The following is a 144,179-nucleotide window of genomic DNA, read 5'->3' on the forward strand; positions in this document are numbered from 1 at the left end:
AACAAGCTCACATTTGAGATGTTACATCAAATCAAATAAATGGCCACTCATACAATTTGGGTAAGTCAAAGATGTAGGAACAAGACACTGAGCATTGTATGGCATAGTACAACAAAATGATAAATTCATTAAAATATTTAAATTACTTTAAATAGAGATCAAATTTCATAACACATATATAACTAATAAAATAGCTATAGCTCAGTCTTTATGATGCAAGTGAAAATGTAACTTAGGATGATTTCAAGAACGAACAGTAACTATGATATTTACCCAATATTTTTATATGAATTTTCTTATGTCATCTGATTTCATTTTTAATTTTGAATAGCTCAAATTGGCTATATTTCAGTAGGAATCTTCATCTTCACTTATTTTCCTTTGTCTCAGTATTTTCTTTTATTTTTTTTCTTTTTAATTTTTATTAGTGAGACACCATGAAGTACATTTGTAGACTTACAAATTTTGTGCTTGGGTTTCAATGTTTTTCTTTTTGTTTTTTTGGGTTATACCCAGTGATGAACAGGGGTTACTCCTGGCTGTGCACTCAGGAATTACTCCTGGCAATGCTCAAGGGGCCATATGGGAAGCTGGTCAGTCGTGTGCAAGGCAAACGCCCTACCCGCTGTGCTACTGCTCCAGACCTTCAGTATTTTTCTTGAGAGAAGATGTAAAGCAACCCAGTAGAAGACCATGAAAATGAAGAGATTCACTGAGGACTAACGGGTCAGTTCAATCCAGTGTTTAATTTCAAATGGCAACGTTCCATAATTTTTCAATATTCTGATTCTATCTACATTTTGACAATCATTTGTAAAATCCAATAAAACAATATCTTGAGAGGGTCTAGCCAGTAAATTGACAGGTAGCATTCTTTCAATCTGAGAAAACTGGCTATCAATGTGCTAAAAACTCTAAGATAAAAAGAACAAGAAGCGCTTAAACTGACTCATGGTTTTTGATCTCTTTACACCAAATTTTGGAAAATTACCAAGTCATACAGACCACAGCTTCCTTTTCATTATGTTGATTAGGTTGCTTATTAAACCACCTCTTCTAATTTTTCCTCAGTCACGTTATCTTTGCTAAATTCAGGAGAATTGGATAGCAAGTTCTCTTTTAATCTGTTAAATTCAAAATCATGGATAATCTTAGCTGTTATTAACTTTTCCTTCTTCAGTCTGTCCTTAACGTCTGCTGGAATATCCGGAATCATCCAGGCCAAAAAAAATTTAAGTAAAAGCACAATATGCTAGAGGAAAAATAAAAGAAAATCAAAGAAACTGTTATTTTTGTCATGTTATTAGTAGAAAGTTCTTACAAGTCATTTCATTCATTAAAAATACTGTTTGTGACACAGCTAGTACAACAGAAGCAAGAAGTTGTGTTTTGATCCGGGAACTTGTCTATAATGATCAACATCAAACAAGTGCATTTATGGTAAAATGTTTAATTACAGAAATTCCAATTGGAATTGGCCATTGAATATACTCAATGCTACATTCTTAAAATCTAATAAGATATTTATAAAATAATTTTTAAATGGTATAACACAAAGATAAAATGGAAAGAGAGGAGACAGTAATTGATTCAGGAGAGCAAATAAGACAGGAATTAAACTTTCAATTGGTGATACAGTGAAGGTGGGCAAAAACCACTTTTGTTTTAGATAAATAGGAAAACACAGGGAGGAAAATATTAATGACTTTTGAATTTGTAAAGGTTGGACAGTATTGAGAACAGAATTATTAAAAATCTGTTTAAGAAGCATTTTAACTTTCAGAACTTCTCTCCCTCTTTATGCAGACATTGCTTTGAAGGAACAGTGTGTTTTCTGAAGAAAATAAATAGTGTGTTTTCTGAAGAAAATTAAGCCAGAAAAAAAATTTCCATAGAGTTCTGGATACAGCAGGTGACAGAGATGTGGTTCCAGAATGAAAACAGGACAACTATGTGAAAATTTTCAAAAAGCACAGCGTGATCACTAGTCCCTTCTGCATTGCTCAGCTCTCAGGACAGAGAGAATTACGAAATACCAAACAGGGTTTTGGGGATTTCTTTCTTTGGGAAATAGTAGAAGTCAATGAAATCAGAACTACAAATACGTCTTCCACCCTACATAGACACCCACCAATTGGCATTTCTCCTATATGTACACCAACTTTATAATCCTCTTTTATTGTTTTATTCTTGAAAAAGAGTAGATTGTCAAGAATCACCAAATATGTAAGAACATCTGCAACATACAAGGAAAAGACTTTAAAACACAAAAAGGAGCTAAGAGAAAACAGACAATAGAGGGAGCAAACACAAAAATAAAGAAAAACAAAACAGAGTAATAGCCCAAAAGGCAAAAATATGACTCTATTTATATGAGGGAATGATGAATAACTAGAATGTCAAAACAAGAAAAACTCCAGAAAAAGATGAAAAATCATCAGAGAAGAGAGAAAAGATGAAAATTTACAGGAGCTAAAACAAGTAAATTTTCTCAATTTGAATGCTAAGGATGTCTTCAGACCTATGGGTAACAAGAATAAATGGGAAAATGAATATCAATGAATAATAAATTGTGAGTTAAGTTTCACTAAAGAGAAACAGGAGAAAATTCCCAAATTTTGCTAATGAAAAAAATTAAAGATTAGGAATCATAGAGGCACTGCATTATATCACAACTGTGAGAGAGACGGAAAAATAGAACAACACTTTTTTACAAAAATTATGGAAAATGTGAACAAATTTTTTCAGGGAAAATGACTTTTGATTTTGAAATCCATATCATTTAATCATTTCTGAAGAAAGAAATAACTTTTCAGAGATTTGGAACTAGTACAGTGGTTAGGACGCATGCACCCAAACCAGGTTCTATTCTGGATTCCCTCAATCATCAGTGGTGCATAGTTGTGGCTCTATGAACTTCTGACACTGAAAGGATGGCCCAGTGAATCCTAGGCACCACACAACCTGAGCAGCATTGCATCTTTGGGCCTTTACATTAAATGACCAGTCCAGTTGGTCAAAATTCATAAGTAGGGCTCTCTGGTCTCCTGAGTTCAACATGAGAGGACTCCAAAATATAAAATAACTTTTTAATATTAAATATCCCCCTAATTGATTGCCTATCCTTTTCCACAGAAAATTACCTAGATACTATATTATCAAAACTGAAGTAGTAATCCATGAATAGAAGAAATGTATTGCAGAAAGTATTATGTTGACCATTCAAGAAGATAAAGAGAAGACCTAGGATAACAGTCAAAGTGTGATATGCTTTTTAAAAATAATGGCAATAATAAAACTAAAGTTCTAAAGGATTTCTTGGTAAAATTTACTAATCTAAAAAGTGTTCTGACCTCTTTCTTATGCCATGTACAATAGTCAAATCAAAATTGATTAAAAACTTCAGTATCAAACCTAAATACATAGAGAAAAATGTAGGCAGATCACTACATGACATTGAAGCTAAAGGTATCTTTAAAGATAAAACAGCACTAATCAAGCAAGTTGAAGCAAAGATAAACAAAAGGGACTATATTAAACCAAGAAGCTTCTGCACTTCAAAGGAAATGGTGGCCAAAATACAAAGTCAGCCAATGGAATGGGAAATATTATTTATCCACTACCCATCTGGTAAAGTGATAATATCAAAGATATATAAGACACTGGTGGAATTTTTCAAGAAAAATAATCTAACCACATCCAAGAAATGGGGAGAAGAAATGAACAGAAAATTCCTCAAGGAAGAAACACAAAATGGCCAAATGGCACATGAAAAAATGCTCTACATCACTAGTCATCAGGGAGGTACAAATCTAAATAACAATGAGATATCATTTCACACCACCAAGAGTGACACATATCCAAAAGAACAAAAACAACCAGAGCTTGTGTGAATCTGGGGGAGAAAGGGACTCTCAATCATTGTTGGTGGGAATACCGACTGGTCCAATCTTTTTGGAAAACAATATGGGCATTCCTCAAAAAGCTATATATTGAGTTTCCATGTGTCCCAGAAATACCATTCAGGGAATATTCCCTAGGGACCCCAAAATAATGCAGAAAAGCCATCTACACTTCTGTGTTCATTGCAGCTCTATTCATAATAGCCAGAATCTGGAAACAAACAGAGTGCCTGAGGAGAGAGGACTGGATAAAGAAACTATGACACATCTGCACAAAGGAATACTAAGCAGCCACCAGGAAAAATGAAGCCATAAAATTTGCTAAAAATGGATGGGCATGGAGAGTATCATGCTGAATTAAGTGAGCCAGAGGGAGAGGGACAGACATAGAATAATCATACTCATTTGTGGGATATAAAAAATATACAGTATGAAATTAATACCGAAAGAAGTAGAAACAAGGGCCAGGAAGTCTGGTCCATGGTTGGAAGCTTGTCAAAAGTAGGGATGGGGGAGGCAGTTAGGACAGAGAAGAGACTACTATGACAAGGAGAGTTGGAAATGATCACTTGGACAAGAACTGAGTGCTGAAAGGAGGTAAGGGGATATACATTACACTCTTTAAGTAACAATATTGAAAAACATAATGCCCAAAATTAAAGAGTGAGAATGAAGACAGAGTGAGAGAAAGAGAGAGAGGAGAGAGAGAGGACAGAGAGAGAGAGAGAGAGAAGGAGGGAGGGAGGGAGGGATGGAGGGAGAGAGAGAGAGAGAGAGAGAGAGAAAGAGAGAGAAGGAAAGGTGGGGGGAGGGTGGTGGGAGGGAACCTGGTGAAGGGATAGGTGTTGAGACTTTGTATGATTGAAACCCTTTGTAAGTGTATATCTACCAGTGATTCAATTAAATAAAAACCAGTGTTTTTATTTTTTTATTTTTTTCTGTGGGGAAGGGATTTGGGTCATATTTGGCTGTCCTCAGGGGTCACTTCTGGTGGTGTCTAGGCACCAAATGTGATGTTGTAAATTGATCTAGGGTCAGCTGTGTGCAAGTAAAGCACCTTAACCCATGTACTATAGTCTGTAAAAGAGATCATTTTTCAGTGAACTTTTTCACTTTTATTGAAAATGTGTCAATAACAGTTATAAATTCATTAAGAACTAAAGTAAAAAATAGAGGGAAGAATAAATTGGGGAGGAATGTCATGTAAGAATACATTATATGGGGCCAGAATGATGGTACAATGGGAAGAGTGCTGCCTTGCCCCCCCCCAGATTTGATCCTCAGCATCCCACATAGTCTAACATCCCACAAAGTCCAATAAAACACTTCTAGTGTAAGTATGCATATGTTTCAATCAATTCTTAATGAGTTTTTTCAAGGTTATACATATAATCTAAAGTGTTTCTATTGAAATTTATAGTGAAAAAATAAGCCTAGTATTTACTTCTCTGTTATTGGTATTCATATTTTATGCTTTGTCTTGTTCAATTTGTATCTTAATCAAGTACTAACTCTGTTATTTATTTTTTTAATCACATGGTTTATGTTCAAATTTTACCAGATATTTCACAAAAGAAAATACAGTGGGAGAGAACAGGAGTTCAGCAATGGGAAATCTGGCATTAAAACCAAGCTTTAATATTAGTTGGTTATCTTTAAACCAACTATATAATCTTTCTGAATTTCATACCCATTTTAAAGGGAGAATAATAACATTTCATTAACAAGAATACATCATGGGTAGCTTGCCAGGCTTTACTGCTCCTTCATTAACAAATTTACTATTATTGCTTCTGTAACTAGTATACAAAAGTTTTAGTGAGATCTGTGAGTCCCCATGCAGGAAGCACTGCACAGGAATTAAGACACTTGTCTTGCATGCTTCTGACCCCAGTACCGTTTCCAGCACATTCAGGACCTCTGAGCACTGCCGGGAGTGAACCCAGAGCACAGAATTTGTCTTGAATGCAGCCAGGTAAAAAAAAATGGAAACAAAACAAAAATAAAGTAGCCTCTTTCTATCCCTTTCCTGACCTCCATGAAGAGGTCATATTTCTTTGTAGTTGTCTCTTTTCTTTGCTATCACGTCGATATATTCAATAGCGATTAGTGAGTAATAGGAAATCTATGACTAAAAGCAGTCTTAGGTTGTTTTGTTGTGACAACAACTTCTTCAAACAAAATAATTACTGAGAACACTAATTTTCTCTGAGTAGATACCTTTCAAAATATAGAAAAACTAATGAGGATACCTGGGCCTATGAAATCTCACATAGGACAAAATTTCTGAAATCTTTCCACTCTTCCTTCTGATTAAAGGCAAGACCTATGAGAGGCAATCAAAAACGGTCTAAGATGGAGAGAGCTGTAGTTAGAGTGAGGGAAGAAACCCTTCTGGGGGAAAAATAGACTAAGTTAAAACACAGTTCAGAAAATCTTACTTCTGTCATTATGATGAAAGCAAACCTTGCAGCAAGGACATGCCAGTATTTCTTAGTATGGTCATACTTCTGCTCATGATCAGGAGGCAATCTGTAATCTTTATACCTGAAAAAATAGAAGTTAATGCAAAACATTAGCTGTTGCTTCAGATGGCTGTTAGTTTCCTCACTGTACTTCTTGACTTGTTTTAGCGGTCAACTTTATGAGTTCATTTTTGTCTAAAAATTCTAAGAAATGATTGCTTTTCAGATTCAGTTTAGCTCCAAAATGGTGACATTAACAACTCTAACACCAGTTCACTTGCTCTTAAACACTATGTTATGCTTCCTCAATAGACAAACAAGCAAACAAGGGATATCCATGTAATTATTATATCTTAACATATAAAAACTATGAGTAGATTTATTCATATAAATAATATAATTATATAATTATACATATATATTTAAATTCCAGGTTAAAAATATTCTCACATAGAAGAGACACAGGCTTTACACTTCTTTTCTGCATGGTTCAAGAAATTCTTTAAATGGAACAACTGGTGAAGTGACTACACTAGTATTTCACTCTCATAATTTTGAAACATACAAGGTTAAATTCAAGTATGTTAAATACACATAATAGCATCTTGTTGCGTGATCAAGATTTATAACAACACAGACCCATGAAATATTATTAGTAATAAATCTTTTCAAAATAAAAAAATAAAAAGTTGCTACTACATTTTCATGTATTTTTCTTTAGTATATAGATATTCTACTTTTCTGTATCAGTGCCACATAATGTTTGATTCTAGAATTTTATCCAAGATTTTTAATTACCGGAGTAAATTCTTTGCATTGTAAACCATGGTAGAGGGAATTTATTTATTTATTTATTTATTTATTTATTTATGCTTTTTGGGTCACACCTGGCAATGCACAGGGGTTGCTCCTGGCTCCGCAATGCACAGGGGTTGCTCCTGGCTCTGCACTCAGGAATTACTCTTGGTGGTGCTCAGGGGACCAAACGGGATGCTGGGATTCGAACCCGGGTTGGTCTTGTTCAAGGCAAATGCCCTACCCACTGTGCTATTGCTCCAGCCCCGATAGAGGGAATTTATTATATAAAATGAGCGTAAGAAAATCTAAAAAGTTTAAAAAGGCAACCTGCAAGTAGTGAAGTTTCTCTTTTCTGAAGGTGTTGGTTGTGTTGTGAAATCGGCTATGAGGAATACTGACAGGCTGTTATTGACATATCCTTTCAGAGGTTCCTGGGGATCTTCTGAGTAGATATATCTGTAAACTAAACGAGGAATGGTGTCCGACGTGAATGAAATGATGTAGGCCTAAAGAACAAAGCAGAAGGAATTAGTCAAAAATCTAGCTTTTTTTCCTTAAAGTCTCATAAGTGCCACATGGATGCAAAATTATTAAAGTGCTATAACAAATCATGTTAACTGGGGAGATAGGGAAGAGAGAAAAAGAATATTTCTCATTCTTGCTTAAGCTCTACATTGGTGTAAATAGCATATTTCTTTAGATTAGTTGAGTACATTTAAAAACCACTTGGCTTTGTGTGTGGTAGATTAAAAAGTAATAGCACTTTATAGTCATTATGCCCATGCATTTTTCAGAAATATACACAACGTGGGCAAACTTTGTTTTCGAAAGATTTATCATTTCAAAATATTTTACTGTTTTTGGGGATAAAAGCACATATGCTACTGTCTCCTAATTTTCCGAACTACACCTGTAACTGGGCTGAAGCGATAGCACAGCAGGTAGGGCATTTGCCTTGCACGCGGTCGACCCGGGTTTGATTCTTCCACCTCTTTCTGAGAGCCCGGCAAGCTACCGAGAGTATCTTGCCCACACGGTAAAGCCTGGAAAGCTACCCGTGACATATTTGATATGCTAAAAACAGTAACTCAAGTCTCACAATTCGTTGTGAGACATTACTGGTGCCCACTCGAGCAAATCGATGAACAACGGGAAGATGGTGCTACACCTGTAACTGCTTTGTTTTTGTTTGAAATTCTCATTTTTGTTTTACTCTTTCAACTAACCAAACATTAATTTACTGAATAATTATGTTAATTTTGTTCTCTAATTTGATTATGACTATATCTTTATTCTTTGTATTTTCTATTGACATATGTTACAGGCTCAGCCATATTTTCTATCAATTGTTTGGGGGCCATACTTAGTAGGTTAGCTGGCCATACTTACTTCCAGTTCTGTTCTCAGGGATCACTCCTGGCAGTTCTTGGGGGATAAAATGGGGTGACACGGATTAAACCATAGTTGATCTTATGCAAGGCAAGTGCCCTACCTGCTGTATTATCTCTCTGCCCCCTTATTATGTTTTTAAATGAAACAAGCGCTTTTTGCTTTAGATTTTTCTGTGCCTGTGATTTTATCTGGTTCCTACTGGTTTTCTTTATTTTCTTCCTTTAATATTTTTGCCTTACCTGGTGATGCTCAGGGCTTACAGTTTGCTCTGTTCTCAGGGATCATTCCTGGAAGTGCTAAGCGGATCATTTGTGGTGCCAGGACTCAAACTATAGTTTACCACATATAAACAAGTGCTGTCATCCTTGTACTACCTCTTAGGCCATGATTTTTATTTTTGTCGAATATTTCAATTAAAATTTTAAACACTATCCTTTTGACACTGCTTTGATTTTCTCTGCTCTGCTGGGGTCATTAGTCCCATCTCCAGGGCCTCCTTTGTAAGCTCTCCAAACTCAAGGCCTATTTCTGCACCACGCTGAGTGACTTGGGGTAATTAAGGCATATTATTAGAAGAAGTCTGTATTGGAATAAATTTTACCTGTATGTAGCCAGCCCGGCCGAGCCGGATTCTATTCCTCTACCCCTCTCGGAGAGTCCGCAAGCTACTGAGAGTGTCTCGCCGGCACGTCAAAGCCTGGCAAGCTACCCATGATGTATTCAATATGCCAAACACAGTAACAACAATTCTCACAATGGAGACATTACTGGGCCCACTCGAGCAAATCGATGAACAACAAAATTTACTTAGAAGTGAGAATACTGGGCCAGAGAGATAGTAAAGCAGGTACAATGTCTATTTTGTTCCTTGCATGCTACTGACCCAGGGCTCTATCCTCAACACCCCATATAGTCTCTTGAGCCTCACCAGGAGTGATCCCTGAGCACAAAGCCAGGATAAAGCCTTTAGCATTCTGGATATGTCTCTAACCTCCATAACCTCACTCCACCCCCCAAAAAAGAAGTAAGAAAGCTATCATTAGGTTTTCTTTTTTTGCAATTTTATAAACTTCAATTTTTATACATTGCTATCAGTAAATGTGCATATTGAATTTCTGACTGAGGACAATTACCTTTATTTTCAATTTTAATAAAGGATAAATGAGGAAATGATGTAGGTAACATGTTATTCATTGGATGTAGGTAACATGTTATTCATTGGTAACATAAAATTTTATATATAACCAAGGTGAGGTTTTATTATTAAAATTATTTGTACTATTATTTACTTTATGTCTTACATATGCTATGAAACTAATAAAATATTCTGAAAAGAACAACTTAAAATTGTTCTGATCTTTCTAGGAGATTTTTATGTCATAGATTTACCTGTGTTTTTTTACTGCATACAAATTTAGGGGTGTTTTATATCTTTATGAATTTTCATCATTATGAAAAGACAGTTAATTGTCATTCATATTTTCCAAGCCCTCGAGCAGGGAAGGGGAAGTATACAAATTCATCCCATCAATTTATGTCCACTTACATTAGTTGCAACAGAAAGGAAACCCATTGTTTGGAGAATGTCTTCCCAAACACCAATGCTATGAGCTTTAGCAGCTACAGGTCTTCTGTACTGAGTAGTAAGTTTCCAGGCATCAAGTCGTATCTCTATAATATTATTCAAGAGTGCAAGAAGAGGAGCCAAAGGAAAAGAAGCCACAAATAATGTAACAAATCCAAACTGGATAACTGTTAGGGAAAAAAAAATTCAGAAACTCATTATTTTGAAGGATAAAAGGGTAAAGGAACACAATTTGCCTAACTCCTGGCACTTTCTTCATTTTGGAGGAATATACATCAACAAAACACTCCAGGACTCTTTCCACCTGCTTATTCCCTCCTTTCTGGAAGAATCATAATCTCTTACTGGACTTCCTAGAAAAGGATGAGATACTGTGCATGCCTATTGGATCCTGCCCTGCTGTTTCTTTTGAATGCTGCTTATCTGAAAGATATCAATTTTTTTGTTGTGTTTTTCTATAGGTCTATGCTGGTCTAGCCTCTATATTGTTATTTTTATACTGGTGGAGTAATGAGTTGTTCTCATGACAATCGATCTACTTTGTGAAATCAAGGAAAATGCCTGACTCATGTCATTGCTTCTGATGGTGTATAAAAGTACACTCAGCAACAAGTCTTATGTTTTATCTTGTTTTGCTTTGTTTTGTGACCAGGCCCAGAGGTTCTGGGAGCTACTTTAGGCATGATACTCTGAACCAGGAGTTCCACATATAAAGTTTGTGCTCCATCCCTTTGAGCCATTTCTATGAACTGCAAGTAAAAGTCTTTTTTTTTTTCCTTTGGCTTTTTGGGTCACACCCAGAGATGCTCAGGGCTTACCCCTGGCTCTGCACTCAGGAATTACTCCTGGCTGTGCATAGGGACCATAGGGGCTGCGGGGGATTGAACATAGGTCAGCCATGTACAAGGCAAACGCCCTACCCACTGTACTATCGCTTTGGCCCCTACAAGTAAAAGTCTTTTAGATAAATAATTACTTAGCATTTGAGGATGCTAACAGAGAAAAGGGCAGTGTACAGCTTGCTGTTTCAGAATCAATGGGAAAACAAATCATGAAAAACATCAAAAACAACACATAAAATGCATGCTGGCAGAATACACATTTTCTCTATTGAAGTATTCTGTCCAGGATCTTTCGTACTCTCTTAACACCTTTTTATATTTTGGGGTCACACATAGTGGTGCTAGAGGACAGTTTCCATCAGTGATCAAGGACCATGTGGCCAGGATCAATCCCAGGGTTCCTGCATGCAAAACACGCAGTCCAGCTTTTTGAGCTAACTGTGGTGTTTTTGACATCTTTTAAAATGTTTCACACTCTTTACTCCACTAAGAAGTAACTGTTAGGATTTTTTTCCCTTTTGTTTACAACTCTGATTTGGATGAAACACGGAAATAGCTAGTCTAGACTTTCCACATGAATGAAGAAAACTAATAAGAGATACTGAAATTGTATTTCATTGAAGGAACAAAGAATCTTCAAGTAGACCTTTATTTTTAGATGAATCTCGAGTATTTCCACATTTCAATTTTTTTTCAAAAGACTTCCTCAAAAACATCAATCCAGTCATATACTTGGGTATTTTTTTTTGGGGGGGAGCACACTTGGCAGTGCTCAGGGTACAATCCTGACTCTGTGTTTAGGAATCACTCCTAACAGGCTCAGGGGACCATACCAACTGTGGGATATAGAACCCAGTTTGGCATCCTGCAAAGAAATCACCCTACCCTTGTACTACTGCTCCAGTCCTGCCATATACTAAAGCAACTGAACAAAATACCTTCCTTTCTGTCTTTTTACTGTACCAAAAAACACAAAATTTATAAGTAAAATGTAGAAAAAGCTTGAACTTTTTAAGTTCAAATCCCAGATGGCTAGCAAAACATTTTGAGACCCATTGCAAGATGATTAGTCTACACAATATTTAGTATCCTCAAAAAATGCAGCAAATAATTACTTCAACATACAGTGTTTCAAAATTAAGAATAAGGTACATAAAATATCCAAATTAACCTCTTATTGTAATTTAAATAAATGGCATATTTTAATTTGTGGTAACCCCTAAAATATTTGTGCACAAACCCAGTTAAAACTTACATATTAAAAATATAGCATTAGCATCCCTCAAGGTAGGAATAATTTACAACAATGGTTGTAATAATTTTACAACCAAGCACAGCGGGTAGGGTGTTTGCCTTGCAAGCGGCCAACATGGCTGACCTGAGCTCAATTCCTTTGCCCCTCTCAGAGAGCCCAGCAAGCTACCGAGAGTATCTCACCCACACGGCAAAGCCTGGCAAACTACCTGTGACATATTCGATATGCCAAACACAGTAACAATTGTCACAATGGAGATGTTACTGGGCCTGCTTGAGCAAAATCGATGAACAACTGGAGGACAGTGACAGTGACAGTGACAAACTTTTTTCAATTTGTCCTAAAGCTATTTGAATCAACGCATCCCATTTCTATTATAATGGAGAATAACAATTTCAGTTTATCTCTTTCATCCCACCAAGATTCTAGGGGTCTTAAGAATAGATTGTAAAAATAGTCCTTACAGAAGAAGAAAAGGTCACCTGATAGAAAATATTCTGAGAAAGTCATATAAGTGGCCTCAATTATATCTTTTCATTTACCATTAATGACTTTCTGAACAGTTGCTATGTGTGACATGTAGGAAGCAAGGTTAAAAATATGGGGGAAGGGGCTGGAGCTATAGCACAGCGGGTAGGGTGTTTGCCTTGCACGCAGCCAACATGGTCGACACAGGTTCGATTCCCAGCATCCCATATGGTCCCCCAAGCACCGCCAGGAGTGATTCCTGAGTGCATGATCCAGGAGTAACCCCTGAGCATCGCCGGGTGTGACCCAAAAAAAGCAAAAAAAAATATGGGGGAAAAAGGCCGAAGTGACTGTATAATGTGTAAAGCACTGTCTTTGCATGCAACAGACCTGGGTTCAAGCCCAGGCATTCTGCATGGTCCCCTGAGCACAAATATTTGGGGCATAGCTTCCCACAAACTATATATTTTTTAAAAATTTCATTTTTCTTAATCTGAGAGTGTGGTTCAAGACAGTGGTTGGATATTACCTGTTTCTAAGTACTCATTGAATAGCTCAATAGATCCAAAATATTCAAGGTCATGGTCTTGTTCCCAGCGAGTGTACAGCTTTTCAGAGTTGGACTTAGCTTTTCGGCTTCTCCACCAATTCATTGTAATGCTGTTGAAAGTGACCCCAAAATACATACAATAGAGTTAAAAAGAATTGAGTCAGCAGACTAGAATGATGAATCTAGAAACTTCCAGTAAAAAAAGAGGTCGAGCAGTGAGCTAACAGAACAAGTAGAGATAAGAGTGCATTTATGTTCAAGTCAAAGTTCAGTGTTATTTTCATAACATTTGCTAAGGTCAAAAAGTCTTTTACAGGGTTGATTAAGAAAATTAAAAAAGCCCGATTCTCTTGATGAAAATATATCTACTCAGAGACAGTTCTGTTAAAGAGGATGTGAAAACAAGGTCACCACTGAACTATTTTACTCTTATGTTGTCATGATAGTCAGGACACTTAAAAAAATAAAAAATTATTCACAAGAAAAGATATGCAACAAAGAAAATATAAAGCTCATTCAACACAGGAAAATATATGCAACATCCTAAATGAAATACTAATTAATTTTTTTCTATACTTCAAAAAATGAATGTATCATGATAATTTTGGTCTCCTTTGAGAATCAAAATGTTTTTTAATCAGAAAAATCTATGTGAGGCCATAGAGTTAGTACAGAGGCTAAGGCTCTTGCCTTTATACGGTCAGCCTCAGTTTGATTCCAGGCACTGTATAAGGTTTCCAGCACCAGCAGGTATGATCCTAGAGCACAGAACCAGTAATAAGTCCCTAAGTACAGCCGGGTGTGAAAAGAATGAAAGAAGGAAAGAAAGAAAAGAAAAGAAGGAATGAAAGAAAGAAAGAAAGAAAGAAAGAAAGAAAGAAAGAAAGAAAGAAAGAAAGAGAGAAGTAGGGAGGGAGGGAGAGAGAGACAAGGAAGGAAGGAAGGAAGGAAGGAAGGAAGGAAGGAAGAAAGGAAGGAAGGGAGGGAGGGAGGGAGGGAGGGAGGGAGGGAGGGAGGAACGGAGGGAGGGAGGGAGGGAAGGAAGGCCAGTATAAAATATCATGTTAGCAGATTTTAAAAGAAAATGTAAAATTATGATAACAAAGCTATGTATTTCAAGCACCTATTAAAAGTTATTTGTGATAGAAATAGCAGAAAGAGAGAAAAATTCTCTGAATTTGATTAAAGTTATCTACTAAGATCTTGAAAGTTATCTACTAAGATCTTGGGGATAGCATTATTTCTAATAGAGAAATAGTGTAAACATTCTCTGTAAAATGAAGAAAAATAAAATATGTTCATGATTACATTCACTACTCTACCTAAAATCTAACCAGAACAAGGATGAAAAGACAAAAGAATTGGAAATAAAGAAGAAAGTTGGTTATTTACAGTAATACTACTGAATTATCTGCATAGAAATCCCTAATAAAATTAGACAAACAATTTAGTTTTATAGAAATACTTGATAACTAAACACCACAGATTAGAAAATATAATTTTAATAAGATCATGAAATGGAGACAAATACTAAATGTATCTAGAAATTAATCTAACACGATTTTTAAGACTTATATTGCAGAGGTATATAGACAGTCGAGGGGTAAAAAATTTAAGTTACATTTCTTGCATGCAGCTAAACCTGGTTCAAGCACCAGTACCACATGCACCCAAAGCATCACTGGGTATGGCCCTGAAGATCCCTGGGCACAGCCAGAGCATTCTCAGGCTCTTGCTTTGCACTAGCATCTGGGATGACCTAGAAATGCCAGTGGAATACTGGGGTCTCCTGAAGATCATTTCGGTGTAGCCCCCTAAAAACCCCTACAAGCAGAAATTTAAATCTTTACAAAGTGATTAAATCCATAATAGTTTCATAAATAATAAGACAACATTATAAATACCATTATATTGACTGAAACAACTGAACTATAACATAAGTTAAATGAGAAGGACAGACTATTTTTTTCTTATGAATTATGACAAGATGGACCTGTAATTTATAAAGGAAGGTTTCTAAGTTTTAAGGATAACAAAAATATTTCTATAGATAAATCTGTTGGTAAAACTTGCTCCAGAAAACAGCAAAACTTATTATAAATCCACATTAATAGAGACTGTTGTATTGCTGCAGGGATCAAAAAATCTCCGCAGAGAATGAAGATTTAGTAAAAGCCCTGCTCTTGCTATATTACATAAGGGGTACTGTAAATAGATCATGAAGAGTAGTAAGAGATACGTTCCAACAAATGATAATCATGTGCCCACATGTGTAAGACATTATGTTTGAACTGCCATATAAAATTTTCCCCCTATATTAAGAATTTAAGGGCTCAGGATGTGGTTCATTCATAGCCTATGTGATTTGCATAGAAGGCTACAGGCTTGAACCCTGACACTGTCCCACATCAATCAGAGCACAATCCTTGGTATGATTAGCTATAACCCTACCTGCCACAAGTATACTCCTATGTACTACAAACAAGTGTGCCACTTCAAGTTCCACACAAAAAGTGCTATAAGCACAACAAAGAATTTAAGAGAAAAAGACAATAATGTTAAAGTGTATAGAAGTCAATCATACATACGGATAAACAGCTGCTTTAATGTTTCCAACGAGCTGCTTCCCAGTCATTATGATAAGCAACTGAGTTGTTAATTCTATTTGACAGCCTTCAGGATCACACTAGTCAGGAAATAAGAAGAAAAACAACTGAATGATGACAGATGCGCTTTCACACCAACTTAAATATTTTAACTCCAAACCAGATTATAAGAACATGAATAGCTATGGTTGGAACGCATATTAAGAAAACACAAAAGAGATTTTTAGTTCAAGAGTATCAAGCATGATCCCCAATGAATGACAGACCAGTAGCATAAATTCTGCCTGGATTGCATTAAGTAGGTCTCATTCTTAGAAAATTCTCAATCTCTATAACTGAGTTAGGATTCAAAGTTGCTATTTTCTCTGGCTACACACTGATTGATTTGCAATCACTGATCTGGTCTAATTCTATAACCTTTGATTGGTATTCTTCCACATCAGAGAGACACACCAATTAGAAATGCTTTTTTTTCTTTCTTTTTTTTTTTTTTGGTCACACATGGCTGTTCTCAGGGCTTACTCCTGGCTCTGTGCTCAGGCAGGGCTCAAGGAACCATAATAGTTGCTTAGAGTATAGAATCCAGGTCAACTGCATGCAAGTCAAGCTCCCTACCCACTGTATCATCTTTCTGGTTCCATATTTATGCATTCTTTAGAGAAAATCTCTAGAAATGTATCTCATTTTACAGACCACAAAATAGGCACAATTAAACTTTTATTCCATAAGGATATGAAATGTGTATTAGATGACAGAACCCTAAGGCCTTTACTCTTCATGGATAGAGTCCATGTATTAGCTTTGTCTTGCAATTTGGAAAAATCTGAGTTAGAGCTAGGCACTCCAAAAGATATTTGCTTAGTGGCTAGCACTGAAACCACAATCACCTCTTGAGGGGTTTCTTACCTCTTCGTTTCTCCATGTATTAAACAAATATACATATTTTCCAGGATAGCCCACAAACTTTCCTTTAAAGAAAGTTATATAGAAGCAGGACGAGTAAAAATTTACAAAATGAAACAGGAACATTTTCAAGGTAAGACTGCGTTCATACTCCTGGTAAGTTCGAGGAATTTCTGGCAAGTGAAAAATACCAAGGTTTAATACTAAGCCATCTTGATTTTATTTTAAATTTTGTAGATCCTGGAAAAAAGTGGTATCTAGTCATCATTATTCTGAATGTCTCTTGTTATAACCAAACTAATATTGAGTTATAAAATGTTTGTCCAAATTAATGCCCCAAATTAGAGAGAGAGTATTGGGGGAATTGTCTGCTATAGAGGTAGGGTGAGGACTGCAATGTGTATGTGTGTATGGGGGGGAGTATTGATACTTGGGACATTGGTGGTGGAAAATGTGCACAGGTGGAGGGATGTGTGTTCCATCATTGTATGGCTGAATCTCGAACATGAAAGCTTTGTAACTGTATCTCACGGTGATACAAAAAAATAAAAAAGTAATGTGAGTTCATGCCCAATTCAATCAGCTTAACCAATGGCTGAACAAATAGCAGTACTCCTACATTATTTAATAATAAAATAAAATAAATAAAGTATTTGTACTAAGCTTTCTTTAAAAAAAAATTTTACTGCAGTTTAGGTAACAAAGGTTACCATAACGTTAACCTTTATAGCTCCTATGTACGAAGTTCCTGCAGTCATTCAGAAGTCCCTCCACCCCTGTCCCTGTATTTCTGATCCCAGAGACTCAGTGTTCCCCTAGTGAACAGATCAATTGAAGATGTATTTCTGATACTAGAGACTCAGTGTTCCCCTAGTGAACAGATCAATTGAAGAAGAATTCAGAGTGGTAAAATATTTGGATGAAGTCACACAGATTATGAAATTCAGACCCACAAAACATCAAAGAGTTCTGTGTTCTTCTGAATATATAGTGTGGGATACTATAAACACCGATAGTCTTTCTGTAAACTAATACAGGTTTAAAAACGTAATCCACAACCTGAAACTGCATATTTTGATAGGATATAATTTGAAGAATACATGTTCCCCATACATAAAGGGTAGCTGGCAGTGGTTTTGACAAAGCCGTGTTCCTGTTTCACTTTATCTAAGCCCCTTTTTAATTAACTTCCCGCCCCAAGTAAGACCTGGAGAGAGAAATGCATTCCTTTCGAAGGATGTGGAGAAGGTGACCATTTAATGGACTGATGTGTTCTAGTTATGAAGGCAACTCCAGAGAACAGTGTCTGCTTAGCAAGAGCTGATTCACTATCACTATCACTATCACTATCACTATCACTATCACTATCACTATCACTATCACTATCACCCTGTTGTTCATCAATTTGCTCGAGCGGGCCCAGTAACGTCTCCATTCATTCCTGTCACATGCTAGTGTAGCCCGATGACATACTGGGGGCTCTTTCAGGGTGAGAGAAATGAGGACCATCATTGTTACTGTTTTTGGCATATCGAGTATATTACGGGTAGCTTGCCAGGCTCTTCTATGTAGGTGGGATACTCAAGAGTTGATTAGGTATGAGGAAAAGATGATTTGGGGGACAGTTTTCTTAACACTTGATGAATTTAAAGATTTTTAAATAAATATCTAAATCTTATGAAGGATTTTGTGGGAATATGAAATTCCCTAGATATTTCTGGTCTTGAGCTATGGAAAAAACTTAATATCCATCAAACTAGTAGTGGTTTCAGTTTTCAATTAAAAACTCAGCCTGAGAGTAATTTTCAAGTTGTTGTTTCCCTGTGTCATTACCCAGGTGGAAGAAATTAAGATTTACCAAATACCTTTCTATTTCAAGCTTATTTAAGACGTAAACATTCAAAGTAAAATCTAACTTCAGGCCTTTTGTGGTGGGTAGAGAGAAGAGAGGATGTAGTTAAGTCGTGACTTGACTGGCATTGGTGTATCAGCAGGTATTTATGTTTATTTGTTTTTCCTTCCCTTGACTCTTTTTTGATACCAACAATGAGCCAGGTTCCTCTTTGGGGCATGCTAATGAATGGCCAGCTTACCCATTTTTGTAATCCAGACAGATAATTTATCATAAAAGAAATTCAAGATCAAGATGACAATAAAGTTCAAGCATGATCCAGTAATCGATGTAGCTATCTGCGGAGTAATGATTGTCTTCACTTGATTTAAGGATGATTCACTTTCGATCAAGGAAGCAAATGTAGCAAACACTGAGAGACGGTATATAATCACAGCTACCATGCACACAATGATAAGACTCATCTGCAGAAAGGGAAAAAAAATCATTGGTCACTTTGGTTTCTGCACCTCCATGATTGCATGTCTCTCTGAAACAAACAATTCTTTTCAAAAAAACAAACCGAGCCATCTCTCTCACCAAAGAGGTAAGGAAATGAATGCTGATAGAGTCACAGGGTTAGAGACAAGACATATGGAAGCAGCTGGATAAATCTAAACTAAAAGTGTCCACTGCCCATTCTCTCAACCAGAACTTCCCAGACTTATTTAGCCAACCACCCCTTGTCCCCTTACCAGAATCAAGAAAATCTACCTTAAGAGAACAAACAGAAAAGGTGCCCAATAGCTCCTGATGCTAGTATCATCCCTCTGGATCATTCTACCACCGCCATCCCCACCTACTGCCCCCCCACCTTCTTCCAGAAAAAAAAAGTACCAGTCTGTGGCCCCTTGGAACATCCCACCACTTAGTATACTGCTGGGGTGGGGGTGGGGGTTCTATTCTGAAAGTTGAGGAACTGAATTGAAGTGAATGAGTTAGACGTAAATGAGAGAATTCTTTCTGTGAGTACAGTCCAGAATATTTATCTTCAGGACTCTCTGAAATTGATTCCTGCTTTCCTCCACTCTCTATTTTATCATCTAAGAAAATGAATTTCAAAGGGAAAAACAAATCTTTAACAAGAAATGTTTCTGGTAAAATATTATGGTTCAAGAGAGACTGGTCAGATTGATCTACATAATCATCTACCAACTATTTGTACTTTAACAACTATGGACCTTCTCAGAGGGTAACAACACCACTCCCCCTAAAATTAAAGGACAACTACAAGAAACAACAAACTGAGAAAGAGAGGGTAAAAACAGTATATCATGAAGGAGAAATCTAATTTAATTAATCTAATCTAATCTAATCTAATCTAATGCTCCCTCAAAATGGGATATGTTAATTAGGTTTTCAAGTCTTTATCAAGGTGAGAGTAGACTTTAGTAGTATGTCTGTTGTGATCAAATAGTATGTGATCAAATAGTATGTTTTTTTGTGATCAAATAGTATGTTGTGATCAAATGGTATGTTTGTTGTGATCAAATGCATTTTTAATTTTTTTACTTTATGCAGGTATATTTTATTTCATGCAGGTACATGAAGTGGAAATAAAGATAAATTATATTCTTTTCTAAAACTACCCTCTATAGGGGCTGAAGTGATAGCACAGCAGGTAGGGTGTTTGCCTTGCATGCGGCCAACCCGGGTTCAATTCCCAGCATCCCATATGGTCCCCCAAGCACGGCCAGGAGTAATTCCTGAGTGCATGAACCAGGAGTAACCCCTGTGCATCGCTGGGTGTGACCCAGAAAAGCAAATAAATAAATAAATAAATAAATAAAACTACCCTCTATATGGGTAATCAGATTGTTTGTTAGGACTGGAGAGATAGTACCAGTTTAAGGCGCTTGCATGTGGCCAGTCCCCCAATTTGATCCCCGATACCATATGAAACCCTGAGCAGAGATGGGAAAAGTCTCCAGTACGGAGCTGAGAGTTGCATCTTAGCTCCACTTGGTGTGGTTAAGACCCCGCCTCCCACCCCTGCCCCCCCAACACACACACACACACACACACACACACACACACACACACACACCAAATTGTTATACTGTTTTGGTTCCTAAGTTATTTCCTAAGTAATGAACATTTAAGAAGGGGGAGGATCCTCCCAGGATGAGAGAAGCATGCTGCAAGTACACTATAGACCAAACATGATTGTCACCCATTGCCTCTTTTGCAAACCATAACACCCAATAAGAGAGAGAACAACTGCCACAGAGGCGGGGTGGGATGGGGGGAACGGGGGATGGGAGGGATACTGGGATCCGTGGTGGTGGGAAATGGGCACTGGTGGAGGGATGGGTATTTGATCATTGTATAATTGAAACCCAAGCACAAAAATTTGTAAATCTACAACTGTACCTCATGATGTCTCACTAATAAAAAGAAAAAAAAAAGATAAAAAAAAAGAAAGGAGTGGCTAGGCTTTAAGATAAATTAACTCTCTTACCTCAGTTCTTTTTCTGAAGTTTACTTATATGAATAATAGTTTATGCAAGAATATATTCAAGACGTAAAGGAAAAAAAACTGAGAGAAGGGGAAAAAGGGAATCAAGGGCCTTAGCTGTCAAAATGTTGAGATAGTCTTATTGAGGCTCTATGGTATGTTAGCATTGGAAAAGGTGCTCACCGAAAATGCCACCGTGGCTACTGATAAAAAGTACCATGGAAGACGTTTACGTAGAGGCAGATAAGGCTCCATTTCTGGTAACTGTGAAGGAAGCATAGTAAATTAAAAACCTACCTTCAAAGTTGGAACTCTTGGAACTGAAAAATCACAAAGCAAAAAAAAGTCACAAAGCAGTTAAAATAGAAAACATTAAAAAGGGGCCCCTGCATCTTATGGACAGCTCCATTCTACCAATAGTGTCTTTCCTTTAAATAGACATATAAAAGGCTCTGAGTAGCAATATGAGGCATGATAGATACACATTGCTTCCCGAATACTGACACTACAAGTCTGGTAGGTAAGAAATCAAAGATCAAATGCATAAGACTGCTGTCTGTGTGGACAACCCTTAGTAACATTACAGTTATATTCCAATTAAATTAATTTGAATTTAGTTGAACTCTACTGCTCTGTAGCTCTGCACAAATAAGAGTCAATATCTATTTATTAGGCATTACCTACAAAGGATTGCAATTTTTTTTAAAGCAAAAGGCCTAGGCTTTTCCATCTTCCTGTATTTTTATAATCACTAATGGAGAGGAGTAGTTATATAAGTTGACCGTCTTTGCTAAATCAGGGGACAGACACATATTACTCAATATAAAGCCACTACTTGACTATGAACAGAAATCCAAAATTTTCAATTCTATTTAAAAATAAGATTTTATAATTAAGCAAGTTCAAGGAGGGAAGCAGGCAAATAGAACTCAGTAGGCAGAACAGGTTGTTCAAGAATGCAATAAAGCCCCATGATGCATGCATGTGTGCCTTTATATGATTGCGTTCAGATGAGTTCAATGTGCATTATAAGAGCTCATGTAAATGTCTGCATATTTTTAATATCCATGTGTATGTTTCCAGGCATGTATGAGTGTTCCTAGTACACACTTCACTGTGAGAACGCTAATTATTCTTTTATTTTTAATGGCTTTTTTGGGTCACACCTAGAGATTTCCAGGAATTAGTTATCCCTGACTCTGTACTCAGTGGAACTTGAGGGACCATATGGGATGCTGGGGATTGAACCTTGGTTGGCAGCATGCAAGGCAAATACCCTCACTGCTAGACTATCACTCCAGCCCTCTAATTATTCTTAACCAGTGAAGAATCAGTACAACACATGAACAAAAGCTCTCTCTTGATTTCACAACCATCACATCTATATGGCGGTTTTCAACTGTTTCAAAATGTGAACAATTCAGTACATAATTTTTTGGCAATGATGTTTGGAAAAGCCAATAAGCCAGCATTGACTTTTTGTCAATCTTGTGAAATAGTAAAACTGCACATTATACATTACTATGATAAGGTGTTTTAACATGCTCTCTAAATTTCAAACCACTATGTAATTTGCTCATTGATTTTCAGAGTTTCTTTCCTTTGACTTCTTTACTGACTTTTTGATGTAATGTTTCAATACAATTTAATAATTAGTAAACAAACTATAAAAATAATTTTAAGTACCATTATAATAGTGTTTTGAACATAGTATGGAGTTCTACTGAAATGATTGTATGAGATAGTATATTCCCTTTTAATTAACGTCAGATAACACAATGATTATGCATCATGGAAATGTAGCGATCCTAAGAACATATAACCAAAAGTTTTCTCTTTTAAGGCTAGTTATCTTTCATTGTCCCTTGAAAAAGGTAAAAACATACCACAAATTTATTACTCAGTAGCAGCTCACTTTTCTAAAGTTCCCCAAATCTAAAGACTCTTCCTCTCCCCTCCACACCAATAAAGTGATCACCTCAGTATAATCAAGTAAAAGGGACATGGCAAATATGTCAGTAGAGCAATACAATAACTTATAATCCACTAATATAATACTTTTTTGTGCATATTGCTCAGTATGATTTCTATGTATATACACATAGATACACAAAAAAGCTTGTAGCATATGCACTAATAATCATTTACCTTTTATTTCACTTAGTATTAAAACCATCTTATGATGTAATGCTTTGGGTCTGTGTCAAAATTTAATGGCAGAGAGCAGTAAGTATCTAGACTAAATAACACTGTCCAATAATTAATATAACTATAGTTGGGTAATGAAAAAATCCTGAGGTCATTAAGTTTTTTAAGTTTTGTCTGTGTCTTAAATATATTAACAACAAGAAGATTGAATGATATGTGTTGTAGAATATCTCAAAAGCAAATTAAAATACACATAATTTATATAAAAAATTTACAACAGTGTATCCACTGAGATATGATGACCAATTTACTTTTTAATCTACCTTAGTAATAACATTAATTTTCCTTTTTTTACACATAGCTTCATATTCAGGTCTCAGCTGAAGTTGCTGATGCTCCTCTTCAAAATCCACCATGTCCCAATCAGATTCTAGTCTCGCCTGTCGTTGTTTCCAAAATTTCAAAAACAATGTGACTATGGGCAAAGAAATGTATAAAAACAAATACAATTCAGAGATGGCGAAACAAAATGTATAAGAGTATGAATGGTTTCTTCTTTATCTTAACAGTAATTTCGATTGCTTGATGGTTTTGTACTATTATGTTAATAAAAAAGTTATAAAATTGTTAGTTTGGAAATAATTACGTGCATAATTATTGAAATGACTCACAATATAAAAAACATAAGATGGGCCTGAAATGTGGTTCAGCAGTAATGAAGATGCAGCATGTGCATGAGGTCCTGAGTTCAATTCCTGGCACTGATTCACATTGCCAAGTGCAATCCCTGGTACTTCCAAGTGTAACCCACCACAACAAACAAATTTATCACCTAACATTGCAACAAATGTGTTTTACTCCCCAATGTCCCACTCCCCACTGTAACAACAATAATAACAACAACATAATACAAGATAAATCCTTAGACGGCAGTCAGTTCATGTAAGATTAAGTCTTTTTAGGTACATTAGTTTGTGTCTTTATTCCCACGATTTGAAGTCCAAACTTGATTTTTTCCTAACACCATGATTTTGTTAGCAAGTCTTTTACCAAAAAATATTCAACCAATTTTAATACTCTATTGAGATTAAGAAAATTTACGGAAAATATAATAGCCATTTCACAGCACAATCTCATTATATATGTGTATATATCACTACAAATAATCTTGCTGCTGGAAGTATTTTTGTAATATGTATTTGACGTACATATTCATGTCTTTCTAGTGCACACAGAATACTAAACAAAGCAACATTAACATAATTTTAACATCTATAATGTTTCCTTTCCTCTAAGTTCCAAACTTCCAAATAATGTTAAGAAACTATGTACTCTGGGACCAGGTGGATGGCTCAGAGGGTTATATTATATGCTTTGCATTCAGGAACCTTGGTGCATCTCTGACCACCTTCACTGCATTCTGTCTGTTTCTATAAATCAGGTCCTTTATAAATTGTGATTCTGAAGTATTTTCCTGTCTGTGCCTGCCAAAATTCACTGAGCATAATTTTCGCAAGGTCTATACATGTTGTGATATATTTCAAAATTTCTACTTTTTAAGATTTGATAATATATATTATTTATTTCTAATGGTAAATACCACAGCTATTATATATGGATATATAATATGCTTATTTCTTTATTCATCTATTTATGAGTATTTCATTTGTTTCCACATTTTGAGTACTGTAGATACTGTGCTGCAATAAACATCTTCAAGAGCTTGTTTTGTTTAAGCATCAGATATTGAAGTACTACATCATATGGGAGTTCTCTTTTGATTAATTTATTGTTTGGGGTACCAAACCACTGAGCAACATCTCTGGCTCCCTATTCTTTTATTGTAAAGTTTCAAACTGTTTTCCAGCTACACCATTTAACATTCCTACCCATAATATGCATGAGTTCATTATACTTCTCCAGTTCTTCACCAGCTTTTGTTCTGACAATAGTGATTGTGACAATAGAAAAATGCTGATTTTGATTTACACTTATATGTAAATATAAATATATATATATATATATATTTACACTTACCATTTTCATACATCTCTCTCTAGGATATGTATTTCTTTGTTTCCTCTCACACTTAAGTAAATTTCTTTAAATAAAATAATTTTGCCTTACAAAAAAACCCCAAATAAATAATTCAGACTAATGAGTGCATTGTCTATTCTTCAAGATTAACTTTGGTGAGGATTAACACTGATTTCTGATGTTGAAATGGGCACCCAAATAATGAATGGGTTGTCCAGCCCTCATCCCAGGGCCTTGAATTTTTCAGAGCTTTGGGGGACTTTTTGAACTTTGATGCAGTTCTAGGGTACCTTTTCTTTTTAGTAAGTCAAAAAATTTCTTTCCACAGATAGTGTCTCGTGATTATATGAGCATATTTACTCATGATTATATGAGCATATTTACGTGATTATAATGAGCATATTTACTGAAGACTCAAAAACATTATATCTATTTGTATATTTTCTTTGTTTTGTCTTTTAAAATATTTGGATCACACTAACGGGGTCACCAGATGCTACAGAAACCATGTTTGGGAAGGGTGTGAGCTTTGGGAGGTGCTCACGAAATGAGGAAGAAAAGAGGATCCAACCCTCAGTCCTGGCCCCTTGTATATTTGATTGCTGAGTAGAGTTCTTTCTGCACTTTTAAAATCAGGTTAATGGTGTTTCTGTCACACATAAACTATTTTGGAGATTAAACACTCTCAGATATATAGTTTGTAAATATTTCTGTCACTGTTTAGGTGCCTTTTTACTTCACTGTTTAATTTGCTGTACAGAAGTCTTCTAAGTTCCCACATATGGTTTTTTCTTTTTTTTTGATTCTGCTTTTGGGATTTAGTGCCATATTCATGAAGTCATTGAAGACCAAAGTTGAAGTTCTTTTTTCTATATTTTCTATATTTGTTCCTTGGAGACCAGTTGTAGTTACTGGTTTTGGCATATCGAATACACAGCGGATAGCTTGCCAGGCTCTTCCGTGCGGGCGGAATACTCTCGGTAGCTTGCCAGTCTTTCCGAGAGGTATAGAGGCTTTCGGGGTGACCTCTAATCACCCTTGTAGGTGTTACCATATTTGAACCCTATCAAATATGGTACGACAATTCCAGAAGACGGGTATTTGGTGTCTTATGATGTGTCGCGTGGCCGCTTGCGGCCGCGCGGGTCCGGAAAGCGTCCTGGAGTGTGGCGACGGCTGGGTAGTGGAAGTAGTGTCGAGAGTGGAAGTCTGCCAGTGGGATATTTATCTGGGTAGGGTGGGTCTCCTGTGCACAATTCGATCCCTGGGTGGTTGATGGAAGCAGACAGGGCAGGGTAGGGTGGGGCTCCTAATTAGAATCCCTTTGTCACCTGTGGTGGTGGGAGCAAGCAGAGAAGCTCTGTCCCTGGGTCCGCCGAGCCTGGAGTCCAAGGTCTCAGAGAGTTCCGCTTACCTTGTTCTGTGGGTCTTCAGTTGTGCGTGGGTCTCGGCCGGAGCGGCCGTGCGGGTCCGGAAAGCGTCCTGGAGTGTGGCGACGGCTGGGTAGTGGAAGTAGTGTCGAGAGTGGAACAATGATGACATTGTTTTAATAACACCAAACATCAGCCAAGCGGCACAAATGCTGGCCGACTTTGACCGTGAGTGTGGAAAGGTAGGACTACAGCTGAATCTTACGAAGACAATGTTTATGAGAAACAGCCTTGTTCCTGACGCCCCATTCGCTCTCAATGGAACGACCATCTCCGAATGCAACAGCTATGTGTACCTAGGTCGAGAGGTCAACATGACAAATGACCTGGCACCCAAGCTGCGCAGGAGGAAGAGAGCGGCTTGGAACGCCTTCAAGAACGTCGAAGAAATAGCTAAGAGGACGAAGAACCTCCGGCTCCGGGCACATCTCTTTGATTCCACTGTTCTTCCTGCATTAACATATGCCTCAGAGACCTGGGCCCTACGCAAACAAGATGAGAACGCCATTCAGGTCTCCCAAAGAAGAATAGAAAGAGCTATGCTTGGAATGTCACGTTTCACTCAAATGAGAGAACGAATCCGGAGTTCTGACATCCGTCGACGATCAAGGATCAGGGACGCTGTCTCATATGCCAAGGTATCGAAAATCAAATGGGCTGGTCACGTAATGAGATTTAAAGACGACCGTTGGACTAGAGCTGTTACTGATTGGATTCCACGGGATGTCAAGAGACCGCGTGGCCGCCCACCTACCAGATGGTCAGACTTCTTTGTCAAGGTCATGAACGATCGGTTTGAGGCCCTCCATGTTCCCGGAGCGAAGAGATGCCATTGGGCTACACTAGCACGCGACAGGGACAAATGGAGACGTTACTGGCGCCCGCTCGAGCAAATCGACGACTAACGGGAAGTTAAGTGATTAAGTGAAGTGAAGTTCCTTGGAGAAATCCTATTGAGTATTAGTTAACAACATATGTGTGGCATTATTTCTGATATTTATTCTGTATTCTGTTCTTTTTTTAAGTCTTTTTTTAAGTCAATATCAAACTTGCTAAATCACTGTAACTTTGTAATGTGCTTTCAAACCAAGTAGTGTGGTGTCTCCAAATTTTTTATTTTATGAAAATTGGTTTGGCAATTTGTGTTCTAGTGTGATTCCATGAGATTTTTTAAGTTACTTTTTCTGGTTTTGTAAAATATTCCACTGGAAATTGATAGAAGTCAAAAAATTGATAGAGGTCAAAAAATTGATATACGTCAAAAAGTATTCACATTACTTTTGATAGTATAGTCCTGTTAGTATTTAGTTTTCAGCCAAGAACACACAATCAACTCTTTTTTTATGTCTCCACACATTTAAAAACATAGATAGTCTTGATTTACATTTTTCTTAAAAGAGTATATTTAAGCTTGAATGGATTAGTAACATTTACCCATGATTCAACATCCTCAAGCCACTAAATTTAATTCTCCTAGGGTAAGTATGTATTGAATTTGTCCGTTTTTGCCATAGTGCTTTTAGATATTATAAATTAAATGTATCAGAAGTTTCAAAACCATACTGTACCTCAGAATAATAATAAGATTGTTAATAGGCACTTTTTTTTTTTGCTTTTTGGGTTACACCCGGCAATGCACAGGGGTTATTTTTGGCTTTGCACTCATGAATTACTCCTGGCGGTGCTCAGGGAACCATATGGGATGCTGGGAATTGAACCTGGGTTGGCTGCGTGCAAGGCAAATGCCCTACCTGCTGTACTATCGCTCCAGCCCCAGTAGAGACCTTTTATGGATCAAGGACCAAGGTTTAAAAACTTCTGATAGAAATTTTCATCTGTGTGTGGATGGCATGGATCTAGCAAAGGCAAAAGATCATCTTCGGTATATAAGGTATGCCATATAATTATGCTACACAGATGGACCATATAACAATATGGAGAAATCTGGGTTTATATGTCTATATACTCACCCCAAATTGACATAAACATTGCAAAGAATACTGTTGACTCATTATCGAATAAATGGGAGAGCTGTGAGAACAACAAAATTATAGACTCCTTAGTATAGAATGAAACACGAAGCAGAAAATTCCAAGTCTTAAAATCATATCACAATATATATTATACCTTTGAGCTCAAACAGGTAGAATTTAATCTCCAGTATTCACACAGTAGATCACAGAGTGGGCACATGATAATCTGACCTCCAATGTCAGGGTCACAGATTTCATTGCTGCATAGGAAACAGTAACATTGTTTTTAAAGTGTGAGTGTTAGGGCTCCACCAATGGCTGTTCTCATTATAAAAATTCCCTGTACAGCTGCTCACATGAGGCAGAGGAAAGCTTGAAACAGTAATCCCTATAACAAATTAAATCATGCTTAAGTAACAGTACTTTAGAGCAGATCTTTTAAAAATGACTTTGTAGTCATTTTCAAGTGAGCAGCAGTTGTTAAACTTGTATATTTTTTCAGGAATATTAATTAGCTTCTCATGTAAGGAAATATTCTGAAACCAAGGATATAACATTTTCAATTGGTATAAGATACAGGCGTGTTCTCTATTTAGGCAACTTGAATGCACTTACCTGGTTGTATTTTGATTCACTGACAATAAGCCGTAAGTAAAAAAAAGAAAGCCAACAATAGCAGCGAAGACCAGCATTTTTGTGTAGTATCCAAGAAAGACAAAATATATACCAACTTTTTCTCCATAATAATCCCTATGAAAGAGGGTAAAAATAAAATCAGAAGCTGGAAAAAGTATACAGTTCAGAGAGCTTTGGTTTTGTATCCAGACAAGCATATATTTGAATTTTGGCTGCATACTTTAGAGATGCAATTTTGTCCAAGAAACTAAACTAGCTAAACTTTAATTTCAACACCATTAAACATCATAAGTTTTAACAATGATGCTTAGAAATAGTTAAGTAGGAATCTAAGCAGAAGCTAAAAGTTCTAAATAAATAAGTTTTGGAAAGCTTACATTTTTTTTTTTGCTTTTTTGGGGGGGAGGTCACACCCGGTGATGCACAGGGGTTACTCCTGGCTTTGCACTCAGGAATTACCAATGGCGATGCTCAGGGGACCACATGGGATGCTGCAAATCGAACCTGGGTCAGCCGCATGCAAGGCAAATGCCCTACTCACTATGCTATTGTTCCAGCCCCAATCTTACAAAATTTATAGTTAACTATCTTGAAATAAATGTCCAAAAATTTTACATACAACTTTTATGAGTCAAATTAAAAAAATTAGAACCACAATCTGCATGGATTTTATTTTATTTCTAAAATTGAAGAGGTATTCTGACCATACTAGGCCAGATCATGGTATATATGAACTTCTGCCTTACTTTTTTAAACTCTTTTATTATTATTATTATTTTTCTTTTTGGGTGATACCCAGTGATGCTCAGGGGTTACTCCTGGCTCTGCACTCAAGAATTACTAGTGGTGGTGCTGGGGGAACCATATGGGATGCCAGAGATCGAACCCAGGTGGGCTGCATGCAAGGCAGATGTTCTACCTGCTGTACTATCATTCTGGCCATTCTGCCTTATTTTAAATCAGATTGAGTGTTTTTGTTTGGTTTTTGACCACACTTGGCTCTTCTCAGGGTTTACTCCTGGCCCTGTGCTCAGGGATGACACTTGGTGGTCTTGAATTGCTTGTTTGGAGGAATGCTTCTGAGCTGTTTTAAGAAGGACCAAGGACCACTTCCAGTGATATCCAGTCTGCTTGGCCACATTGCTAGGTTCCTGGTGGCACTGCTTGGGCCCTGCAATCAGGAATATGTTCTCAGTGGGTCTTCAGAGAAACATGCGGGGATGCTTGGAGGTCTTCCTACAGAGCTACACCCAATGATGATGCTGGGGAGGATGTGTCAAGCCTTATCACTGAATAGAACCTGGGTCAAGCAACTTGGTAGTTTCTAATTCCCGAACTATCTCCAACCAGTTGCTGACAAACATTTACAGAATTTTTGAATAATTAGCAAACCAAGGAACTAAAAATGATGACTCAATAAAAATTCCATATAGCATAAAAGTTAGCTGCAGCTTTACAAACAAATGAAAAGCAGCATTATTTAGGTTAAATATTTAAATGTTAAAATCACATTTTTGTTTCATTTTTTTAAAAAACAGGAGTACTTAAAGAATTCCTTGAGTAACCATAAGGCATAGTTTACTATGACTCAAAAAAAATGAGTTTTCCCTACTTAGTCCAGATTAATACTCTATCTTATTCATTTAGAATCAAATTCACCAAATCTTTGAGGTCTTACACAATTTCTTTAACAGATGATGTTATCTCTTATGGATTCTATAGTACTTCATATTAAGTTGCAAATCTGTTACAGCATTTTAATAATTAAGCTGCAATTTCCATAAAACTCAAAAAGAACTCAACTCTATGCAAAAGGCATGAACATAATTTCACAATAAGTATATTTTCATTTCTGTCTTATTCTTTATTAATTTTATGGAAACTCCCGTTCTTCGATTTTTAAAATTCTTAATCTTTTCTAGCACTTGTAATCTTTTATCCACCTAAAATAACTTTAACTGGCACCTTTTGCTTGTATTGCTTCTGTGCTTTTTAATGATAATATGCTTCTGCACTATTATTTACTCTTATCTGGCTACTAGATAAGAGTAGGGCTAGAGCGATAGCACAGCGGGTAGGGCGTTCGCCTTACAAGCGGCCAACATGGCCGACCCGAGTTCGATTCCTCCGCCCCTCTCGGAGAGCCCGGCAAGCTACCGAGAGTATTCGATATGCCAAACACAGTAACAACAAAGTCTCCAATGGAGATGTTACTGGGCCTGCTCGAGCAAATCTGGCTACTCAAATCAGATTTAATATGGCATTGAATTGTAAGTACAGATATGGGAGCCCAGCACTTCCCTATATGGTCCCTGCTGTCCTTCTCCATAAGCTACCTCATCCAGGGTTAAGTCTGTTCCTCTTCCTCAGGTGAGGACCCAAGGCCCAAGCTAGACTCTCTGGAGCCTGATGCTTGCTGAATGTACCTCTATCACTCCCAGGCAAGATCTCCACTGAGATCTTCACTTAGGCAGGCAGCTGAAGACTTAGAAATAATGATGAAGAGGAATCAAAGAGATGTGATGTGGGCACATCTCTTTGATTCCACTGTTCTTCCTGCATTAACATATGCCTCAGAGACCTGGGCCTTACGCAAACAGGATGAGAATGCTATTCGGGTCTCCCAAAGAAGAATAGAAAGAGCTATGCTTGGAATATCACATTTCACTCAAATGAGAGAAAGAATCCAGAGTTCTGACATCTGTTGACGATCAAGAATCAGGGACGCTGTCTCGTTTGCCAAGGTGTCAAAAATCAGATGAGCTGGTCACGTAATGAGATTTAAAGACGACCGCTGGACTAGAGCTGTTACTGACTGGATCCCACGGATGTCAAAAGACTGCGTGGCCGCCCACCTACCAGATGGTCAGACTTCTTCATCAAGATCATGAACGATAGGTTTGAGGCTCTTCATGTTCCCAGAGTGAACAGATGCCATTAGGCTACACTAGCACGCGACAGGGACAAATGGAGACGTTACTGGCGCCCGCTCGAGCAAATCGACGATTAACGGGAAGTTAAGTGATTAAGTGATTAAGTGATGAAGAGGAAGAATCCACCTATACAAATAAACAATGACAGAAGCCCAGGAAGGACACCAAGGTCTCTCTAATCTCAAAGATGGTTTCAAGGTCATAGTGATTAGGATTGTTCACTGAACTGAATCAAACAATAGAGGAGAATATTTTTTTTTGGGTCACACCCGGAGATGCTCAGGGGTTACTCCTGGCTCGTGCACTCAGGAATTACTCCTGACGGTGCTCAGGAGACCATATGGGATGCTGGGAACTGAACCTGGGTCAGCCACATGCAAGGCAAACGTCCTGCCCGCTGTGCTATTACTCCAGCCCAGAGGAGAATTTCAATAGAAGAAAATATATGAGTACTACATTTTTCAGGAACACCACAGCCACCTCAAAGTAGGAGAACTGAAAACCACAAGTTGCAGAATGACAAAAGCAGAGGAATGAATTAATAACTGACAAGATGTATGAAGTCATTCAAAAAATAAAAAAGGAAAAATTTTTAAAAAATGAAAAAGAATCAGAGATCTTAGGGACATCCTGAAGAAAAGAGAATCTTAAAATTAGAGTAGAAAAAATTCCCAATTAATGTACACCCCCAAACCTAAGAAATTCAGGAAGTACTAAAATCCCAAACAAACAAACAAACAAAAAACCACCAACACACACAACAAGTAAAATGGCATGAGCCAAATTTAGAAACATTATCCCTAGAGCAGTATGAACACAAAAACTACACACAAGGGAGCTCCCATAAAAATCAGAGCAGATATTTTAAATAAAAGCTTTCAGAAACAGCATGATAAATACAACACAGTGAATGAAATAGGCATCCAAACAAGAGTATTTCATCCAGTTGTGTAATCATTCATACTCAGTGGAACAGTATAAAACATCACTGACAAACTGTTTTAAAAAATGTTAGTGGTCACTACAGAGGCATGCCTAAATGCACTAAACTGTCTCATATAAAAGGGTAAAGACACAAAGACTAACTACAGAAAGTATCCAGAATCCACCGAAGAAAATGACATTAAATCCCTTATGTCAATAATTTCATTAAATGTCAATGACCCGAACTTACCAATGAAAAGGTATAGAATGTGGATGAATCCATAAACTAAACCCTACTGTCTGCTACTTACAAAGAGATTGCCTGAACTGTTATTTCAAAAATAACTCAAAGTAGAAGATTGGAAAACAATTGTTCAGGAAAATAGTCGGCTAAAACAGGCAGAAGAGATCACACTTTTATTGAAGAAAATGGACTTTAATCTAAAAAAGATACTAATAGACTGAGATGGACATTAAAAAGCGTCAAAGGATTCATATACCATGAAGACATAAAGCTCATTTAGTGGGGCTGGAGAGATTTACAGCTGGTAATGCTAGCTATGCACACAGCTGACCTAGATTCCCATTCCCAGTATCCCACATGGTTCTCCCAGCCTTGCCAGGAGTGATATCTGAGTGCAGAGCCAAGAATAAGCCTTGAGCACCACTGTGTATATTCCAAAACACAAAAGCAAGCTCATTAATAAATCACTAAACTAGTAATTATCAAAATTCATTAAAAATATGCTAGTAGATCTAAAGAAAAATATTGATAGCAATACAATAGTAGCAGCAAATTCTCACCATTGGATAGATCAAACAGATAAGCAATAAGGGAACAACAACTTTAAAAGATAAAGCAGAAGATAAAGCAAATTGATGAACAATGGGAAGACAGTGCTACAGTGCTACTATGCTATATTCATGCATTTATGTGTTTTCCTAAAATATATGCAAGCTATATTTATAGTCCTAGTCTCTTGTCTAATATATAGTTATAAGTTATATATATATATACATATATATCAATATATAGTTTGGTTGCTAATTGAAGGAATATATACATTGTTATTATTCATTTATAGATATACCTTTCTCTTTTCAATGTTATTTTAATTTTGTTCAAATATTCCCATGAACTCTTCCTTTAAAAGTATAAAATATTTTGGGTCTTTTGACCCAAAAGCTTTGTAACTGCTCTCACGGTGATTCAATAAATAAAATTATAAAAAATGGAAAAAAAAGTAAGGTGGAGTTCATGCACAATTCAATCAGCTAATCAGTGGCTGAATAAATAGCAGTACTCCTACATTTAAAAAAAAAATAAAAGGTTAAAATCAATAAAGAGAGGAAAGAAAATATACAGACCTTCAGTATCAGGGCAGAAAACTTTATAATCTTCAAACTATCTGTAAATAAAGCAATAAACCGATTCCAAAAGACTATCTGCCAACTGCTACCACAAACCTTGAAGACAAAGATCAGAAAGAAAGATGCTACAGGAATTCTAGGAGAAAAGTGTAAACTGAGGTTGAGCTTTTAAATAAACAGTGACAAAATAGTCCCTGAGGAGAAGGAAGTATCCAAGCAAGTGCCATGATACTGAACATTTTGAAATGGTAATTCACAGTGCAAGGGGAAATAAAGAAGAAATCTGAATACTAGCAAGAACAGGCAGTTTCCCATCCAAGTACTAACCAGGCCCAACCCTGCTTAGCTTCCGAGATCAGACGAGATCGGGCGCGTTCAGGGTAGTATGGCCCTTGGGCTGGAGGGATAGCACAGCGGTAGGACGTTTGCCTTGCACACAGCCAACATGGCCGACCCGAGTTCAATTCCTCTACCCCTCTCGGAGAGCCCGGCAAGCTACCGAGAGTATCTCGCCCACACAACAGAGCCTGGCAAGCTCCCCGTGACGTATTCGATATGCCAAACACAGTAACAACGAAGTCTCTAATGGAGACGTTACTGGGCCCGCTCGAGCAAATCGATGATCAACGGGAGGGCCTTTACCTCAGGCCTTTTAGCAAGAACAATGAGAACTGGCAGCCTCATTGAGGCAATGATTCTGAGGGAAGAATCAATGACAATATACCTTAAGTGTGCGCAGTAAAGGTAAAGAAGAGTGGTTAAGATCCTGTAGCAGTGAAAGAAATAGAATACAACAGTCGAACAGCATGCTGCATGAAAGAAATTGTGTGAAATAGAAAAAAATTAGTAAGAGTACACTCTAGTGCTAGGGACTGGTAGGCAAGGTTTCAAGTAGAAAAAAAGGTGTAGTAAACAAAAGAAACCATAAGCAAAGATAAAATGCTAAAGCAAAAATGCTGAGAAATATTAGAAACTGATATTACAAACTAAAGAATTCTAAGTTCCCTCCCCCATAAATAAAGAACTAATAAACTTGAGAAATTAGACAAAATCTTATGGATACAAGATATTATTAAACAATATGAAAAACACACAATATTTGTAATTTACACAACGTTTGCATTGTAAAATTACAAAATAGAATTACACCTGTCATATTTTCAAAAATATTAAAGCATCCACTTTGTACAAAACATAAAGTTCTGAAGAATACTAAAAGCAGAAATACTTGTAAAAAAATTTTAGAAGTTTTAATTGCCAGGTTAACAAAAATTCTCAACATATTTTGTATATTTGCCTACATTTTAACAACTGTAAAAATCATCTCTTACGGCACAGTATCTACAAATGTTCCAGCCAAACTGATTTTACTGGTAAAAGTGTTAGAACAAGCTAATATTTTTCAGTAGAAAAAAATAGAAAAATGAGGGTCAGAGATAGTACAAGACATAAAGTGGTTGCCTTGCATGTGACCGCTTAATGACTTCAATGTATGTAAAGGTAAAAAGGCCCTCCCGTTGGTCATCGATTGGCTCGAGCGGGCCCAGTAACGTCTCCATTGGAGACTTTGTTGTTACTGTGTCTGGCATATCGAATACGTCACGGGGAGCTTGCCAGGCTCTGCCGTGCGGGCGAGATACTCTCGGTAGCTTGCCGGGCTCTCCGAGAGGGGCGGAGGAATCGAACTCGGGTCAGCCATGTTGGCTGCATGCAAGGCAAACGCCCTACCGCTGTGCTATCGCTCCAGCCCATCAATGTATGTAATAGTAGTATAACTGGGCTAGAGGGATAGTACAGGGTGCTTGCTTTCTATAAGAGTGACCAAAGTCTGATTTCTAGAACCACATATGGTTTCCCAAACCCTGCTAAAATTGACTTCGATAGACAGGGCTAGGATAAGTTCTAAGTACCACTGGGTGTGGTCCCAAGACAAACAAAAAGGTAAAAATATTGATATACTTGAAAGCAGGGAGTTTCAACCACAATTTTCTCAGTTGAAAAAGCTGATTAAGTAAATGAAGTTAGTCATAGCTGTTGGAGAGAATACAGTGGCTAAGTAAGGCGCTTGCCTTACATGCAGTAGACCCAGGTTTGATCCCTGGCAATCCCATATGGTCCCCCAAGTCAGTCATGTGTGATCTCTGTGTGTAAAACCAGGAGAATGTCCTGAGAACAGATAGGTGTAGCGCAGAGAAACAGAGAGAGAAAGAGAGAGAGAGAGAGAGAGACAAACACAAAGAGAGAGACAGAGAGACAGAGACAGAGACAGAGAAAAAGAGACAGAGAGACAGAGAATAGAATAAATTATCTTTACAGCACTCTGATATCAACATTACCAAACATACATCCACATTTCCACATTCAATCTTTCTGCTGTCTTCAAAATTCTTTGATTTAGAAATAAAACTAAGTTAATTCATAGGAAGCACTAAATACTAGTCTCCATAATAAGATATACATATCTCATCCAATTCCAAATAACAACATAAAAAAAGCATTACTATTATTACTCCCATTTCAGGTGAGTTTTTTGAAGGTTAAGTAAATTGACCTAGTTTATAGAGAAGTTTCCAAGAGAAACTTTTTGCTAGGGAGTTCCTGGTACTCACAGGATCATCCAGTTGGAAGGGATAGAACTCAATGCTCTGGCATACAGTTTCCTGCTCCAGCCCTTTGAGACATTTTCCTGACATCAAGAATGTAAATATCAACCAGGCCTACGGAAATTCCAAGCCTAAATTTCTGAACCACTGAGCTACTGCTGCACAGTGGTTAAGAGCCTTCTGGAAGTAGTATTCCATTCGGATATCAGTAACTAATTAATCACATAGACACAAAGATGTGAAGTTAGGAAGGAACTCAATGTAATCAGTGAAATTAAAAAAAAAAGGAAACATCATATCACTGTGAATAAAAATCACATCACCAAGCTTTAATTTGATCTTGTGTGAGAAACTTATATAAATACAGGTTGAGAGAGAGTTCAAAGAGTTAATGGTATGTTTTGTACATTGCAAACTAGGGTTTGGTTCCTGATACAGGGCACAGACTCGTGAGCCATGCTGACAGTGACTCCTTAGCACAGAGTCAGGAGAAGCTCCCCCAAGAACCACTGGGAGCATGCCCCCACCCCCAAGAATAAAGAAGAAGAGAGATACTTACTTAATCAAATTTAAAGGCTGCTCCTTATAAAAATTGGCAAACCCAGCCCAGTCCTTGCAAAGCAGGTGCCTTTCATTGACAGGACTAGGTGGGTCAGAAGGCTTCCAGTACTGACCCTATTAAAGAAGAAAGAATTTAATGATAAAGCAAGTGAAGAGGATAAAGGAAAGGAGCACTTAATTTATAAAAAGGTTAGCAAGTGTTTTTTGTTTGTTTGTTTTTACATCTGGATTTTCAGGTTAAACTGGTATGAAACTATTTACTAAAATCTACAATAAACTCTACAAATTGTTACTCCAAGTCTGTGGCTCATTTTTCTCTTCTTGAAAATGGCTTTGGAAGAGTGGGGGTTTCATATTCAGGAAGACAAATGATCCTTCTGTTATTTATATTTGATGCTAGGAAAGCATTGCCTGCCCAAGAATGGGATTTTCTTTAATGTTAGCTTCTAGAAACTTTACTAAGTTCATCTTTATCTTTACATCAAAAACTTATTTTAATTTTTGTTGGTTGGTTTGTTCTGTTTAGGGGGTCACACTCAGAGGTGTTCAGGGCATACTCTTTGCTTTATCTTCTGAAATCACCCCTGTTCAGAGAATCTTATGTGGTGCTACAGACTGAGCCCAGTTCGGGCACAAGGCAAATGCCCTGCCTATGTCTTCAGCACAAATTTTAAGTTTTGTGTTAATGTATGTAAGACACAAAGGTTAAAGTTAAACTTCTGCATATTACTAATTGTTTCAGCATCATTTATTAGCACTGTGGTAGGATGTTTGCATTGTGTGCAACCAGCCCGGCCGAGCCGGGTTCGATTCCTCCTCCTGCTCTTGGAGAGCCTGGCAAGCTACCGAGAGTATCTCGCCCGCACGGCAAAGCCTGGCAAGCTCCCCCTGACATATTCAATATGCCAAACACAGTAACAACAAGTCTCAAAATGGAGACGTTACTGTGCCCACTCGAGCAAAATTGAAGAACATCGGGAGGACAGTGACAGTGTTCAATTCTTTCCCCCATCCAACGACCTTGTCAAAACCAATGGACTGCAAACATAAGTCCTTTGCTAGACCCCCATTTTGTTCCCCAAAATCTACACAAGTACTTTAAGCCAATACTGATGACCAAAACTTTGTTCTCTGAGACATTTAAATCTATACACTTTCCTCCACATTTTAGGATCAAAGAATCCATTTTTCAAGAACAAGTCTTCTAAAATTTTGATTTGATTTCTACCTTAATCTAAGAATAGAACTTTACTTTAACATTATATATTATTATCCATGAGTAACGGCATTTTTAATCTTTATTTACTCAGAACTTTACTTACTAAAGAAAATCTTTTATAATGTGCAATGAGCTCTTCTTGCACATTTCTCTTACATGTGTCCCTTAAGTTTTTTTTTCCGTTTTATAAATGGTATTATTATTTTATTTCGTTCTCTTAATGTGCATTGCAAATAAAACAATATGTATTATGAACGTTTTTATATTGTTCTTGTATCTTGTGAACCCATTATGTTAATTTATCCAGTGCTTTTTTTGGCCTATTCCTGGGGATGGGTGTTATGTATGTGATAAAGTGCTCTGTGAGTAGATTTTGCTCCTTCAAAATTAGTATGACATTAATCCATAATAAACTATAAAACAGTAATCTATTTATTAAATATTTGTGCCCAGTTACAACTACAGGTTAACGTTTATGATTTTTGGCTGTATTTAAGTTGTTTCTTTTGCTTCAAATGTCCTTTATTATTATTCAAATTACAATAAAAAAGCAAATACTTACATCATGTAGTGGATAGGCAGATTTATAGGTTCTAGAACATAGCAGTCTTTCAATCCCAAATTTTTTCTTTCCATCTTCTATACCAAAAGGACATCGTGAGAGAATATAATAAACCTAAAGGTTGAGCACAGAGACAAACATTTCCATTAATTTTCTATTACAATTTTATAATATGCACATTGTCTGAAGATAGATCTAAGATCTAATACACAAGAAATTTTCCTCTGGTATTTGGGGGAAGATGGAGGGACTAGGGGGTGCATGGAGTTTACAGGTATTTTTTTTAACTCTGAAGCACCATAATATTATTAATTGTAAACTGAAATTTCATGGTATTGTGTGAAGTTTGCAGGTACTTTTTAAAAATCTTTAAAACACCATGATATTTTATATTTACATCATTTCAACATTGCCTCCCCCACCATATTGCCCACCTCCTTCAACTCCCGGTACTTTGCTTTTGGTAATGATAAATAAGATCCACTGGTATATTATATATGTTTAAATTTTATAAAAATGAACTAAAACTAGTATAATTTTTTAAATGAACAAAAGGATACACATATTTTATGTTGGCGTTTATGTGTTCTTGGGATAAACAGTTGCAGTGGAATTTCTGGATAGTGCAGTATCCAGAAATTTAAAATTTAAAAATTTTAAAAGTTGTTTCTGTATATGTTTCGCTAGAGGTTGACTCTATTTATAATCCCACAGTGAATTGGAGTTCTTAACATCCAAATCTCCACCAGCGTTGTTTATTTCTGGAATTATTGACAGACCCATTTCCACAGATATGAGATGAAACCCCTTGTTATTTTGATTTGTATTTTGCTAATAACCAGGAATGATGAATACTTCTTTATGCACCTGTTGGCTATTTGCATGTTGTATGTCTTCTTTACAGAAGTGTCTCTCCTTCCCAATTTCAGAGTTTTTTACTGTTGCTATTACTGATTGATATGCTTATATAACGTGGGTACTAGTCCTTGGTCAAAGATACAGTGTATGACTATTTACCTTCATTCAGTAGGATGTTTTTAATTTTAGTAGTAGTCTTCTAACTTGATATAGTTCTATTTGTTTACTGCACGTTTGATTCATTGCAAGTGTAGTTTTTAAAGACACTCTTGAAGCCAATGATTAGGAAGTATTCTTATTTTGGGTGAAACCAATGGTGATCAGGAAAAATTTCTCACTCTGTGCACAAGGGTCACTACTAATATGCTCGAAGGACCTGGAGATGACACTGGGGTTTGCAACAAAGCAGGCCAGCACTTTCTTTCTAATGTACTTCTCTAGTTCCTCTTTAGTGAGCTTTTATGAATTTGGGAGTAATGTTTGTCCTGTGTTAATTTTGAGTTAACTTTTGTGCATGATGTTAGACTGTGGTTCTTCTTTATGTGGCTATCCAATTTTCTCAACAGCATTCACTGAAGAGACAGTCCTTGAATCCCTTTAAGTTCCAGGTTCCTTTGTCATAAATTAACCCTCCATATGTGGGCTTACTTCTGGGGCCTATGTTCTATTCTATTGGTCTAATTATGTTTTTATTCTAGTAGCAAAATGTTTCATTCACTGTAGCTTTATGATAGAAGACTACGAAATGCCAGTGTACTAGTGCCATGTACACTTTTATACTCTTTCCAGTAATAGTTCCAAATATAGTTCGTTTTGTTTTTTGCTAAATGGATGACATACAATTTTGATAAAGAATGCATTGAATCTGTATAATCCTTTGGATAAGATAATCACTTGGGGGGAAGGGTACACCCAGTAGTGCTCAGGTTTTAATCCTCGCTCTGTGCACAGGGTTCACTCTTGCTGACCTCATGGGACCATATGGGATTCTGGGGACCAAAAGTGGGTAGACTAAATACAAGGCAAGCACCTTGACTATGGTACTCTCTCTCTGACCTGACCTCCAGGATGATCATTTTAAAAATGTTAATCCTTCCAATCTATGTGTCTGGAATTTCTTCAGACACAATTCGTTGTGTCTTCTTTTCCTTGTACTTTTTAGTGAAATCATATTTTTCTTTTATGAAATCATTGTTTGCATACAGAAATGAAACATTTTTGTGCATTGACTTTGTAGCCTACAATTCACTGTACACATTGTTTCTTGTTAAGTATTTAGTATACTATCTGTGAATAGTGACAGTTTTAAATCTTTCCAAGTGGACTCCCTTAAATTTTATTTTCCTTATAATTGTTATGACTGGAACTTCCAGTTCAATGTTAATATTATTGTGAGAGTGGAGATCCCTGTCCTGTGCCTTATTATAAAGGAAAATCTTTCATTATTTAACCATTTAGTTTGGGCTGGAGCGAAAGCAGAGCGAGTAGGGTGTTTGCCTTGCATGCAGCCAACATGCTCAACCCGAGTTTGATTCCTCCGCCCCTCTTGGAGAGCCCAGCAAGCTACCGAGAGTATCGCGCCTGCACAGCAAAGTCTGGCAAGCTACCCGTGATGTATTCGATATGCCAAACACAGTAACAACAAAGTCTCACAATGGAGATGTTACTGGACCCGCTCGAGAAAATCAATAAACAATGGGAGGACAGTGACAGTGACAGTGACCATTTAGTTTATGATGTTAACTGGGGGTTCATTGTACAGAGACGTTACAACATTGAGGTATGTTCTTCTATCCCCATTTTGTTGAGAGTTTTCTTTTACCATGAATAGATGTTAAATCTTTTCAAGTTTTTTTTTTCCTGCATCCATTGATACGACCATATGGTTTTTACCTTTTGTTGATGTGGTGGCTCTTTCAGGGTCAGGGGAATGAAACCCATTGTATTTACTGGTTTTGGCATATTGAATACACCACAGATAGCTTGCCAGACTCTGCTGTGCAGGCAAGATACTCCGGGTAGCTTGCCAGGATCTCTGAGAGGGGTAGAGGCTTTTAGGGCAGCCTCTAATTGCTCTTTTGACATGCCATTTCGCCAGTAAAGAAGTGAACGGCACCTGGCCCAGACAAGATCAGACCCGAACACCTGAAGAATCTGCCATTGGTACTCATCAATACACTCGCTCAGCTCTTCACATGCTACCTGTCAGAATGCAAGGTTCTGTCCCAATGGAAAACCAGCAAGACTATGCTACTGTACAAGAAGGGAGACATCCACAACATTGGCAACTATCGCCCCATCTACCTGTTGTCTGTCATCTACAAGCTGTTCACTCAAGTCATCCTGAATAGGACTGGCAGAACACTAGATGAAGGACAACCATGTGAGCAAGTTGGGTTCCACAAAGGATTCAGCATGATTGACCATATCCACACGATAACCAAGCTCATGAGGTTTCTCAGGAGTTCAAGATCCCGCTCTGTCTAACGTTCATTGATTTGAAAAAGGCCTTTGATTCTGTTAGGACAGAAGCAGTCAAACGAAGCCCTAGACGAAGCCTTATCCAAACAGGGTGTTCAAACACAATATATCAGATCCTCCGTGAGCTGTATTCACTACTAGGATCTCACCATTCTCCATGGAGGTGATCATTGATGTCAAGAGAGGGGTTCGGCAGGGTGATAACATTTCACTGAAACTCTTCAGTGCCACCCTCAAGAATGTCATGCAACGTCTGGAATGGGAAGGAATGGGAGTGAAGATAGATGGTCGGCATCTACACCACCTCTGCTTCACTGATGACATTGTTCTAATGACACCAAACATTAGCCAACCATCACAAATGCTGGCCGACTTTGTCCATGAGTGTGGAAAGGTCGGAGTACTGAAAGCTGAATCTCACGAAGACAATGTTATGAGAAACGGTCTCTTTCCTGATGTTCCATTCACTCTCAACAGAATGAACATATCCGAATGCAACAGTTATGTGTGCCTAGGTCGAGAAGTCAACATGACAAATGACCTGGCACCTGAGTTGTGCAGGAGGAAGAGAGTGGCTTGGAATGCCTTCAAGAGCGTTGAAAAAAATAGCTAAGAGGACGAAGAACCTCCAGCTTCGGGCACACCTCTTTGATTCCACTCTTCTTTCCATATTAACATATGCCTCAGAGACCTGGGCCCTACGAAAATAGGATGAGAATGCTATTCGGGTTTCCCAAAGAGGAATCAAAAGAACTATGCTTGGCGTATCATGCTTCACTCAAATGAGAGAAAGAATCCGGAGTTCCGACCTCCTTCAATGGTCAAGAATCAGGGATGCTGTCTCGTTTGTCAAGGCTTCGAAAATCAGATGGGCTGGACAGGTAATGAGATTTGGAGACAACTACTGGTCTAGAGCCATTACCGACTGGATTCCACGGGGCGTCAAAAGATCGTGTGGCCGCTCACCTACAATATGGTCAGACTTCTTCGTCAAGACCCTGAATGATTGGTTTGAGGCTCTTCATGTTCCTAGAACAAGCAGACACCATTGGGCTAGACTAGCATGCGACAGGAACAAATGGAGAGTTGCTGGCACCTCCTTGAGCAAATCAATGAGTAATGGGATGTCACATGATCAAGTGATCAAGTTGATGTGGTGGTATCACATACATCATATTATTTGTGTATATTGAGCCATTTCTGTGACCCTAGAATAAACCCCATTTAGACTACTGTCCTTTTGATATGCTTTTTAATTTATTCTATATATTTCATTAAGGATATTATTTCTATATCTATGCTTAGCTGGGATATTCTATAATTTTCTCTTTTGGTAATGTTTTGCCAGCTTTGCCACTGATCCTAAAAGGGAGCAAACACATTACTAAAATTAAAATTATGAACAATATCCCAAATGAACATAGATATAATATAGATCAATAATATCTATACACTGATAAAGGCCCTTCTGATTTAATTTTATTATTATTTTTGTGTTTGGGGCTCACACACAATGACACTTAGTAATTTTTCCTGGCTTTGTTTCCAAGAATCACACCTGTTTGCAGTCTAGGTAAAAAAAGATGAAAGACGGGACCTGAAAAATAATACAATTGGTAGGGTGCCTGTCTTGCGTATAGCTATCTTGGGTTCAATCTAGGTGTGCCATATGATTCCTCCAACCTGTTAGAGTGATCTCTGACTCAGAGTAAGCCCTGAGCACCATTCAGCAAAACCAAAAATAAAACAAAATGAAATGAAAGAAAAACTAAAAAGAGAGAACTGTTTTAGCTTGTGCTTTCAGTTTTTTTTTCCTTTTTCAGTTGTTGGAAAAAACGGGTGATATCGAGAGACCAAGATACCCAAAACTACTGACACAGTGCTTGGAGTTCACATCCAGCAGTGCCCAGGAGGTTGTGTGGTGCCACGGATGGAAATGAGGCCTCCTGTAAATAATGCATAGGTATGAGTCTTATAAGCTATCTCCCCAGTCCAGGATTCACATTTTTTATTTTAAAATTCAAAAAATGTAAATTTTAGGTATACATTTTGTTTAATATTTGTGTCAATGAGTTTTTTGAGACATAACTTTAGGAACTAAAAAAGTAATTATCAAAACATTCCTTAGGCATGTATAAAGTGCTAAATCTAAAAAGTAAAAGTAAGCCTTCAAGTTCTTGAGTAAGTAACTCAAGAGACAGGGTTTTGTGATAGCACTCTAGTGATTATACTATTAGGTAATAGACAACAATAGAATAAAAGGTCACAGCAGTAACAACAAAGCCCTGAAGTATTTTCATTTAAGACCAGATAATAATAATAATAATAATAATAATAATAAATGTATAGCACTTGATTGAGCACTTACTATGTTGCAGAAAAAACTCAAAACCTTTCATACCTTGATTCATTTAATTTTTAGGAAATAAATGAAGGGAACTAGACTTTAAACCTGCTCAATATCACTACATTTACTAATTTATGAGATGATTAACAATGCACAAAAATACAGTTATCTAAAAGACAAATAATTATAAATAAAAGATAAAAGTACTTCAATGTTATCTATATACATCTCCTCTATATATTAAATTAATAAAACTAGACTCTGATATTTATAAAACCCTTCTATGAAGATCTTACTAAACCAAAATTCTTTGCTCTCAGTTAAGTACTTTTCTGGAATTACATGATACCTCTTTCTTTACCCATAACGTCAACCATTTTTATTTAACAACGATTTGAGTAGGAAGATTCATAGGTGTGATGATTCAAGTGGACCTTCAAACTGTTTCAGTACCACCAAGGGCCAAAATTTATGCAGAAGAAGTTTGTGAACATAACACTGCACATGGACATACAAAGAAAAGCACACACAGAGGTCCTTACAGGTGCAAAGGGCTTCGGTACCTACAATTCTGTTTCTTGCTGAGTTTGGAAAGAATTTGTCCTGGTCCTCAATAAAGAAGAGTTCCTGACGGTATCTGCTGAATTGGGCAGTCATATTTTCAGTTTCAGGATAAAGACGTTTCAGTTTCTTTGGGAGCCTCCCGGTGAAAGAAGTTTTCCGAACCCGGGGAATATATTCTTTCTTAATCGGCATTTTCATTCCTAACACTTCAGCATAAGTTACTAAAACCTCCCAAGGGGCATGGATCTTGACAAAATAAGTTTTCCCATTTTCAGAATTCTGTATATAAAAAAGGGAAAAGCAAAAATAACAAAGAACATGCTAATCTGGCTAAAATGAAATTTCATAGACTGTAAGCAAATCATGCCACATTTCAATTAAATTATTTTTCAATTAATTTACAATTAATTTAAAAAGTTTAGAAACATTTTTAAGTTGGTATTCAAAACATACATATACTAGCATTATAATATCTATATATGCTTAAGTCATCTATTTGCTTGAATGTGTATGTGAGAAAAATAGAAAAAAGAGAACATTTTAAAAATACAGTTCAAGGTCAGTGTACACTAGCCCCAAATCCCTTGTACGTAAATGGTTCTTGTCATTCTCTTAAAATTTGTCACTAGGTATGAGCTCAGAATTGTGCTAGGATATATGAGGGACACAAAGAAAATCTGATATATATATTTTTCTTACCCAATTTCCAAATGTAGTATAGACCTACAGGGCAAATTGTAAGGACCCTCTAGATAGGAACATTATAGGGCATGGATTACGTGATACAATACACACTATCAGTTGAGAAAAGAAATAGAAAGAGAAATGAACAAGAAATACTAATTTGGATAAAAAAAAGCATTAGTCTTTAACGGGCAGAGCAGGATTAGGCCTATTAAACCTAGTATGAAGAAAATTCTACAAAAGGATTAAAAAGCATGACGTTTTAAAAAGGAGAATTCGGCATATTCAAATGTAGGAAAAAGATATCTTGGCTTAAATATGTTGTGCTTCAAAAACAAACAAAAGTGTTTAATTACTTAGGGTATTAGACTACAAGTAGCCTTTCCTACAAAAAAAGAGATAACAAAACCTGTGTTTTTACTTTCTCTGTGTCTTGAATAGATTTACAGGTCTTTATTCAAAGACCTATAATTCTCAATATTTAACATTCAGAGCACCAGTATACTTACTTACCTAATCAAACACAGGACTCACTAACACATCAACACACTTACAGTCAAAAAAGAGTATTAATATCCCAAATGCAAGGTATATTCATTTAAAGTAACAATAAGTGAAAACAACATTCAAAATACCAACATTGGTATAAGTTAACGATTATATCTACCATTTTGTCTTCAGTTTCCAATTCAAGACCTGTTTTTCTGAGATTTTGTTCAAACACTTTTCTTCTTTCCTATGGAGAAATATTATCAATAGAATTATGCAGAACACTTTTATTTAGTAAAACACTTATCAGGTAATGAATGACTGTCCCTCAGAGACATTTTGTCCTTTCCACAGTTTTTGTTTTAAGTATTTTCTGTATTACATCCATCTTAGTTCTTATCAGTATCAAGTAACTCAAAATATAACTATACCATTTCAATATATCTGGGAATAATATACAGGAAATATGCAAAACCTCTATGTAAAGAGTAACTTTATTGGATCATATTTGAAGCAAAGCAAAACAACAAAAAAAAACTTAGCCAGAGATATACCATACACTGTTTTTGAAGACAGATCTACTAAGTTTCCGATATTAACTAACAAATCATATACTTAATACAATTTTAAGTTAAAATAAGACTTTTTATTTTTTTTTCTCTTTATTGTATTTTATTTTTTTTTAAAGTTGTAGATTTACAATTTTTTGTGCTTTGGTTTCAATTATACAATGATCAGATACCCATCCCTCCACCAGTGCCCATTTTCCACCACCATGGATAATATCCCTACCACCCCCATCCCCCCATCCCCCCTGTCTCTGTGGCAGGGCAATCCCCTGTGTTCTCTCTCACCTTTTGGGTGTTGTGGTCTGCAAAAGAGGCATTGAGTGGCAAACATGTTCAGTCCATAGTCTACTTTCGACATGCATCTCCCCTCCTGGGAGGATCCTCCAAACATCCTTTATTTGGTGCTCCCTTCTCTATCTGAACTGCCCTTTCCTCTAGGATACCCGGCTGGCCTCTAAGTTATGGAGTAATCCTCCTGGTGCTGATCTCAGCTAAAATAAGACTTTTTAAATCTTGACAAGTACTATAGATTTAGAAATAGTTATGCGAAAAGCACACAATAAACACTCCTGTGCCTTAAATTAATGTAGTAATTACAGAAAAAGTCTTCTTGTTTTTTTCTGCTGATTCAAGTGTGCAGATTTTCATAGTAATAATGACTATGTAAAAAAGACTATGGTGGGTATCACAGTGTCGGTGAGGTGCAGTAACTTTGTATATGAATATCTTAAGACTATTGTAACCATATTTCTACCTAAACTATAATAAATCTTTTATTTTGGTGGTGGGGAGGGGGCTATAATCAGCACTGCACAGGGCCTCCTCCTGGCTCTGCACTCAGGTTTCACTCCTGTTGGTGCCCAGGGAAACATACAGGGTTCTGGGGATCAAACCCAGGTTGATCACATGCAAGGCAAGTGCCCTACCAACTATACTATCTCTCCAGCCCTATCTAATAAAATTTTGTAAAATAAAACAAAATCATTGTAGGGCTGGAGAAATAATACAGGGGTGAAGTTGCTTGCATGAAACTGACATCAGTTTGCATCCCTAGCATCACATTCAGTTCCCTTAACACTGTCAAAAACGATTCCTGAACAAGGTGAGGAGTAAGCACTGGATAGCTGGCTATGGCCTTAAGTCCCCCTCACCCCCCAATAAAGAATAATTAAAATTAAAATTATTAAAAGATAAACATTTTCTAGTATATTATACAATCCTCATGATCTAACTTGAGCTATCTTCAAACTTTTTAATAAATAAAATATAATTTTAACATATTATTTTTTTTCACTTCCAGTTCTAACTTTATATGAGAAAAAGCCTATGATAGTAGCATAAGTTCTCCTTTCTCTGCTACACTTTCAAACTTGCCTTTCTATGTTGTCAAAGTCTGGCTGACTGCAAATGCCCAATAAACCTCTCCAACACACAAACAAAAAAGATACACGAGAAGAGAGGAATAGTTAATATATCATCACTATTATCAAAGCTAATAATTCTTCTTACTATTGTAAACTGCTTTTGCCAGTCATACGATTTCCAATTTTAAGTTCTAAACAAATTGGAATGCAGATGAAATAGTAAGAAGCTTGCCTTGCATGGTACTATCCAGATTCGACTAACAGCACACCAGATGGTCCCTTGAGCACAAAGTCAGGAGTAGATCATAGACCCATGATGACTGGCATCAAAACCCCATTTTTTAAGGGTTGAAGGGAGAATTAAAAGAATCAAGAATAAAGCAGTTTAATTAAGGCAGAATTAAAATATCATTGTTAGCTGAGTAGCCATTAAACATTAAGTCTATGATAGACCACTTTTAATTCTATAATACAATTCAGGAGTTCAAGAGACTAAAAGTGGTAGAACAGTTCTTTCTCTATTCAATGTATTTATCTGAACAAGCCTACTTAAGATTAACACATTTAAAATCAAGAGAATCCTGGAATGGTCAGTGCTTACTCCTGGCTCTGCACTCAGGGATCACTCTTTGTGAAACTCAGGGGACTATATGGGGTGCTGGAGATTGAACCAGTTCCAGTCACATGCAGGGACAGCTGCAACATCTCTGGCCCTGAGACATAGTTCTCAAATGGTGATACAATCAAAGATTCTGATGTATGTTGAGGAAAAGTGAAGAAGAATTGAACTCTGCGGCATTATAAAATGATGTCAGGAAGATGAGAATACAGTTGAAAAGGATCAAAGAAAGAAATATGAGACATGAAAGCAAGTGAAAAACATATATCTCAAAATGCAAAACTATAAACTGTGACAAATAACGCTAATATGACAAGTAAGATAAGGTTTGAGATGTGATCATTGAAATTATGTGTATAAATAGTGTTTGCTGGGAAGCCCTCACAGGAATGAGTTTAAGAGCAACTTGGCTGACAGAAATTGGAGATGTGGACAGAAGGAAAACAGATCAAGGTTTTTTCTGCATCTATATCATCCATTATTTCCATCTATAAAAATTCACAGCACATTTGTCTGTTAGAAGAAATAGGCTTGTGACCACAAAATAAAGAGAAAAAAATTAGAAGAGTAATATCCCGAAGTATATTATAACAGGGTTGAAACTGCTGTCATTAGGATGACCTGCCTGCATACCTGCTATGGCTACAGAGAATTTAGGGTAGGGTTGTAAGGATTGCCAGAATGAATCAGAAAAGCTCCCTTGGTTCCAGGAGAGAGCTTAAAGGTCTGGTGCTCATTCTTGGGGCTTGATTCTTGTCATAGTATGGGTCTCTGGAGCACCAGAGGTATGTATCCTGCCCACTAAAAATAAAAGAATGTATCACTTTGCCAGACTGCTTTTATTTAAAAAAAAAGTATAGTTCATGTTGAAAAGCTATGTTTCCTACTAGAACTTTGGAATATTGGTGTGTGCTAGCAGAAGGTGGCAGGGTGACAAGACAACAGTAAAATCCTGGGACCCATACTTCCGTGAACTTCCCTCTAAGAAAACATTCTAAACATGTTGTTATACATTATTGATGATGAAGTCTTGTGTCACTCCCCTGTGAGAGAATTCTTGCATGAGTGCTCTTAGTTTCCTCTGTATTATGCCCCGGCTATCTTTTCTCTGCTGAGTTTCTGGTATTTTACTACAATAAAACATAGCCATTGAATGTGGCGATGAATTTTTCAGCCATTTTTCCCCTAATGAACTACCAAAAATGGGGCCCTCTATGTCATTCCCCAGCAGCAAGTAAGAAAAGGTGAGACGGGGCGAAGTGGAAAAGTTTACTTTAGATGGAAAGGTACCATTTCATCTCTAGTCCTAGGAAGAAAGGTAAAGACACTGGTGCATGGAGAAATGAGTTGAGTTTGTGAAGTTCTCCTTGCTTTAGTATTGTCAGTAAAGTAGAAAAAATTTTGTTATCTAATTTGAAAGTGGAAAAGAGGTTATTGGAAAGGAGAAATTATTGAAGAGAGAGAAAAAGTTATAATGCAGTCATTCAGAAGAGAGAGCACCTGAATAAAATCATCGTAATGCATGATTGTCAGACACGAATAAGAACCCATATGCAATTAAATTAGTAAGTGACATGTCTGCTTTTTGACATTTTTCTGGCACATATTTGGTAGAGTTGGTTATTATTAAGATTTTAGCATTTAGCGTGATGAGTAGACTATAGGCCAAACAAGATTGCCACTCAATGTCTCTTTTGCAAACCACAGCACTCAAAAGGAGAGATATAACAAAAGGGAATGCCCTGCCACAGAGGTAGGGTGGGATGGGGGAATGGGGGATGGGAGGGATACTAGGACTGGTGGTGGTGGAGAATGGGCACTGGTGGAGGGATGGGTATTCGATCATTGTATAACTGAAACCCAAGCACAAAAATTTATAAGTCTACAACTGTACCTCATGATGTTTCGCTAATAAAAATTTAAGGAAAAAAAAAGATTTTAGCATTTAAGTAACAATTGAGAGAGGGACAAGAGATTTGATGGCATATATAATAGAGTCATCACATTAATTGACCCTGAGACTTAAACAGGTTAAATTTTAAATATCAAAGAGGTGGAAAAGGGGAAGTGGGATAAGAAAATTGTGTCTTGGGGTTATGGAGATGGTTGGAAGAGATGGGGCATAGGTTTTGTATGTGGGAGCCCTGTGCTCAGTGCCCAGTACCACATATCCCCCAAGCAGTGCTAGGGAGACAATTCCAAACACTGCCAAGTGTAACCTAAAATGCAAAAAGCAAAAACAAAGGAAAGAAATGCATCCTTTCTGGTCTGAGTATAGTTCAAGAAAGATGGCTACTGGTAAGAGTGGTCTGACATTCTCATCTGGAATGAGATGAGAGAGCTGAAGTCATAACCAATGTCAAGTTTAAGGCATATGAATGGCTGACCGAAGAGTAAATAATTATAAAAGGAAGTTAAAAGAAGAAAGAAGTTGAAATGCCAAAATAATTACCTGTGTATTCTTTGAGATGATCAACGACTTTAAAAGGAGTGCTGGTATAGAATGGGCAGTGAATCTGGGACTTCACGGGTTGAGAAAATAAAGGGAACTGACAAGATTTAAAGTTCAGGCACTTTAACATTCTGCACTCTGAAGAGTTGTCTACATCTTGATTTGAGATGTGTTCTCTCTGTACTTTCCCCCTGTGGAGAGAATGCGTGGAGAGATATGTGTTGGAAAGACACATATTCTCTCCAACACATCTCTCTTTCTTTTTCCCCTATCATTCTTCTAAATAAAACAATTTTAGTTCAAAAAATAAATAATAAATAAATCCAGCTATTTCAGTGAAAGGTGGAGAATATACTGCAACCAGCAATAAGATACATTTACAGACAGATATGGGCATAGATTTTGCCCATCTCTATAAAAATGCTTCCTAAGGGGGAAAAAAGGCACTCTGTGAATAGACTAACAAAGGAAACAGCCTATCTCGAAGAAGTTATGGGAATAAATAAGGTGAGAGTACTAGTGATTTAACTTCAGATGTTGTGAAAGGATCTGTGATGAAAGGGTATAAGAAAGAGAGATGTATTTAGAGACATGACATCAAAAACCTAGGGGCCTGGAGAGGTAGTACTGGGAGTAGGACACTTGTATGTAGCTGATCCGAGTTTGATCCTCATTACCCTACTGAGTCCACTGAGCTCCTCCAAGAATGATTCCTGAGTACACAGCTAGGAGTAAGCCTTGAGCACTACTAGTTGTGGCCAAAACCCAAGAAAAAACTTTTTAAAAAGATATTAAAAGTTTATTATTCTAATTTAATGCTATTCATTTTTAAGTATGTGACTAGATGTAAAAAACACATACACGTGCACATATATTACTTAATATATTAATTCATCAAAATATTTGAAATTCAATATCCACTTTATTCTCACCACTATTTTAGGCACCCAGAACCAAGACAAAATTCTGAGTTTTATGAACTAACACTGAATACAGTAAATAAGTAAAGAAATTAATAAGGATGTAGGTTAAGAAAGAACACATCACATTGAAAGTAAAATGGAATAAGAGAGAAAGCATATTGCAAAGGCTATTTAAGAAAGTGTAGGTTATGGAGCTAAAAGAAAAGTTTATAGGGACAGATTTCAATCGCCAGTCTCTTAAGCTTTCTTGAGCACAGGAAGTAAGACCCCTGGTGGCTTCCAAGTACCACTGTGGTGGTCCTGATGGCCCTTAAAATCACTTCCTCCTATCAATTGAACTATGAACCAAAAACCACCACTGACTGAATATTTCCCAGAGTTGTTCCTGGTTCCTGAGCACTGCTACAAAGTCTCTCCCAACACCCCAACAATCCATCAAACAAGTGAATAAAAGAACAGATTAATTATAAATGAACAAAAAATGTATTAAAAAAACATCGAGTTAAACACTTCTACTTACAAGAGTCATAATTAATATTTGTAAAGGTGTGTGTGTGTGTGTGTGTGTGTGTGTGTGTGTGTGTGCCTGAATGTGCAAGATCCTGGGTTTGATCCCTGGTACTGCATGATCCTCAGAGTACTGTCAGGAGTGATCCCGCCAGGAGTTAGCCTGGTCCCCACAGCACACTTTTCACGCATGCGCACGTGCGCGAACACACACACACACACACACACACACACACACACACACACACACACCACATATATAGCAGTTACTTGGAAGAAAAAGAAATCTGTGTCTGAAATGTCAAAAAAAAATTTGTCTTACACTCCATTTTTAGACTGCCTACATGTAGTTGTCTAATTCAGTTTCAACATTCTATAATACTTCATAGGCCCCTGAGTTTTACAATATAATTCAACAAGAACATCCCTGTTAATCAACAAAATGTGCTTCTTTTTATTATTTATGGTTCTCCTATATAATTACTTACCGCCTTTAATTCTGCATCTTTTTTTAGATCCTCTGCATAGGAAAGCACAAAATCAATTTGCCTAATCCCATCTCTAAAGAAGATAGAACCTTGACATTGTAGTTCTTTTTTAAACTGTAGAGGACATGAATAACAATGGCAGAAATACAAAAAGAATTAGCAAAACTTAGTTACTGACTAATTATTTTTCAGTCCTGAAAAGACAATTAAAATAAGTAAACAACATTTTTATCATTACAAGATAGTGTTTGCTTTAGAATGTGAAATTCCAAGAATAATATACATATTAAACAAAAAGGATGCAAAAAATACACACACACACAGACACACAAGTGTATTAACTACATGCAAGGGCAACTAAAAGATGGCTTATATCAAAATATAAAATATATGTATACACTGATCCCCAATATAGATTTGAACAGACTTGTTATTCTTAGTACACAAGATTCCAATGATTAATGAAACAAAATATTATGGCTTTGAACTATTTAGGAATATAGTTAATGATTGACCATGAATAAGTCTCACTTTAAGAAAAATAATTTATAACTAATGTCTGTTCTTTGTTTTTTATAAAATTGCTGATTTGCTATTTAAATTTTTAAGAGGTCAAATAAAGTCAAGGTGCAGATAAAATTAGAAAGCAGTTAGTTTGCCAGTAGGCTTCACTACAGGTAAATTCTCATGCAAATTTCCTTTCAGTATCAATTTACTGTCACTGTCACTGTCCTGTCACTGTCCTCCCATTGTTCATCGATTTGCTCGAGCGGGCCCAGTAACGTCTCCATCTTGAGACTTGTTGTTACTGTGTTTGCCATATCGAATACATCACGGGTAGCTTGCAAGGCTCTGTTGTGTGGACGAGATACTCTCAGTAGCTTGCCAGGCTCTCCAAGAGGGGTGGAGGAATCGAACTCGGGTCGGCCATGTTGGCTGCGTGCAAGGCAAACGCCCTACCCACTGTGCTATTGCTCCAGCCTATCAATTTACTAGGTATGCCAAAAAGAGAGTAAATGGCACTTAAGTGATGAGGCAGTGTGTTACTTTGTACATCAATATCATCAAGTTTAACAGTACTGTAATCATATTACCTAAACTAAAACTAAAAAAATCAGAACTAAGAAAGTCAGAATAAGTGAAAATCTACCCTTAAAAAAAGTCAAATGAATTTGTCCTATCAATTGTCTCAATATGAGTTAAACTGAAAATTTTAACTTTTCCATGTTGTTTAGTAAATGAATTCCTCCCCTTCCAAAACTGCAAAATGATTTTGAGAACTTCAAAAAGAAGAATGACATATATGATTAACACACAGACAAAGGAATAATCAATATTCATTTTTCTCCAACTCTGAGATTGTATTATATTATTATTATTATTATTTTCTCTTTGGGTCACAACTGGCGATGCACAGTGGTTACTCCAGGCTCTGCACTCAGGAGTTACTCCTGGCAATGCTCAGGGGACCATCTGGGATATTGGGAATTGAACCCAGGTTGGCCTTGAACAAGGCAAACACCCTACCCACTGTGCTATCTCTCCATCCCCAGGACCATGCTATTTTTAATGGTAGTTTTAGGAAAGCAGACTTAAGAGTTGTTTTACTTTATGGAGAAGTAAAATTGAGAAGAAAGGCCTGAAAATATTGTTGCATATAACTGAATATTGTTGCATATAACTGATAATATTATAGAAATGTAACTAAATATTATTGAAGCATACATTTAAAATTTTTGGTCACTGAAAAAGTTGATCATGATTGGGTTTCAGGCATACAATGTTTCAACACCAATCTCTTCACCAGTAGGATATAATTCTTTTGTTTGATAAACAATGATGATATTTTACAGTGCATGTTTGAGTTTTATTTGATTTATTATTGGAAATGTATTTTTTTAAGAGGCAAAAATTTGACCTTTTTTTAGGTAAACATATGACTTTTTAAAAAATCAGTCATTCTGGTTAAAAAAACTTTGGTACATCTACACAATTAAATACTATGCAGCTGTCAGGAGAGATGAAGTCATGAACTTTACTTATAAATGGATAGACTTGGAGAGTATCATGCTAAGTGAAATGAATCAGAAAGAGAAGGACAGACATAGAAGGACTGCACTCATTTCTGGAGTATAAAACAACATAACATGAGGTTGACACCTAAAGATAGTAGATCCACGGGACGGATAGATTGCTCCATATTCTGGAAGCCTGCCTCATGAGCAAAGGGGAGAAGGCAGCTGGAATAGAGAAGGGATCACTAAGAAAAAAATGGCTGGATGAATCGGTCGGGATGGGAGATGTGTGCAGAAAGTAGATAAAGGACCAAAATGATAAGCTCTCAGCGTCTGTATTGCAAACCATAATGCCCCAAAGTAGAGAGAGTTTATGGGGAATCATGTCTGCCATGGAGGCAGAGGGAGGTGGGAAAGGGGGAGTATACCGAGGATATTGGTGGTGGGGAATGTGTACTGGTGGAGGGATGGGTGTTTGATCATTGTGTCATTGTAACCCAAACATGAAAGCTTGAAACTATCTCATGGTGATTCAATAATTTTTTTTTAAAAAATCAATCATTCTGTAGTTCACAGACATGGATTCTCAACAGGAAATTCATAAACCTATGAAAGTACGTGTAAATTGCATGTGTGAGTCACTGGAGTCTTGTGTAAGCATATTCATATGATATATTCTATGGGATATGCTTCATGTACAGCATGTGTGTATGAATTTCATACAAATTTTGGGTAGAAGATCTATAAATATAATCAAATCTAAAAATATGTTAATCACTATTCTGAATTCTCAATTGCCTGAGGAATAAGAATCAATAACAAAGTTCCCACCCCACATTAATAGTATGCATTGGGATTAATAAAACAACAACAATAACAAAAATACAAAACTCCAGCCATCATCTAGAGCATAAGCAGCATCACTCAGCACTGGTATTACCATAAGACGCCTGGTCAGGAACAAATTGTATCGTTTTGCATGCTGTGAAACAATCAATAGAGAGAAAATCCTTCTGGGATTAGAGAGAAACTTGACTAAAAACCAGAGAAACAAACAAACCAACCCTCTTTAAACTATTTATGTGAATATGTATGTGTGTCTGACAATTAAAGCTGGAGAATGGGAATATTTAGGAAGTAAATAAAAATTTTAAAAACCATAAAGGACAAAATGGGTGTATGGAGAATTAAATCTCCAAATACAAAAGTATGCTTCAGCTATTTAAGAAATCTTCAAAGGCCCATTGTAACTTTAAATAATTCTGGATTTGGCTCCTAGTTTTTGAATAAAGGACATCTCTTTTAAAAAGAAGAAAAAAATAAAGAAGTAATAGAAAGAGGAGGAGGTGAAGAAGAAAAAGAAGGAGGAGGAGTAAGAGGAGATGTAAAAGGAGAAAGAGAAGAAGAAGGAAGGGAAAAGGAAAAAGGAGGAGGAGGAGGAAAAGAAGGAAGGAAGGAAGAGGAGGAAGAAGAGGTGGAGGAGGAGAAAGAAGGAGGGGAAGAATAAAGAGAAGAGGAGGATGAGAAAGAGAAAAGGGAAAAAAGAAGGAAAAGAAGGAAGGGAGGAGGAACAGGAGGTGGAGAAAGAGGAGAAAGGTAAGAGGATGAAAATAAATGAGAAAAGGAAGAGGAGGAAAGGAAGGAAGGAGGAGGAGAGAGGTGGAGTAGAAGAAGGAGAATGAAGTAGGAGGAAGAGAAAAGGAAAAAAGAGGAGAAGGAAAGGAAAGCATTATACAAATTCAACACAAACCTTTTTAAGTTCTAATAATATTCTTCAAGGACTTGGACTTGGAACAAACACTACTATGATTTGCATGGAAACATAAAACCTTCAAAATTGCCAAAACAATTTAAAGAGAAACTAGAAGATAGGACATACTGGATTTCCTAACCTTACACTACCCTATAAAGTTATAGTAATAAAAATTATAATATGTTAAGATAAGACTCTCAAACAAATGAAATAGATCCCATAGCTCATGAAAAAAAATGGAGAAAAGAAATAAAAAGAATTTAGTTAAAGAGGCCATACAGATGACCAGAAGACGTAAAAAAGTGTTCAGCATCAATTTTTACCAGGGAAGTGCAAATCAAAAGGACAATAAGACATCATCTCATACCAGTAAGAATAGCATATATCAAAAAGATTGCAAAAAAGTGCTGGTGTGTGTGTGTGTGTGTGTGTGTGTGTGTGTGTGTGTGTGTGCTCACACATGCACTCACGTTATATTCTAGGAAAATGTCATGCCAAATAGTTTATCTTGAATATATAATCAAATTTTAAATAATTAATTATATCTAAATTGAAGTTTCAAGGAGTTTCAAACCAAATGTAAACTAAGTTTGCTCCCATCTAAGACTTAGAAAGATGCAAAAAAAAAAGGCATGAAATTTTCTTCAGTTAATTAAAAAATGAGTCACTGTCACTGTCCTCCCGTTGTTCATCAGTTTTTCTCAAGCAGGCCCAGTAACGTTTCCAATGTGAGACTTGTTACTGTGTTTGGCGAATTGAATATGCCACAGGGATCTTGCCAGGCTTTGCCGTGTGGGCGAGAGACTCTCAGTAGCTTACTGGGCTTTCTGAGAGGGAGGGAGGAATCGAACTTGGGTCGGCCATGTTGGCTGCGTGCAAGGCAAAATGCCCTGCCCACTGTGCTATAACTCCAGCCCAAAAAATGAGTACTTATGTTTCTCAACATTTTTTCTAAACCATCATCCCTTCCAACCTTATTTCTTTCCTGTGGTCCCCTTCACTACTATATGTGCCCTTAGACTCATAGCCTTTCATTTATTCAATTTTCACTTGGCAATGTAGAATATCTGGAAGGCCCAAAGGAGACCATCTGGCCTCAGTTTTGAAGTGCTGGGTGGAGGACAAAATAGAAATGCAGTATGAGTAAATAATTAAGGAATTAAGATGTTATTGGTTTCATAAAATACATGTCTAACCTGGTTTTGAATTTATTGAGAGATTTAAAGGAAGTTTGTGCACCAAAAAAACTTACCGCATTTACGGGAGATCTTGAACTTTTAGAGGGAATTTTTTCTAAATAAAAATGGGAGGAAAAATATGTTAAAATGGCTAGCTAATGAGACACTGTTAAAAGTCAATAAAAGGAGAAAATAGGAACACAAAAATTAAATGGAAGAGTTCAAAGAAAGATGTAGTGAAAGAGAATGCTCGAGATCTTTCTAGAGCTGATAAGTCATTCAAAACAAATTCAAAATAAAATCCACAGCAAAATCTGTCTATGATTTAGGTGTGAAACATCAAGCACCAATGTACAGGATATTATTTAATCCACTAAGAGATAAATTTAATTCTGAAAAATCAAGTAATAAATACATAGCCACAAAACTACTGAGAAGAAAATATCCCTTAGGGTGTCCTTAGTTTTAGTCTCTTAGTTTTAGTTTTAGTTTAGTCTTTTAGTTTTCCACACATGAGATTTGATATTATACTAGCATGTTTCCTGGAATGAATCAAACTGGTTGATTTTAAATCACTAAGTAAAGTAAAAGTAAAAGTAAAGTAAAAGGCCCTCCCGTTGATCATCGATTTGCTCGAGCGGGCCCAGTAACGTCTCCATTGGAGACTTTGTTGTTACTGTGTCTGGCATATCGAATAGGTCACGGAGAGCTTGCCAGGCTCTGCCGTGCGGGCGAGATACTCTCGGTAGCTTGCCGGGGCTCTCCGAGAGGGGCGGAGGAATCGAACTCGGGTCGGCCGCGTTGGCTGCGTGCAAGGCAAATGCCCTACCACTGTGCTATCGCTCCAGCCCTAACAGAGTATTATTAACTCTAAATACAAATACTACTTTCCTAACGGATATATTTATGATAATTATATTTAAATAAGTTTTGGATAATTCAAAAATGTTACAGCTAGAATTACTGTCAAAGAGAGAAATCTTATTTTCTAGTGACCTCAATTTGGGAAAATATTAAGAAACACTTATCAAGTTAAAAGATTCCCAGAAAAAAGAATTTGGTGGAGGAAGCAAATTAAAACAGGAAAGGTGTCATCCATAGTAACTGAAATCTTAGGAAAAATTAATATATACTTTGAAAATACAGAAACTATAGGCCTACTATGTACATATCTTTTTCTTTTTTACAAAATTTTGTATCGTAGTAAATATACATAACGTTAAATTTACCATTAACCGTACAGTTCAGATGTTAAATATATTTATAATGTTGAACAGCTACCATCATCATCTATACCCAGAACACTTTTATTTTATAAAATTGAAATATTATATTGAAATGTAAATGATAATAACAATTCATTTTTTTCCTTCTCCAGTCCCAGGAAACAAAGTACCATTTATTTCATCTCTCCATGACTTGAATTATTCTAAATAACCTCATGTAAGTGTGATCACACAATATTTGTCTTTGTATGAGTGACTTATTTTATTTAGTGTAATATAACCAGAGCTTAATGATGTGATGTCATGTATATGTCTGATATCTCCCTTCCTTTTTGTTTTTGTTTTTTGGTTTGGGGGGCCATACCCGGCAGTGCTCAGTGGCTATTCCTGGTCCTGTGCTCAGAGATCAATCTTGGCAGGCCTCAAGGAGGGGACCATAAGCTGTGCAAGGATAAAAACTGGGTCAGCCATGTGCAAAGCAAGTGCCTTAACCACTGTACTATCTCACCAGCCCTCTCCAACCTTTTTAAAGCTGAGTAATTTTCCATTGTGTATATCACATTTGACTTGGTTTCCATTTTTCAACTATTGTGAATAGTGCTGTTATCAATAAAGGTTCACAGATATCTAAGATACTCCTTTCAAATATTTTATCTACAGATTGAGAAACAGAATTACTCGGATGTGGGGGACCTGGCAGGCAAGTGCAAGTTTGTGAGTTTAAAATCCCGCCAACTGAATACCAACTGCTCTGGCCTTTTTGGAAAACAATATTGATATTCCTCATAAAACTAGAAATTGAGCTTCCATTTGGTCCAGCAATACCACTTTTGGGACTATACCCTGGAGTCCCCAAAACACAAACACAGAAACACCATCTGCACTCCTATGTTCATTGTGGCACTATTCACAATAGCCAGAATCTGGAAACAACCTGAGTGCCCAAGAATGATATATGGATAAAGAAACTATGGTACATCTACAAAATGGAATACTACACAGCAGTAAGGAAAAATAAGGTCATGAAATTTGCCTATAAATGGATAGACTTGGAGAGTATACTGAGTGAAATGAGTCAGAAGGGAAGGGACATATATAGAATGACTGATATTCACGGCCAGGGAAAATAGGGCAGGAGAACTGATCAATGGTTGGTCAGTGTGTGGGAGATGAAGAATAGCTAGATGAAAGAGGGTGAATTATGACAGTACTAGCTAGAAATGATCACTGACAAGAATGTTGTTGCAAGTCAAAAATGAGTGTTGAAAGCAGGTAAAGAGATATACATGATAGACTTTCAGCATCTGTATCACAAAGCATAATACCTAAAATGAGAAAGAGAAAGAGAAATAGACAGGGTGGAGTGTGCCTTAAAGGGGTGGGGGGAATCTGAGGCCATTGGTGCTTGGAAATTACACTGATGGGTAGATGGATGTTGGAACATTGTATGACTGAAATGCAATCATGAACAATTTTGTAATGCTCTATCTCATAGTGATTCGATTAAAAAATAAATAATTTTTAAAAATGCGCCACCTATTCTGAAGTGATTACCAGAACCTTGCTGTCAGAGATCCCTAATAATAAGAGTTCAGTGACAAAAAAAGTGTTCAAATCAAGTGTGAGATCTTGAATGTAATCCCCAGGGCCACAAACGTAGGGAGGTGATTCTGATCACCACAGAAATGCTAAAACATTGTTAACTATTTTTTTTTTTCTGTTCGGGGGCCACACACAGAGGTGCTCAGGGCTTATTCCTAGCTCTGTGATCAGAAAATTTTATTTTCAGTTTTAGATTAACCACCATTCTGTTTTTCATAGTTTTCTGAAACACAAACAACATACCCGGGTTCCAAATGCTTCAAATCCATGCCAGCTGTTTTGTGGTTTTTTTTTTGATATTTTCTATCACGGTAAGTTTAAAGAGGTATACTATTGTAATTTAAAGCTGAGCACCTTTTTATTATTATCACCATTCTTGTATCTTTATATCTTCTTTGCATAAATGTCTATTCAAGACCTTTGCCCATTATCTAAACAGATTTTATGGTTTTAATAGTTTTCTATATATTCTGTATAGCATATTAAGTAAGTTTTTATTCTCATTCTATTATCATTTTATTTTTTACAATATAACTTGAAATGTTTAAAAATATGGTCAGTTTTTCATTTTTCATTCTTTTGTTGGTGTCTTTGTATTATGTTCAAGAAACAATTGCAAATTCCATTTATTAAAATATTTGCTGTATGTTTCTGATTTTTTAACTTGTCTTCTTTCTCTCTTTCTCCCTATCCATCCTTCCTTCCTTCCTTCCTTCCTTCCTTCCTTCCTTCCTTTCTTCTTTCCTTCCTCTCTTTTTTTCTAACCATCTCTCTCTCTGTCTCTCTGTCTCTCTTTCATATTTGAGTCAAACCCAGTGGTACTTCTGATATAGACCTGATATAGTGCTCAAAGGCCACTATTGGTGGTAATTAAGGACATTTTGTTGCCAGGGATTGAACTTGGACCTCCTGTATGCAAAGCATGTGGTGAAACCAATTGAACTATCTCTCTTCCTTTTCCTCATGTTTTCTTTTAAGACATTTATGGTTTTACATCTTATGGTTTTACATCTTTAGTCCTTTCATCCATTTTGAGTTATTTCTTATAACTAATATAATGAATTAATATAATGAACTGGATCGATAGCACAGAGGGTAGGGTGTTTGCCTTGCACGCGACCTACCCGGGTTCAATTCCTCCATTCCTCTCGGAGAGCTTGGCAAGCTACCAAGAGTATCCTGTCCACATGGCAAAGCCTGGCAAGCTTCCCGTGGCGTATTTGATGTGCCAAAAACAGTAACAAGTCTCACGATGGAGACGTTACTGGTGCCCGCTCAAGCAAATCGATGAACAATGGGAGGACAGTGCTACAGTGCAGTGCAATATAATTTAATAGTTCAACTTCACTCACAGGAAGATAAGTTTTCCAGTTGAAAATATTGTCCTTTCTCCAACAAGTTGTCTCGCTACTCTTTAAGGAATTCATTTGCCATATATGGAAAGTTTTGTTTCAGGGTTCTAGATCTATTTCATTGGTCTGTGTGTCTGCCATTTGTTGCCAGCACCACATTCTTTAATTTGTAAGTTTTGAAATCAGGAAGTGTGAGCTCTCCTGCTTCATTCCACTTTTTTAAAAAATACATTGGCTGTTTCAGGTCCCTAGAGAGTGTCCATGACTTGTAGGGATGGTTTTTCTATTTCTGCAAAAAGCACTAAAGTTTTGCTAAAGATTACATTGAAACTTCAATTCACTCTGGCTGGTGAGTACTGGCATCTTAACAACATTAAATCTTTTAATCCGTGAATATTGAATGTGTTTGCACTTACTTAAGCCATTTTAAAAGTTCAGCACTATAATACAAAGAGGAAGGCCGTGCATGTGACCGTTGTGAGTTTGATACTCTATACCACATATGGTCTTTTGAGCACCATCAGGAGTAAACCCAGATCCAGGGGTACACCTTGAACATTGCTAGCTGAGTCCCCAAAACTGTAGCACTGTCCTCCCGTTATTCATAGATTTCCTCTAGTGGGCACCAGTAGCATCTTCATTGTGAGACTTGTTGTTACTGTTTTTGGTATATAGACTATGCCATGAGGAGCTTGCCAGGCTCTGTCGTGCAGGCAGTATACTCTCGGTAGCTTGCCGGGCTCTCCGAGAGGGATGGAGGAATCAAACCCAGGTCGGCTGCGTGCAAGGCAAACGCCCTACCAGCTGTGCTATGGTTCCAGCCCTCCCCCAAACTAAACTGATTTAAAATTAAAATTTCAGCAATGTTTTGAGTTTTAATTGTATAAATATGTCACATCTTTTGTTAATTCTTATGGATTCTTACTGATTTTATTATCTATAGAAGTTGGAGAGAGGTTTAGGGGATTCAGGCTAGACCTGGTGATATTCCTGTCTCTGTGCTCAGTCATGCCCTGCAGTGCTGGGGGAGCATATGTGGTGCTGGGAATTGAACCAGGTTAGTGGGATGCAATATCAGCATCTTTTTTTCTTCTTTTTTTGCTTTATGAGTCGTACCCAGCAATGCACAGGAAATCCTACTGGTTCTGCACTCAGGAATTACTCCTGGTGGTGCTCAGGGGAACATATGGGATTTGAACCTGGGTCGGCTCTGTGCAAGGCAAACACCCTACCCGCTATGCTATCGCTCCAGCCCCAAAGTCAGCATCTTAACCTCCATACTATCTCTTCAGCCCTAGAATTCTTTTCTTAAAATCATTTTTAGATTACTTACAGTTAATGAACAAAAATAAAGCTGATTTTTATGTGTTAATTTTATATTCTTCAGTTTGCTGCATGCAATTATAGGGACTAACAGTTTTCTTTCTCTTGAAATTTCTATAGTTTTCAATGATAGCATCTTACTATAAGCAAACAAAGGGAATATGAATTTCACCTTTCTGATTTTAGATGTCTGATTTTTCTTGCCTACATAGCTTAGAACTTCCAATAGTAAGTGGAATAGAAGTGACAAAAGTGAATATACTTGGTAAATAACATGATTACTTCCCAGACAAAAGTATTTGAGCTTCCTAATAATTGTTTAAAGTATAAGGCATCCTGATGAGAAAGCTTCAAAGGTGTAATCACTGACACTCACAGTGGGATTGTGTTTGAAATTTTATGCCTAAAACTCAACTACTAATCACTTTTTAAATAATCAATTAAATACCATTATTTAATTGAAAATATTTAAAAATTATGATTACAGGTAAAAATACAATTGAAATGTACATATTCTGGGGATTTATAAGGTTCACAAACAATTTTGGAGAAAACTGGGAAACAAAGTTATGCCAGATATCTAGAAATCATATAATGGATAACAAAGACTATGAACTGGATTGATCAAAATGGATAAGCCTCTAAAGAATATTTTTTAAACAAAAGGAAAGAAACTGATATATGAATTATATAAAGCCAACCATATAAACCTAAAATATGTCACTAATGGATATTTAAGTGTAGACACAGTGTTGGGAAACAATTCTTCTTGAGTATCTCACATTTCTATACATCATTCAAGTAAGACATTGAGTAAGTGACCCCTTCCAGAATCAAGGGAAGGCATAATTATTCATCAATAGTAAGGACTCAAAATCCCAAAGCTCCGGTTATTCTCCTGTATTGCAAGACTGAGTATCTGCTCCTCTTATGATGAACCTGCACTTTCTCTAAGGAAGCTTGCACAAAATTGGATTTAACACAAACCCTCAGTTTACATATCTTCTAACAGAAAAAAATCCATGTAATCAAATGTGTGTGTTAATAAATGGTAAGTAGTTTGTCTAAATACGTGCTTAAGGTAGTCGTGAAAGTCCAAGCAATTTTGAGTTCTTCTTTAAAATTGTCCTTTTCAGGTGTCACAGAGGTAGTATAAGTTTTAAAGCACTTTCTTTGGACACAATCAAGTCCTGATTGCATACGTGGCATTGCATATGGTCCCTGAGCACCTCCAAGCACCTCCAAGCCTGTGCCCTGAGCCAGGAGTAACCCCTGAGCAAGCTGAGACCCAACACCCCCAACTCCTATTACATTGAATTTAAATAAATTTTCCCTGTTCAAAACGCAATCATTAAATTGTATTTTTTCCAGTGTGGAACATACAAATCAGCAAATAAAAGTATCTTTCAAAAATCAAAACTCCTAAAAAAAATAAAAAAATTTTTAAAAAGTCTTACAGTGTCAGTCATAGTTCATTCCATAAACACTGACATTTTACTAGAAAATTTTAACAAATACATAAACATTTAATTTTTCTATTTTATGTTATCCTTAAAATTATATTTTTAAAATTAGTGAGGGAAATTGCTAATTGGATCACTTATTACTTATGATTGTTATGAAGAAAAGAAACAGAAAATAAGAAAAATCCTTTAACTATCTTATTAACTATTATGTCTAAAAGGCTAAATGCTAATATTTCTATTTTAAAGAAGTTTTCAGATATAAATCAATCACAACTAACGTTCACATATAAATCAATCATAATAATCATACATAACTCAATCAATCTAACTTATATTTACTCACCAAAAACAATGTAGAAAAATACACATGTATTTGGGTCGATACAATTATTATATTCAACCATCAAATAAATGGTATTTTCACATCAATATCCTTTGTCCTGCCTCATTCCAAATCAGTGGCAAAAAATTCACAAGAGGAAGCTGTAACACTGTACTCCCATTGTTCATCAATTTACTCCAGCAGGCACCAGTAACGTTTCACAACAAATTATGAGACTTGTTGTTACTGTATTTTCGGCATATCAAATATGGCATGGGGAGCTTGCCAGGCTCTGCCATGCAGGTGGGATATCTCAGTAGCTTGCCAGGCTCTCCGAGAGGGGCAGAGGTATCAAACCTGGGTCAGCCGCGTGCAAGGCAGACACCTTACCCGCTGAGCTATCTCTCCAGCCCCCACGAGCGGAAATATCAAAATAATTGCAAAGATTTTTGCCCCCCATCCTCCCAAGTAATCTGAAACTATTTGGGGGAAAAGTTTGGGGAATAGACTCAGGCTAAAATATGACCTAATGCTGAAGTAAAGCTAATTTAAGAGTACATTATAGTAAAGCAAATGATTCTCAGGCGATATTAGATGATACTTCTATTATCTGTGAGAGAGAGCTATAGCCAATCGCTGCAATGCCATATTGATAATATTTTATTACATGTAGAACATCATATACAATTTCCCATACTTAATGGAGAGTATAGTTCTAAAGTATCTCATAGTTTTATGTCAGAAGGACTAATTATAAGGAATAACTAAAAGCTTTCTATGAAAAAAGTTATTAATAACATAAAGTTACCGAAATTACAGAGGGAATTTTCAACAAAGGGAGAAACCTTGAAGTATGCATAGAAAGGAACTTTCTCAGGCTGGTGCAATATCACATTGGATAGGGTGGTTGCCTTGCACATGGCTAGCCAGGTTCAATCCCTAAATCCCAGCAATGCCAGGAGTGATCCCTGAGTATAAGACCTTGGCACCTCTGGATGAGGACCAACTCTCTTCCTCCCAGCAAAAGGGAGGGATTTTCTCAACCCGTCCTCACTTCACAACTAGAATGACTGCAAATTAGACAGTAACAAATGACAGGGATGATGCAGAGAAATCATAATACTTATATATTTGTGGTAGGAATGTAAAATGTTGCAGATACTTTTAGCAAGTCTATAAGTTTCTCAAAATGTTCCATATTGAATTACAACATACAGTGGTACACTCTGGGCTATACACCCCCCAAAATTAACTTAGATTCATTTTTTTAAAAAAATTACTTTAGGAGTTAATGCAGTTACACACAGTCAACCTGGGATAGATCCCAACACCCCCATATTGTACCCACAGCCCTGCCAGGAGCCAGGTGGGTGTGGGCCCAAATGAAAAGAAACAAAGGTACAAGATATTCATAGCATTTACATTATATTCATGACATTTATAGTTGCAAAAAAAAATGAGTGCCCTACCCACATTTCAACCTGCCATGAATGATTCTGGAGTGAGTATTAAGCTGCAGGAAGAAACGCCAAAATAAATAAAAATGAAAACAACCCAAATGTACATTGGTCGACAAAAAAAGGAGAAGGTGTTGTACAGTGTAGTGCAGTTAATTATACTATGGCAGAAAAAAACAAAATAAAAACAGAATGATGTTCCGGTACAAGCTACATAGATAAACTTCAGACATTATGGAGAGAGAGAGAGAGAGAGAGAGAGAGAGAGAGAGAGAGAGAGAGAGAGAGAGAGACCCGTTTATAAGTCTGCTCATATGAAGATTGCAGAATAGGTAAATCTACAGAGACAGCAGCCACACTTGCTGGAGAGAGGAATGGAAGGAACGACTATTTGGGGTGATGAAAACGCTCTAAAATTAGATCTTGGTGATGATTGCAAAACTCTGTAAACATGCACCGTACACCTTCATGTCCTAAAATTCTGTCCCACTGGAGCCGTGGGCGAGGCTTAATAAAACACTCTGTTTCTTAGTTCCCCTCCATGCACCCAGGGCGCTCGCCCCTCTTTGCAGCAAGCCTCCACCTCTCTGCAGCGCGGAGCGGGGTCTGCAAACCATCAAGGTCACAGCGCACGGGCAGGGAAGGTGGCTGGAGCGGGGCAGGAGAGTGCGAGCGGCCCTCAGTGACCCAGCCAGCCAGGGCACGAGGCGGGAGGAGCTGGGCGTGCGTGCACAGCACCCGAAAATGTTCCCAGGAGTTAGGCTTGCAGGTGGCCAACGTCCCCTCTTCCCGGTTTCCTGCGCCCCCCCCCCCCCCCCCCCCCATCACCGGTTCCTACCTTCTTTCTGCAGCATTTCCAGGACATCCGGGTCGCCCAACTTGGCCAGCTCGTTATAGACACTGACGCCCGACGGACAGAAGCCAGGGGGCCACTGAGACGAGCCCCAATGATTCGAGCAGGTACTTAATTTGTACACGGACCCAAAGTTGGATCGCCGGGACCCTCTGGCCCTCTCCAAGGAGCGCGTCCTCTCGGGCGCCTCCGCCTTTGTCACGGCATTCCTCTTGTCGTCGCCGTCCACGGTGGTGGTCCGCGCTTCTTCATCATCCGGCAGCCCCGTCCCTTTCTCCCTTCGCTTGCTCATGAACCAGAGGAAAGGATGCCACTGGGAGCTCTTCCTCGCCTCCTTCAGGGGCTGCCCCACGCCCTTGCCGCCCTCCTCGGGAGAGACCTCGCCTTCGGCGGTGGGGACACGCGGGCCCGACTTCCCTCGCCGGTCCCGCGTCTGCTGCTCCGCCTGCAGCTCCTCGGAGGAAGACTCCTCCCGGTCCAGGTTCCCGGCCCGCTCGCGGGACAGCGGCCGTCTGGAGTCTTCCAGCTCTCTCTCCAGCTCCTCCACTCTGTCCAACTGACTCCCCCTCCCGGCCAGGGTTCTCCTTCGTCTCTCCCAACCCGCCGCATCTGGACTCCAGCTGCTCCCCTCGGGGATCTCCTGGGATCCCTCCCGGCCCCTCTGCGAGGTCTCCCAAGCTGGGAAAGGAGTGAAACTTGACTGCTTGCTCTCTTTCGGCTCCATAGTCAACGGGCTCCTGGCCCCCCGGGTCACCCCACTCGGGGGCTCCCTGGAGCTTGACGCCTCCTCCTCCTCCTCCTCCTGCTCCTGCTCCTCCTCCTCCTCTTCCTCCTCCTCCTCCACTTTCTCCTCCTCCTCCTCCTCCTCCTCCTCCTCCTCCTCCTCCTCCTCCTCCTCCTCCTCCTCCTCCTCCTCCTCCTCTTCCTCCTCCTGCTCTTCTTCCTTCTCTTTCTCTTCCTCCTCCTCCTCTCACTCTTCCTCCTCCTCCTCCTCCTCCCACTCTTTTTTTCCCTCCTCCTCCACCTCCTCCTCCTCCCACTCCTCCTCTTCCTCCTCCCTGTCTCTCTTCCCCCTGCAAACCCTGCTCAGATCTATTCCAACGGCCCCCCGCAGCCTCCTGGAAGAGTCTTCGGTCCAGAGTGCCCTTCCACCAGTGGAGTGACACAACAGACGTCCCCTCCCGCCCGGGGCTTGATTTTGGTTTGGTCTTCAGTCCAATAAGGTCCAAACACTTCCGTAGGAAGACCCTCCGGCTTAAGTCAGCCCCGCGCGTGGGGTCTCCAAGATTCTAACTGCCCCTGCTTTCCGCTTCCCCCAGGCGCGTGCCAGTAACTTTCCTCCTGTCCCTCTACCTTCATCCCTCCTCTACTCCCACCCCCCCGACCCCAAGAACAGTATCTGACTATTACAGTTGAGGGGAAAGTCATATGCTTTGGCCTGGGAATGAATTTAGCCGTTCCCTCTCGCCCCCTTTAAAAGTTGGATGACAGTTGGCAGGTTTCCAGAAACTTCCGTTTGTCCATCTTCTATTAATCAAGGGTAGCAGTGCTTCCCTCTTAGGGTGTTGTCCCGAGTTTACACAGAGTAGAGGGTGCAGTGTCAAGAGGTCGCCGGTTAAAAATGTGTGTGTCTTCGAGCCCCGCCCCAATCTCCACGTGTCACTAGGAGCCTCCAGCAAGGCAGACTCTGGCAGTGGAAATGGGTCCAACCTTCCCAAGCTGCTCGCAATCGTTTCTACGTTTTTGAGGCATCAACTGCCAGCTCCCTGACAAGTGGAAGATAAATTACTGTTTAATCAGGAAGAAATATAGACGAGTGATGGTGAACAAAGGTGATATAGGGGCCAATCTGAGGTCCTTGGGAGTGCTGAGTTTGGGGCAGCGATAAGACGAATCAAGAATAAGCAGAAGGCAGGGGAGAGTGCAGGGGTTATGGCAATTTGCAGACCCTGCTTCAATCTGTAGCATTACAGGATTCCCCCAAGGCTGGGAGTGACCCCACGCTATTTTTATTATGTAAATAAGGGAGATGACCTTTCTTTGTTTTTATGCTTTTATATGTAAAAGAATTTTTTCTCCTTTATATATATAGAGCACTCTGTAAGGCAAGTGCTCTATATCTGAGCAACAAACCCATCTCCCTAAATACAAGTTCTTTTAAAAGTATATTTAGGGGACTGAAGTGATAGCACAGCGGTAGGGTGTTTCCCTTGCATGCAAAAAAAAAAAAGGTGTATTTGCAATACAGCTGTGTATTGCACAGAGGTTAAAGGTTATGTTAGGAAGGGGGAGAAAGTTGTTTCTTAAGTATCACATGATGTCATTTATATGTGGGGTGTGATCACATATGTTCACACCCACATGTGAGGGAAAATAGACAAAATCAACAGTAAAAACAGTACTCAGCAGGACTAAGGGGTGAAAGAGGGCAGATCTAAGGGAACAAGGGTCCAATGGATTATGATGAAAGTGTATTGGTGTTTTAGGGGTAGTATATGGTGTAGTAATATATACCTTGAAAAGAAATGAAATTGTGCCCATAAAAAATGTTGTCACGTAAGTTAATGTTATTTCAATTTTAAAATAAAAATTTAAAACCAATGATTTTAGTCTCTGTTTTAAGATTTTTTAAAAATTTATTCATATTTATTCAATTATAAATAAATACTTTATTTATTTATTCAGGCTTTGTTTCAATTTTTTTTTAAAGTTCTCTGCTAGTGTCCTTTAAAAATAAAAGGAAGGGCAAATCCCTTTTGTGTCTCCTAGCAAGGGTAATATGTAAAATTATTTAAGTGATAATAGAAACAAAGCTGAGAAAATATGTGCACAATCAAATATTACATAAACTTTGCTCAGCTTTCAGAGGAGAGTGCTGGTCTTTTTATTTGAAGAAAAAAAAAAGCCCAACATATTTCTTTTGAGTCCTGAATCTTTGCAATGACTCCTGATCCTGCTTACTAGCAATTTTAATATAGCTTACCATCCACCTAGCACTTCCCCTCTTCTAATAAAAATAACTTTACAGGTTGAATTCTAGAACTGTTGGGATCATCAGAAAAATAAATGTAATATTTAGTGTTCATATATTTGATATTTTCCAATGAAGTTTTAAAAAAGACATATGTCTATTCTGCATTGAAACTAGAAAGATAGCATTGGTTTCCAGTCTAAACAAATGGGACATTTTTAACGAAAAAAATCCCCAAAACTAGGAAATAAGTTAAAAAAAAAGCAACTGCTATTAGAAATGACACACCCCAAATCTGCCAAGGCATTCTATCACATATAGTCAGAAGTCTAAACATATTATCAGTAGGACTGCAATGCTATAGTTGCATGATGTCGACTTGGTTAAATCTCTATTACTGTTTCTACCACTATCTCAATCCTTCCATCTCATTATCATTCCTCAAACATAGTAAGTACTTCCTCATCATTTTCTTAAGCCCTTTGCACTTGGTGTCCTCCTCTAAAGATCTTCAGACCTCCACATTTAATGGTTTAGTCTCTAAATCATTGTTTTCTATGAAATGTCACATCCTTAGGGATGGGGGGGGGGGAGGGAAATGCTACTTTGTTGATAATGCTAAAACAGCTTTCTCACATTTCTCTATACTTCTAACCAGTACCAATGTTCTTCATAGCAGTTCTCTTTTTGTGATGTTATATATTTATTTGCTTGAGTACATATATTTGTATACAAACTCCATGGAGGCAAAGGTTCGCTTCACTGTTGTATCTGTGCACTTAGAATAGTGTCTGGCACAGAAAGGGTCTCAATGAATATTTGTTGAATTAATGATCTGGCAAGTGGATGGCAGCAGATGTTTTATTCCCTAAGGGCAAGAGGTAAACCTTTCTTAAAAAAATCCCTAAAAGAGTTAAATTGCATTACACACTTAAAGTGATCAGTGGCTCTGAAACTGCCAAGCACAGTACTGAGAAATAATTTTCTAGTGATTGTAAGCAAGCACAGTTAGAAACAGTAGATAAGGTAATCCTCCTCGTCCTCTGATCTCCAAGTTCTTGACTTCTCTTTGAAGGGAGTTGTTGGATTTTTGTAAATCAAATGATAACAGCAACAAATGGCAAGAAGAGGGAAGCTAAGTTAGGTCATGGCTAGACTCCAGTGACATTCTAAGTATTGCTTAGTATATTAAGTAATCACATACTTTTCCTGAAATGGAAGGATTGTTATTTAAGTTTGGCATATGTATAAATAGGTGACAAAAATGTAAGTACATTTGGTCTTATACAAGGTGGTACTTAGAATTTATCCAGATTCAAACTGAATTAGTATTGTATTTTTTTAAACAGTAGTTTAAACAAAAACAAAATTAAACAAGAGTTTAAATTAAGAAACTGAAACTAAGAAAAATTAACTGACAAGAATCATACAACTATTAAAGGCAAATCAAGAGTTAGAATCTGTAGCAGCTGACCCCCTAGACCATGCCCTTAGTCACCACATTATTTTCAAGGTTGAAACAAAAATCATTGTTCAATGTTTTTATAATGCAAATACTAATCACTAGCTTTCTGTCATTTTTCTTCTGAAATGTCTTTCTCATCAACTATTCAGAATGACTTCATCAAGTTGGATGCCACAAAAGCTATATTTTATAGCCATCCTCTTTATCCCAGTGATAACTGAGAGTCATTATTGTTTATGGTCAAGTGTGTTGGCTTTGTGGTGTCATCAAACTGATTTCAAATTCCAAATTTAAACTTTTATATATTCATCAGAAAGTTTTACTTATCTGATCCTCAGTTTCCTCAGATCTTTGTGTGTGTGTGTGTATATATATATATATATATAAGCTTTATATATATATATATATATATATATATATATATATAAGCTTTTCAGTGTTGAGATCCAATAATGTTGGTACCCATGAGGCTGTACTTAGTAGTCTGATGGCAGGGGCAGTGGGCAGGGGGAGAGTATGCTTGTGGTGTTGGAAATCAAACTCCCTACACATGCCTGGCATGAAGTTTAGCTCTTTCATCAGTCTGCATTCCTGATTTATAAATTAAAATAATTCTTATAATTTCTAACTTAAAGGTTTGTTTGGTGCAATAAAGGTAGTTGCCCATGTGTTTTCACTTTTTGTTAAATATTAGATCACAGGATGCTATTTCATTTTATTCCATTTGCTGTTGATGGAGCTATAGCACAGCAAGTAGGGCATTTACCTTGTACGCAGTTCACCCAGGTTCAATTCCTTCGTCCCTCTCTGAGAGCTCGACAAACTGCTGAGAGTATCCCGTCCCCACTGCAGACCCTGGCAGGCTCCCCGTGGCATATTCTATATGCCAAAAACAGTAACAACAACTCTCACAATAAAGACATTAATGGTGCCTGCTCAAGCAAATTGATGAACAATGGGAGGACGGTGCTACATTGCTACAGCGGGTTGTTGATCATAATGATTTTAAGTGGTAGTTAAAAACCCAGAAATTGTTTTAGTTTGTTTGTTTACAATGTTCATTCCTTTAATTTTCATGGAAGGATTTATTTTTATTAGTCTATGGTACTTCTAGCACTCAATGAGATAAATCCAAAGATTTCTGGACCATAAGGTCCAGAAATGCATAAAAATGCCAATATAACTATTGCTTGAAGCACTGAAAGGAGCTTTTGAAGACCCAATAGACTCCAGTATTGATTAAAATGTTCCATTACAGAGCATTCACAAGATCCATTGTGCTGTGACAATGAAATAAAAGCTCCTAAAAAATGGGTTTCCATTTAAAAATGAATTAGTCCTTGGATGCATATGGGCCAATTTGTGATTCCTAAATTGTAGCCTCCACTGAAATACAAAGAGAGTCCATAAAACTTTGGTTAGAGAACCAAACCAGATCAAAATACAGAAGCTCCAAGTCAGTGAATGCATAGTTATGTATACTAAAATTGGTTCAGTTTTTTTTTTTATGATACAAACTTGTGAAAATGTTGTCTATTTTCTAATTTGGTTACAATTCCAACCATGAGTAAAAGAAAATGCAATTAGCTCTGGAATGATAATATAGCGAGTAGGGCTCCTTGCACACTTCTGGCCCAGGTTAGATCCCCTAGCATCCCATATGGTACCTTGAGACACTTGCAGTGAGTCCTGGATGCAGAGCCAGGATTAAGCCCTGAGAACAAGTGGGTGTGGCCCCCAAAAGGTGAGGGAAGACGGGAGACTGAAAAAAACTGCAATTAGAATTTCTTTGCTTCAGTGGTTACATCTGGGGTATTATCTATTTTAAAAAATCCACATTTATGTTTGCCATACAGTAGCTATAAGGTATTCACTAATAGTAGTGGAAGCATCAAAAACCTTGACCTCTTGCATATCATGAGTGTACTTGTGATTGAGGCTTCTGAAATTGATATTTTAAAGAATTTAAAAAATCTTAAATTAATTTAATTAATTAAAAAATTAGCTCATCCTTTCCACTAAGGTCAGAAAAGATTCCACAGAAAGTTATCTTTTAACTCTTTTTTTCTTTTTATTGCTTCAGGACAACATAAACCACCACATGGCTTTTATTTATTTATTTACTTTAAATTTTTACTAGTGAAACACCATGAGGTAAAGTTGTAGACTTACAAATTTTTGTGCTTGGGTTTCAGTTATACAATGATTGAGTACCCATCCCTCCACCAGTGCCCATTCCCCACCTCCATCCAATGCTCCCAGCCTCCCTCCTACCCCTTCCACCTCCCTCCCCCATCTCACCCCATCCCTGTGGCAGGGCATTCCCTTTTGCTCTCTCTCTCCTTTTGGGTGCTGTGGTTTGCAAAACAGGCATTGAACCACATGGCTTTTAGGTGTCATAGCATATGCCAGAGACAAGTACTGGTTTTGGCATGTAAGTATTCATTAATTGATAGAAGATGTATTTCTCTTTCATTGCTCCCTGATAGCTTCCTTTGTGAATGTTTTATCTCCCCAAGATCAGTTTTCCTCCAAAATCCTTTCCGGTGATTTTTCAGTTCATCTCAGAGTCAGTTTTTAGTACATGTTAATTATGAATCCAAGAAAGAAAATAACAAGAGAACAAGAAAGGTAACAAAGTCACATATTCTGCATAGAATATCTCTTTACTTTGGATGATATGGAATTACTGAACTTTATCGTTTTGACCTATAAATTTCATATTAATTTCACGTGATTCTATCTACCTCTTATTGGAAAGTAGCAAAAGTAGAGAAATCAAGAAAAAAGTATGGCACATGTGGTGGACAAACAGGAGTGAAATTGTAATTCAATCATCTTTAACTTACAGGTCCCCATTCTTACTGGATCTGTTCTTTTTGTTGTAAACAGGCATAATACTCTTTTGAGAGGTTGCTTGTCCACTGCAGTTGCTTAATAGATGTACCTTTAATTCCCAATCATCTAATGCAAGTATTAAAGTATCTTAATGTCCTCTTATCTCAATCTGCTAATAAGAAACACAAAAACAGAAAAGGAACCTGGGAGATAATTCAAACAGCTGGAGTATAAACTAGATCCAAAGTTCTCTTATCTGGAACCACATCAATACTTAATCTCAACACTCACCCTTACCTATTCTAGAAGAAACTGAAACAAAAGCTCTCCATAAACCACTCAATTTTGAAACTAGATTAGTCACTGCTTGGCTAATTTTGTTGAATTCGAATTTTTGACCAACTCAAATTTTATTACTTGAAACTTAGTCTGCATAGTGGATCTAAGTGACAACTATGTTACTCTTTTATTGTTATTTTTTAGCTCAGCCAAGTTTGGGGTTCCTGGTTACTACTACTTATATGCAAAACAGTCAAAAGTTTTAAAATGTCTGGCTTGGATCTTCAATTTTTATTTCTTTATTATGTGCATGCATTGTTAGTCTCTCTCATTTGTATGTCATGTATGTGTCTAATCTTAGAGGTATGAGGGGTTAGTTTGCAGGTATGTCCATATTATGGGTTTGACTCTTGAAAACTGAATATTAGAAGGTGGATAACATAAGGATCTTCTTTTTAATCTTTTTTTTGACTACTTTTAATGCTTTCCCTAATGTCAGACTGCCGATAACAGATAGAACCAGGAATTTTATGTCCGTAAAGGTTCTAGAGTTCCTACCGTTTGTCCCAGCAATTTTCCAAAAATCTGGAGTCAATTAATTTCTTTTCCTCCCCTGTCAACCAGACTTATGTTCTCACCAAATATTTGCATTATAAAGAAGATAGTAAAGGACTTCACTATTAGGTTAACTCACACAGTGAGATATTTACCACGAGTCTGAGTTTGTAAAGGAGAAAATGACACATCATAGAAGTTAGGAACTTACCAACTGTTACATGAAACATAAGTAGCAAAGCTAAGATTTCGAATCATGTCTGGTCACATATTTAAGTGTTATTTCCTGCTTTTCTCTGGTTAATGTCCAGGGAAGGGGAGAGTTGGGGAGTGGTACATCCAGAGTCCTAAAAGGAAAATATATTCTCTTTTTAATTTACATGTAAAATAAAGGCCCTCCCATTGATCATCGATTTGCTCGAGCGGGCCCAGTAACGTCTCCATTGGAGACTTTGTTGTTACTGTGTCTGGCATATGAATGTACATAATTTAACATAAATTATCTCTCTAATTTTTAAGGTTGTCTTTACTTTGACATTTTATTTCTGTTCTTTTATAATGAGTTCACATCAACTTGTTATCCTCAATGTCCTTCCAAGTAGAAAGTTCTTTTTTGATTGACTGGGATGTACAAAGTACTCCTCTTGCACCTATGTATGTCTGCAAGTGACAGTGTAGGTGTGGGTGGCTTGGAGAGAAATATTTCATACTGTGCATTTAGGAATTTGTGATATAGTTTAAAAATAATACATTTGCTCCAGGATCAAATCTTACTTTCTAAGTCTGGCACACCTCTTTCTTACTGGGACATGGTCTTCTTAACTGTCCTCAAAACTTTCTCCTCCCCACCCTGATCTTGTTTGAGAACATTAAAGTACTCAATGCCTTAGTGCTTTGGAATGAGTGCTTTCTGGGATGCATTACACCTTTGGGAGTCTTCCTCCTTCTCCTAATATAGAAGCTGATGGAGTCACAGCTAAAGAAGGAGTAGTCTCATGACCTAACCTTTGCTAAGTAGATGTTGCCATTTTCCTTTAACATTTCAGCAAATTGTATAAAAATAAAAGCTCTGAATTCACTCATTAGGGTAGTCTATGAACTCTAACAAAGGGCCCATGCTCAGATCCATCACAATGGCAGCAACAATATCCAAGATGATCAGGTGACATGGATAGACTGTTGCTACTTTAAGCTGGCATTTGTCATTCGTGTTGCTTGAGAGGGCCCAGTAACGTCTCCATTGGAGACTGTTGTTACTGTGTTTGGCATATCGAATACGTCACAGGGAGCTTGCCAGGCTCTGCCGTGCGGGCGAGATACTTTCGGTAGCTTGCCGGGCTCTCCGAGAGGGGCGGAGGAATCGAACTCGGGTCGGCCATGTTGGCTGCGTGCAAGGCAAATGCCCTACCGCTGTGCTATCACTCCAGTCATTCCTGTTAGAAGCTCTTTAAGGCAGCTTTGATTCCTGTCTCTTTCCTAAATCAGGTCCGTTTGTGAAATGTTGAATATATTCATAGTTTTTTACTAAGTTCTCCTCAATTGTTGTAACCCAAACAGCTTATTGTTTATCCTCAGACTCTAAAAATTTTTTTCTCCCAAACATTTTCTGACTACGGCTGATCAGAATTGAATGTACCCTCCTTTATGAAATTTTCTAGTAATGATGTGAGGTTCATTTTAAAATATAGACAAGTAATTTGAAATAACATTAATCTATAAGAGTGGCAAAAATGTCACCTATATATACATTTTAGTTTTTTAATAGGACAAAGAAGATATTTCTCGAACTTAATCAATGAAAGTTTATTGTAAGCATGTAATAAAAAAGTTCCTAGCATGTTCTTCTGTTTACCTCCTCACATACCTTTCTTCCATAATCAGTTCTTTAATTAAACAAGTAAAAGCTATTTCAGTGTTGAGTAGCACTGTTCTTAGCTCTGAGAACACAACAATGTCCATGACAAACACTGCCCCAATTTGTCTGGAGGAGAGAGAAACAGATAAGTAAGTTAAAATGATCATTTCAGAGAGTTGTGAAAACAAAATCAGCAGAATGAGACCTAAAACTTAGGTTTGAGAAAGTGTTTAATTTTTTTAGGTTTTGAAGAAACATCTGAGGTACTTGTGGGGGGTGTGCAGAGTTACACAGAGCTCTGTGCTAAGGGAATCAAATCTGGGTTGGCTGCATGAAAGGCAAGGACCTAATCCCTGTACTATTTCTCCAGCCCAAGTGTAATTTTACAGGGAAATCTATGAAGTTTTTTTTTTTGCAAGAGGTCATGTTTAGGTGAGGTGTAAATGAAAAAATAACTTACTTTTGCAAATAACTGAAGAGCAATCCAGAAAGAAAAATCGGCATTCACCAAGGCTATGTGATTGTTCCAGTCTAGGAAAGAGACCTGCGGAAGCAGAGCCAGTAGTAAGAGGAGAATGGTAGAAAACCAAACAGGAAAGGACGAATGTAGCATCATTGGGACCTAATGAGTCCTGAAGAACAAAATGGGTCACTTTGAAATGTTTTCATGTTATTTCTTCACCTTTCTTAAGTATTTACAGCTGTTAAAGGGGAGTGGAAGATGCAGTCTGGAAGATTTCTAGGAACAAAGGAAACTAGGAAAGAATAGTTCAAGAGTTCATGACCTGTGTTGTAGGTTTTCTGAGGTTGCATTTCCCTGTAGGAGTCCTGAACAGTGCCTGGAAAGTCCTGGGTACTGCTGAGAGTGGGTCCCCCAAATTTCTTCTTCTTCTTCAAAAAAAGTCCAAACCTCTGGTAACAATGAATATAAGCCTATCTGAAAATAAGATCTTTATTGAAGTAAATATTATGTGGATAAGAAGAAATCAGCCTGTACTTACATACATGCCCCTGTACATGGAAATCTGAGGGAAAAAGAAAGCAGACGCCCACCTTAAAAATGTTCCCAGTCAATACTTCCAGCAATCCCCACACTCCCTCAACTCACCAGTGTCAACAGTATCTTTCCTTACCACTTCCAGGGATCTTTAAGGAGCACATCTTTAAGAAAGTACTCAAAATTCAGTTCCTTAGTTCACCCACTGTCAGCAAATTGCATCTGCTCCATCTAGACCAGCTGTCTATATCAAAGTCGGTATTTCACGGCTGCTTGCAGGAACCTCAGGGTGCCTGAGATCTGCATGGGTCCAGTCCCGCTGAACCTACACTTGAGGGTCACTGGAGGTCAAGGATGGTATTTTTAGGAAGAGGATAGTGATACTCTCCACAACTCTGGCCCGAGCCCCAGAGTGCCAGTTGACAGACTCACGTTTCTCATGACAACGGCTCTGACTTGTTGCAGTACTAGCTCATCTCCATTCCAAATGGTCTTATGGTTCAAGAGACCTGGTTGGAAGCGAACGGCAAGCCATTGACTCTCCCTACTATCTTTCCCATTCGCTTAGTGTTTTTTTTCTTTAAAAAAAAGTTTCATTAGTATTCTACAAAAATGTATAACCTGAATTAAATGATAAAGAAAAACACACATCTGTTGAAAGTGACCTTATGCAAAATAATAGGCTTGCAGGATTGTCCGTGGGAGAGAATATTGGTTTGGGGGCCACGGTCAGAGGTACTTGGGGTTTACTCCTGGATCTAAGCTCAGGTATCACTCCTGGTAGGGTCAGGGATCATAGGGTGCTGGAGATCCGACCGAGCTCGGCTGAGAACAAGGCAAGCGCACTGCCAAAGTGCACTGTCAATCCAGCCCCTAGCTTGGAGTTTTTATGAAAAGTTAGTGTGATCAGAGATAAAAATGAAAAAAAAAGATATGAAAACTACGAAACTATTGTAAATCAATGCGTTGTGTTATCCTGAATTGATTTCTTGACCGAGGAAAATTTTCTAAAGTGTAAAATATTTGTGTAAGTATGGAAGTAAATTATAGACAATAACATAGAAAATTCACTGCAGTAGATTACTAATAGCCAAAATTCATGAGAAATGATATACTTTACTGCCATCATACTAAAAATTCTAAAAGAAAATATTCAGTGTTGGCAGTAAATAGTAAAGTAGGTTTTCTCAGATTGTTACTTGTATATGCGTATTTGATACATAAATAGTTTGATACATAAATAACTACATCATTTAACAAGAAAGTTTTTCAACTTTTAAATTTTATTTAATCGTTGAGCTATGTTATTATTCACATATCTTTTTTTATCATTGTATAATTGAAACCCAAGCACAAAAATTTGTAAGTCTAAAACTGTACCTCATGGTGTCTCAGTAATACAAATTAAAAAAAAAATCTAATGCCACACCCCAAAATTCACATATCTTTTAAGAAACTTTAAATTTACAAAAGATTTAAAATGTTTAATTTCATTCACTGTAAAATTGAGAACTGAGGAAAGCATAGAAACTTTTCTTGTTTGTTTGGGGGCCATATCTGGCTATGCTCAGGGTTTACTCCTTGCTCCTTGCTCTTGGATCACTCTTGGCAGTGTTCAGGGAACCATATGGTTTGAACCATATCTAACCCAGGAGACCTGTGTGCAAAGCAATGCAATACCCACTGTACCCATCTCCCTGGCCCCATTATAAAATCTTTTGTAAAAAGTATCTGCAACCTTACTATATAAGATAACATTTTGAAAAATACTGATGCCATAGTATGCACTTATTTTCACATTTTTAGCATTGTATCATAAAACCACAAAATAGCTTTGATAATTTTTGTTATTTATTATTTATTTGTTTTTTGGGTTAACTCAGCGATGCACCGGGGTTACTCCTGGCTCGTGTACTCAGGAATTACTCCTGGCAGAGCTCAGGGGACCATATGGGATGCTGGCAATCGAACCCTGGTCCACCTGGTGCGAGCAAACACCCTACCCACTGTGCTAAGCCTTGATAATTTTTGAAGACCTAAGTTTTAATTATATATAACATTTATATATATATGGCTATAATAGTAGTTTATTATACCATTATCTTGACTATAAGGTACTAAGTTTATTTCCACCCATTTAATATACGTTGCTCTGGAATGGCTCTATACATTCATATTTTTCACATATATCATTATTAAAGTTGTTCTAGGAGATGACTATTTTAGGTTGAAAACCTAAGAAACTACTTTTTCATCTTATCTTCCTCTGGATAGTCATATCACTTTCTAGAAGATATTTTTAAACCAAATGCGAAACTCCTGCTGGTGGTCCATGAAACTACCTATTCTGCTACATATTGGCTCATACTAAATATAAATTTGACTTTATTTTGTGTTATATTGTTTTATTATCATTACAAAGAAGCATTTTCTTTTGATTTGTGACATGCTACTTCTCTGGCAATTTTTTTCATACTTTGATTACATTTTCTATTGAGATATTTGTTTTTTTATAATTTTAGGCTATGTTTGCTTATCTCTAAATAAAACATATATAACCAGAGCTATGGTTGGAGTTGGAAATAGAAAGGTAGGTATAAATTAAAATAATGAAATAGAGTCCTAGCACTACACCAACTTCCTGGAAATTCTGGGAGTAGTCATGGTGACTTCCAGCAGTGGTGGACCCCAAAATGCAAAAACAAAAACAGATTTAAAAAATGAAGGGCTAAATGAAGAATGAAGGAAGTTAGAAAGGAAGTAGACAGAAAGAGACATACAAACGAAGAGTGAGAGAATAGCAATGACACACACACACACACACACACACATATATATATATATATTGCTATTCTTAATATATTGCTATTCTTAATGAATACATCGTCTTTTCTCGCTGATTTTTATTATAATATTCTTGATATAATTTCCATAGATAAAAATATTCTTTTCTACCATAAAAATGGTATACATACACATTATTTTAAAGACTCTTTCAAGAGTGTTTGTGGTATATTATTTAAAGCCAGAATTTTTCTTTGCTCCCTCTAGTGAGAAAATATTTGTTTATGTAGTTTGTATAATTTCTAACATTTTTAGTAGTTAGTGCCCTCTGGTGTTTACAAGGAAGCTATAAGAACATTTTTGTCTTTATTTTGTTTTTTGCTTTTTAAATGATTCCTTGACAGAGATGGATTCTATTTATATGGATTTAATAAATACTTTGTCACCTGTGGTTGGTGGGAGCAAGCAGAGAAACTCTGTCCCTGGGTCTGCCGAGCTGGAGTCCAAGGTCTCAGAGAGTTCCGCTTATCTTGTTCTGTGGGTCTTCAGCCCTGCGTGAGTCTCGGCCGGAGCTGCCACGCGGGTCCAGAAAGCATCCTGTGGTTGGTGGGAGCAAGTAGAGAAACTCTGCTTCCGAAATCCGACACGCCATTTCGTCGGTAAAGAAACAAACAGCACCCGGCCCAGACAAGGTCAGACCTGAACACCTGAAGAACCTGCCGTCAGTACTCATCAATACACTTGCTCGGCTCTTCACTCGCTACCTGTCTGAATGCAAGGTTCTGTCCCAATGGAAAACCAGCAGGACCGTACTACTGTTCAAGAAGGGAGACATCCATGACATTGGCAACTATCGCCCGATCTGCCTATTGTCTGTCATCTACAAGTTGTTCACTCGAGTCATCCTGAATAGGATTGGCAGAACACTAGATGAAGGACAACCACGCTAGCAAACCAGGTTCCGCAAAGGATTCAGCACCATCGGCCATATCCACACGATAACCAAGCTCATTGAGGTTTCTCTGGAGTTCAAGATGCTGCTCTGTTTAACGTTCATTGATTTAAAGAAGGCCTTTGATTCTGTTGAGACAGAAGCGGTCATTGAAGCCCTAGCCAATCAGGGCATTCAAGCCCAATACATCAAGATCCTCCGTGAGCCGTATTGCAGATTCACTACCAGGATCTCACCATTCTACAAAGAAGTGGTTGTTGATGTCAGGAGAGGGGTTCGGCAGGGTGATACCATTTCACCAAAACTCTTCAGTGCCACCCTCGAGAACATCATGCGACGACTGGAATGGGAAGGAATGGGAGTGAAGATAGATGGTCGGCAATTACACCACCTCTGCTTTGCTGATAACATTGTTTTAATAACACCAAACATCAGCCAAGCGGCACAAATGCTGGCCGACTTTGACCGTGAGTGTGGAAAGGTAGGACTACAGAATCTTACGAAGACAATGTTTATGAGAAACAGCCTCGTTCCTGATGCCCCATTCGCTCTCAAAGGAACCACCATCTCCGAATGCAACAGCTATGTGTACCTAGGTCGAGAAGTCAACATGACAAATGACCTGGCACCCGAGCTGCGCAGGAGGAAGAGAGCAGCTTGGAACGCCTTCAAGAACATCGAAGAAATAGCTAAGAGGACGAAGAACCTCTGGCTTCGGGCACATCTCTTTGATTCCACTGTTCTTCCTGCATTAACATATGCCTCAGAGACCTGGGCCCTATGCAAACAGTATGAGAATGCTATTCAGGTCTCCCAAAGAAGAATAGAAAGAGCTCTGCTTGGAATATCACTTTTCACTCAAATGAGAGAAAAAATCCGGAGTTCCGATATCCGTCGACGATCAAGAATCAGGGACGCTGTCTCATTTGCCAAGGTGTCAAAAATCAGATGGGCTGGTCACGTAATGAGATTTAAAGACGACCACTGGACTAGAGCTGTTACTGACTGGATTCCACGGGATGTCAAAAGACCACGTGGCCGCCCACCTACCAGATGGTCAGACTTCTTCGTGAAGATCATGAACGATCGATTTGAGGCTCTTCATGATCCCAGAGCGAACAGATGCCATTGGGCTACACTAGCCCGCGACAGGGACAAATGGAGACGTTACTGGCGCCTGCTCGAGCAAATCGACGACTAACGGGAAGTTAAGTGATTAAGTGAATAAATACTTGAATATTTTCTAATTTACCTCAGAAATAAAAGTAAGTAACATTCAATTAATCAGCTCTTTGCAGAGAATTCTGGCATTGAAAAATATATGAGATTTTCATCTGGCAAATGCCAATAAAAATTGCCCGGGTATTTTTTTTTTCAAGTTAGAAAACAAAATATTTTTATTCAGTCTCTGAAGTATACTTTTTAGAAAAGTAGAAAATATGAGACTACAAATAGCAAGAGAGAAAGGAAGCTATCAAAGGTGAATAAGGAGAGGGAAAGGTGTGATTTTGCGCTGTTGTAGAAGACAATTATCTTATTCCCAAGGGATTTTTCCTACTCTTCAGAACATTGCATTTCCCCCTCTAACACAGAGATCTTCTATTAACCACCCCTATTACTTTCTGTTATTTAATATAAAAGCTTCTTTTTTTTCCTAGTATACATCAAGATTTGCACAGTACAGTAATTTTTAAAGCTTTTGAAGGAAGAAGTGTAGACTTGTTGAAGCCAGTATTCCATGGAAGCCTAGTGTTCATTCAAGGAAAATCGAAGTTAATCTGAATAATGTGGAGCAGAGAGCTTGGAAAGGGTTTTGTTTCCCTGCCTTTTAATTTCGACTCTTTAGGAACTTTTGCTGGTGATATAGTAGATAGCATTGCTGCCTTCCGATTTTTTAGGAATTCATTTTGACAAGTAGGAGAAGCAAAGTGGAAATATGTAGAATGACTTCCCATACGTATGTAAATGTTACCCTTAAGTGAAGAAACTTAGCTTTGTATAATCTTGTAATTCAAAAAAGAGAAAAATATTTTATTTATTTATAGACCTAAGAAAAAATTAATAGTAATCAGACATTATGCTTGATTCTAGAAGTAGAGTAAATTGATATAGTTTCTGTTTCCACAAACGACTACAGAGGAGTACTACCAGCGGAGATAATATTAATTAAATGTCTTATGACTAAATATAACATGGGCCTCTGATAGGAAGATTTGATTTAGATAGGAGTCATAGGGAGACTTTATAGGAAAGGTGATAAATAAAGTGAAAGCTGAAGGGAAGTTAGCCTGAATAAAGTAATCAAGTAAAAGTACTTCATGCAACATATTAAGTAAGAAGCACCAAAACATTGATAAATTGAAAATGTTCAACATGGCCAAAAACAAGCAAGGAAGTAGAGTATTATAAACTCCTCAGGATTTTGATCTGTTCCTTAAGAGAAACAAAGCTACTAAAATGTTTAAATAGTGATGGTATAATAAGATCACTGAAACTAGAGGATGGTGGATGCATTAGGGTTAGGTAGATGAAAATTTTGCAAATATGAACAAGAACACACACAAAAGGAAACTTATTAATTAATCAGGATGCATTGGACTGGGATGTGCCCATATGGAGGTGGAAAATGCAAATATATTGAAGAAATTCTTAAAAGATATAATTACTCAACTTGGGTATAGGATATACAGAAGAGATTCCAGTATTGTTAAATTTAAATGGTGAAATATAAACCAAGATGAAGGGTCAAACTTTTTTTGTGTTTTGTTTCATTGTGTTTTTGTTTTGGAGTCACAAGAGGTACTCAAGATGAACTCCTTGATCTTTCCTCAAGGATTACTTCTGATTTTTCTTGGGGGAATCACGTGTGGTGGTGGGGATCAAACTGAGGTCATTCAAAGGTCAGACAGGAGTCTTAACCACTATACTATCTCCCCAGCCCACTCATCAAACTTCTGATGAAAGAAGCAGATTCATGAGAGTGGTTGGAATGTGTTATAGCTGAATGTGTTATAGCTGAATGTGTTATAGCTCCCTACCCATCTTAAGGCAATTTTCAAGTTGACTGCTGCAAGTTCATCTTTGAAATATAAAAGAGCCATCTGAGCTAGAGATATCAATGTGGCAGTTACCAATCTCTAGGTAGCAATGGAGGTATGAGTGCAAAACGATAGTTTCAAGAGAGAAGTTATAAGTGGCAATGTAACAAGGTCTCTGATAGAACTTTTAGAAGTATAAACATTAAGTGGGTAAGAAAGCAAAAGAGTCCTGAGAGACAGTTCAATGGGTAGTTCTTTCCCCAGCACCTTAGATGGTCCCCTGATCCCACCAGAAGTGATCCCTGAGCACATCAGCAGTAAGCCCTGGGCACCAGAGGGTGTACCTCCTCCTAAAACTAAAAAAAAAAAGACAAGAGCTTAAAATCAGTAAATGTAGCTATGATCAAATCAAGAGAGTAAGTTTATATCCTGTTATTCTGAGGAAGAACATATTTCAAAAAGGAACAGTCAGAAGAAGAAATTATGCAGAGAAATTAAGGGAGGTGAGGCCTGTAATCATCCATTGATTTTATTGAATTTAGTAATAGTAGGTTTAGAGTGCCCTTCATAAGATGAGCTTATAGAATAAGAGATGCAAAACTGCAGAATACTGTGGTTAGGGTGAGTTAAAACATTTCAAGAGTTGGCCTTAAAGATGAGAAGCAAAATGAGCTGAACTAGTTCAGGAGGTAGCACCAAGAGAAGGATTTTTTTTTTTAAATAGAAGCTTGAGTAAATTTGATTGCCCTCATAAAACACAAAGATATTTTAGAATATGTAAGAAAGAACTGAGAGATAATCAATAATGCATTTTTTCATAAAAGAGTGACTATAATGAGACTGAAATGGGAGGTAGTTCACTTCAATGGAAAAAGAGATTGCACAGCAACTTTAACCAAAACAACAAACAACACAAAAAGTATTGTTATGGCAAATTTGTGTATTTGATGCAAGCAAAGTCAGCTTTTGTGTCTGTATGTGTGTGCATGTATGTAATTATTATACTTTCTCTGTAAAGCAAATGGTGACATTATTGCTAATTTTAAGAAAGAAAAGGAGAGTTAATATTTGAGGTAGAATAATAGATCACAATAAGAGAAAAAGGATGAAGTGACTAGTAAAGATATAGGCTAGGAGTGTTGGGTAGAAATCAAAGTAGGTTACTGTGACTTTATGGGTGTTCAATCCGTTTTCCTTGATTGACTCACCTCTATTTTGTTTTGCCTTTACCACACAAGGTTTGGCTGGAACAAATGCAATAAGAATGCAACCATAGAAACAAAATTTAGTCTTTTCAAACAATCTGTGTGGTTTTCTGCCTATTCAGAATATATGTAATAACATTTTGGAATTCCCTAGACCCACACTGGATACAATTGAATATTGCAAAAACAAAACAGTGATTCAATTATTTAGTATATAAAGGCACTTGAGGCGGCAAAAGAAGACAGGAGATACTACATGATCACAGCTACACCGGATGGAATTGGGGAAGAATAAAGGAGTTCACAATGATTTCTCCATGCTTTCAAATATGATCATTGTGTGCTTGTAACCCAAACATAAAAGCTTATAACTATCTCACGGTGATTCAATAAAAAATTTAAAAAAAAATGCTTATGGCACAAATGTGCAAGGAGAAGCCGCACACTAATGTTTACTGTTGAAAATGTATAAAATGAAGCAAATGGAGATTAAATATGATAGATTTTACCCCTGAATTGATTTTTCATACCATTGCATGAAACATTAAGTCCCCAAACTCAAAGAAAAGGCATAAAATGGTGACATAGCAAATTATAAAATATTTTGCTGCTGCTACTTCTTTTTTTCACATGCAGTCTATTATCCTTTCAATGGCTCTAGCCTTAAAACGCAGCTACTTCCATACAACCCAGCAATACCACTTCTGGGAATATACCCCAGAGGCCCTAAAACACATATCAGAAATGCTACCTGCACTTCTATGTTCATTGCAGCTCTGTTTACAACAGTCGGAGTCTGGAAACAACCTGAGTACCCAAGAAAAGATGATTGGTTAAAGAAACTATGGTACATCGACACAATGGAATACTATGCAGCCGTTAGGAAAAATGACCTTATGAAATTCGCTTATAAATGGATGCCATGGAGAGTATCATGCTGAGTGAAATGAGTCAGAAGAAAAGGGATAAGTCGACTCAGAATCATTGCACTCCTTTGTGCCCTCTTAAGTCACCCAGGGAACCCAGGGGCATCATTCTCAACCCCCTCATGAGGTCATTCAATTGAAAAAATAAATTTTACCCTTCCAAATTTTATTCTTCTGGAAGGAGTTTCTTTTACTTAAGTGTTAAAAATTATGCATAGACTAAAACCTAGTGACTAAGAGAAATCTTTCCTTATTTTAGAGATAAATTAAGCTAGGCTTAGGGAGGTAAAATAATTTGACAGTAAGTGACAGAGTAGTTTGCTACCAACATCGGACTCTTAACTAATATGGTGGTTGAATCAAATATTATTTACAGGTAAGAGATTCTTACCTAAGTAACAGTGAGAGAGTTTCTAGGATTAAGAGAAAAAAAAGGCCAGTACATAATAATTATGGAAGGCAGAGGTTGTTATAAAATACAGGAAAAAGACAGTGGCCTGGGTAGGCTGCTGACTTGCACCTGTAAAGGTAGGAGTGAGCAGTGAAAGGCGGATAGTCTGAGCTAAGTGAACATTAGTTTTAAGAAGCTGCACAGAGGTTAATGGCCCCGGGCCTCCCCGGGTGGGAAAAGGTGCCAATCCACCACCTGTTCTCCCTGGTGACTCGGGTTCTGCCATCTTACAGAAGCCAATGGACAGCCAGGTAGGAGTACGCAGTGACAAGACACACGTGGCCTCATGGGATGGGGGTGGGGCTCCAATGAGACTCCAAGTTGTAATCCACAAATGAGCCCTCTGGCTACTCAACAAGTGGCTTAAGCCATGATCCCAAAAACCCAGAAACAAATTTCAGAATCCAACAGCTTTTGGCAGAATTCCCTTCAGATTTAATTATTAAGATTTCAGAATGGTAGCGACCACGCAACACTATATGCTATTCACAATCAGCAATAGAAAACAAATTGTCTAATGTCTTTTTGGTAGATGTGAGTGTTGGAGTAAAATACCAAATAACAATGGTGGGTCTGGTGTTGAAATATTGAATGTAATCAAAGGAGAGAGAGAGAGAGTAATGTGGAAATCATCTGCCACACAGGTAGGGGGAGGGTGTAAGATGGGGGGTATACTGGGGTTTTTGGTGGAAAATGTGCACTGGTGAAGGGATGGGTGTTTCATCATTGTATGACTGAGACTTAAACCTGAAAGCTTTGTGACGCTCTTACTGCGATTCAATGAATAAATTTATATATAAATTTTAAAAACTTAGAGCCTGGAGGGCGGTGGAAAGCTATGGGATGGCACAGGATTTTAGGAGTCAGGATGCCTATAAATCATCGATGATTCACAGTTTGCTTAATCTATAGGGCATAAATTCAGTTAAACTGTGGATTTGGAAGGAAGTGACTATATCATTTAAATAAGGGCTGAGCATGAATTCTGAGGAATGACTTTGCTTTTATAATGTTGCCATAAATGGCATTCTCAGTACATAAAAATCCAAAAATATTTCCACGTTCTTCAGAATACATTGCCGCAAAGGCACACCTATTTTTCATAGTGCATGTGATTTCATTTGAGTCCTTGGATAGAATATATACGTCCAGTTAAATGAATGAAATGCTCCTGAGGTTGGAAAATGAACAATTTAACATTCTTGAACCTGCTATTTTTAAAATTAGCCTGTCCACTGCAGGCAGATATGCAGTTCATTTGTGGTGGGTGATCTCAGGTTTTCTGCTTTAAACCCTCTGAAGTAATCTGTGCACATGTGCTTAGGAAATGCAAACAATTTTCTTGAAAATTTACACAGGGAAAATGTATAAATATTGGTAAAATTATTTACAGTAGAAAAATGTGAAGAAAAAAATTTGTATATCAAAACTAGAAAATTCTATAAAATCGGAGTTCTACAAAACTCTAGGATAAATTATTAGAATTAGAAAACTATCTCAGATATATACTCTTAACTTTATACATAAGATACAGGAAATGTGAGTTTTTCTTTTGATAGACAGCTCTCCCTTAGGTCTTTTAAATAAGATAAGTATATTACCATTCTATATACCATGTAGATACAGACTTGAAATTCTAGTTACAAAATCTACATAGTGAATCTTAATGTAGAGTTGAAAGGGACATAAATCTTACCAGGTCTAATCTCACAACTGGATTGACAGTCCACAGTAAATGGAGAGCTCTCCAAGGCAAGACTGAATTTCTCCTAGTAGTTCTATCATTTCCTAGGTATAGCACTTCTTTTATTGTCATCACTGACCTTCATTACTTCTCCTTTATTAAACTGGGACATTAATTATTTACAGATGTCAGGAAAATTTGAGGAATTATCCTTCTTGCCTCTTATGGTTCCTCCAACTAGCTCAAGGATAAATATTTATATGAGAGAGTAGCAAGAGGAAGGACAAATTTTATATTGTGCTCACAAAAGTCCATTAAATACAGAACCCGGTAAAACACCGATCACGATCACGACCATCCTGTTGTTCGTTGACTGCCTCGAGCAGGCCCCAGTAACATCTCCTTCGTCCTAGCCCTGAGATTTTTTTAAAAGTGCCATATTCAAGGCTCTTTCAGGGTTAGGAGAATGAGACTCCATCATTGTTACTGGTATTTGGCATATTGGGTATGCCACGAGGAGTTTTCCAGACTCTGCCGTGTGGGCAGGTTACATTCGGTAGCCTGCCAGTTGGTCCAAAGTAGGAATGAGGTAATAAGATAATAATAAGCTTCCGGGAGCTGGGTTTTATAGTCTCTGAGTCTTGGCCGTTGATGGAATTACATGGCACCAGGGGGCCAGCTGGTGGGTGTGACCCCTGCCTACTGGAATTTGGAGGATCCGGATGGAGGATGCTCAGCCCTGATCCAAGCAGGCTTGGAGATCTCAGTCCCGGGACCCGCATACCTTTGTTCCTCTGTCGGTACCTTCATGCATGTGGAGAGTGGTCTCAGCATGGTGGTGGCTGGTTCGGGAGGTCTTCGGCTGCAGGAGCCCTGGTTGGGCGGGGAGAGAAACTCAACCCGCTCCCTTCCAAGGGGCCCGGCGAGGACAGCCAGGTGCGGGGGCAGGAGACTCTGTGCTGTTCTCTTCCGGGAGCTGGGTTTTATAGTCCTTGAGTCTTGGCCGTGGATGGGATTACACGACACCAAGGGGCCAGTTGGTGGGTGTGACCCCTGCCTACTGGAATTTGGAGGATCTGGGTGGAGGATGCTCAGCCCCGATCCAAGCAGGCTTGGAGATCTGAGCCCTGGGACCCGCATGCCTTTGTTCCTCTGCCGGTACCTTCATGCATGTGGAGTAAATGGAGAGCTCTCTAAGGCAAGACTGAATTTCTCCTAGTAGTTCTATCATTTCCTAGGTATAGCACTTCTTTTATTGTCATCACTGACCTTCATTACTTCTCCTTTATTAAACTAGGACATTAATTATTTACAGATGTCAGGAAAATTTGAGGAATTATCCTTCTTGCCTCTTATGGTTCCTCCAACTAGCTCAAGGATAAATATTTGTATGAGAGAGTAGCAAAAGGAAGGACAAATTTAATATTGTGCTCACAAAAGTCCAATAAATACAGAACCTGGTAAAACACCAAATCACTTAATTAATGGTATTTTAGATAAAGCATCAAACATTCTGTGAAGGACATGCAGAATTAAGAAGTTTGACTTTGACAGCGTTTTTAGTGAGTTACTTAAAAAAACTTGGACTAGAAGTTGGTGGCTCCACTTTTCTGCTCACATTCACATCCATAGTTAGTATAGAATATAAATACTCAGATAAGTATATAAAATTATCAATCATTTTTTCATTTATTGTCTATTTTTGCTGGGCTGGAGCGATAGCACAGTGGGTAGGGCGTTTTCCTTGCACATGGTCGACCCAGGTTTGATTCCTTTTTCCCTCTCAGAGACTCCGGCAAGCTACTGAGAGTATCCCACCTGAATGGCAGAGCCTGGCAAGGTCCCCATGGCATATTCGATATGCCAAAAACAGTAACAACAAGTTCACAATGGAGACTGGTGCCCGTTCTAGCAAATCAATGAACAACAGGAGGACAGTGCTACAGTCTCTCTTTGCTAACTGATAAGAATTGACAGAAATTATGTCTTCTCCCACCCTGATCAGAGTTGCAATGAAATCTTCTTTTTCCTCAGTGAAAGGAGAGTAAGTTTGAATCATAATTTCATGAACCCCTAAGGTCAATTGTGAAAATTGGAAAAGAAAACTAGGATTTGATGGGAAGGTGTAGATTTCTCTCCTTGACACTAATTAGACCTCTGGTGTGAAGAGGTGTGAAATTGGCAGCACATTTGGGGACTTGGGATGGGAGCTAGTCCTCTAGAGTTTGTGCTTGTGATTTTCCAAGTTTAGGAGCACAGTCAAAAAAAGTGGAAAATGGGGGAGAGAATCTAGGCCAACTGAAAGACTTTGGATATTTGTATGTATCTATCTGCGGGATTGCAGCAACATCTTTAGCATGCTGCTAACTGTGTGTGTGCCTCCCTTTAAGACAGTGCTCTAGGGGGCAGCAACATAGTACCATGGGTATAATTCATAGAAGTGAAGAGGGTGTCATACCCTGAGCTCCAAATGGTCCCCTGAGCCCAGTTAAGAGTGATCTCTGGGCATAGAGTCAGGAGTAATCCCTGAGCACTTCCTGGTGTGGCCCCAAATACAAAATACAAGAAAAGGACAGCGCTCTAGATTGTGGTGGTGGGGCCTCTAGAGAACTGCCACCTGAGGTACTTTGCTAGAGGCTCAGAGAAGCAGCGACTCAGAGACCCCGTGGTGTCTAGAGGGTGCTGCTACAGGGTCAGTCAGAGGCCAGCCAGTAGAGGCCACCACCATGGAGCTGAGCAGTCAGAGTTGCTGCCTATTGAGATGAGCTCCAGAGCCTAGAGAGGGACCAGGAGATTCTGCAACCCCAGGCTCTTGGGAAGCTGTGAGAGAGCAGCTGAGAAGTGAGTTAGCAGGAACTGCTGTCAGAGCGCTGGGAGTAGTCCCAGAAAGAGCAGGGGAGCTCTGAAGTAGAGGAGGCGAATGAAGGAGGGAATGAGAAAAAGAATTCCAGGGAAATAAAGAGCAAGTGAAGCCTGTGGACTGTCGATCTGCTGCCACCAGCACTGTCTGAGCATGTGAAATCGTTACCTTTTCTGGCTCAAAAGGTAGCCGTCAGAGGTACTTCTGGGCACTGCAGGTACTTGAGTTCAGAAGGTTTGCTGCAGCACTATTGTAGCACTGTAGCACTGTCCTCCCATTCTTCATCAATTTGCTCAAGCGTGCCCAGTAACATCAAATATGGCACGAATAGCTTGCCAGGCTTTCCCATAAATGATGAACATACATTCGGACTGGAGAGATAGTTAAAGGGTTAATGCACTGGTCTTTCATGTGACCCAAAGCATGGCACCAAAAATGTTCCCTGAAAACTGCCAGGAGGGATCCCTAAAAACAGAGTCAGGACTCTGAGCAAGACTGGTTGTGGTTCCCCCAAATAAGGTTTTCCATACATGGAGCTCTGAACTATGGGTTAGAGTCAAGGACTTTTGCAAACTGATCTCAATATCTTTGCACAGTGACACTATGAGGTAGATATTTTTAGTCATTCTATTTCAGAGACAGGGAAAGGGAGACTTTGAGAATGCTACTATTTTGCCTAAGATGATCCACCTAAGTGGCCGTTGTAATAGGGAAGCAAAGTTCATAGTTCCTATTTTGGAAGTGAAGAAAATGGCCAAAACACCCTTTGTCTATACCCATTCGTACTCTCCAGAAAAAAATTGTTTTGAATATTTGGAAATTAATAAAATAAAGAAGTACAGCCAAGTAGTAACTGAGTAGTGAAAGGTCTCAAAAAGATAGCAGTGTGGGGCCAGAGGGAGAGTAGAGTTGGTAGGGTGTCTTCCCTGCTTGTAGCCAACTTGGATTAGATCCCTGACACCCCATATCATCCCCAAAGCCAAAGAGTGATGGCTGAGAGAAGAATTATAAGTAAGCCCTGAGAACCTGGTTGTGGCTCCAAAACCAAGGGGGTAAAGGGTAACAATATGGAAAGTGGAAAGGACCAGACTTCTTTTTTTCATTTAAAGATTTACTTTTATACTGAATCACTGAGATAGACCCTTATAAAATTGTTCATGATTAGGTTTAAGTCATACAGTATTCCAACATCCATCCCTCCACCAGTATACATTTCTCAGTACCAGTGTTCCCAGGTTCCCTCCCATCACCCCCACCTGATCCTCAGCCTTTCTCCTCCTCCTCCTCCTCCTCCTCCTCCTCCTCCTCCTCCTCCTCCTCCTCCTCCTCCTTCTTCTTCTTCTTCTTCTTCTTCTTCTTCTTCTCTCTCTCCTTTTGGGCATTTTGTTTTGCAATACTGATACTAAAAGGCTATCAAAAATATCCCTTTGCCTAGTTTTAACACTCAGTTCCTGTCCAATGTGATCAATCCTAGCTATTTTTGTCATACGGTCTCTTCTATATCTTACCTACTCTCCACCCCCACCCCCCACAGTTGATTCCAACTATTGACCATACCCAAAATAAGTCACAGAAGTAGACTTCCTGATCCAGGGCTGTAACTAGGTGCCATGGTCTATTGTAGAGATATTTAAATATCAGATTCTTACTGATTTCCTATACTGTATTTTCATTTCTTTGGTCAAAATCTTCATACTAACAGCAATAGGTTGACATATCTTCAACCCTGGAAGTCAAATGTAGCCTCCTTGTCCCTGGAACACTTAGAATTTTTGTCTTAACATTGTTGTCAGTCATGAACCATTGAGGCATGGAGACTCAAGCACCTGCTTCATTGCAAGAATGACAGCCTGGACCTCAGGGCAACAGATATGGATCACTGAGTTTATGTTTTAAATGGACAGTAATTTATTATTCAGCTTGAACTATTCAGGTTTCATTAAGATGTTTCACTGCAGAAAATAAATGTCTCATCATAGAAAACAAAAGATTCTTTCCAAGAAGCTAAGAGAAGTAAGCCCTCCACATGCTCTGTTCATATTTAGTCAGAGATAATTCTCATATACCAATTCTGGACACTCTGACTCATCACAGCTTTCAACTTACATTATGAAATTGTATCAGTGCATGTGCCTGTATGCCTTATTATATGGTAGTCTAAATTTTCTATTTTGTCAATTAGAGACTCAGCCAGAAGCTGGTCTGTAGCAGAGATAGTTTGGGCATAGAAATTCTGACTTCTAGAAAGAAATCATTACACTACTCAATATGGGACATTTTGAAAAGAAAAAAACACATTAAAGCATCGTGAGAAATGAGATCATGGAGGAAGAGGGAGATGAAGGAAATTAAACTTGGATGGCAGGGTCTTATAACAGAGAGGTCTAAGGAAAACATTTATTTAATTTTCAGTGCTTAAAAAGTGAGTTTTGAAAAAAATCTCATTTCACATTAAGTAAATAAGCAGAATAAACTTAACAACCATTTTAGTGAGCTATCAATGTCTGAACTATCCAGCAGCAGTGAGTCAAAATGACATTTGTGGGCTTCATAGGGGTAAGTAAAAACAGAACAAAAAGGGCTTTGCTTTGTGTCTTGATGCAGTGTAAGGGGAGGTTTCCATATCCTATGTTCCAGACTTCTTTATAGATGCTCTCTATAAAGAAGACCGCACCTTCTACAAGATCATTGTTGGTGATTTTAATGCCAAGATAGGACCGAGAAGATCAGCCAAAGAACTCCACATCGGGACCCATGGCCTGGAATGGAATGAACAGGGTGACAGACTGTCTGAGTTCATCATATTGACTAAGACCATCCATGGTAACTCACAATTCCAGAAGGCCGAATCAAATATTGGACATGGGAGTCTCCTGGTGGATGGTTCCACAACGAAATTAACCACATCATATTCAATTCATGGTCTTGCCTGACCGATGTCCCTGTTGTCCCCAAATTCCAAATGGGATCAGACCACCATCTCCTTCGTGAAAAATTCTACTTCATAGAGTGGGGAGAGAGGGCTGCAAAGTTTAAGAAGAGAACTCCCAGAACGATCACCAACTGGGAGCTCTTTGGCACTATTGCAGAAACATGGGAAGATGCCGTTGTTGACAATATTGGCGAGGAATACGATTGACTGGTTAAGCACCTCCATGATTGTGCGAGGAATGCCGAGAGAGAGATAGTCACAAAATGACGACTGTCTTTGAAAACCCTTGAGCTCATTCGCCAACGTGTCTTGGTGCAAGCCTCAGGCAACCGCAAGCGAATGTCTGAGCTTGCAAAGCAGTGCAGAAAAGCAATAAAGGAAAAGCTCAAAGAGAGCAGAGCAGCAGTGCTGGAAGATGCGTCAGAAGCTGGGAAAAGCATTCACAATGCCCGCCTGTCCTTCGCCAACTACAAGACCAATATGACTGTCCTCCAATGTCCTGATGGATCTATCACATCTTCCAGAAGGGCAATGGAGAAGATTATCCATGACTTCTACCCAGATCTCTTTGATAGCCACATCCACCTGCCCACATACCAAATTCCGCAGGGTGGATATGTCACTCCCAAAGTTCTCCCTTCAGAAATCCACACGCCATTTCATCGGTAAAGAATTGAATGGCACCTGGCCCAGACAAGTCAGACCCGAACACCTGAAAAACCTGCCGTCAGTACTCATCAATACACTGGCTCGGCTCTTCACTCGCTACCTGTCTGAATGCAAGGTTCCGTACCAGTGGAAAACCAGCAGGACTGTACTACTGTACAAGAAGGGAGACATCATGACATTGGCAACTATCACCCGATCTGCCTGTTGTCTGTCGTGTATAAGCTGTTCACTCGAGTCATCTTGAATAGGATTGGCAGAACACTAGATGAAGAACAACCATGCGAGCGAGCCAGTTTCTGAAAAAGATTTAGCACAATCGACCATATCCACACGATAACCAAGCTCATTGCGGTTTCTTGGGAGTTCAAAATGCCGCACTGTCTAACGTTCATTGATTTAAAGAAGGCCTTTGATTCTGTTGAGACGGAAGCAGTCATTGCAGCCCTAGCCAATCAGGGCATTCAAGCTCAATACATCAAGATCCTCCGTGAGCTGTATTACGGATTCACTACCAGAATCTCACCATTCTACAAAGAAGTAATCATTGATGTCAAGAGAGGGGTTAGGCAGGTTGATACTATTTCACCAAAACTCTTCAGTGCCACTTTCTAGAACATCATACGATGACTGGAATGGGAAAGAATGGGAGTGAAGATAGATGGTCGGCAACTACACCAACCTCCGCTTTGCTGATGACATCGTTCTTATAACACCAAACATCAGCCAAGCGGCACAAATGCTAGCTGACTTTGATCTTGAGTGTGGAAGGGTCAGACTACAGCTGAATCTAACAAAGACAATGTTTATGAGAAACAGCCTTGTTCCTGACGCTCCATTCAATCTCATTGGGACGATCATCTCTGAATGCAACAGTTATGTGTACCTAGGTAGAGAAGTCAACATGACAAATGACCTGGCACCTGAGTTGTGCAGGAGAAAGAGAGAGGCTTGGAATGCCTTCAAGAACGTCGAAGAAATAGCTAAAAGGACAAAGAACCTCTGGCTCCGGGCACATCTCTTCAATTCCACTGTTCTTCCTGCATTAACATATACTCAGAGACTTGGGCCCTACGCAAACATAATGAGAATGCTATTTGGGTCTCCCAAAGAGGAATCGAAAGATCTATGCTTGGAGTATCATGCTTCACTCAAATGAGAGAAAGAATCCGAAGTTCTGAACTTTGTCGATGGTCAATAATCAGGGATGCTGTCTCATTTGCCAAGGCATTGAAAATCAGATGGGCCAGATGCATAATGAGATTTGGAGATGACTGCTGGACTAGAGCCATTATCAACTGGATTCCACGGTACATCAAAATATCACGTGGCCGCCCACCTATGAGATGGTCAGACTTCTTCGTCAAGACCCTGAATGATTGATTTGAGGCTCTTCGTGTTCCTAGAATGAGCAGATGCCATTGGGCTACATTAGCACGTGACAGGGATAGATGGAAACGTTACTGCTGCCCACTTGAGCGAATCGATGAATAATGGAATGTCAAGTGATCAAGTGATGTTCCAGCCTGACTTGGGCTTGTCTTGATAAGATTAAATGATGTTTTTTATTTTTGAAAGACCTCACTATTCCATTCATCCCATTCAGTCACAGGGCAGGTTTTTCCCTGCTATTTGACTGATAATACTTTCTGGGTACCTACTGTTGTATTTTAAGTTGCTGCAGGTGTAGAAATTCATGGGAAAAATGAAAGTAACTTTAGTTTTTTTTTTCTTTAAGAGAACTCTATACAGTACTTAGATTTAAAATCTAAGTGATAAGAGCTGCCTCATAAGCAGTTAAATACTAAATTATAATTTTTATAGCATAGCTTTACTTTATCTTATTAACCATTTTTTGGTGTCAAAATGACAAAAAATTGTAGCTACAGAAAGGTTGAGGTGTGAAGATGTGGTAGGCTTAATGAAAGTCCTTCTTAAATGTGTTAAAGCAGAATTCCAAGACTAACATGCTTGGTAGAATTTGACCACAAAACTGTCGTGAGTGAAATGAGACTCATACATAAAAAGTAAGTGTTCATGCCTGGTTGTAATGGTGATTGACATTAGGCTCATATGAATCAGTTAAAGGGAAGGCCAGCAGTTGTAGGAAATTCTAATAGGCATATTGAATCTAAAGTGAACACTACTTACCACAGCCATAGGGGAATACTAGATTACTTTTGGTTGGTCAACCAACTCAACCAATTTAAAAAATATTCACAATCACAATCACAAATCATCCTGTTAATCGTCGATTGCCTCGAGCAGGCCCCAGTAACATCTCCTTCATCCTAGCCCTGAGATTATATTCAAGGCTCTTTAGGAGAATGAGACCCATCATTGTTACTGGTATTTGGCATATTGGGTACGCCACAGGGAGTTTGCCAGACTCTGCCGTGTGGGCAGGCTACATTCGGTAGCCTGCCAGTTTGTCCAAAGTAGGAATGAGATAATAAGATGTCATAATAAGATGTCGCGAGGCCACATTGGCGGCCGCGCGGTTCCGCGAGCTGGTCAGGGGGCCAGTTGGTGGGTGTGACACCCACCTACTGGAATTTGGAGGATCTGGGTGGAGGATGCTCGACTCCAATCAGAGTAGGCTTGGAGATCTCGGCCCCGGAACCCACGTGGCTTTGTCCCTCTGCCAGTACCTTCAGGTGTGCGGAGAGTGGTCTCAGCATGGTGGTGGCTGGTCCTGGAGGTCTTCGGCTGCCAGGCACCTGGTCAGGGTGGGGAGGAAAGCTCAACCCGCTCCCCTCCAAGGGGCCCCAGCGAGGAATAGCCAGGCACGGGAGCAGGAGACTGCACTGTTCTCCTCCAGAAGCTGGTTTTTATAATCTCTGAGTCTTGGCCACTGATGGGATTACACGGCGCCAGGGGGCCAGTTGGTGGGTGTGACCCCCGCCTACTGGAATTTGGAGGATCTGGGTGGAGGATGCTCGACTCCAATCCGAGTAGGCTTGGAGATCTCGGCCCCGGAACCCGCGTGGCTTTGTCCCTCTGCCAGTACCTTCAGGTGTGCGGAGAGTGGTCTCAGCATGGTGGTGGCTGGTCCTGGAGGTCTTTGGCTGCCAGGCACCTGGTCAGGGTGGGGAGGAAAGCTCAACCCGCTCCCCTCCAAGGGGCCCCAGCGAGGAATAACCAGGCATGGGGGCAGGAGACTTAAAAAATATTAAGTGGAAGAAAATGTCAAACAATGGGCTTAGTCTACTGGATCTTATCTTAAATAGTTTTATCTTCTTTTTATATTTCTCTGCCCTTCTGCTTGAGAATCTTTTATATTGAGTGCCATCATGATGTTCTCTCTCTCTCTCTCTAGTGTGGATTTTCAGTGTACAGGTGCTGTGTTTTCAGTTTCTGATGCAACACTTAAAGAGCCAGCAGGGGGAACCAACAGACTGTGTGACTTAAAGGAAAAGGCTCTTTTCTAAAAAAAATTATACATGGAAAAGATATTAAAATAATTTTGATGAGCAGCAATCAACTTCCAGATGTCTGACCAGAAATTTGAATTTGTATTTCTTTTTCATATCTAATAAAATATTGCTATGCCAAGGAACATTTAAAAATTGGAAAAACTCAATGCAATCTTTTCTAAGAGTTCAAGCTATAGTAGGTGGCTTAAAAAGTTTAAAAATCATTGTTTCATCTGTATTTGTCTGAGTGCTAGGTCAATTCAATGAGAGAATCTTAAGCCCTATTATGACCATCTTAACAAAAAATGAACTTATATCAGTCACTTATGATGAGTTTGCTCTGAAAGAGACAATGTGTTATGAACCAGATTTGTAAAATTTTATACTGTTGGTCTGCTGTCTTCAAGGAATGTTAGGAATGTTAGGAATGTTTAGATTTATTTTGAAAATGAAAGCAGAAAGAAAGAGAAAGAGAAAGTTAGATTCAGATAGTTTATCCTGAGAAGGTTTTAAGTAGGATTCTCATAGGCAAGTATTTTCTAGCTCATAATAACATCACTATCACTGTCACTGTCCTCCCATTGTTCATTGATTTGCTCAATCGGGCCGGGCCCAGCAATGTCTCTTACTGTGAGACTTGCTGTTACTGTTTTTGGCATATCGAATACAGCAGGTAGGGTGGTTGCCTTTCACGCGACTGACCCGGCCAACCTGGGTTCAATTCCTCCACCCTTCTCAGAGAGCCCGGCAAGCTACTGAGAGTATCTCGCTCACACGGCAAAGCCTGGAAAGCTATCCATGACATAATAATATACGAAAAATGTTTTTTGAGCACATTAGAGAAAACTAATTGTGTATGGTAGCAAAACAGTTGAACAGTTTGGCTGCCACTGAGAACATCTGGCCCTAAAAAAGATGGTGGGGTAAAAACTGAATAGACCTCCGTGGAGGCTTGGAAGAGTGCTGTGTAACACTGGTTTGAACAGGTGTAAGTATTTGCAGATAGGTGGAGAGAAGAGACATGAAAATAGATGTCACTCTAAGAATAATTTTCCTTTTGCTTTGTGGTTTTCCCTATTGTCCACATAGTTATTTCTAAAAATAAAGTTATACCTGTTGTTAAAATTTTTCTTCACTTTGAAAATGCAGTATTAAAGACTTATTTTTTTTTCAGAAAAGTTCTTCTCTTCTGATTCCAATCTTTGAATGATACATCCTTTCTCTAGAAAAAGTAAAATGTTTTCTGACATAAATTCTCCCATTCTCAAGATCTTTTGTAGGGTTGGTTAGCTTACTCAGTTATAATCTTTTTTGGGGGAAGAAAACATGGAGGACAGCTCTTCCACTAGCCATAATCCAGAGACTCATAAATAAATCTTGAAAGAGATCAACAAATTGCAGAGATAATTCAGAACCCTGTGCAAGGCTGAGTCATCCAGGATACCTCTGGGTGGGGGGCTGGTGAGCTCACCACCTGCCCAAACAGAGTCCCACCAGGTAAGAACCTCCACAATCCAGAATTGCGACCATGCTCTCTGCCAGACTCCACTGCTCAGAATAAGCCTCATCCAGAAATTATCAATTGAGTAACTCAGGTATGTGGGTTTTGTGACTGAAATCTCCAGTTTTTCATGGAGTCAGGAATGGACTACTTCCCCCATTTCCCTGTACTTCCAGAAGCCTGGCATTCACATACATGCCCCAAAATGCCACCCAGTTAAAAATTAAGTTTCAACTTTATCACCTCAATCTCTACAACACCGATAAAACTGGTAAAAGAAGTAGCACACTGGATTGGATGGGATGTAATGTAGAAGGCACTCAATCTCCATTGACAAAATATCAACACAGAAGGCTTAATCTATAATAATAGCTTTGTAATCTTTTATACAAGAGTTTAATAGCCCATGATGAGATACACAATCTTCACTTTCTTCTGAGGGAAAAATTTTTGATCATTTTTTTAGCAAATTATAACAAGCTCTATTGAATAAATAATTAGGGGCCTGCTACAGAGGCAAGCTTTAGGGGTGGTTGGGAATATTGGAGATAATGATGGTGGGAAAGAACAATGGTGCTGGGATTTATGTTGGTACATTGAATGTCTGTAACAAATCAACAACTTTGTAAACCGCAGTGTTTATTTAAGGTAAAAGTAAAAAGTAAAGGTCCTCCCGTTGATCATCGATTTGCTCGAGCGGGCCCAGTAACGTCTCCATTGGAGACTTTGTTGTTACTGTGTCTGGCATATCGAATACTCTCGGTAGCTTGCCGGGCTCTCCGAGAGGGGCGGAGGAATCGAACTCTGGTCGGCCATGTTGGCTGCGTGCAAGGCAAACGCCCTACCCGCTGTGCTATGCTCCAGCCCTTATTTAAGGTGTAAAATGAAAATTTAAAAAAAAGAAAGCATGGAGGAGAAAATGAACATTGTCATTCTTGACATGATCATTAGTCCCAAATGGAAGCATGGCTTCTGTGTATCAATCTTCATATTCACAGTTCATTCTCTTTCTAAAAATCGGACTGCTTGTTATTTTTTTCTGTAATCTAGAGCTAGTGTTTTGCCCACATTTGCTACCTACTGTTCCGTAGACATGCAATTCTATATGCCACATATTAGTGGGAACATATGATATTTGGCCTTGTCCTTCCGAAAGATTTCACTTAACAAAAGATTCTCCAGTTTTGTCCAAGTTGCAGTGAATTGCATGATTTAATCATCATTAAGACTGCATGGTATTCCATTCTGTATATATAGTATGGCTTCATTAGATATTCTTCTGCCATTAGACATCTAGGGTTGTTTCCATAACCTGGTATTGTACCAAGTATCTTAATGGAGAATATGGAGTGAGGAGGAAGAAGGGGTCTGAAAATTTCACAGAGGCTAGATTCCGAGTCTTTAGACTTTCACCATGGGACCAAAAATACAACAGTAAAACTTAAAAATCTATCTGTCAAGAAACAGGACAGGGGTTGAGAGGGAATCTGGGCACAGCGGTAGAAGGATGGAGCCACAGCATGGTGGAATTTGAGCTGTGAATTTTTTAAGTTTAAAACCTATTTTATTCAACCATGTAATTCCTAGCATATAATAAAAAATGTAAGTGAATTGCTACTTATTTTGAATAGAATAATGTTGAACTATAAACAAGTGTTTAAAATCTAAAGAGAGGGGGTGGAATGATAGTACTGCAGGTAGGGCATTTGCCTTGCACACTGCCAAGCCGGGTTCAACCCCCAACATCCCATATGGTCCCCTGAGCACTGCCAGGACTAATTCCTGAGTGCAGAGCCAGGAGTAATCCCTGTGCATCGCCAGGTGTTACCCCCCCCCCAAAAAAATAAAATCTAAAGAGAGGATCCAGAGGAATAGTACAGGGGTGAAGACACTTGTCCTGCACACAACTGACCCCAGTTTGATCCCTAACACCAGCATATGGTCCCCAAGCACTGCCATGTATATTTATTATACAAAGAGCAAGGAGTAAGCCTTGAACAACACAAGGTGTGACCCCAACAACAATAGCAATAAGATATAAAAACGTTAACAGTGAATTGCAGGTTAGAGTGAAGTTCTCGGGGTTGGTCTACAGCATCACATGGTCTCCCAAGTGCTTCTGAAACATCCCCTTGAAAAGGAAAACAAGAAAATTCCCAGAATCTAAGTCCACAACTCTTACAAATTAACAACAGATTTAAATACAAGTGTGTATAAGATCCTGCTCTTTTCCAAACATGCTTCTTATTTAGGCCTATTAGCTCTTTCAGCCACATCACTTCTTAAATAGAATTTTAATTTTAGTATAAAATATTCTTAGTAGTAATTAGTATTAATCATATAATTAGGTATAATTATATAACTAATGAGTTATAATTATATCACTAATTATAATATACTACTACTAATATTATTGGTAATAAGGATAATCATTAATAACATTATATAATCATTAGTATATACTATTATATTGTTTCTGCAGATAAAATGAGTTATTTGGTTAAAAAGTTTTTTCTTCTAGAGAGCCATGATTTTAAAAGTCACTGCTTAGCCTTAGACATATAATAATTCAGCACCAATCCCTCCACCAATATTCCCAGATTCCTTTCCTACTCTATCCCCTCCTGTCAACTCGACAGACACTAAGTTTCAGTGGTTGCTGATTAGATCTCATGTTTTGTTGAGTCTGTGTTTTGAATAGGTGGCTATACCCTCACTCATATCACTGGCATAACTGGAGCCCTGAAGCCTGTGTACCCATGAATTCTCATTCTTTTCTTGAAAAAGAGTTATCTGTATCTGTTTGTGAAATCATCATAATTTGGTCATCAACTGTTACCATTCAGTGCAATATTTATGATTTATCTCTTGGTCTGGTTATTGTATTACTCTTTTTAATAGTTTGGAGACTTCCTTCCCAGTGAACATAGTCCCAGGCTAAACACAATGGAAGACTTTATGAAGGAAATGATATAGTAATCCTGCCTGAAAGGGTGAGTATTGGTGCCATTGACTAATATAAGAGTAACGCAGGGTACAATTGAAGAGTAATATATTTTAAGCTATTTGTTGCATATAGATACATATATTCCACATAGAAATTTAGAAAAGTTATTGTCTATTTGTTTTTTTTAATGCTCGCCTTATATTAATGCTGCATAGAGCAAATTCTCACTGTAATTATTTATATTTTCCTTTTATTATTCTTGAAAATGAAATTTCAGACATTATGCTAAAAATATCAAGCTCATTTATCTAGTCATTTGTTCTTGGACACTTAGGTTGTTTTTAGATTTTGGTTATTATGAATAGTGCTACAATGAACATAGAGTGTGGATATCTTTCTAAATGAAGTTTTTGGACCTTTGGATGAATACCAAGAGGTAGAATTACTAGATGATATAAGAGATCAGTTTCTGGTTTTTAGAAAAGTGTTAATACTGTTTTCCCAAACGGCTGGACTAGTCATCATTTACACCAGCAGTGGGTGAGGATTCATTTCCTGCCACATCCTAGGCAACACTAATTATTTTTAATCTTTGTGATGTATTATGGTGTGAGGTGATATCTCATTATCATCAATATTATAAATCATAATGCCTAAAATAATCAATTTTTTAAAATCTCAAAATCATTGAGACTCTGAGTATAATAAGCCTATATATTATTCAAGGAAGAATTATGCTTATAGGTTTTAGTCTTTTTATAGTGGCATATTTAATAATTATTAAAAATTAAATACATTCTGGATAATTTTTTTTTGCTTTTTGGGTCACACCTGACAATGCACAGGGGTTACTCCTGGATCTGCACTCAGGAATTACTCCTGGCAGTGCTCAGGAATCAAACTTGGATTGAGTGTGTGCAAGGCAAAAGCCCTACCCTCTGTGCTATTGCTCCAGTCCCTGGATAAATATTTTTTGGTCTTAATACTAATAATATTTTTTACTAATTAAAAATTAATTTACTGAGCTTAATTTTTAACCCTAACCTCCTGAGCTTTCTAGACATTTTATGGTCCACAATGACTGATAATCTTTTTACACCAAAGTTCCAAAATATTAATAGCCAAGAATGAGAATAAAATGAAAGTACTTTTCATGATCCCTAGTAAAAGTGATGTGGTTTTGATTTTAGAGTAGAATATCACTTTGAGAAGTAGTTTATATTCCTGATTAAAAAAAGATATTAATTTTATCAGCTGAAATTAATTTTGTCAAGTGCTGAAAATGTAATCTTTAATATTTTTACATGTGATCCAATGACATGCCAAATTATGTTAGCTTTTTTTTTATATCCTTAAACTATGTTGCAATATTATTACCTTTTTGTTAATGAATTATATCTTTTTTTTGAGTATTTTTTTATTTTTATTTTTTTATTAGTGAAACACCATGAGGTACAGTTATAGACTTATAAATTTTTGTTTTGGTACAAGTTATGTATCAAGAAAATCTTCATTAAAAGAAGAATGGTACATATGAAGTGGCTAGAACTTCAACAAGTAAAGACACAAGGAAAAATAAACAAGAACAGAGGAGAGGTCCTACCGGGGCTTTCTACCTTTTTTTTTTTTTATCAGATCCCATGACTATTTGTTGTTCTCTTACTGTTTCTTTTTTTCTCTTCACATACAGAAAACCTCTCTCTCTCTCTCTCTCTCTCTCTCTCTCTCTCTCTCTCTCTCTCTCTCTCTTTCTCCCTTTCTTTCAGTGGAGGTGGTGACTACACATATAGATGGATGAAATAAAGCTAATTTCCTGAAATTCCACAAAATTGTAGATCAGAAAAAAATCAGGAAAAAGTGGGTAAAGAATAAATATACAAGATTGTATAAAATTAGAGGAACCCTTTAAAATTAGAAGAGTGAGGGATTTATGTGGTAAGTATTAGAGAATCATTGAAGATGACTGAATACCGTGTTAAAGATTAAAACGGTGCTTAAAGGGCTGGTTATGGTGCTTGCCCTGCACACAACTGGCCTGGATTTGATAACTGGCATTCCATGTGGTCCCCAACCTTTGCTAGGAGTGGTCCCTGGGCAAGAGCCAAGAATAATCCCTGGGCACTGCCAGGAGTGGCCCCCAAACACAAATTAAATAATTAAATAAGTAAAATGGTGCTTAAGAAAAATCTGATCCACTTAAAGGTCATTGTAGTAATAATGCAGGCATAGACCCAAAGAAGAGACAAAGGCTTAGACTTTAACAATGATGGGATATAAAGCAAAAAGATAAACTTTACAAAAAGGACATGGGTGGTGTTCTCTCAAGTAAAGTAAAGGGGTAAAGTAAAGGGGTTGAATGTCAAAAGAGTTCACATGACTTAATATCTTGTGTGAGGAAATGAACATCTGGATAGATTAACACTGTAATATATTATATTTGGTTTGCAAGGTACATTTTTAGAAGCAGGAAACTTTGATAAATTATAGATTTGCAACTACCTTTTTTAAAACTTTTAAAAAAATTTTATTAGTGAAACACCATCAGGTACAGTTGTAGACTTACAAAGTTTTGTGCTTAGGTTTCAGTTATACAATGACTGAGTACCCATCCATCCACCAGTGCCCATTCTCTACCACCACTGATCCCAGTATCCCTCCCACACCCCCATCCCCCAATCTCACCCTGCCTCTGTGGCAGGGCATTCCCTTTTGTTCCCTCTCTCCTTTTGGGTGCTGTGGTTTGCAAAAGAGGCATTGAGTGGCAATCATGTTTGGTCTATATCTACTCTCAGCATGATTCTCCCATCTTGTGAGGATCCTCCCAACACCCTTTATTTGGTGCTCCCTTATCTATCTGAGCTGCCTTTTCCCCTACCATGTGTGGCTGGCCTCCAAGCCATGGAGTAAACCTCCTGCCACTTATCTTGGCTATGTTTGGGTATTAGTCTCCTATTTTGTTTCTTTATGTTCCCCAGATGAATGCAATTTTTCTATGCCTGTCCCTCTCTTTCTGACTCATTTTGCTTAACATGAAACTTTCCATATAGTACCACTTGTATGTAAATTTCATGACCATATTTTCTAACAGCTACATAGTCCTCCATTGTGTAGATGTACCAAAGTTTCTTTAACCAATAATCTGTTCTTGGGCACTCGGGTTTTTTCCAGATTCTGGCTATTGTAAACAGTGCTGCAATGAACAAACAAGTGCAGATGTAACTTCTACTATAATTTTTTGCCTCTCTGGGATATATTCCCAGGAGTGGGAATTACAGGGTCAAATGGGAGGTTAATTTATAATTGCTGGGTCAAATGGGAGGTAAATTTATAATTTTTTAAAAATAATTTATTTATTGAATCACTGTGGGAAAAGTTACAAAGCTTTCAGGTTTAGGTCTCAGTCATGCAAATATCAAACACCTTTCCCTTTACCAATACGTTTTTTTTACCACGAAGAACCCCAATAAAACCCCACCCCCACCCCTCCCAATGCCTGCGAGGCAGATGAATTTTAGTTGACACTCTATCTGCTTTGATTAGATTCATTGTTTCAATAAAAGATGCACCACTATTATTTAGAGTTTACCCCTTCCCCCCAAATCAGACATGCTGAGAAAGCATTGTGAAGTGATTCGCTTTCTACAGCTGGGTTCAAGAATTAAATGCTGGTTTTGGATTTCCGCTATTTTGCTAATTAACCCTGGAAGTATTTCTACTGAGAGTCAGATAATTAAGAGATTGGTTTCTGTGCTCTGGAGTCGTGGCCGTGCTGGAGAGCTGCTCGTTGGGGGCAACTGGTGACCTCGGTAGGGCGTGAAGGACGGACTGGAATGCCCCTCTTCAAATGAGGTTTTTGTTGCCCCTGCACCCCCGACTCATACCTGCTGTCTACAAGGCTCCCATGTGGCCACCATCTTTCTTTCCAGAGGGAGGAGGGCAGAAGGGAGCAACACCCTTTCCCCTCCGGGCAGACATGACGGCCTGGATTAACGCATAGTCCTTTCACTTTTCTGCTCCAAGCTGCTGGGTTCTGCATTAAGTCCTTGTGCTTCTGGGGCCGTGGTCGTGCCGGAGAGCCGCTCGTGAGGACAACTGGTGACCTCGGTAGGGCGTGAAGGATGGACCGGAACGCCCCCCTTCCCATGAGGTTTTAGTCACCCCCGCACCCCCAGCTCGCACCTGCTCTCCACAAGGGTCCCATGCGGCCGCCATCTTTCTTTCCAGAGAGGAGAGGGCGAATGGGGCAACACCCTTTCCCCTCTGGGCAGACATGATGGCCTGGATTAATGCATAGTCCGTTCACTTTTCTGCTCCAAGCTACTGGGTTCTGCATTAAGTCCTTGTGCTTCTGGGGCTCTGGCCGCGCTGCGGGGCGGGCCGTGGGCATGATTTCTGGAATCAGAGGTTATTTGGGAGCTGGGATGGTCTTAGGAGTTTGGAGGAAAAGTCCTAGTTCCCGCATACTGGAGCTATGCTTGTAGAGGCTTCTGGTCATCGGGGTTCCATCTGGGGGAGGCAGGATGCGGCACCTATCCCGTCTGGGACTTCCCGGTGATCTCGGCTCTTTTTGGAACCTGGTGTCTTCTCCTGGAGCTGTGGAGCCAGCCCTCCATGTGGTTATTCTTCTCTCTCTGTGGCTGTGTGCTGTAAAGATGACCTAAATTTATAAATTTTGAGAATCGTCCATACTGTTTTCCAAAAGGGCTGAACCAGTCGGCATTCCCATCAGCAGTGAAGGAGGGTCCCCTTCTCGCCACATCCACGTCAACATCAGTTGCTTTTGTTCTTCTGGATGTGGGCCAGTCTCTGTGGTGTGAAATGCTATCTCATTATTTTTTTGATCTGCATATCCCTGATGATTAATGATGTAGAGCATTTTCTCATGTACCTTTTAGCCATTCGGATTTCTTCTTTGAGAAAGTTTCTGTTTATTTCGTCACCCCATATTTTGATGGGGTTGGATGTTTTCTTCTTGTGGAGTTCAACCAGTAATTTTTATACCCTTGATATCAACCCCTTGTCGGATGTGTATTGGGTGAATGTCCATCTCCATTCTGTAGACTGTAGGTAGACTTTGTATTTTGGTCACTGTTTCTTTTGAGATGCAGAGGCTTCTTAGTTTAAGATAGTCCCAATTGTCTATTTCTGACATCTCTGCTTAACACCATGTACAAAAGTAAGATCAAAATGTATTAAAGATCTCAACATCAGACCAGAATCCATAAGGTACATTGAAGACAAAGTTTGCAAAACCCTCCACAACATTGAAGCTAATGGTATCTTCAAAGTGCCTGGGTAAAGTGAGAACAGAAATAGACAAATGAAACTACCTTTTTCAGACTTACAAGACCTATTAACACTGGTCCTTAATCTCAACAGGGGCAGAGCTGAGTAATTACAGCTTAATCAAAGTTATTTATTTGCTCTGAATTTTATAATATTCCTCCATGTTCCATACCTGAATAAACCTCATTACCATTAGATTTTGTGATCTCTACATTAGGACTTTTTGGCGTTGACAGAATTATGGTGATATTAGTAATGATCATTTTTAAAAAGGAAACAGTTTTTGTTTGTTTGTTTTTATCTCTAACTCTGAATTCTTTCTTGTATCAGTGTCTGAAATTGACAGTGCTGATGCATATTTTGAAAAATCTTAAACATAAGAATAGGTGATAAACTTTGGTACATTTACACAATGGAGTACTATGTAGCTGTTAGAAAAGATGAAGTCATGAAATTTACATACAAGTGGTACAACATGGAAAGTATCATGCTAAGCAAAATGAGTCAGAAAGAGAGGGATAGACATAGAAAGATTGCATTCATCTGGGGGATATAAAGTAACAAAATATGAGATTAATACCCAAGAATAGCTGAGATCAGCACCAGGAGGATTACTCCATAGCTTAGAGGCCAGCCGGGCATTCTAGGGGAAAGGGCAGCTCAGATAGAGAAGGGAGCACCAAATGGAGGGTGTTTGGAGGATCCTCCCAGGAGGGGAGATGCATGTTGAAAGTAGACTATGAAATGAACATATTTGCCATTCAATGCCTCTTTTGCAGACCGCAACACCCAAAACGAGAGAGAAAACAAAAGGGAATGCCCTGCCACAGAGGCAGGGTGGGATAGTGGGGGGGGGGGGGGGAGATGGGGCTGGGAGGGATATTATCCATGGTGGTGGAAAATGGGCACTGGTGGAGGAATGTGTATTTGATCATTGTATAATCGAAACCCAAGCACAAAAAATTGTAAATCTACAACTGTACCTCATGGTGTTTCACTAATAAAAATTTAAAAAAAAAAAGAATAGGTGATAACTACTTAATTGGTCCATTTTTATGGTTTGGGGGCAACACTTAGAGCACACACACACACACACACACACACACACTTAGATGCACTCTGGGCTTACCCCTGGCTTTGTGCTAACTAATCACTCTTGGTGGGCTTGTGGGACTATGTGCTGTACCAGGAATTGAGACTGAGCAGGCTGTCTTCAAGGCTAGCACCCGTCCCATTATTCTATACCTCTGACCCTAGATACTAACTATTTGAATCCAAATCAAGTAAATATACACTTACCAAAATCAAACTTGTGTTTTAAAGTCTCACTTGATCAGAAAGGCACCCCCCCCCCCAAACACACACACAAACACACATATTTTGAGATTAATCCCTGATTTTCTAGATAAGGAAATAAGAGCAAATGAAAATGAAAATGGACTGGGACCAGAAATGTGACTCAAATAGTAGAGCACATGCCTTGTCATTATGAGCCCTGGATTTGATCCCAGACACTGCATGCTCACCCTCCACTACTTGCACTGTTGAGTATAACCTGAGAACAGAAAAGCATTCTGATTCAAGGTAAATAACAAGTAGACCACAACTGTTACATGTTATCAAGTTGTCATAGGACATAATCCTTCCAGAAAAATGACTTTTAGCTTACTTTTAATCATTTACTTTACAAATATTTACTGAACACTTTAAATACATTAGATACTGTGCCAATACTTGTAAAAACATTTTAATAGTAAGAACTCAATAGTTATTTATAATTATTATATTTAACTATGGGTATCCAGTGAATTTTTCAAAATTTCCCATGCTCTTAATTTCCCCCCCTCCGTCCCTTTGCCACAGATTAACTTTAGTTCTATTATTGGTGTCCACTGGAGTATTTTATATGCCCACCAATTTTATAGCCTTATGTTATAGACATGGCTGAAATCATCCAATACTTGTCTTTTTCTTTCTGACTTAATTCCCTTGATACTTTCTCTGAATGTTTCTTCAAACATAGCTGATGTCATCCAACACTTGTCCTTTTCCTGCTGACTTAATTCATTACGTACTTTCTCTGAATGTTCCTTCAAATTTCTTGTGTGTGAATGGAAAAATTTCATCATGTTACAGCTGAATTTCATTATATGAATATGTCACATCTTCTTTTTCCATTCACTATCTATGGACATTTTAGTTTCTTCCCTATCTTAATCATTGCAAATAGTGCTGAACTAGACATTGAGATGAATATAACTTTTAATTAATATATGAATATTATCCTGATAGTTGCTCAAAAGTAGGATTGCTGGATCATATTATGGTAGCTTTATCTTTAGCTTCATAAAGAAACACTTTTTTCTTTTTGTTTCTTTTTTTAATTGAATCTCCGAGAGCTACACTTACAAAGCTCTCATGTTTGTGTTTCAGTCATACAATGATCAAACACCTATCGCTCCAACAGTGTACACTTTCTACCACCAATGTCCCCAGTATCCCTATCTCCCACCCTATCTCAGCCCTCCCCCTGCCTCTATGGCAGACAGTTTCCCTCTTAGTCTCTCTCTACTTACGGACATTATGGTTTGCAATACAGATAACGAGAGCCCATCATGTTTGGTCCTTTATCTACTTTCAGCACACATCTCCCATCCTGAGGGATCTCTCCAACCATCATTGACTTAGTGATTCCTTCTCTCCCTCAGCTACCTTCTCCCCCAGCTCATAAGGCAGGCTTCCAACTGGAAAAATCTTCCTGGGCCTCTCTCTACTGTCCTTGGGTATTAGTCTCATATTATGATACTTCATATTCCATAAATGAGTGCAGCAATTCTATGTCTGTCCCTCTCTTTCTGACTCATTTCACTTAGCATGATATTCTCCATGACCATGCACTAATAAACAAATTTTGTGACTTCATCATTCCTAGCAGCTGCATAGTATTCCATTGTGTAGATGTACTAAAGTTTCTTTAACGAGTCATCTGTTCTTGGGCACTCAGGATTTTTCCAGATTCTGGCTATTGTAGACAGTGCTGCAGTGCAGATGTCACTTCGACTATACTTTTTTGCATCTCTGGGATATATTCCCAGGAGTGGTATTGCTGGGTCAAATGGGAGCTCAATTTCTAATTTTTTGAGAATTGTTCATACTGTTTTCCAAAAGGGCTGAACCAGTCAGTATTCCTACCAGCAGTGAAGGAGGGTCCCTTTATCACCACATCCATGCCAACACTAGCTGCTTTTGGTCTTTTGGCTGTGGGACAATCTCTGTGGTGTGAGATGATATTTCATTGTTGTTTTGATCTGCATCTCCCTGATGATTAGTGATATAGAGAATTTTATCATGGGAAGAATCAACCTTCCCAATCTCAAACTCTACTACAAAGCAGTAATAATTAAAACAGCATGGTACTGGAACAAAGGCAGATCCACATACCAATTGAACACGGTGGAATATACTGACATCTCCCTCCAAACATCTGATAATCTAATCTTTGATAAGGGAGCAAAATATGTGAAGTGGAGCAGGTAAGCCTCTTTAAAAAATTGTGCTGGCAAAACTGGACAGCTATTCATCTGGGGAACATAAAGAAACAAAATAGGCGGCTAAAACTCAAGAATAGCCAAGATAAGTACCAGGAGGTTTACTCCATGGCTTGTAGGCCAATCACAAATGCTAGGGGAAAAGGCAGCTTAGATAGAGAAGGGAGCACCAAATAAAGGTTGTTGGGAAGATCCTCCCAGGATGGGAGAAGCATGTGAAAGTAGACTACAGGCCGAACGTGATTGCCACTCAATGCCTCTTTTGCAAACCACAGCACCCAAAAGGAGAGAGAGAAGAAAAGGCACAGAGGCAGGGTGAGACGGGGGGATGGGGGTTGGGAGGGATACTGGGATCCGTGGTGGTGGGCAATGGGCACTGGTGGAGAGATGAGTATTTGATCATTGTATAATTGAAACCCAAGCACAAAAAATTTGTAAGTCTACAACTGTACCTCATGGTGTTTCACTAATAAAAATTTAAAAAAAACTGTACAGCTAAATGCAAAAAGTGGGTTCAGATCTCTACCTAACACCATGTATAAAAGTAAGATAAAAATGGATTAAAAACCTCAACATCAAACCGAAATATATACGGTACATTGAAGACAAGGTTGGCAAAGCCCTCTACAACATTGAAGCGAATGGTATCTTCAAAGATGACATGCACTGGTTAAGCAAGTGAAAACAGAGATAGACAAATGGGACTATCTTAAACTAAGAAGCTTCTGCCCCTCAAAAGAAACGGTGACCAAAATACAAAGACAGTCTACAGAATGGGAAAGGATATTCACCCAATACCCATCCGACAAGAGGTTGATATCAAACATATAGAAAGCACTGGTTGAACTCCACAAGAAGAAAATATCATCCAACCCATCAAAAATGGGGCAATGAAATGAACAGAAACTTTCTCAAAGAAGAAATCCAAATGGCAAAAAAGCACATGAGAAAATGCTCTACAAAGTTATTTTTGACTGGGTTTCAGGTATACATTGTTTCAACAACAATCCCTTTACCAGTGCCCACTTGCCTTCACCAATTTTCTCCTCTGTCCCCATATGCCTCTCATCTCCTAACATCTGCCTTTATAAGGGGCATTTTTAAAAAATTTATTTTTGTGTTCTGGTTGATAGTAGTGTTGCCAGTAGGATTTCATATATAACACTTTACCACCTTTCAGCATTACCTTCATCTCTAGCTTGATCTTCCGTCTACCATGGACATTACTCCCTTCCTGTCCTACTTCCCAGGTCCCTCAGGTGGCATGTTTCCTATTGACTAACAATGGTCATGTTCTTTGTTTCAGGTGGTTTTGGACATTCATCATTCCCTTTATGTTCCTTATACCCTGCATATGAGAGAACTCATTCTGTGTCAGTTTCTTTCCTCTGACTAACTTCACTCAGCATGATACTTTCCAGGCCCATCCATGAAACAGAAAATTGCATAATTTTATTTTTTCTCTTGGTCAAGTCACTAATTTCCTTATCTCAATTCTAGTTCACCACTTCTTTACCTTCTACACATTCACCCACTGCTTGGTAATCACAGTTATGTAATCTAAATCAAGGGTTTCTCATCGCTTGATACTATCCATTTTCTTATTTTAATTCTCTATATATATCATAGCTAAGTGAGATCATGGGATACTTGTTTTTCCATGTTCCTGTCTTAATACTCTAAATTCCAACAAAGTTTCAGTGAACCACAATATTTCATCTTCTCTTACAGCTGCATCGGAGTTCATTTTGTATGTATTCTACAAATTCTTTATTTGCTTATTTATTATTTGATGTTTGGCTTGTTTCTACATCTGTTATTGTTCCAAGTGTTTCAATGAACATAGGTGTGCAAATATCAGTTTGAATTGATGCTTTGTGTATTGGGATAGATGACAAGAAGTTGAATCACAGTGTCATATGCAAGCTCTATTTTGTTTGTTTGTTTGTTTGTTTGCTTTTTGGGTCACACCCAGCAATGCTCGGGGGTTACTCCTGGCTCATGCACTCAGGAATTGCTCCTGGCGGTGCTTAGGGGACCATATGGGATGCTGGGAATCGAACCTGTGTGGGCCATGTTGGCTGCGTGGAAGGCAAATGCCTTACCCACTGTGCTATCGCTCCAGCCCCGCCAGCTCTATTTTTAACTTAATAAGTTTCCATACTGTTTTTCAAAAAGGTTCAAATGAACAACATTTCCAGCTTTAAGGAAAGAGTGTTCTTTGTCTTCTACCTCCTCACTAATATCAAGGCCTGTGGTACTTTAATTTTAATAGCTGTAATTTAGAATATAGAATATAGGAATTTGATCACCTTGGTCATATAAGGACCTTGTGGTTTTTACTGTCAGAAATGACAGCTCAGAATGGAATATTAATCTGATGAATATTGTATTAACAAAGACATCCTCTCAATAATATCACAGATAATATCACATTTTATTGAATATATTCTGGGAAAGTTGAAATGTTGAGAATTATATAACCTTTAGTGTTTTCTCTTCTCAGGGGAAATGAATGAAGACTGAAAATTTCAAATGATCTTTTCTTGTTTTTTTCCCACCAGGGGATAAATTTTAAAGAACATTTAGAAAATTATTATAAATTGGGATTGATTTTTAGTGACTGACAAGTAAAAGAAGAGAAAAAGTATTCAAACATGTCAAAGGGATTAGTTATTCTTCCTGAGGTTAGAAGGTGGTGCTAGACTTACTGAGTTAAAATTAAAATAGGCAGGTTTTACTTTACTATAAGAATTGTCTTGTGAGTTTTTCAGCTCTATGTTTAGTACATAGAACATGGTTAGTACTCAGCAAGATTTGCTGATTGATGTTTCCACTATTGTTCTTGAAATTATTATTGTTTCGGCACTTTCATCTATACTGCCTTTTAATTTTCTGAGTCTCAGTAGATTGCAGACGTTAGAGATTGTGTGTTGTTCTATATTGTTCTATATTGGTATTCACACACCCAACACAGAATTTGTTATATTTTCATATTTAGTAGGTATTATGGGAAGAAAGTGAAATTATAAGAGGAAGGAGAGAAGGTGAGGAATTGAATTATCCAAAAGTGGAACGAAGTACTTTGAGACATAGTTCTGCAACCCTGCTTTGATAACCTATTCACTAGAGCAGCTGCAGAACTGATCTGAAATTATTTTCAGTGATAAAATATACTAAGTTGAATAATAGTACATAGTATTTGACAGCTTCTAAGGTTACAACTACTTAGAAATTCCTCTGAAAAGTATGGTACTTTCTTGCCTCCTAAGTTATAAAGCTGTTATTTAATTGTCATAACAGCATAGCTAATGAAAGCTTTGGCACTGGATTTAGATGCATCTTTGACAAACATGATGTTTTAATTCTCAAACAGAAATGCAACATTAGACTTGTAGTTTTGTAATCACATGAAAAAGACATTAAGTATTTGTGATACAAGGAAGGCGTATGAAATTGTAAGATGCCTTTTAATTATATTAAACAGAAGCAAAATTTGATGTTGACAATCTGTAATTATATCAATATTATATCTTTCAGAGAAGACTTCAAGACATAGAGACCATATTATAATTTATAACACCAGTCATTTTAGTACATGTCTTAATCACAATTTACGCTAACTCAACAAGAACAGATTGTAATTTCATATAAAAACTTTTTCACATGTAGAAAAAAGTGAAGATAAGTATTGTGACTAGAAAGAACTGTGGCATTATTTTGACAGTAGGAATAGAGAGTAGTAAGTTTAATCATAGGTAAACCTTGAATAATTTTTTTACAGTTTCTTCTATGCTACATGGACTCTAGAGTGATTCAAGTCACTGTGTGAGCAGAATATTTAGTTATACCTCACTAGGAGCTCCAAAATCAGCATACGTGATTCATGCTTGACAAACCTTTGAGAAAGATGAGCAGATGCAGTAATTCATGAGCTGTCATTCTATTCAACAATCAGTTGATAAGTGGATTTGTCACTCCAACTTCTTTGATTTAATGCATGAATCATAATGGTCTTAACATTACAAAAGCTGGCTTTACAGTTACTTTATTGAGACTCCTGATGTTTCTGATTCAAATGAAAGAAGGAAAGTAGAGAAGAAAGGGAAGGAGGTTGAGGGAGGAAGTGAGGAAGAAAAAAAGTGGGCAAAGAGAGGAAGAAGGAAGGAAAGAAAGAATAGAGGGAAGGGGAAAAGGAATGAAATGGAAAAACAAACAGGTGAAGAGAAGGTAAGATAGTGGAGGGAGATCAGATTCAAACAAGAAGAAAAAGCAAAAAAGGGGGAAGGTAAACTAATTTTAATTTTGTAAATAAAGGTGCCAGAACAATCCACTGGATGGAGTGGTGGCAATAATGCACCTTACTTAAAGCTGTGAAGTTAAACTGAAATTTCATAACCATAAACAGAATGATGTCAATAAAATTAAAAATATAAATAAGTGAAAATAGATATAAGGTATTACTGATGACAGGTGACTCTGGATTTGGAGGCTCCTTTAAGTCAATTAAATGCTGAAATCCCAATATCCAACTAAAATGCTGAAAACAAAAAGATCATTTGATAATATATAATAATAAATCTAGAGCAGTTATTCCCCACCAGAATCAACTTGGGAAGCTCTTTTGTATGAGAGGGAATATTTAACAGTAAGACATTGCTGCTTAATATCACTAAGTAATGACTTTAATGCATAGGTCAGATACATAGCTAAATGTATTTAATTCTACAAGAAACAGTTCAGCCCCTGATAACAAAAGTTCTTGAGTTCAAAATTTTCCTAGTGATGAGATTAATCCTATCCTAAATATTCCAGAGTTGATAAATTTAGTGACTGTACACCATAGTTTACCAAGTGCTTCTTCCCAGCTTTCTGTCTTCCTGACTTAAAGGCTAGGTTGACTAATCTAAGGTGTTCAGGACCCCAACTGTTACTACAAACCCCCTCTAGTAATAATCCCTCTAGTTCTACAATCTTTTCCTGGTGTTCCGCCAAAAATTTTCTCCCAATCAAAGCAGCAGAAATATCATAATGGTTAAAATTATGATTTCATAACCATTGAGTTTAATAAATAAAATACTATCTACATTGGGTTTTGTTTCTACTTTAGTCAACAAGTTGGAAAATTATTTCTCCTACTGTCCTCGAATATACACATTAAGTGTAAAAGTTTTAAGAATACTATTCTAGGTGACAATCCTGAGTAAAAATAAGGGAGTGTTTTTGTTTGGCTAATATTTCTTAAACCTCTGTACCAATATTAGTATTAAGTCCATGTTGATTCATTTATTGAGCTTGGAACTGTTTAAATTTCTCTAAAATACATGATTCTTGGTGTTCTTGATATTTGAATAGTTTTTTTTCTTTTAATGGGAAGAAAGAAAACTGTTTGTTTACTTGTTTTTGAGTTTTGACATGCTGATGCACTAACATTCCCCCTTCCCAGATAAGTCTAAAGGGTGTTGTCATTGTAAATAAAGAAGTAATCAGGGGCAAGTTACTTTACCAGAAATTAATTTATTCAAGAATAACAGATGTATTGCAATTTGGGCAATGTTATTGCAGCAAACTGTAAGTGGTACCATTGGCAGTTGGATGCAGACTATATTTGTGGGAGAGGAGTGCTAAGGAGAAGAAATCTGCCAGGCTAAGCAGTCACTTCATTGGCTTCAGGAAGGGGAGAGATTCTTGCAGGAAGGGGTCCACTTGATCAAGAGATAAATCAGTCACTTATGGGAAATCACTTTCCCAGTTCTTAATCTTTGAAGTGCTTGTGTGAATCCTTTGTTCTTATTCCTCTGTTCCATTTTAGTTTGAAATTCTTTCACAGTGGAAGAATTCTCCAGGCATCTTAACAGGGCACCATGTCCCCTGCATTGTGTTTGAGGGCTATGAGAAATGTATACCTCCATGACTTTTATTTTTCTATATTTATTCACTACTTAATGTCCTTCTTCTTGTCATTTTTTAATTATGCTAGCATTTATGTTGAGATACTTTTCCTAACCTCATGGGAGGTATTTTGACTTTTTCTTTCTAGATTGATGATGTTTACCATTGCTCCTATTCATAGTTTGTTTGATCTCTGAAAGACTTACTTTTAGCTCTGCATTCAGAGATCACTCCAAGCCATGCTTTGGGGACCATATGGGGTGCCAGGGATTTAACCTGGGTCTGTCACATGCAAGGCGAGTGCCTGCCTGCTAAATGATCACTCTGCACCCCCACAGGAAGAAAATTTTACCTTTTATTATAATTTTAATCTTAAGAATAAATATTCAAATTACAAATTATTTTCTTAGATTCTTATACATTTTAAGCTCAATTTAAAAACAAAATAATCTTTTCATCACTCAGAGGAACAGGCTGTGGAGTGAAGTTGGCCTATACCCATTTGACTTGATAAAATCCAGTAAAAACAAAAAAGATCATTTCTAATAAAATTATTTTTAAAAAAAGTTTTAATTTAAAAAAATTAAAAAACTTAATTTAGAAACTTTTTAAAATGGAAAATTCTCTTAATTCAGTAATTTCTACAAATTAAATTAATTCAAAATAAAAAACCAAAAGGGAATGCCCTGCCACCGAGGCAGGGTGGGATGGGGGGAATGGGTAGGTGGGAGGGATACTGGGATCAGAGGTGATGGAGAATGGGCACTGGTGGGGGGATAGGTATTCGATCATTGTATAACTGAAACCCAAGCAAAAAAAATTGTAAGTCTACAACTGTACCTCATGGTGTTTCACTAATAAAAATTAAAAAACAACCACCACAACAACAAAAAAATAAATTCAATACTTAACAACACTGCTGAATCTTACAGAAAAATATTCCTACTCATAATTTACTGATATATTTTATATTGAGATATGTTTAAGTATATATCAGCTTTATTTACATTAAAATATTCTTTTACTATCCTAAACTCTGAAGTTAAAAATTCTATTTTGGATTTTTTTTATAGGTAATGGTATGTCAAGGGATTAGAAAAACTCAGAGGGGTACTCTGAGCAGAATTTCTTTTTTTGTGTGTGATTTTTATAAATTTTATTTTCATAAAGTAGTTCACAATAGCTCATTACAGATAATATTCAACACCCACACCACCAGTGAGCACTTTCCCACCGCAATAAGAGGGAAGTGTGTGAAGGTTGGGACAATTTAAGCCCCTCTCTCTCTCTCTATATATATATATATATAATGATATATATGTGATATATATATATATTAAAACCAAGAAAATGTGTGCTACTTTAGGTACATCAGTGGGATAGAGTATAAGAGGTCGTGTGGCTGCAAATGTGGCTGCATGCTCCAGGAAATACCGCATCTCTCTCTTCTGGGAGCTTTATTTTATAATCTCTGGATCTTGGCCGTTGATGGGATTACATAGAGATGGGGGCAGTTTGTGAGTGTGGCTTCCAAGTTACTGGAAAACTGGGGATCTGGGCGGAGGAGGCCCAGTCCCAATCTGAGCAGGCTTGGAGTTCTTAGCCATGGGTCCTACATACGTGGGTTCCTCTGCCAGTTCCTTCATGCATAAGGCTTGTCTGAGTCTGTGGAGAGTGGCATTGAGTATGACTGCAGCTAGGTTCTGGAGGTTTTCAGCTGCTGGGGTTCTGTTCGGGTTTGGGAGGGAAACTCAACCTGCCCACCTCCAAGGTGCCCGGGTGAAGACAGCCTAGTGCGGGGGCAGGAGATTCTGCAAGAATTTCTGTTTCCATCCTATTTCCAAATGATTAGTTTCCGGGGGCTTGCTCTACTGAGAGTGCATTTTCTAAGTATTTTTACTAAAACCAGAGATAATCAACTACATTTAACATCCTTATCTTGGGGCTGGAGAGATAATACAGCCTAGAGGGCATTTGCTTTGCATACTGTCAATATGAGTTTGATCCCTGTTCCCCCATATGGTGTCCTGAGCCCACAAGGAGTGATCTCTGACTGCAAGGCGAGAGGTAAGCAATGAGCACCACTGGTGTGGTCACAAAGCAAAACAAAAAGTATAACACATCCTCACCTAAAAGGTGGTGTTATTTCATGGCTGGTATTTCTCATACTTCTGAAATAGAAACAATGATTCTTTACAATTTTGAGTTCATAAGATCCTTTGCTTTTCCTACCTTTAGAAGTAACTGGGAACTTCATTTCTAATCATTTATTATTTGATAGCTTTTCATATTTAATCACCTACAGTTCCAGAACCAAGTCATTTGTTCTTAATAACTGATATTTCCCTTGAAGTTAAGTTAGAGGTTTGGAACGAAGAAAATCTGGGTTGGGTTATTTAATGAATTATCCTCAATTTCTGGATTCTAAGGTTGATAATTAAAAATACCACAAAGGGAGATAGGAATGCATAGGAATTAGCTGCTTGTATCTTAAATTCAGACAGACTTTTATCTATAATACTAGTCTTGGAGTCCAGAGAGAAAGTACAGTGGGTAGGGCACTTACCTTGCACATGGCTGACCCGTGGTCAATCCTCAATGCCCCATATGGTTCCTGGAGCACAGAGCCAGGAGTAAATCAAGAGCATTGCTTGGTGTGGACTAAATACAGGGAAACAAAACAAATTACTCTGCCACTTACCAAGCAACTGGATCTTGGGAACTTATTACTCTATGCTTTCTCATTTGTAAATGGACACAATTACGTTCACTGTTTCTATATCTCTCTGTCTATCTATTTATTAATCATACCCCAGCATCACTGGACCCAAGCAGCATCACCTGTTCAACCTAATCACTGAACCATCAGTTTATCGTTGGGCCAAATACTTTCAGGAATGGCCCAAGGCTTCTTGAGAACTACTTGGAAGGCTCTTTACAAAATGTAGATAAAAATTACTAAACAATGATACCTTTCCAAGGTATCATTATATTACTTTCTGGCTTATTGTCAGTTTCTTGACAAATTATGCTTCTTCCCACCAAATGTATTTTCTTTAAATCAGATTTAAATGAAAAAATATGCTCAGGCTACCAGAGATGGTACCAGAGATGGTACAGGCTTTGAGGTGCTTGCCTTGTATCTCACTGACCCGAGTTTAAATTCTTGTCACTCATATGGTCCACTGAGCATTACCAGCGATTAATTCTTAGTCCAGAACCAGGAATAATCCCTGAATTTCATCAGTGTGGTCCAACATCACCTGACCCCCACTCCTCTCAATAAAAAAATGCAGTAAACTTTTCAAATATTTTTTTCTTTTTGGATAATACTCTGTGATGCTAAATGCATATTACCAGCTCTGCACTCAGGAATCACTCCTAGCAGTGCATGGGGGCCCATATGGAATGCTATGGATCAAAACCCAGTGGGCATTTGCAAGGCAAGAGCCCTATCTGCTAACTATAGCTCTGGCTATACATTAATTCCTGGAAAATTATGGAGATGTTTTAAAAAATTTTTATTAGTGAAACATCATGAGGTACAGTTGTAGACTTACAAATTTTTGTGCTTCGGTTTCAGTTATACAATGATCAAGTACCCATCCCTTCACCAGTGCCCATTTTCCACCACCACGGGTCCCCGTATCCCTCCCACCCCCATACCCCCTATCCCACTCTGCCTCTGTGGCAGGGCATTCCATTTTGTTCTCTCTCTAAATTATGGAGATTTTTTTGTGTCATCTTGCACTACAGTTCAGAGTTCTGAGAGCCAACATCGGCTCCACCTGTTCCGGCATCTGTATCTGTGCTGCCCCCATCTTGGCTCCCCTTCTTAATTTTTGGCTTTATGTGAAATCTTTTTAGCAACATTTATTTGTAAATAACCAAACTTTTTTTTATATTTTAAAACAAATAAATCTAGATAATCTGCCACACGGGCCGTAGAGGAGTGAAGGAGAAAGCTAATGCTTGGCATGTGTTAAAGAAGGTCATAGTACTATTATAGTAGCAGTGGAGGGGGTAGGAGACAGGTCCTAGGTAATTCATTACAATTTGTGATTTTCAAACAGTCACTTTAAATCTCACAAATATGAGGGATGGCCTATCAGACAGATAATGTAAATGGCTAAGAGACAGGAATAAGAACACTTAAAAGCAAGAACATAGACACACACAGACATACACATATACACTCATAAACTCATACACACATGTACACTCATAAACATACACTGCAGGGAAGTTTATCTCTATTTTTTGGGGGGTAACACCTGACATGCTCAGGGGTTACTCCTGGATCTGCACTCAGGAATTACTCCTGGTGGTGCTGGGGGACAATATGGAATGCTGGGGATTGAACCTGATCCGCCACGTGCAAGATAAATGCCCTCCCTTCCTGTGCTATTGCTCTGGCCCATAAACTTTCTCTTGAGCCATTCTAACTCAAAGGGTGGTAACCACTCTTCGTTCCCATACATGCTCTAAGTCTGAAAGGTCCCTAGGAAAAACAGCAAGAACAATTGGAGAATGAGGGAAGAGCAAAGGAATAAAAGGCATCAAGCATCAGCAAGGAGAGACAGATCACAAATTATCAAGAGCAGAGCAGGAAGGCACCAGTGGACATCAGTTAGAAGGCAGAAAACCAGTTAGATAATCCTGTGAATGAAGAAAGATTATAAAGCTATTAAAATTTAACTTTGATATTGTAAGCATCAGGAATGTTAGACCAATTTTATAGACGTTTTCACTTAGAATTCCCCAAAAATATCAGAAAGTGAGATTTTAGAAACTTTAAGCTACCCTCTCCTCATAAATACTTCTGAAATTTTTTAGGATTAAATACAAACCAGAAATCGGAAATCATTGTCAGGATAGAGTGTGGCCATTATTTTTCCTCTCTCTCTTTCTCTCTCTCTTGCTTTCTCGCTCTTTCACTCTCTCATGATTATAGTTGGAGATCATATTATATAGGGTTCAGTATTGTTCAAAATTTTATCCTTATCTAGTTGTATCTTTAAATGGTAAACTTATTAGCAACTAAATAAATCAATTTTTAAATTAAAAATATACCTTATAAAGCTATCAAATTTGCATAAGCACTTTAAAACATATCAGTTCTTGGTAGTTGAACAATCACGGTCCTCCCGTTGTTCATCAATTTGCTCGAGCGGGCCCAGTAACATCTCCATCGTGAGACTTGTTGTTACTCTGTTTGGCATATCGAATACGTCATGGGTAGCTTGCCAGACTCTGCCGTGGGGGCGAGATACTCTCGGTAGCTTGCCGGGCTCTCCGAGAGGGGCAGAGGAATTGAACTCGGGTTGACCATATTGGCTGCGTGCAAGGCAAACGCCCTACCGCTGTGCTATGGTTTCTCTGAAAACTTGCTGTTGAATTTGTGTTTCAATGAACCACCCTGACATGCAATTCTGTTTTATATGCTCATCTGATCAAAATAACTCAAGTTTTCTGATGTAATAATTTCCTATAGCACCCCAAGCAGAGCATCAGAGTGAACAGTAGTTTGTAAGTTTTTTTTGTTACAAAATTACTTTCAATGCCAAACATTGACAAGGAGAGAGAGAGTGCACCCTAGGAATTTGGCAGGTTTTGCAAACAGACAAATCTAAATGCATCTCTACAGCTATTCTCAATTTGTTTTTGAACTCAAAATGAGGTGGTGGGAGAGTGTTGATGTTTGAGGTTTTTGACATTGTAGGTCTTCTTTATAAACTTCCCAAAATGGTAATCTGGAAATTCTGGTCAACTACCATCTATTACACTACATTGCAGCTGCTGCCAGTAATGATTCCTGAGATTGTGCTATTTTAAAGGCTAGGTATTACTCTGCAATGCTGTGATGGTAAATCTTGCTGAAACAAGCAAATATCTTCTATTACTAATACCTCCTATTACGTTAATGTTCTATTTAAAAAACAAATAGCTGGCCTCTCCTTTGCTTCATCCTCTTAGTCTGTCTGGGCATTGGGGCTTGATTGACAGTGACTATTTTTACATTCCTCCGAATACCAGTTAATGCAAGATCATCCTGACAGCCTTTTTTATATCCTTGACACCTGATGCTTTCTCTGAGTGTTTTGTAAAAGCAACTTTATATCTTCCACCTTCAGTACAGTCACAGAAGTCTGATGTGTCTTTTCAGAGGAGAACTCAGCTATATAGGAGGGGAAATTGGAGCTAATTGAGTAAGGAAGCTTTTCAAGCCCACAAGTAAGATGTTATTTGCCACCATGACATTTCAACCCGCAACTTGGTGCTGAAGCTTATCAATGGAGTTGATGAGCTGTGTCTGCATTAAAGCTAAGGGCCCAAGCTGGTCAAACACCTCTGTGAGCAGCTTATTAATCTATTTTACCTACTTCCAGGTCAAAGGAGTTCTGACTAATCAATTTCTTGAGTTTGTAATATAAATGGAAATATTAGTAGAGAACGATTGATTATTAGAATTTGCTCAGCATTGAGCAGGGAGCCTTGCCTTAATCTTAAGCTTCAACTCACTCATTCATATAAACTTACATGATTTAGCAAACTTCTTATAACGAGCTATTTTTCTTATATGGTTTTGGGCCAGAACATGCTGTGGTCAGGGCTTACTCCTGGTTCTGTGCTCAGGGATCACTTGCGCTGTACCAAGTGATCTCTGGCTCCTGTAATTTTGCAATAAAACACCACAAGGATTTTTGTTCTTTATATGATCTTGGAAAGAAGAATTCGCATATGTGGATATGAAAGTATGAGTATAAAGATTAAATTCATGTTTAATCCAAATGTTACTCCGTACAAAAGATTAGCAACTTTCTTTCCATCTCAAAATCATTTCAATCGTATTCTAAGATTGTTACCCACATACTTTTCACTCTGGCTCTTTTATTCCTTTATTTTTTTCATTTCTTTTCTCTTTCACCTAATGTTGAGGGGTTGCAAGATGAAGAGTTAAGGAGCAAGGTAGGTTTAAATCACAGATTTTTTTTTTATGAAATAACACTTTTGACAATATCCCTATATTTATATAATTGGCTTAGATTTCATGGTCTTCAAATATGTTTTTGTTTTCAAGTTAAACTTTACTCTTTTGATCTTGAACTCTTCCTTTTATATAATATGTAACAAGTAGATTCTTGTACTTGTTACATACTATATAATATATAGCAGTATATTCTTACTTATTCTATTTCGTTTTATATAGAACAAGAAAAAATTTAGTATACTTCCTCAATAATTCATTTCTAGAATGCCTGTCATTATTCCAGGCCTGAAGATCCTAAGAGTCAAACTACTCTGATTTCTGTTATTCTGTAATAATAGAATTAGATTAATTCTGTAATTTGTCCCTCCAGAACTCATGGCTGCTTCTCCCGGAAGGAAGCATGAAATGAGGCCCCTATAACCCTGCCACCAGAGTCCACGCCAGGCTATTTTCACTTGGGGAGCCCCAGCTGGGGGTGGGTGAGAGCCCTCCCCACCCTAACAGACCCAGACCCAGCAGCCGACCTCCACTACCCAACCGCCATGCTCCAGGCCGCTTTCCACATGCTTGGGCCGAGCCTCACATATGAGTGAACATATTCTTGGAAACATCAGAAGACACTCCCTACCCATTTTCCATAATTACCACACTATCTTTGATGAGTTTCAGAAGTAAGCAACAAATCATAGATGGAAATATAATTATATGCCTCCTGGAGAGCCCGACAAGCTACTGAGAGTATTCCACCCGCACAGCAGACCCTGGCAAGCTCCCTGTGGTGTATTCGATATGCCAAAAACAGTAACAATAATGGGTCTTATTCCCCTGACTCTGAAAAAGCCTCCAATATGGCAGTGTTGGAAAGATGAGTAAGGAGAGGCTGCTAAAATCTCAGGGCTGGGATGAATGGAGACATTACTGGTGCTCGCTCGAGTAAATGGATGAGCAATGAGATGACAGTGATGCAGTGATAGAATACAGTTAGTTCTGATTTTTATTATGCTATAATCTGAGTTCTGATTTTCTGACTGTATCAAAGTAACCATACACATGATGTCTTTGACATTGATACCTCCATTTTTCCTTGGGCTTTTAGGTCATCTACCCATGGATGTGTTGTGTGGCTGTGTGTTGGTTGTGTATTGTCTAGTACTCCTCTTTTCTAATCATCCTCGAGAAAAAGCCATTATGAAAATGAGAACCTATGCTCTACAGTTACATGAACTTGTCATTTATGAATGTGAGTTACCTTTGAATGTGGTTCATATTTCAGTCATGCCATAGGGCAACTGTAACATCAGACAACATCTAAGAGCAATAGTACGAGTGACTGAGCCAAACAATTCTATTCTAGCCACCCTAAATTAAAAGCTAAGAGGAACAGTGAATGATCTTTTGTTATTTTAAGCCATTACAGGTTGGGGACATCACACAAAGAGCAATATTTTCTGATATCTAACTCAAATTGATTAAGGGGAAAATTGTATTTGCTTAGCAGAAAATTTCTGGAGTATGGTTTTATGGACAAATAGATAAATTTATGAGTAAACAATTGTTATTTATGAATAAATTTCTTCAAATATCTTTTACAGAAGAAAAAATAGCTCTTCTTTATTTCCTTTTCTAAGATATATATATATATATATATATATATATATATATATATTCAGACCAGGGGATGGATTTGTGGATATCAGAACCAAATAATTAAATCATGGAGTTGATGGAATTCCATGGAATAAAAGTTATTCCCCAAGTGACTGTCATGAGAAAGAGATAGCATTTCAAAGAGTTGTATTTGAGGATGAATACCAGGCAGGAGTAATAGTAGACATCAACTACAAACGTGATTAACTAGAGTATTACTTCAAAAAATTAACTTGGATCTTGTTATTCAGACTGTTATCTTTAATTGTTTAAAACATATTTATTTGAAAACTGAGGCACATGTTTTTCTTATAACCCATGAAATATTTTAAAAGAAAATATGAACTCATATTCTTTACTGATTAATTTAAAATACATGAATTGAGAATCTCTTCTATATTCATTGACACCACAAGAGGTTGAAAATTCAATAGTGAATAGAAGAAACTCATTTGATCCCTGAAATCCAAGTGTGCAGTAGGGTGTGAAAAAAACTTAAGAAAAATAATTGTATGAAGATGTTAATGAAATGTGAACCGCTACCAGGGGAAATAAGAGCCTGTGAAAACCCAAAATTGTTTGGTGCTCAATGATTTTTGCCCATTTAATTTAAAGGAAATTTGAGATGGAGATCGCCTCTATTATTTTAATTAGAGTTCAGATACTACTCACATCAAATATAATGTCTCTGTGGCCACACTGTAGCAGAGTGGTGCTGAGAAAATGAAAAATTTTCTTAATTTTTAAGTGTGCTTTTTGAAAAGCTGGGTCATGATTGTTTATAATTCTGAGCACCTGTGAGCACCCCAAGCACATAGAGAAGAGATGCAAAGACAGAGATTGAAATAGCATGGTTACACAACAAGAAGTCTTAGCAGACCCCAGAATCTGAAAGAGTCTAGAAATAGGCTTTGATCCCCTAAAGTCTGCACAAGATGTGTGGCCCTACTGAGATATTCACTTTAATATGGAGTTGGATTTGGACCATAGCACCTCCAGAATTGTGAATGAATATGTTTTATGATTTTGTGTGACCTAGTTTATGATAATTTGTTACAATAACCATAAGAAGAGTAAAGTGTTCTATAAACATCAGTAATAAATGAATAACTATTTATAAATGAGTAATAAACAGTAACTCATTAGTAATAAAGAATTAGTAATAAATGAATAAAATGCAGAGAGGAACTTTATGCATGGATGATAGCCACTTAATTGATAAGTAATATGAAGACTTGCTGTTTCTGGTGCAAGTAAACTATATATTGCTTAAGGGAAAGTCTAAGTATGTCACTATTTTTTTTCCCCAATACTCCTATAGTTACAGGAAGTGAGAGCTATTATGGTATCACTGTATAACTGTATCACTGTCATCCCATTGTTTGTTGATTTACTCTAGCAGGCACCAGTAACATCTCCATTTGTCCCAGCCCTGAGATTTTAGCAGCTTCTTTCTCATCTTTCCCAGAGCTGCCATAATGGAGGCTCTTTCAAGATCAGGGGAATGAGACCTGTTATTGTTACTGTTTTTGGCATATCAAATACACCATCGGGGAGCTTGCTAGGCTCTGTCATGCAGGCAGGATACTCTCAGTAGCTTGTCGGGCTCTCCAAGAGGGTATATAATTATTGGATGGTAACAAATGAAAATGGGAGCTCTAGGAAATGATAAACCAAAACTGACTTCACTTCTGAGATTAGTGCCACTGCTTTCCTCCTACTCCCACCAGGGGAATGGGCCACTTTCACAGTTGAACTTCATCTTTCTCTTGCTCTCTGTCATAATAGTCTGTGTAGAATTATTATTGCTGGGATATTCCACACAATATAATGCAGCCCATGTCATTAATTAGACTTGGTTAATAGGAAGAATTCTTGTTCTTAGATTCTCTGCTCAGAGTGTGGGGAAAATTGATGAAGGCCTAGAGCATGCCAAGACAAACAAACAAGTGGGAACCAGGCCTCAGCCCAGCTCAAGTAAAGGCAGCATTAGAAGAAAGTCTTAAAATGAGAGGTTAAGATCTGGCCAACAAGATTAACCTGGGAGGCTAAGATCTGGCAAACTGCTGGAGGCATTTTCTAGTAAGACACCAAGAAGTCCCTGAAGGTGGAAAAACTTCATCACTCCATCAGGAAGCAAGTGTATATGGCAGCTTGTTCCCCACAGTAATCAGCTGGAATGAACTGCCTCCAACCTAGAGGCTTTCCAGAAATAACTCTTATTCCACAGGTCTGGAGAGCCCTAAGAAAAGAGTCTTTATCGCACATTCTATGCAGGGAAGTTTGAATAGCCAAGAATATGAAGATGTCTGCTTACTGAAGCAGACTCTTCGGAAGAACAAGACACATCTGCCTAGTTCCATCCGCTAATCTCCTCTATGGTGCATAATTTCACTTAAACCCAGATGGATTCACCTGTGTTGCCTTGGTGGGGCCTGGCTATCCAGTCAGGTTATCCAGTTACAGATACACAGAGCTCTGGATTCTGGAGAAATCACTTGTCCCATCAAGCAGCTGGTTCAAATGGGAACTGATTAACCTCAATTTCAATTTCCCTCTGTAGAGTTATACCAGAGTGGGTTCACTCTGCCTCATAAGGCTGTGCAGGTGGTCGGTGCCAGTCTCCAGCTCCATGCATGCGTGAAAAAAAGATTTAGAGACAACTGTTTGCAGGAACATGCTCTTGGGAGAAAGAGGTGCCTGCTTAATTTCTAAAGGTAACTAACCAATGGCTGGGGGGCTTTACTGCTTTTCCTGGAAGGAATCTCTGGAGGCTGGTCAATGGAGCCTGGATTGAGCTGGGAGATCTCCTTCTGGGAGAAGTCCTTGGTCCATCAGGCAGCAAGTAGAGAAGGGATTGATTGTGCTGCCTCCCTTGAGGGATCTGTGGGTGGTGACCTGACTGCTATCCAGGGAAAGTTGATGGAATCTAGTCTCAGAATGACTGGGACTAGACATCATAGCTGCCAGAGGTCTGCTCAAGGGATGTATCGCTGACAGGAGCATTAGACTCCTGGAGAATAGCTGGAGATCTGGAACAACACAGGAGTCGCTAGAGGCCTTGCCATAGGAGTGGAATGTTGGGTGAGTGAAACACTTTCATCATCTGCTGCACTGAATGCAAACTACACAATGGCAAATGTCACCTAGCCAGCCCCCTTTGGAGTTGTCAATTGCAGGTTCAAATAATGACTATCTGGCCCTTGTTCTACTGCCTTAAGGGAAGCGTGCAGGCTGATTTTGCTCCTGTACTCAGGGTGTGTAGGTGACTAGACAACCAATCCCTTGGAAACCTCCCTGGCCAAAGTCCTGCTGAAGGGGTGCACACTGACCCCACACAATTAGCTTTGTGTTTACTGCTAAATCTGGAATAGATTCTGACTCTCTGGCAAAGGAGTTTGCATAAATTCATACTAACCCAATTAAACATTCATTTCCTTCCCTGAAAGAAGAGCTGAAAGCAACTCTTTGTCAGGGAGAAGCTTGGAAGTTCGCCAGGATATTCTATACCCTGGTAGGAGATACCTAGGGCTATGATTATCGGAGAAACCCTCAAATCATACTTGGTTGCAAGAACAGAAGAGTTAATTTCTTGCCTGTTTGTGGTTATCACTTCACAGTGATTTTCAGGAGTAAGCTCTCATAAATAAGTGGCGATGCAAGTCTTTGGAACTGGGTCATGAATTCAGAGAGTTGAAAGGCTCCAACTGCCCAAAACTACTTGATGTGTATGTATTGTTTCTGTACTTGCAAGAAGGATTCGGGGTAGCCAGAGAGTTAGAACAGAGAGAGGATTCTGAGAGGCTAGAACAGACCACAGTGGAGTTGTTGGAGTAAATGATCTGTTTCTTCGCTGTAATCTATCCAGTCATGAATGTTCTCTCTGAAGGTCAATCTTGACTGTACTGTGTGTTCAGCACTGCCGCCACTTTTTTTTTAAAGCAGATATCTTCATCAGGAAAGGGTAGGCAGTGTCATTCCAAACCCTTATCTAGCCAATTGTGCATACTGACTCCTGCGTCCCTGTAAAACAAATTCCGCGCTGTGTAAATCCCCACGCTCGGTCTGTGTAAGCCCCTCACGTGCTCGGGGGTTAAATGTGAAAGGATGTTTGATGTTTGCAGGCTCATCTGGCAGTTCTCCTTCACTGACCACATTCGGTGCTCTCAGGCCTCTTCTCCATCTGGGATGGCTGTTGCCTTGGATGGACGAAGGAAGAACTAGATGGGCCAAGATGGTTATGATTAGTTGCCATTTATTCAATCTATTGTCTCTCCCAGCTCTCTTTTTCTTTGTCTATCTCTCTCTAACTACACAATTCTTTCTTCCTGCTATATCTGTCACCTCTCTCTCTCTCTGTTGTCTTACCTTCAATCAGTCAACCCAACCAACAATCCAATCATCCCATCAATCCAATCCAACCTCTCCCCCGAAGCTGCTCTTTTCATCCTCTCACTACGCCTCTCCACAAGAAGCGTGATCAAAAATGTTTTTGCAGACTTCCGGCCACATGCAGCCCATGAAGGCAAAATAACCCTTAGGTGTGTTTCTCCTCTCCTTACACCTAAACTTAATTAGCATCTTTAATTCTCCTTCCCAATATTTACCATTCTGCATGGACACAGTAATAGACACTTTTAGACTTGTAAGGTGACTCTCCTGGGAACATCTTACCACAGACTCAGACTACAGTATTCACGTCAGATCAATCATTCCTAACCCCAGCAGGGTCCAACTCTAGTTATTGCTTTTGGATCATGACAGAATTTGTCCAAGACAAAGCTCTTAACTTATAGTTAAGGATTAGGGCACTTTGGCCAGGCCCATTTCGATGCCAGGGCAGCTCATAGCCCACCTCTTGCCCTAGGTCCATCCAGTCCCTTGTCAGGACCCTGCTTTTGGGGGGATCTAGGAAGTAAGGACAACTGAGGCTTAAGTCAAGAGAGCAGATATCCAGGAGGTAATATTATCTGGAGTCAATCAACTCCCAAGCCACAGGCTTGTCTTTTTAACTGTCTTCCTGTATCCATACAAAAATCAACTGCTCTAAAATAACTAACCATGCAAAGAACATTAAGGAGAAGAGAAAGACAATATTTACAAGTCAGAGTCTGACCAGGAGACAAGGGCATTTGACAAGTTGGGGGGCAATCAACAAACACAAGCTTCCAGCAGTCAGGGGGGAAGAACAAACCAACCATTATCCTAGGCCAGGAAGGAATGGCAAACTGTTATCCTACACATCCCCAAGGCAGTGCTGGGGGATGGGGGCACTTTATGAGTTTACCACACAGGTGTGTGCTCTAATGAGAGATACTTGAGAGTTGATGCTGCTGAGGAAACCCCATTTTGCCATCTGGCTGGAAATGGAAAGAGGGTGACAACTTTTTCATTTGTAGAATGAATAATTGCCTCTTGTAAAACGAAAGAATTAGTGCTATAAAGCAGTTCAGTATGAGTACCCTTGGTCCTGTTTTACTATTCTCAGTGCTCAGTGCGGGGAGAGGGGAATCTGCTATCCTTGCAAGTTAGGATTTTCCAGGATTCTGGGTTTGCTGGCATATAGCTTGGTGTGTGTGTGTGTGTGTGTGTGTGTGTGTTGTTTTTTGTGTGTTTTGTAGAGGATGCATAGGCACACCTGGCAGTGCTCCTGGCATACTCCAGACTGTACACAGGATGCTGAAGATCTAACACACATTGGCCAATTGCAAGGCAAACATACTTGCTGCTTCCCCTGCCCCCTTGGTCCAATTCGGCCAGTGTTAAATACTGATGGTTGCAGTTCTTCCTTCCTATGTCTTTGATTACATCTCCAGCAGTAACAGATTCTCCCTCCTGGCTGGAATTTCTGGAGTGACCCTGACCATGGTCTCTGTTAACTCTTCCTCTTCTCCTAAATTCTCTTGATATGGCTTCTAGGTAGTCTCATGTGTCTTTGGAAAGATCCTTTTATCAATATAACCACGTTTATGGTATTAACATTGAGTGAATTTTTATCTTTTAGTGTTGTAGAAATTCCAACTCAAACCACGGAAAAACCAAACAGTAAACCTGAGAACTGGGAAAACACTTATGCTACTGGATCCCATCAAGCTGGTACTCTAGAACTGGGTTCAGGACAAAGACAAAAATATCCATTTTGTAGTATATCTGATGGGAGTTTTGGCTTTTGCAGGCAGTTGAAAGGAATGTACAGAAGCAAAATTTCCAAAGCATGTTATCTTGCAAGGCAAGGTCTCTACTACTTCAAGGACATGAGCATATTCAGCATATGTTCCCAGGTTACCAAGTGAAGTCAATTTCTGACCATCTTACAAACATTCTGAATGCACTCCATGGTTACGTCTCCCACACTCAGCTCCCCTGTAGCAGATCCTGCTCTCAGTGTCAGCCTGCTTGAAGTTAGCCTGCTTGAAATATGGACAGGGGTATCTTACTCAACAGTAGTTGGCACCAAATAGTGGAGTCAGATATAATGGGCAACTGTTCACAGAGCTCTAGGGATGTAAATTTAAAACGTGTTTTATTTCTGCCTGCAGGCTAAGTGAAAATTCTAGAAGTAACTATGACCTATTGAAACCTCCTTGGCATTATTTATAAAGATCCAAAACAATGATTAAGAAAGTACAGGTGTGTGTATGTGTGTGTGTGTGAGTGTGTGTGTGTGTATGTATGTGTGGGGGGGGGGTTGGGGGGAGATGTAAGATGGTCATAAGGCATCACAAAAAAATAAACTCTTTTGACCACATTAGTTATCCTAGACTCTGATGATTTGTTATTGAGGAGATTCTGTTGCAGATAAAGACAGGCTTACGTTTCTGCCTGTGTTGAGTGGTCCTGGATTCATCCAGGCTCAATGAAAATTGGCTACCTGAAGGGAGATTTGAAGTTGCAAAGAAGCCCAAGTTTACTGAGAGTAAAGGTAAGAAGGACTCCCAACATGGAGGGGGCAACAGATAGCGTGTGCTGAAGAGTGCATGCTGTGGAATCTAGGAGATTTGCAGATTCTCTTCACAATAACGCTGAGTTGGCCCAGTGCCATATGATAAGGATGCTCTATGTTTATCTCTAGGTTGCCAGACTGATAACCAGATAGGATTTTCAGAGAAGGGTCTTTCATGTCACTGATCTGCAATGTGGCTTTGGGCATATTTTATGCTAGGTAAGCCCTTTGGAAGCTGCAGGCAGCCCTCGTGGCTAAGATTTTGGAGGTTGTTGATACTTTGCTCACTGGAATTATTTTTATTTTCTCGCTGGAAAGATTGACTCTTCTTGCCTGGTTCTGCAGAGTTCTAAGTGATTATCACTGACACCGTCTGAAGAGTAGTTTATTGAGTGCACCCACTTTTAAGGTAGTTGAATGATGGAGTTTGTAAGGTGGTTAGAGGGTGGGGTTCAGACAGAAGTAGGAGACTATAAAGATCTTCAGTTGGACAGCCAGTGTCAGGAATCAACAGCAGCTGTACTTGCTTTCCTTTCCCCACTGGAAGATTCCGTCTTGGCTTGGAAAAATCTAACGCACCTTCTTGTACCACAGCTCTATTGTGTAATTCCCATGTCTATGGGCAAGAGTATGCACACTACAGGGAGTTCCAACAATTAATCTACATAAGAAAGTTTGTCTGATGGGCTGGAGAGATAGCACAGTGGGTAGGGCATTTGCCTTACACACAGCAGACCCAGGTTCGATTCCCAGCATCCCATTCTCAGGTCCCCTGAGCACCGCCAAGAGTAATTCCTGAGTGCATGAGCCAGGAGTAAACCCCGTGAATTGCTGGGTGTGACCCAAAAAGTAAAAAAAAATTGTCTGAATTGCCTGTTGCTTTTTCCAGTATAGCAGAAATAAATTGATAGCCCATAGGTCTTCTTATATAAATTATATGGTATTCTAGGAATTATTCTCCTTTTTTATTTTTGCATTTTGAGGTATTTCATTTTGTGCCCAAGTTGGTTGTTACTATGTTTTCAATTTGGTAACTCTGGTGATCACTCTATCACTGTCCTCCCGTTGTTCATCAATTTGCTCCAGTGGGCCCAGTAACATTGTGAGACTTGTACTGTGTTTGGCATATCGAATATGTCATGGGTAGCTTGCCAGGCTTTGCCATGTGGGTGAGATACTCTCTATAGCTTGCCGGGCTCTCTGAGAGGGGCAGAGTAATCGAACTCGGGTCAGCCACGTTGGCTGCGTGCAAGGTAAATGCCCTACCCACTGTGCTAAACCTCCAGCTTGACTCTGGCGATAGGTTTTGATAAATGAATGAAGTCACTGAGAAATAAAGCTGCACTGAAATAAACAATACTCTCATGTTGTATCTAACTAGGAGTTTAGTAAGCTTGTTTTGAATTTTTTTCTTGATATTTTCTCAATGCTTTCATATATTTCAGGATTTATATTTTCAATGTAATGATAATGATAATTTGATATTTATGAAAAATCTTAAGCATTTCTAAATCAGACATCATTTTTAAGCTTTGAGAAAATTCTTTAATAAAATTATCAAGTCCACCTAAAAGTTTCTCAATTGACTCAAAATAGTTTTGAATAATTTTATTAATTTCTCACTTTGCCTTCGGATAACCTTTCAAGTGAATTAATTGGGCCTTTCTCTCCCTTCATTAGTTTTCTAATGAGCCTTATTATAAGACCAGGAATTGTTGGTGATTAGACCTTCACGAAACATGCATTTTGTCATCCCATTTGCTTTGCTTCTCTACATAGTATCTAGTTACCAGTCTCTGAGGTTATAGGCATCATTCACTCAGGTATTGATGCTGAAATTTAATAATCATGTCTCTAATGATAATATCTAGAGTAAAAAAGCATTTTCTTTTGAAATCTTGTTTAGGCTCTGATTTTTCAACATAAGTATGAGAGCTTGTATCATCACTTGAAGTAATTTATTTGATTTCATGGTATTGTTTTACTTTTTTCCCTGGCTGATTTTTGGTTAATGTTAGCTTGACCTAAGGCAGTTTGCTTAGCTGTAGGAAAAATACCAATAATCTGGTGGGGGTAGAGGTTGGGTGGGGCAAACAAGCAAAGACACAAATGAACAAAGAATCAAAGCAAGGCAAGTGAATTTAATAAGAAATTGACTTGAATCCCAAATAGCTTCTAATCTAGGAATATTTTCAGGAGGAGGCCTTCCTAAGTTTATGTTCTTGCCAGGGTCTCAAAAAAAAACTGATCCCCCCCCCTTTTTTAATAGCCAGAGTATGTGACGTTATATATACCATGTATATTGAGTTGCTAAATATTTATCCTAGTATCTTCTATTCATATGGTGTTATTGTATATTGTTTTACTGTCTTTTAAAATATCTCAGTAATCCAGTGATCTGTTTGTGCACACATGTTTGGTTATGCTTTCAGAAATGTTTCAAAGACTCAGAATTTGAAAATAACCTTACATCCTGGAGCAAAATGTGCTATATACTTATTCTAAGTACTTTTTTTCTTTACAATTTTTGATTTTTGGGCCATATCTGGGAGGATTCAAGAATTTTATATTGGCTAAATGCTTAGGAATCATTTCTAGTCGGGCCTCGGTTGGGTATAGGGCAGAAAACCAGGCCTGTTGCATGCATGGGAAACCCCCTACCCACTTTATTATCTCTCTCACCCCTAAATGTGTATTCTCTTAGTAATATGTGTAATGTGTGTAATATGTGTATCTGTATGGTGATGAAAATTTTTCTAATCCCAGAGGGCCCCTGATACAAAGGAAGAAAGTAACAGGATAAAATTAAGACAGAGGATATCTATATCTATATCTATATCTATATCTAATCTATCACGATCATGATCACGATCGTCCTGTTGTTCGTCGATTGCCTTGAGCAGGCACCAGTAATGTCTCCTTCTTCCTAGCCCTGAGATTTCAAAAGAGCCTTTTCAATGCTCTTTCAGGGTTAGGAGAATGAGACCCACCATTATTACTGGTATTTGGCATATTGAGTATGACACAAGAAGTTTGCCAGACTCTGCCATGCGGGCAGGATACTTTTGGTAGCCTGCCAGGTTCTCCAAAGGAAAAATGTGATAATAAGATGTCGGGAGCTGGGTTTTATAGTCTCTGTGTCTTGGCCGTTGTTGGGACCAACCTGGTGCTGGTGGCAGCTGGTGGGTGTGATGCCAACCTACTGGAAGATGGGGGGGTGCTGGGTGGAGAAGGCTCAGTCCCAATCTGAGCAGACTTGGAGATCTCAGCCCTGGGACCCGCCTGCCTGGGTTCCTCTGCCAGTTCTTTCATGCATGATGCTTGTTGGTCCTTTATATGCTTTTAGCATACATCTCCTATCCCAAGCGATCTTTCCAACCATCATTGACTTAGTGATCCCTTCTCTATCCAGCTGCCTTTTCCCCCAGATCATAAGGCAGGCTTCCAAACATGAAGTAATATTCCTGGGCCTTGTCTCTACTCTCCTTGGGTGGAATACAATTTTAAACATGGAACATTAGCTGTTCATTAACTATTGCATTATATTGCATCAAAAGAAATAAGAAGGTATAGCCCATGGCAAAGATAAAAATCAGTGTTCTCTTCCATGTCATCCTCAATAATAGCCCATATGTCTCAGTGAACTCCACATGTAGTTTTACTAGTACTCTTTCAGCAATTACATGATTTGGTAATTTATCACTGATACTAGCCCAGTGCTGGAGAAATGAGATTTAACGGAGACAGATTCAAAACAAGATAGGAAAGTCAAGGCAATGGATACAGAGTTTACTTGGAAAGAACTGCCAAGAACATTCTGTTGGGAAGTAAAATATTCAGATTATATTCCATACTTTCCTTGTTCTACAGGGAATATTGGGAATATTAGATTTCAGTCCAATAGAATAAATAGATTTTTAATCTTATCACTTCAACCATTTGTGGTAACCTGTGGTGGAACTGCAAGCAGAGAGGTGGAGCCATTACAATGAGCTTTTTGGGGATAGTGAAGTAGCCAAAAAGTCAAAAAGCACAAGGGCCACGTCCCTTTAAGATTCAACTAATGAGCTCTGTGGAAATAAAGAAAAATAGGGTACCACTCAGATGTAGAAACTGAAACATGCCCAGAGAAGGGTGGGCCCCTCAGTAAAGGAGAAGCTTCCAGAGAATCTAATAATTAGGATAAGAATATAAAAAGATCATCAGGAATACAAAGCTTTTCCCCTTGCCAATGTTCCAGCAGCACACTCTAATGAAGGTGATGACAATTTGGAAGAAGAAACAAGTACAAACAGTAAAACCAAGTTTGTAAAGGTGTGTGAGGAGCATTCTCCACCTTTGACAATTTGCCTTCATCTCAGTCTGAAATGTGTACTCTTAGGATCTGGAGAGAACCACATTCTCTCTCTCTCTCTCTCTCTCTCTCTCTCTCTCTCTCTCTCTCTCTCTCTGTCCTCATTAGTATTTCTTTTAGAAATTTTCTCTAAGTTTTTACTAGGCATTTATTTGCCTACTCCTAAAATTCTTTTCTGCAAGTAAAGGTGACAGTCTCCAAAAACCTGGACAGAGACTTGGATAGACTTTTCTTTTCCTGCAAAAAGCAATTCCTCACTTCAGCCTGAGTTCCTGGGGGCTCTGTAAGAATTCAGATGGTGGGACCGGTTTTCACGTCCTGTGGATCAGTGGACTTCGGGCACAGCCTGTGTGGCTAGGGGAGGTGAATGCTCATTTCCCAGTAAGTGTTTGGGGTAGAGTTTAGCAGAACTGCAGCACTCCAAGACTTTCTGGGTGATCAAGAAGAGAAAATCATTTCTGGAGGCAGCCTTCCTTCTTCCCACTTCATCCAGGTCATTGGCAGCAATTAGTGAGATATTCAGGAATCAAAGAGCCTTCAACATTACTCTCAAGCTACCTCATGAATTTTCTACTTTTTTATTTGTTTGTTTGGGGGTCATACTTGACTGTGCTCAGGGCTTTCTCCTGGCTCTGCACTCAGGGATCACTACGGACAGGCTTGGGAGAAGCTTTGGGACACAAGGGATCAAACCTGGGTCAGCTGTGTGCAAGGCTCACTGCACCAGGAAACTTCTTTTGATGGTAGTCACTTCTACCTGAAACAGCAGCTAATGGAGGTTCTGAAGGGTTGTGCTGAATTTGGTGAGTTGTTTTCTGAGAAACATTGATATCTACCAACTAAAAGTAAAGCTTGTGGCTGGAGCAATAGCACAGCGGGTAGGACCTTGCACGAGGCCAACCCAGGTTCAATTCCCAGCATCTCACATGGTCCCCTGAGCACCGCCAGGAGTCATTCCTGAATGCAGAGCCAGGAGTAACCCCTGAGCATCGCCAGGTGTGACCCAAAAAGCAAAAATAAATAAATAAATAATTTTTTAAAAAAGCAAATCTTTAGGAGGGGATACTGGGAACATTGGTGGTAGAAAATTGGCACTGGTGGAGAGGATGGGTATTAGAACATTGTTTGACTGAAACACAATGATGAAAGTTTATACGTCTGTAACTGTATCTCATGGTGATTCATTAAAATAAAAAAAGGGAATATTTATAAAAATAAATTTTTGAAAGCTGAGTCGGAAAAAAACTTGCTACATTATTTAAAAAATAATAAGAAAAATTATTGTGGTTTGGACCTATTTGGATTCTTATTTTTTGCTGTTTGGGTCATACCCGGTGATGCACAGGGGTTACTCCTGGCTCTGCACTCTGGAGTCACTCCTGGCGGTGCTCAGGGGACCATACAGTATGCTGGGAATCGAACCCAGGTCCGCCGCGTGCAAGGCAAATGCCCTACCCGCTGTGCTATCACTCCAGCTTCCTATTTGGATTCCTGAGGTTCCAATAGTTATGGCCTGTGGTTGCTTTCTTGATAGTAACTGGAGAGAAAAGAGGTTTACACTACATACATGAGATTTTTTTTCAATGAATCAATTTGGTGAATTTTTACGCAATGCCCAATATTGGAGCTATAGATGAAAAAAGAAATTTTGTCCCTTTTCCACACAGGATTCATGATCCCTGAGAACTGACAAAGCAAATACTGATAAGCGTTAGGTTGAGGGAAGTGAGCTGGGCACATGTACCTTTCCTCCAACAGTGAAAGCACTGTAGCACTGTCCTCCTTTTGTTCATTGATTTGCTCGAGCGGGCACCAGTAATGTCTCCATTGTGAGACTTGTTACTGCTTTTGGCATATCAAATACGTCACGGGTTCTGCCAGGTTCTGCTGTATGGGTGGGATACTCTCAATAGCTTGCTGGGCTCAGAGACGGATTGAGGAATCAAACCCAGTTTGGCTGTACGGAAGGCATACAGTACATACAATACAGCCCTACCTGCTGTGCTCCAGACCCAAACAGTGGAATGTTAGTGAAACACTAAGGAATCAAAAGCAGTGCAACAGCAGAGAGAAACTTGAGCTTGGACATTAGAGGAACCTGTTTTCTCTCTCCTCTGCACTCAGAATACCACTTTTATTGTCATATAAGGGGAAAAAAAGGGTATGTTTCTTTTTCCCCCTGTCATCACTGTCATCACTGCCATCCGTTGATCATCAATTTACTCAAGTGGGCGCCAGTAACTTACTCAAGCAGGTACCAGTAACATCTCTATTCCTCCCAGCCCTGAGATTTTAGCAGCCTCTTCTTACTTGTCTTTTCCCCAGGACTCGAGACTCTAACAGGGTCAGGAGAATGAGACCTGTTGTCGTTACTGTATTTGGCATATTGATATGCCAATTTTTTTTCCCCTACATAGACCAAATTCCTCGAGTATACCTTTACACATACAACTCTGTGTTGCAATCTACTCTCCTCTTTAAAAACTATTGCCACTCAGATTGTGACCTAATAGCATCATAAAACCTCTTCTGTGATGCCTTCATTAACATATGAAGGACTTATTTGCTCCACACTGTGGCGATCAAGGATTTTACCATTTACAATGTCAGGCACTTTTCTGGCTTTTCAGAATGTAAGTGCTTTTCTTTTCTTTTCCTTTTTTTTTTCATTTTGTTTTGGAGTTTATATTCTAGTCAAAATTGAGAAGGCAGGAGAATTTCAAGAAGTGCTATAATGAAAGCAGAACCAATAACAGAATATGCTCAAGATAGAATAGCCTGTTTTGTATAGATAAGAGAAATTTTCTCATGAATAACATTTGATCAAGACATTAATGAGGAAGAATGATCCATAAAAATATCTGGGAAAGTATATTTCAGAGGTAACAATCCTTGAAAAATTTCCCTAAGGTGGAAATTAGCCATGCCTTCAAACTTTTAAACCTATATAGGTTTAAACCTATGTGGAATTAAATCTAACCTAAGAGTATTTTAATTTTATTTCTGAACTTTAGCTTAATCAGACATGGAGTATCAAGCAGAAAAGGAAACATGTAATATTTATCTTTTATCTTGCATATATGCTAGTTTAAGATTATTAAAGTGTGATTTATGAGTCTTCTTTCCGTGTTCAAATGAATGTTGCCCTTGATTGGTTTATGTTCTCATTGCTAAAATAATCAGATATACGTCAGTTCGTGTAACATTAGTTTCAAGTTTGTGAAGCCCAACTCAAGCTTTCACAAAAATGTGTGTTTATTGACTCAAAGAAATAAATGAATGTTTTAGCAAAAATCAGGCAAAGGAAGGGATACAGGTTAGTTACTACAAAACATTCTTTTTCTTTTTCTACCTACCTTTTAGATTAACTAAAAATTTCCTATGATGAATGAATGTTTCATAAATCAATCAGTAGGGTCACTGACAGCTTCTGATTTTTTTTTAGCTTCTAATACCCCTTAACCTCAGTTTTCGCTAAGTACCCAAAATCTCAGCTAAGAAATCTAATTGGCTCAGGATGTATCCCAGTACTTACACAGAAACACAAAGTTTAGCATCGTAGAATCATGTTGGTTCTGCTGGTATACCTCAAAGAGCAAGGAACTGCCTTTCCCTGAGTTAAGTGGAATATTTCTATGTAGTTAGGACTTGATAGTCGGTACATCTTTATTTACCAATATCTACTGACAGCCAACATAAAACACAAAATCTATTCTAAATCTGGCTCTATTCCAGGTCACAATAATAGTAATAAACCAAACATACTCAGTTCACCTGTAATGACAAAATCTAATGTGTTTAGAAATAAAGTTAAAAAAAAATGGACAAAGGTAAAAAATCTTAAGATCCTCTAACTGCTCCAAATCAGATTTTTTAAATTGAAGGATATGTTTCAGATTTAAAAGGTATAGATGCTTGGAACTCTGGCTGTATGTGAAGAAGACCTGCATGGATCATTGCACTAGATCAAGCACCAAGATATTGATTGTATGTTATTTTCTGTGGAAACATTTTTAATTAAAAATATGTAGATCCCAATCCTTCTATTATTTTAGATTAATGTAGGTGTGCACTGGCATTTTATGTCAAATATTAACTGGTTGGACAGTAGCCCCTATTTACCTGACTAAGCTAAGGGATACCCAGATAACTGGTAAAATTTTATTTTTCTGTATGACCATGAGAGTGTTTATAGATTAACATTTAAATGTGCTGACTAAGGTAAGAAGACCAAACTTACCAATATGATTCACATCATCCAATGTTTTGGAGTACTTGACTAAAAAGAACTGCTAGAAGAAAGCTAATTTGTTCTTTGCTTGAGTTGGCACATCCATCTCCTGTCCTATTAAGTTATCCTCAATATAGGGTCTTCAGATTTACAATAAATTTACACCAGAGATTTTTATGGCATTACAGCATATTATCACATAGATATCAAGTTGTGGTGGTTCTTGGCCTTTATAATTGTATAAACCATTTTCTATAACCTATGCTTATAAATAACCAGTGTCCATAAATATGGACATTTTTAAAGGTAAGGTAAAGGTAAAGGCCCTCCCGTTGATCGTCGATTTGCTCAAGCAGGCCCAGTAACGTCTCCATTGGAGACTTTGTTGTTACTGTGTCTGGCATATCGAATACTCTCGGCAGCTTGCCGGGCTCTCCGAGAGGGGCGGAGGAATCGAACTCGGGTCGGCCATGTTGGCCGATTGTAAGGCAAACGCCCTACAGCTGTGCTATATATATTAATATAAAAATTCTCCAAAGAATTTTGTCAATAAGAATATAT

The 144,179-nt window shown here is 38.3% G+C and overlaps 1 protein-coding gene across 1 annotated transcript; it reads right to left on the reverse strand.

The window, feature by feature from the left end:
- Positions 1-692: 692 nt before the first annotated feature.
- Positions 693-69,128, reverse strand: ANO5 (anoctamin 5). Its single transcript, XM_056106701.1, has 20 exons — positions 68,390-69,128; positions 58,878-58,918; positions 53,858-53,971; positions 47,114-47,182; positions 45,766-46,041; positions 39,513-39,626; positions 37,730-37,845; positions 29,319-29,453; positions 28,858-28,963; positions 28,701-28,761; positions 23,587-23,738; positions 21,299-21,379; positions 18,860-19,082; positions 16,770-16,939; positions 15,846-15,943; positions 13,237-13,367; positions 10,104-10,309; positions 7,493-7,671; positions 6,344-6,449; positions 693-1,252 (listed from the first exon to the last, which is right to left on the reverse strand). The coding sequence occupies exons 1-20, from the start codon at positions 69,126-69,128 to the stop codon at positions 1,043-1,045; spliced, it is 3,327 nt and encodes a 1,108-aa protein (XP_055962676.1). The 3' UTR covers positions 693-1,042.
- Positions 69,129-144,179: the final 75,051 nt, after the last annotated feature.

This window comes from Sorex fumeus, unplaced genomic scaffold, assembly GCF_029834395.1.
Source record: "Sorex fumeus unplaced genomic scaffold, SorFum_2.1 ptg000007l, whole genome shotgun sequence".
Taxonomy (NCBI): Eukaryota; Metazoa; Chordata; class Mammalia; order Eulipotyphla; family Soricidae; genus Sorex; species Sorex fumeus.

What these genes read in the sequence shown, in the direction of transcription:
- ANO5 (XM_056106701.1), bottom strand. Translation starts at nt 69,128, where the DNA reads ATGGAGCCGAAAGAGAGCAAGCAGTCAAGTTTCACTCCTTTCCCAGCT. An exon ending in TGGAAACTGAAGACAAAATG is followed by an intron (nt 46,042 to 47,113) that starts GTAGATATAATC and finishes TTTTATATACAG; the next exon opens with AATTCTGAAAATGGGAAAAC. An exon ending in CTTTCATCATAATGACAGAA is followed by an intron (nt 1,253 to 6,343) that starts GTAAGATTTTCT and finishes TTTTTCCTCTAG; the next exon opens with CATATTGTGCTTTTACTTAA.